Source organism: Lontra canadensis, unplaced genomic scaffold, assembly GCF_010015895.1.
Source record: "Lontra canadensis isolate GAN:19392208 unplaced genomic scaffold, GSC_riverotter_1.0 scaffold117, whole genome shotgun sequence".
NCBI lineage: Eukaryota > Metazoa > Chordata > Mammalia > Carnivora > Mustelidae > Lontra > Lontra canadensis.
This window is the reverse complement of record NW_022631111.1, coordinates 3,322,426-3,465,727: the sequence shown is the minus strand read 5'-3', so window position 1 is coordinate 3,465,727 and position 143,302 is coordinate 3,322,426. Positions and strand designations below refer to the sequence as shown.

The 143,302-nt window shown below is 49.4% G+C and overlaps 1 protein-coding gene across 1 annotated transcript; it reads right to left on the bottom strand.

The window, feature by feature from the left end:
- Window positions 1-68,722: 68,722 nt before the first annotated feature.
- Window positions 68,723-127,227, bottom strand: GLI2 (GLI family zinc finger 2). The gene is made up of 12 exons (XM_032840907.1): window positions 127,124-127,227; window positions 105,681-105,883; window positions 102,134-102,319; window positions 91,921-92,122; window positions 90,515-90,728; window positions 89,103-89,225; window positions 85,680-85,814; window positions 81,752-81,901; window positions 77,693-77,857; window positions 76,176-76,457; window positions 74,222-74,558; window positions 68,723-72,920 (listed from the first exon to the last, which is right to left on the bottom strand). The coding sequence occupies exons 1-12, from the start codon at window positions 127,180-127,182 to the stop codon at window positions 70,498-70,500; spliced, it is 4,479 nt and encodes a 1,492-aa protein (XP_032696798.1). The 5' UTR covers window positions 127,183-127,227; the 3' UTR covers window positions 68,723-70,497.
- Window positions 127,228-143,302: the final 16,075 nt, after the last annotated feature.

Below are 143,302 nucleotides of genomic sequence, written 5' to 3'. Positions count from 1 at the left end.
GCCAGAGTGTGCTGGTGGTGACTCCATGCTCCAGGACAGGGACAGGGGATTCTGAATGGACTAAACTCCTATTTATACCAATAGCAGAGTAGGGGTTCCAAACAGAAATTAAGTTTAGTTGCAAGAGGGTCAGGTGCTATTTTACTCACACACACCACAGCCAAACATGAACCAAGGACTGACTTCATGAGATACGCAGGTGAACATGAGTCTGACATATTGACACGCCTCCTGACATGCTGGTAATTCCCATGGGGGGCATTCACTAAAGCTCTTCTCTCCGCCATTTGAAAAAGCTCTCCCTGGGGTGCCTGGGTGGCTGAGATGGTTAAGCATTTGCCTTTGGCTCAGGTCATGATCCCAGGGTCCTGGGATGGAGCCCTTCATCGGGCTCCCTGCTCAGCCTGAAGTCTGCTTCTCCCTCTCTCTCTCTGCCTGCCTCTCTGACTACTTGTGGTCTCTCTCTCTCTCTCTGTCCAATAAATTAAATAAAATCTTTAAAAAATAAAAAAGTTTTAAAAACCTGTCCTTAGTGACTTAAGTTTTAATAATGAATTAAATCATTTAAAATTCAAACATGCAATGCTGGACAAAAGGCAAGCATATTTTCCTTTACCAATCACTGAAATTGAGGGAATGAGTTGTTCCTCTCTCCTCTTTGGACTAAGGAGATGTCAAACCTCAGACCCCCATCCCAGTCTGCATGGACTGGGGAGGGCTCCTCTCCTCCTCCTCCTCCAAAAGTCATCATTACTGCTTTGAAGAATCTTGGCGATGATAGGAGGTGAGATAAAAAGCTTCCAGAATGTGCCAGAGACTGCTGGGCACCATGACATCTTAACCAATGGGAGCCCACGAGGAACGTGAGGCCAAGACGATCAAGAAGTTGCCTGGAGTTGGCCAAAGCCAAGACCAGCCCTCACTCCAGCTGTTGCTTAGAAGAACTTGACTGGCCAAGGGCCCACAGCCCCCAGGACCCCTAGCACCAAGGGCCAGGTGGAAGCCCTTTAAAGGGCTGTCAGGACAGGACCATGGGAGGAGAATCCCAGAATGGAGATCCAGCTGGTCTCCCTTTCCTGCCTGCTCAGCCCTTCTTGCAGATGGTGACTTACCGTGCCCCCTGGGGAGGCTCAGAATCGATGTCCACAGTGGGAAACAGAGCTTTCCAGAAGAGAAAGCTGGATCCAAGTTTAGCCATTTACAGAGTGGTCTGTGGGCCCAATACATGTGGTTCTCAGGTAACACTGTGCCCAGGGCTTCTGAGTGCCTCCCCCAAATTAAAATGGAAAACTGAGAGGTAAGGCCTGCCTTGCACCTAAAAAAGGCTCCAGTGTTCACACCCCCAGCTATCCTGCCAAAGAGAAGGCCGGTCCATGCCCCAGCATGCCCGCACCAGCATACCTGTCTATGTCAGGCTTGGTGAGGATAGGGACAACAGAGTCCCTGCATTGGGTAGTCAGGTCCAGTGGCCTGGGAGCTCCGGGGTGACCCAGAAGCACCAACCTGGGGTGCCGGGCTGCCTTAGTCTGTTAAGTGACTGACTCTTGGTTCTGTCTCAGGTCATGATCTCCCTTCCCAGAGATCGAGCCCCGAATCAGCAGAGGGGAGTCTGCTTCCCCTCTCCCTTTACCTCTGCCCCTCCTTCCACTCTTTCTCTCAAATAAATCAATAAATCTAAAAAGAAGAAGAAGGAGAAGGGGAAGAAGGAGGAAAAGGAGAAGAAGAAGAAGAGGAGGACGAGGACAAGGAGGATAGGGAGGAGGAGGAGGAGGAAGAGGAGGAGGAGGAGGGGAAGAAGGGGAAGAAGAATAATCGCAGACCCGTGGGTAACCACTGCGTGGAAAATCCCATGACTCGGGAATTAATCTCAGATCCTGCACCTGGGAATCAAGGGAGCCAACAACAGACCACACACCTGACCTTGTGCGGGTGGGAAGATGGCGCTTGAGGCCATCCTGACATTCTGGGAAGCTGTGGTCTTTTGCCATCCTCACCACACAGCTGTCAGGGGAGTTACCTGGTTACGCGTTCATTTTTAAAACCCTCATTGTTCCGAAGTTAAATCCAGGCAGGGAAATTTGGCATATGTGCAACAGACAGCTCTTTGTGGAACTGGGTCCAGGGCCCTGGATTGCTGATTCCCTGTGGCCCCAGTGCTTCCCAGTGAGGTGTAGCAATATTTATGGGGCAGGAAGACTTCTTAGACAGCAGCCAGGTTGGAAGAGAGGCCCCACACCCATAAGCGGCCCCACGTTGCACCATTCCCCAGTAACTGACATGGGAGAGGAGCCCTCCCCGGTGCATGTGGACTGGGCTGGGGGGTCTGAGGTCTGACATCTCCTGGGGGCCTAGCCCAAGGAGCAGGGAGAAGCCCACTTCGGCAGAACAGGCTAGGCGGGTCACAGAGTCTTTTTTCCCAGCAGGGAAGGAGTATTTCTCCTCTCTCCCTGGGAAACTCTAGCTCCAGTGTTACAAACCCTTCCAAACAATCCTACAACAAAATCACAATTTTTTCCAGTCCCTCTTGTTTCCCGGACAAGGTGGGACCCTTCACTCACACTGGGGTTGATGTTCTTGTGCCCAAATGTTTCCCCTACTGCTGCCTGTGTCACACTCTGTTTATGCACCTTAGGAGGTGGGGAGAAGGCGGGGTGAGGGGGGCGGGGCGGCGGCGGGGGGCAAGGGAGAGTCCCTTTTTCTACTCTTATGAGTTGTATCTCTAGTCACCTGCAGGGGTGAAGGTGAGGTGAGGGCTAGGTGGTGCTTCACTGAGAGGAGTTCCTTGCTGAGACAGGTCAGATGTGCGGCTCTGCTTAGGCCAGGACTTTCCCTCTCTAACTGTTTTGGGGGTGCTTCCAAGGAACTTTCCCCAAAGCATGCGCTCATCGTGTGTCTGGATGACTGAGTCAAAGCCCTTCTGAGCTCTGAAGTTCTGTCTTTGGGACTGCTGGGGGTTGGAGGGTGGGTCATCCCTCAGCAGCTGTCCTCCTCGCCACCTCACTTCCTGCAGTCCTGCCTCCTCTCACCCCTCTCTCTCAGACTTTCATCAAGTGAAGGAATAATGCTAAGGTTCTCTCTCCAAAAAAATGCACCATGTGGATTTCTAAAAACAAGAATTTTTTGGCAGGATCATAGAACCATTATGAAAATCAGGAAATTAACACAGGTACAATATTATGACATAATCTACAGAAGTTATTCTGATTTCACCAATGACCCCTAAAATGTCCATTAAAGCAAATGAAGGGGAGCCTGGGTGTCTCAATTGGTTACGTGTCTGCCTTTGGTTCAGGTCCTGATCTCAGGGTCCTGGGATGGATCCCCCTGTTGGGCTCCTTGATCAGCAGGGAGTCTGCTTCTCCCTCATCCTCTGCCCCCCTCCCTCACTTGTACTCTCTCTCTCTCTCAAATAAACAAATAAAATCTTTAAACTTTTTTAAAAATAAAGCAAATGAAAATCATTATCGTCTCTGAAAAGCACAGGTTAGTTATTTTGTAAAATTTTCCTTAACCTGGGTTTGTCTGATGTTTCCCCATACTTGGGCATTTTGTCAGGAATACAGCAGCAGAGATGCTGTGTCCTTCCGAGGGCATCATATCAGGAGGCACGCAATGTCAAACCTGTCCCATTGAAGGGAACATTCATTTTGATAACTTGGTTAAGAGGATATCCTCCAGGGGCACCTGGGTGTCTCAGTGGATTAAGCGTCCACCTTCAGCCCAGGTCATGATCTCAGGGTCTTGGGATTGAGCCCCGCATCAGGCTCCCTGCTTGGCAAGGAGCCTGCTTCCCCATCTCTCTCTCTGCCTGCCTCTCTGCCTACTTATGATCTCTCTCTCTCTCTGTCAAATAAATAAATAAATAAATAAATAAATAAATAAATAAATAATCTTTAAAAAAAAAAAAGAGAGAGAGAGAGATTATCCTCCAGACTGGTCCACTAACAAGTTGCTCTTCTGCCTTTTGGAATGAATAAGTGGGTGTGCACTAAAAAAAATACAGTACAATGCATATTCCTTGTAACAAATTCAAACAACAAAACAAAGACCCCTTGTCCAATCTTGTATCTCAAGGGTAACTCTGGTTAGCAGTCAAATCTTGATCTTTCTTTTCTTTTTTTTTAGATTTTACTTATTTATTTGTGAGAGAGAAAGAGAGAGAGCACAAGCAGGCAGAGTGTCAGGCAGAGGCAGAAGGAGAAGCACGTTCCCTGCTGAGCAAGGAGCCCAATGCGGGACTTGATTCCAGGACCCCGGGATCATGACCCGAGCCAAAGGCAGACGCTTAACCTACTGAGCCACCCAGGCATCCCAACAGTTGAATCTCTTAAGATGCATTTAGATCAGGGGCTCCTGGGTGGCTTAGTGGGTTAAAGCTTCTGCCTTCAGCTCGGGTCATGATCTCAAGGTCCTGGGATCGAGCCCTGCATCAGGCTCTGCTCAGCAGGGGCCCGCTTCCCACCTCCCCTTTGCCTGCTACTCTGCCTACTTGTGATCTCTGTCAAATAGATAAATAAAATCTTAAAAAAAAGATGCATTTAGATGAATATTTTCCTAGGAGTTTTCCCCAATATGTACGCATATTTTTAAATCAGAGTAGGATCATCTTACACAAATTGTTTTTGCAACTTAGTTATTTCACCTAACAACATCTGATCATAGTATTATTTATTGTTCATCATTGTTTTCATTTGCTTTCAATTATGACAAATGAGTGTAAAATTCTTGGCTATTAGTATTTCTTCTGTGAATGTTCTCTTCATCTCCCCAGTCCATTTTACAATTGGCCACTTGGCCTTTTCCTTCAGCACTCTGGCTGCTCTCTCTACAATGAGCAGTAGAGGACAAATAAAAGGGCAGGGGTATTGGGAAGACTTGGAGGAACTAAGGGTGGTGGGCATGCTGGGGTTGCCAGAGGTGGCAAGTCTGGCTTGCAGGCCAACAGGTTAGACCTTGTTCTGCAGGAAATGGAGGGTTCTGTGCACAGGACCTGCCTAGATGGACGTGCCTTCTAGAAAGATCTGTGGACATCCTCTGAAGAAGAGTGAGGCACAGAAAGGGCCCTGGCCAGGGACATGCTTCCTGGTTTAGGGAGCAAATCAGGGAGACGGCAGAGGCTTTCCAAAGCCCCTTTCGTTTGAAGGAAGTTTGAGATGGTGGAAAGCAAAGTTACTGGGAATTCCTGAAAACTGGCCATTGGAGACAGAGCTGGACTCCCGCCTTAATGGGCGTCTTTCATTATCATTATCCCCATTAGTGCTTTATTGTATTAGTTATAGCTAATTTACATTTTACTGAAGCATTGAAAACAGATTGCAGATGTTCGGAAACAGATGTTATCCTAATGTTAAGGCAAAACCATGAATATTTATGATTATTATTGCCCACATCAAATTACCTCGCTTAAACAGGGAGGCACGTTCTAACAACTTTAGCTGGGAACCTGGCGAGGGAAGACAGAAAAGTATTGATGAACTTTTGGGCACACTTCAATTTTCCCTCACGTGGGATGCATTTTTTCTGCCTTCCCGTGGACCTGGGAACAGAGATTGGTTGTTATGGAACCAATTTAGGGATTTTCCTGCTGCTCATATTAATTGGCCAAGTCAGGATTTTCCATCTGGCTTTTTCCACCCTCTCCTTGGAGGAGGGCCTGCCAAGTCTTCTCTAACCTAAGCAGCAGTGGTCAGTCACTTCTCAGGCTGTGGGGGAGTGGCGAGGCTGGGCTTAGTCCTTCTCCCCGTGCCGTGCACCTGTTGGGGGGGGCTGGAGCCCCCAGAAGCCACATGGGGCCTTGGAGTGAGCCGAGTCTTTGTTTGGCACCCCCGGAGGTTGCCAGGGCTCTAGGCTGATTCGCTGCCCCCGCAGGGTTTGCTCTTCCTTGGGCCACACTGACAGAAGCGTCAGAAATAGAGCTGGCCCTTTGCACTCTTCAAGAGACCACTTCTGTGCTCAGGGCAAACATTTGGGAAAGTGTGAGGAAATTTAGCTGAGTGTGGTGGGAGAGGTAATGTTCTATCAGGCCCTTCCGAGTCCTTTTATTATGAAGGACCCTTCCCCAACTCTGCAATGTACTTTCGTATGTACAACCTACACCTGTAGCTCTTCTTGAGCAGGCTGCCTGTTCTCAGGCCCCTGGAGTCCCTGGGCACCAGGGTGGAGAATCAAAGTGCTTGGGAGCTGACCCCCAATCAGCTCTCCCACCCTTAACCAATAGATGGAAGGAAAGCCCAGATCTGTGACCTCAGGCTGGGACAGGTCTGAGGCCAAGTTTATCCTCCAGGGTCCCCCAAGGGGTCAGGCTGAAGTTCTTCCCTGGCTGGGCCTCCTTCCCAGGCTTCCTCGTCTGGCTTTCCCTGCTGGTTTCTCCTGGGAGCTCTTCAATAAAACCCCACTCAGGAGACCTCGTCCCAGGGTCTGCTTCTGGGGACCCCCCAACTTAAGACACTGAGGGTCCTTCTGTGGCAGCCCCACACCCTGAGATGGCATGGAGGAACGAGGATGGAACAGATCCTGTGCAAGAGAAACTTCTGGACAAGTGGTGGAGACAAATGGGAAAGCAGACAATTTGGAGGCAGGACGGGAAGGGCACCACTGTCCTGTGGTGGACATTGGTTAAGGTGACACCACCAGCAACACCTGCTGTCCTCTGGCACAGCCACTGCAGGCCATCTACAGAGCCTGGGACTGTCGTATTCAATTCTCATAGTAGCCCCACAGGTAGGTGTCGTCAGCCCCACTTCCCTCCAAAAAAACGAATCTCAGACATGTTGAGTCCCTTACCTAGGGACATTTATTCATTTAGTGTGCTTTTTTCAAGAAATGTGTCCTAAGGTGACAAGACCCACCTAGGGTATGGGGGAGTTCTAGTGAACCAATAGATACTGTCTCCGTCCTCATGGTTAGACTTGATGGGGAAGATAGCCGCTAATGCATCTAAGAATAGGAGTGCATATAATACATGTATAATTCCACACTGTGGTGAAGGCTATGGAAACAAGTAGGGCGCTGTGAGAGTCCATCATGGGGAATGGCCTGGAAGGTTGCGATTGGGCTGGGAGAGAAGGACGAGCAGGAGGTCCCAGGTGAAGGGAGTGGAGTGGAGCCTCCAGGCGGAGGGGCAGCTTGAGCAAAGGCCCCCTGTAGAAGGTGTTCTGGGTGAGCTGGAATTGTAGCTGGAACATGGCTGGAGCAGGGTGGGTGGGGGAGAGGCTGGAGAAGCTGACCAGATCTTGATGCCACAGGGTTGGTCTCATTCTGGGAACTATCAGATGTACTGGCTCACACTGGAAGACCCAGGGTTAGGTCTGAGCTCCAAAGCAAGAGCTCCATTTACAATCCGTGCCTCTAAGGACAGGGCTCTAGGACCAGATCCGTGGGCTGGTTCCCAGATAGGAAGGAGGGTCCGACAGTGGGTCTGGCCTGGCTGGTCCAGTTGGCTCCTCCAGTGTGGGCTCAGTGTGCCTCTTTACTCTGAGCTCCTGAACAAAATTCAACAGAGTGCAGGACCTCTGGATTTCCTCAGGAATGATCATTTTTCAAAGTTGAGTTTCTGGAAATAGGTGGAGGATTTGCATTTTTTACATGTTCTCAGGTGATGCTGGTGCTGGTAGGCTGTGACCACAGTTGAAGAACCACTGCCCTGGGCCACTGCTGAACCTAGCCCCCTAGCCCAGGGAGGCACCTCACCTGGGGTTCCCCTGAGAACCAAGCCATACAATGGAGTCGTGAGCACGACAGGACCCCAGCTTCCAGAGGAATGCTGATCCTTCACAGAATTATCATCAGGGCTCAGGAACTGTGGACAGAACTATATGGCCTGATTAAGTCAGACCCACCCAAGAAAATCTCCCTTTCTATTAATTTAAGGTCAACAATCAAAGTCGACTGTCTTGGGACTTTAATTACATGTGCAAAATCCTTTCACAGATGCACCTAGAAGGGTATGTGTTGCAATAATTGGGAAAAGGTGTGTGAATGCTACAAAATGGCTACTGTTCCCATCCAAACTCTGAGAGAATTCCTCTCAGTGGCTCAGTTTAACCAGAAGCATACTAGAAAGGCATTCTGGGGACTCTAATATAGCCTGGTTACACTGACAACACAGAGTGCTCCTTGTATTTTGGAGTGTGCCTACTGCTTGGCCTCATGTTCTATAAAATAGCTTCCAAGGTGGCAAAATTGTGTCTCTACAGCTGGGGCCTTGGTTGCAAAATGACAGCAAGGGAGACTGAGGCAGAGGTTCCCAAAGAGCATCAGGGTAGCACAGAGCACGTGTGGGAGGAAGCCTGTCTTAACCCAGGCTGGGGCACGGCACAGCAAGTCTTCTTCTCTGGGCCCGTGGCTTCTTGCCTGGACAATGAAATGAGGAAATCCATGATCCTTAAGGACAAGAGAGAAGATTCTTGGAACTTCCAGATTAAAAACCCCAGGTCAAACATGCAAGAATGTGACCTGCATTGGGCTACTCAGTGCAACACCTTATCCTAGAGGAAAATGGAGCAGTAGCTTCAACATTCTGAAGGAAATTTATTCTCAATTTAGAATTCTATACCCAGCTAAGTGATCATTTAAACGTGAAGGTAGAATAGAATTATTGTCAACCCTGAAGACCTCATAAAATTCAGTTCCCAGCCACCATTTCAAAGGAAACTACCAGAAAATGTGCTTGGGCAAAAGAAGAGTTTAGATTGAGAATAGGGAGGCCATGAACGCTATAAAATATGATGGAGGGGAAGGCAATGTCTGGGGATGGAGGACACCTGGAGGATGTCTGGTCCAGCTAGAAAGGCAATGTCAGAACTGGGCTTGAACTTTGAGAAGAAAATATTTACTGGCATATGACAGGCCTGTGGGGTATATGAAAAAATAAAAAACTGAAACAGGAATAAGCCATAGAAAAATAAGCTGGTGAAAAAATATATTAATTATTAAAATAAAAGAAAAGAAATTCAAGAAAGGAAACAAAATTATTGCTTAGTAATGAACAATACTTACAGGACTAGTGTGATATAAATAAATACTGTTAACCCAACCAGGAATAATATATCACTATATTGAGGAGGTGGGGGAGGGGATGTGCAGGGGGTGTGGGAGACAGCTAAAACTTAGCTATCCTGGGTTGCCTGGGTGGCTCAGTTTGTTAAGCATCTACCTTCAGCTCAGGTCGTGATCCCAGGGTCCTGGGATGGAGTCCCACATCTGGCTCCTGGCTCAGCAGGGAGCCTACTTCTCCCTCCCACTGCCTGCTGCTTTCTCTGCTTGTACTCTCCCTCTCTGTTATATGAATAATAAAATATTTTTAAAAATCTTTAAATAAAATCTTAAAAAAAAACCACTTACCTATCCTAATAGGAAATCAACAATTAATACTAAAATGGGTCAATCAAGAAACTAGGTAGAAGCATATTATTAACAACAAGGTTGCCCACACCAGAACAGACAGTAGGAGTGTCAAGAAACAAAAGCACTTGTCTTGCAAGGGTTGGGAGAGGGGTTAGGAGGCCATCGTATGAGCCTGTAAGGAATAGTTGATTTCAAAGACCGTATGTTGAAATAATTTTGGGAAAAAATAAAAATAATTTCAAAACAATGAAATGAGATAAAATTAACAGTTGGGGAAAATGAAGAATTATGAATATCATATTGGGGAGGCTTGCCATGAAACTATCAGATCATGGCACCTCCAGCTGTTCCAATCAGCCAACCTATCCTTCTAGTGCCTGGGAAAAATAAATGGAGAGCTGACCCCAGAGCCTTCTGGGGAGGAGACCACCAGCTTTGGCCAAGAAAAACTTTTTTTGACGTTTTGACTGTTTGGGGCAAACAGTCAATCTGGAAGAAGAAACCTTTCAAGAGATTAATAAGGGCTTTGGTGGGTCATCTCTTCCCAACACTTACAATAACGGGCACTTGGGGAAAGAGTCTTGCCAAGACCTTGGGTGTGTGAGAAGAGCTGATAGCGTTTGACTATGTAAATAGCAAGAGCAATGTGTCAAGTGGCTTAGTGCATGGCCTATCCCTTGCTTTAAAGAGCAAGCAGCTCTGTTTACAGATTAGTGCAGCCATGGGGCTGAGTTCAGGAATTTCACATCACATTGGTACTAAATAGCCAGGCAAATATGGTGCCTTGTACTAAGATATTTGTGTTCACACTGTAAATACAGGGCAAGCTGCTCTAGTTACATAACAAGTAAAGGTTGCATGTTCATAGCTAGGCAAACAGAGTTCCTTGTAAGGGGCTGTTTGTCCAAAGCTCTGTGTTTATCTAGCCAGCCCCTCTATTTTTGTAGTAGGGGATTCTCGGAAAGGTAAACGTAATCTGAGTCTACTTGAAACCGGCACTGGTAGCTCGGCAAACACAACCATTAGTGGGTCTTTGCACACAGTCAATCCCAATTATTCGTGGATCCTGTATTTGTGAACTCAGCTAAAATTTATTTCTAACCCCAAAATCAATACTCACAGTGCTTTCGTGGTCATTTGTAGACATGGGCAGAGTGGCAAAAATTTGAGTCGCTCAATGTTCCCAGCTGAAGTCAAACAAGGTGACTGCCTTCTTGCTCCAGCTCCCACTCTGTAAGCAGGTGTCCTTTCTGTGATCGATGTAGTGCCACATTTCCCACGTTTTTGTGCTATTTGTTGGTGATTTTGCTGTTTAAAATGGCCTCGCAGCATGGTGCTGATGTCCTGTCTGGTGCTCTTGGGCGCAGGAATGCCATGATTTAGACAAAATTCTTGTGTTAGATAAGCTTCATTCAGTTGTGAGTTACAGTGCTGTAGGTGTGAATGAATTGACAGTAGATATTGACCAAGGTGTCTTTGGTTATGCATTGATTCGTTGACAAAATGTTGGGACGAGAGACACACAGGAACCCAATCCTGTCTTCTCCCCTAGGCTCAATGGTTCTGTGTTTGATAATTCAGTGTTCACCATTTATTACAGACCATCACTACCTTGAATAATGAGAACCAATTTTAGTTACTGATATGCAGTAATTGTTTCTGTGGTTGCCTCCCCAACATCCACACCTCCCTCCCCCATGTGAAACAATCAGCTGCAGAGTTTGGATGGACTTCATGTTACCCCCAGACACAGGATTGGACGCATATTTGTCAAAGTGAATCCCTGTTGTCCTATCCCTCTTGTTACAGTGATTTGGTTCAAAAACAAAATCATGTTCTAAACTGACCCAGTCAGAGTTCAGTTTGCTTAAATTACATTTCCCCAGAAGTAGGGCTGCCAAATACAAGACTCCTAATGAAATTTAAATTTCAGATAGACAACAAATCATTTTTAAGTATAAGTATATCCCCAATATTTCATGGGACATACTTACACTAAAAATGATTTGTTGTTCTATGAAAGTTAAATTTAGCTGAGCTTTTGTGTACTTTTATTTTACTTATCATTAATATTTATTTTATGGTTATTATTATTATTATTAACTGTATCTTTATTTGCAGAAACTGGCAACCTTACCCAGAGGCAGACTGAAATGGGAATTCCCGTGCAGGTGGCGTATTAAGGAAGTGCTCCCAGGGGAGATCAGTGAGTGCAAGGGGGAAGCCATGCAGGGTTGAGATTTCAAGAAAGGTACTGCAGAAGGGAGCTGGTTCGGCGGGAGAGGCACACTTCACCAGAGGCAAGGGAGCTGGGTTTCCAAAACACACTAGGCAACTTTTGGCAAAGGACTGCCCCCCAGTCCCCGTAAGGTCAACTCTCTAGTGCCTCCAGTTCTTTGGTTGAGCCTCTCCAGTGACTCAAGGTCAAAGTTCTACAAAATGTGTTAGGTGTAGGCAGTTAAAAGGAAGGGCACGGGGAATCAGTGGAGGGGATCCCAGGGGAGTTAACGAAAGCGTCCCCAGTATCCACCCTAGAGCTTTTGTTCCATAGTTGGGAAAGAGACCTGGATGTCACCCAGGACCTTTATCCCCATTTGCTATTACAGCTGTCTTGTATCTCAAAGGGCAGGCAGCGGGAGTGGGGCCAACAGGGTCCCCCTATCCCCGCCCTGGTTCTGTTCACCTGAAACCTCAGAATGTTGTTGGGAAATAGGAGTTTTTAATAGATGAAATCAGTTACAATGAGGTCATATTGGACCAGAGGGGGTCCTAAATCAGATATTACGGCTGTCCTTATAAGAAAAGATCACACAGGGAAGACGGGGGAGGCAGAGACTAAAAGACTCAGCTATAAGCCGAGGGTTGCCAGGAGCTGCGGAAGCGGGAAGAGGCACGGAAGAGAGTCAGAGGAAGCATACCCTTTCTGACACCTCGACTGTGGACTTCTAGCCTCCTGTCTGTGAGGGAATAAATCTCTGTCATGTTAAGCCACCTGATCCGTGGTAGGGGCCAACGACTCTCACTCAGGTGGAGTTGCCTGAGTTTCTCTGAATCACAGCTGACTCCCCGACTCCTCTCTCAAGTACTGACTTTGGCAAAGGTGCTAGAACCAAGGACATAAGGCATACGCCGAGTTAGTTGCTTGAGATAAGCTGCATGTTATCAGCTTCGTTGTTACATCATTCCCAGGGACCTCCACCTCCCCAGGCCTGTACCACAGGGACGAAGCTCTCCTGCTATCCATTGTGAGAATCTGGGTCCCCAAAACTGTTCTGGTTGCTTCCATCCACAGGGAGGGACATTTTTGATGCCTGGTGTTTATCACATGGAGTAGTTGATACTGTGAGAAAGGCGGGATGGGTTTTGTCATCTAATTGTTTGAAACAACAGCTGTTTCCCCGTAGAATTGGCCAATGCCCTGGGTCTGGGTGACCCCGATAGACACGGGATCTGCAGCCCCCACCCCGGTGCCTCCCTCCACTCCCCCCACAGTGCTCACGGCTCCTGGGGAGTCTGCTGCTCCAACTGTGGAGGCCCTGTCTGATACAGGCGGCCAGGAGGCAGGTCAAGGTCAGAAAACATGGTCCCCTGGCCCCGCCCAGGGCTCTCTGCTTGACTCCCTTGGGCAATACATCCTAGTTTCTACTGCTTCTTTCCCTCTGGAATTCCTAAGCAACCTTTACCCAGAGTTGACAGTGCATGGAGCTCTCTGTGAACATTGAATTTTAAGTGGCGTCTCTAAGTAACAGCCACAAGTGTCCTAGCAGGTAAGTAAGCCAGCATGGTTCAGCCTAGATGGACTACCTCATCATAGGATGGGTCCCCCGGGAGGGAAGCAGGAGCCCCAGATCAATCGCCCGCTGAGACAGTGCAGCAGGCAAGAAGCCACCAACCCACCCCCACCCCACCGTGTCCCAGACCTGGTACTGGGGGACACATGAAGGGAGGCTCTTTTCCTCTTCCTTCAGCAGACCCGACTGTTCTGAAATGTTTATAAACGCCAAGAGCAGGAGACTTCTGCGGAGGGAAGGCAAGAGAGCGGGGTTCCAAGTCCTGCAGAAACTTGCCAAAACAGCTGGGCGTTTGCCTGTCGCCGGCAGAAGCTTTATCTGTGCTGATGTATACACAGATTTCTCTTTGAAGTCCGTGGAATGTAATCAAGAGATTTTAAAAGTTTGGTTTTCTGAAATTCTCTTTCTTAGAATTTAGGTTGTTTAAAGGGGTCTGGAATGTTTGGGAAGGGCAGGAGGGATGGGATTTCATTTTGCTAGTGCTGCTTCTTAACTGAATAACCTTAGGCAGGTTAATGATGCCCCACTGAATGTGTTCCACTGTCTGTAAAACCAGGATGGATCCCTCCAATATCACTGGATTGTGGTGGAGATTGCTTGAGCTAATGAAGAAACATCAGAACTCCACCCCCCACCACCCTCCGCCCATTCCTATAGGGGCTCAGTGTCCCCGAGGTTATTTGACCTTTTTCATATTTGTCACTGGGAGTCCCCAGAAACTGGCTTTGGATTTTGCTCACTCCTTTCCATTCTAGAGCCCCCACAAAGGACAACAGCTCAGTGTAAGCCACCGTCCATCCCTCAGTTAGAAGAGAACTTTACAAACAGTATCATGAACTTTAACATAATGGGGTGCCCTTCTTCTTTGTAGTCCCTAACTCCTGGTCATCCCCCACTGGAGGGAACACCCCACCAGTGGTGGAGACCCCAGTGGCCAGTAAACCTTTCTTCTCAGCCTGAGCTGAGAAGGGCTCCCAGAACAGCTAACACCTTGGTCCTCTGAAAAGACGATGCCAGTTCTCTTTGCCACGTGCCAACTCCAACACTTTGACCACAGTCCTGCGTCCTGTGGAGTGCTCCTCCACTGAATGTCATTCCCAAGTGCTGTCTTAGGTCCGTCATTATCCTGAAACATTAGTTCCAGGGGCTAAAAGTCATGCTCACAGATTCAAGTACATAAAAGTGAATCTCCATCTTTAACATCACTTAATTTCTGTTTGACAGATCTTAGTTACTTATTGAATCAAAATCAGTGATTTCTTAGCCACTGTGGGTCTAAAACTTTGTCAGTCCAGACTGCGCGCCCAACACCGGGGACCAGATGAGTTTTGGGAGGGAGGAGATGTTAAGCAAATGTCCTGAGTAAGGATGTTTCTACTTCTCAGAGGTCATTTGGCTTGAACTTGAATAGGACTAAGATGTGCCACATCCTATCCTGTGCTCCTTCCAACCTGACCCCCCTCTCTTGACCCCTCCAGATACAGTCCTGGGATAGAGCTGAGCCCTCACCCCACCTCCTGGGCACCTCCCTCTGGTTTCGCACCCGAGACCCCTGGCAGGTCCCACGGGCTTGCTCTCACAGCTAACCTGCCCATGGAAACTCGTGGGCCCTTCCCCGCCACTCCATGGAGCCTAGACGCCACCCTGCTGCTCTTTCCTACATTCCACCTGTCATACCACGCCCTGTGGCTTTCACTCCTCTCAGTCTCGGCTGCACAGAGGAATCATTTTACCTTCCTGCTCTGAGCTCCCCCCAAGATTCAGGGCCATCTCTCATGTCCCCCCGCCCCAAATATCTCTTTGTTGACAGCCTTATCTTTATTTAAAAAAATGCAATCAACCCATTGTCAAATCCCCCAACACCACCCACACCATCGAACTGTCCTCTATCAGGATCTCCATGCCCATCTGATGGGCCCCGTGTGTCTATGACTCCACTCTTGGTCAAGCCAGTGGTGGCCGGGTAAGGGGTGTGGGTGGGCAGGAAGTAGTGGGCCCTCCTACCACCCTGCTCAGGAAAGGGCAGTTGTATGAATCCTGCTCAAGGTCATTCGCCAAGAATTCGTGGATTGGGGATGACGCGCACTGCTTGCCCTGCAACACCGGGCCGCTGCTCGGTGACGGCTTCTGCTGTCTTCTGGGCAGAGGAGCTTAGTTGGCTGGTGTCCCCATTTCGTATCGAACCCAGCAATTAGCAAGTGCACCCCGACCCAGCCCCCTTCGCAATGACACTTCCCTCCTAGCCCAAGGAGGAAGGCCCTTTCAGGTTAAAAGTGGTTCATATGCAAATCACCTTCTGTGAAATGGCAGAATATAGTTCTCCAAGGGCTTCCAGAAAGGACAGTTCCGGAGGTTGAATGGCAGGTTAATTCTGATCCACAAATTAATTTTGTCTCTTTGTATATCAAGGGTGTGCGAGACTTATTTAATTTGAAATAAATGTAATTATAGAAATGAATGAGCTATCAAAATTTTAAACATATGATCCATCAATATTGGCATGATGTGAGTGGCTGGTTATTATAAATAAAATGGGTCTTTGGCAATATGGAATTCAATTTCCCCCACAGAGTGTCTCATTATATCTTGACATCTGGGTTAATGCTAAATTACAATCCTTAATTTCCAAATCGGAGCTTAATTTCTAAATAAGAGGTTAACATAAATAACCTCTCCAGCTGTGGGGCTTCTGGGGGCTCCGGGAAGAGAAACTTCAAGGCAGAACCGTCTGTGGTTTTGTGCAATTATCCGCCCCTCGGAGTTCTCTCCCACCAGTCAAGTGCTAGCTTCGGGGCAGAGATAGGAACCATGTAGGCAGGGCTTTCTGGCCATTGGGAGCTTCCCCGGGGCTCCATCTGTTTGGTGTGACTGCGTGAGGTAGTGGAGAGTCTCCAGACAGAGCTGTCCTGCTGCCTGAGCTCCTAGGGCTATGACAGGGCACCATGTTCCCCACCTGCCCCAGCCAGCCAGCCCTGGGAAGACTTGCCATCTCCACAGTGCACCCGACACAGTGGGGCAAAGGCAGTGCTCCATCCTGCCGGGGACTATCACCAAAGGGGACACAGAGGGACTTCATAACCCACATTCAAGGCGAGCAGAGAAAGGCAGACTCCTTTATGGGACCAGTGGAAAAATACGGCAGAGCCAGAGAAAGTCAAAATCATTCTGATGAATCAGAGGAAGAAGGCTCCCCAAAATGGCTCATTGCAAGAGTCAGGATATAATCTCAGCAAGTTGTCTGGCAGTCTCAAGATGATGCCCGGGACCGCCGCCTCCACAAGACAAGAACAGGAAACCTGGAGGTGGGGAGGGGCTGTGCCCAAGGTCAAGGTGTGGTGGAAGGCAGATTACAGTCCTCCCCAGGGGCAGTAAAGGGCACAGGGGATAGGGACAGCAATGGAATTGATGGTGTGGAGGACCAACTTGGCAAGTTCGCCCAGATCGCTGAAAAAAGGGGGAAAATCAATGTGAATGATAAAAAATTAGTAAACTACACGTTGAGGGCAGAGAACTGAGTCAATTTCAACATGAACTTAGAATACATGTTCCTGAGGAAAGAGCTTCTGCTGAAATCCCCGCAAGTCAGACATTCCCTGCCCAACTTCATCCTCCCCAACCCCTCTCTCTGCTTTATTATTCTCCACAGCCCGGCCTGCTGCCGCTCACTGCCTGGAGCCCTTGTTCATTGTTTTCACTTGCTTATTGACTGTGCCTCCTACAATCTGTAAGTTCCCGGAGGTAGGAATTTTATTTTATTCACTGCAGTATTCCCAGGGCCTGGAACAAAGGTTCTCAATAGCTCTTGGATGAATGAAAGTGTAGAAGTAGCGATCAAATATAGTCTCAGAAAAAGATTTCCCAGCTAAAGAGTGTGTATGTGTATCCAAAAAAAAAAAAAAATCATTCAAGAGTGAAGGCCAATCAATCAGGAAAAATGTTTATACTCATACTTTGCAAAACTTTTGGAGTTACATTAGGAAGACAAAAATTCTCAAGCCACTAGGTGGAAAAATCAGAGTTACCTCTCAAGGAATGAGACTGGGTGTAGGCTCAGATCTCTCTTCTGTTCCTTCAAATGCTAGAAGGCAAGGAGCCCTGGACAAGCAATTTTGGAAGAGAAGGTTTATAGCCTAAGATGTCACAGACAGATCACCTGGCACAAATGAAGGGAACTGAAAGCCGCCTTCTAATATGCAAGGGCTCCGGACTTCCCTTGTTGGTGCCCTCCCAATCATTAGCCACAGCCACACCCTCTAGGCCACCCCAAAAGTACCAAATCACAGAACTCAGGAATGAGAAGTTTGTGTTATTAAACACCGGGTGTTCCGAGAAGGCTGGGCAGCCCAGTGAACCTTATCACTTTGCACCAGGCACGCCGCTGTGGCTCCAAGAATTGGATGGGGTGGGTGCCTCCTTCCACAGTAGCCTCTGGGTAAACGTAGAGCACCTGAATTAGTTATGAGGGTAAGAATAATCATCGTGGTGAGAAAGATTCTATAATTGACTGTAAAATGATCCACTGTCAACTCCTCTCCTGGGGACAGGGTATAATAGCAACCTCAGAAGTTCAATGGAAGATAATGGCAACTATGTAATAAGAGTAACAACAATGATTATGGTCACAACAGTGATGACAACCATGAGAAGTAAGAGGAGGAGGAAGTGAAGAACAGCTGTGTGCTTGATGCTTTCTAGTTCATTCTCACCGCAACCTTTTTAGATTAGTAATATCATCATTTATTCCCATTTTATATTTGGAGAAACTGAGGCTCAGAGAGATGATATGCTTCACTCACACAGCTCGTAAGTAGCTGACCTGGATTCGAGCGAGAGCAGTGTGTGAAATACATGTTCTTCCTAAACTCATATAAATGTTCACAAAGGCAGACCCATTTGCTACATCATGAAATAAGTCTCAATTAATTTCAAAAGATTGAAATCTTATAGAGTATGTTTTTTGACAACAGTAGGATTGGATTAGGAAGCAAGCAAACAAATAATAAAAAAAAAACCCCAAAGCACAAAAACCAAAAAACCCTAGAAATTTGCCCAGGTTTTAGATTTTTAACACATTTGTAAATAACCAATAACCTACGGGTCAAGGAGAAAATCATGAGGAAAACCTAACAACATTTTTAACTGAATAATGAGCAAAAATATAAAAATGTGTGGGATGCAGTTAAACCAGTACTTAAAGGGAAATTTTTTTTTGAAAGATTTATTTATTTGAGAGAGGGAGGGGGAGAGAGAGAAACAGTGGGTCATGGGGAGGGAGAGGAAGAGACAGTCCTAAGCAGACTCTGTGCTGAGTGCAGAGCCCCATCGAGGGCTCAAAGCGGGGCTGGATCTCACAACCCTGAGATCATCACCTGAGCTGAATCCAAGCTAAGACACTTAACCAATAGCATCACCCAGGGGTCCCTGGGAAATTTCTTTTAAAAACATCAGAAACAGGGGCACTTCAGTCTGCCTTTGGCTGAGGTCGTGATCCCAGGGTCCTGGAATTGAATCTTGCTTCAGGCTCCCTGCTTAGCAGGAAGCCTGTTTCTCCCTCTCCCACTCCCCATTTGTGTTCCCTCTCTCACTGTCTCTCTGTCAAATAAATAAATAAAATCTTCAAAAAATTTAGAAACATATTAGAAAAAAGAAAAGTTTAAAATCAATGAACTAATTTTTTACCTTAAGAAGCTAAGAAGAAATGTCGGTTCGTTGACCAGATAAATCCAACTGATAAGCTGCTAGCAAAAATGGTCAAGGGAAAAAAGAGAGCAAACAGAAATTGCCAGTAGGAGAAAGGACAAAGGATATAACACTGCATAACTTACAGACATTAAACGTATAAAAAGACAAATATCATAAACAATTTTATGCCAATAAGTTTGACAATTCAGATGAAATGGACAAATTCTTTGGAAGACGTGCCTTATCAAAACTGACTCATTAAGGGATATCTGGGTGGCTCAGTCAGTTGAGCGTCTGACTTTTGATTTTGGCTCAGGTCATGGTCTTGGGAGACTGGGATCAAGCCCCTAGATGGGCTCCATGCGCAGCAGGGGGTATGCTTGAGAATTCTCTCCCTCTCCCTGCTCTCGAGCTCATATGCTCTTTCTTTCAAATAATTAATCTTTAAAAACTGACTCATTAAGAAATAGAAAATCTGATATAATATAATACATATATTATAAAATATATTTATACTTTTAAAATTAATTAAATTAAATTAATAAATAATTAAAATATAATTATTAAAATTATTTTACACACACACAAGCACAAAAACTCCTCCAGGTCAAGATGGTTTCACTGGTGAATTCTATCAGGAAGTTAAGAAAGAAACAATACGGAGTGCCTGGGTGGCTCAGTCATTGAGCGTCTGCATTTGGCTCAGGTCATGATCCCAGGGTCCTGGATTGGAGTCCCACATTAGGCTCCCTGCTCAGTGGGAAATCTTCTTCTTCCTCTCCCATTCCCTTTGCTGGTGTTGCCTCTCTGGCTGTGTCTCTCTCTGTCAAATAAATCAATAAAATCTTTGAAAGGTAGGAAGGAAGGAAGGAAGAAAGAAAGAAAAAGAAATTACTTAAAAAAGTAAATTCTTTGAGAAAAAGTTCTTATGTATGTTTCTTATTGCTGTGGTAGCAAATCACCACAGATTTGGTGGCTTAAAACAATACACATTTATTCTCCTACAGACTTGGAAGTCAGAAGTAGGAAATTAGTTTCACTGGGCTGAAATCAAGGCATCAGCAGGGCCAAACTCCCTTGAGCTCTAGGGGAGAATCTATGTTCTTTTCTTTTCCAGCTTTGACACTACCATTCTTGCCTCTTCCTCCGTGTTCAAACCACCCAGCCATGTAGCATCTTGCCTCTTGATGACATCACCTTCTCTTCTGGGGTGAAATTTCCCTCTGCCTCCCTCTTATAAAGACCCAGGTGATTAAATTTAAGGCTCATCCTAGATAATCCAGGATAATCCCCCAAGTCAAAATCTTTAACTTAATCACATCTTCAAAGTCCCTTTTGCCATATCAGCTAACATTCACAGGTTCCAGGGATTAGAACATGGATATCAATGGGGATCATTCTTCAACTGGCTACCGTATTTAACAAAATATTAACAAAGCAAATCCCATCATATATAAAAAGATAGTAATCATGATTAAGTGTAATGTACCAAAGGGAAGCATTAACATAAATATTGGTTTAACTTGAAAATTAACATTGATCTGGGGCTGTGAGTTCAAGCCCCATGTTGGGTATAGAGATTACTTAAAAAAAAAATCTTTCAAATCAAACATTGGTTTGATATGAAAATCAAAGAAGTACGAGAAGGAAAGATGTAGGATGTTAAGGGAGTGATGGAAATATTCCTTGACTGAGATGTTGGTTATACAGGTGTATGCATGTGTTAAAATATATCAAATTTGGGGCACATAGCTGGCTCAGTCGGAAGAACATGAGACTCTTGATCTTGGAGTTGTAAGTTGAAGCACCCTGCTGGGTATAGAGATGACTTAAATATATAAATATTTAATATATATGTGTATACATATATATGCACACACATATACATATATATTTTTTTAACACTTACGATCTATGCATTTTACTGTAAGTAAATTTTACCAGAAACCAAACAAAGTAGTATAACGAACACAACAAAAAAAACCTAGAGACCAAAGAACTATTCTAAACTAGTACGCACAAACATCAATAAGGAAAACAGGGAGAGAGCCAGATTGGGGATTGGTGGGGAAGGGGATCTAAGAATTTGCTTCTGAACATGTATTTGAGATGAGATTAGGCAAGCAAACATGTCAGCTGGGCAGTTGCACCTTCAGAGAATGAGAGCGACTGTGGAGCTTGTGTTTGGGGCAGGGCACAGGAGCGCACAGGGCTGGTGGCTAGGTTTCCTGCTGGGACAATTGGGTGGCCAGTGGAGCCCCTTAGTTAAATGGGACTTCAGAAGGAGGGTGATGCCGGCTGAGCTATCTGCCTGCTTCTCCTGGCCCAGGGACCATAGACAGGGATCGTGCTGGGTTGTTCCTCTCCTTACAGCTTTCTTGAGCACAGATGCAGCTCTGGGCGGCCAGGTGGCCTGCTCCATGGGGAACCACAGTTCCCTGATCCTTCTCTTTTCCCCTGTGGCTGCTGACTCACTGGCAATGGGACCTCAGAGGAGGCCACTGGACCTTTTCTCACGGGTCTGCTCCTCTGGAGAGCCTGCCCTGACGCCACCTCGGGGCTTTCCTGAACATACCACCTGTCTGAGCAGGGCGTGCTGCCACTCTGACTTCACCCGAGACATGTGGAAGCAGACACTTGACACAGCCACTCTTTCCTTGAACATTTTATCCGGAAATCATTTCAGACTTACAGAAAAGTTGCAAGAACAATACAAAGAGTACCTATATACTATTAAACCAGATTCATCCATTGATAGTATTTGCTCCCTTTGCTTTTTCATCTGTGCTCCCTCCTTCTTTCCTTCCTCCCTCTCTCCCTTCCTTTCCTTCTTCCCTCCCTTCTTCCCTTCCTTCTTTCCTCCATCTATCTATCTATCCATCTATCTATCATCATCTACCTGTCATCGATTCTCATAATTCCCAATAGTTTTATTCTATAAAGTGGTCATAAACGCTGAATTAGTGAACACTGAACCATTGCTCCTGGGGAAATGGTTCCCTGCAGCCTCTGGTTATGTTTTCTTCAACTAGTCAACATGTCACCTTGTTTTGTATGTGTTTCTGTTTAAAGATTCCTTATTTGATATACATCACTGATTCATTAACTTTGAACTTGTGGCAACAGCGCTGCAGCTTGTGACTGGATACCGCTGACCTAACACGTGTTTTCCTGTAAGCTTTCTTGCACTTGGGAATGTGGACAGCACTGCAGAATTACATTTAAAGGCCATTTTCAGGGGTGCCTGGGTGGCTTGGTAAGTTAAGCGTCTGCCTCCGGCTCAGGTCATGATTCTGGGGTCCTGGGATCGAGCCCCGCATTGGGCTCCCTGGTCAGCGGGAAGCTTGCTCTCCCCCAGCCTCTCCCCCTGCTTGTGCTGTCTTGTTTCCTCTTTCAAATAAATACATAGAATTAAAAAAAAAAATAAAGGCCATTCTAAGCAGCAAAAATCACCAACAAAAAGCACAATAATGTGAAAAACATAGTATTAAACAGACATAGATTAAAAAGGACACTAGTTTATAGCAGAAGAGCTGAAACAAGAAAGTAGAGGTTGACCTTGTTTGACCTCAACTGAACCGTGTGCCTTGGTGACTCGCATTTCCCACTACTCTTCAAAAGGCTGCAGAAGACTGCAAAAAAACAGGCTGAGTGTTGATTTTGGGGCTACAAACACATTTCAGTGAGTAGGCAAACTTGCAAATACAGAATCTGTGAACAATGTGGATTAACTGTGTTTGTGGACATTGTGTGTGTGTACATTTGAAACTTGAACAATATGGGATTATTCCAAATGGGTCCATTTAAGAGTGGATTTGTTCAATAAACACAGCCATCCACTGTAAATGTATTTTCTCTTCCTTATGATTTTCTTTTTTTTTCCTTATGATTTTCTTAATGACATTTTCTTTTCTCTGGCTTGCTTTATTGTAAGAATACAGCATGTAATATATAAAACATAAAGAATAGGTGTTCATCACCCGTTTATGTTATTGGTATGGCTTCTGGTCAACAGTAGGCTATGAGTTAAGTTCTTGGGGGATCCAAGAACTCTGCGGGGGAGGGGTTTGGTACCCCAACCCCCATGTTATTCAAGGTCAACTTATAGTTGTGTATACACACACACAAGCACAAGGGCACACGTATATATGTTCATTTCCGAGGGCCACTATACCAAATTCCCACAGACTCGGTGGCTTAAAACAACATATATTTATTCTCTTATAGTTCCGAAGGTCAGAAACCCCAAATCAATCTTACAGGTGAAAATCAAGGTGTCAGCCAAACTGGTTCCTTCTGGAGGTCTCAGGGGAAAATCCATTTCCTGCCTCTTCCAGCGTCTGGAGGCCCCTTCCTCATGTCAGCCTCTTGGGTCCATGGTCACATCTCCTGCTGCTCTTTCTGACCTCCTGCCTCACTCCCATAAGGACCCCTCTGACTACATTAAGACCCACCCAGATAATCCAGGGCAACATTCCCATCTCAAGGTCATTAACTGAACCACATTTGCTAAGTCTCTCTCTTTTTTTTTTTTTTTTTTTTTAAAATAGAAAACAACATTCAGGGGTGTCTGGGTGGCTCAGTAGGTTAAGCCTCTGCCTTCGGCTGAAGTCATGATCTTGGTGTCCTGGGATCAAGTTCTGCATTGGGCTCTCTGCTCAGAAGGAAGACTGCTTCCCCCGCCCCAGCCTGCATCTCTGTCTACTTGTGATCTCTGTCTCTCAAATAAATAAAGTCTTTAAAAAAAAAAAAAAAAGAAGAAGGGGGGCACCTGGGTGGCTCAGTGGGTTGGGGCTTCTGCCTTTGGCTCAGGTCATGATCCCAGGGTCCTGGGATCAAGCCCCGCATCCGGCTCTCTGCTCCGCAGGGAGCCTGCTTCCTCCTCTCTCTCTGCCTGCCTCTCTGCCTGGTTGTGATTTCTCTCTGTCAAATAAATAAAATATTAAAAAAAAAAAAAGAAGATAACATCCATAGTCTTCTGAGATTAGGACACGGATGCTTTGGGGGGGTCATTATTTAGCCTGCCACAGTGTGTGTGCGTGTGTGCTCGCACGTGGATGTCCGCACGCATGTGTGTGTAGTGAATACTGCATATGCAAATATGTACATACACAGGCTTTTCTTCTGAACCATTTTGGAGTAAGTTGTATACATCATTGACCCTTTACCTTTAAATACCCTTACATACCTTAAATACTTAAATACACTTAAATACCCTTAAATACTAAATAAAAAAATCAGGGTAGAGTTCCTAAGAAGGAACTCTCTTTTATGACTACAGTATAATTAGCAACCTCAAGAAATCTTAAATAGATACAATACTTAAATCTGTGGTCACGTTCAAATTTTGCCGAGTGATCCGGGATGCTCTATTGCTTTATTCTTCCTACGAGTGTGGGATCCAGGCTAGGATGACCTTTGGTGGTCATGTCTTGTGATCTCATTTCATCTGGAGGATCTCCTCAGCACTTATTTTTGCCTGTTATGAAGTTGACATTTTGGAAAAACTAGAGGCTTTAAAAAAAAAAAATAGAATGTTGCTCGTTTTCGGTGTGGGGCAGGTCCCGCGACTCCAACTGGGGCACTATACGAGACTGTGTTCTTCTCAGGATGTTACAGCCGGGGCCGCAGGCTGGCCCTTTGCACCTCGTGGTGACATTAATTTGGATTAACCCCAGATGTGGCGGGAGTTCTCTACTACGTATTTTTTCCTCCCCTTGGCAGTCAAGAAGCAGTGTATGGGGGGCGCTCTAGACCATGCAAACTTCCTGCTCCTCGTCCACGTTCGCCGCCCCTAGGATTTAGCATCCACTGGTGATTCTTACCGGAACTGTCATTGCCCCCAGTCGCACTCTGATGAATTTCCACCGCAGGTTCCCTCTCCAAGCTACCAGCGGTCACTCAGTGGGCAACGATAAGCAAGAGGCTCGTTCTCCCCTACCCCACCTCGACTGACTTATTTCTTTGTTTATTTTTTACTGTCAGTAAAAACCAAGTTTCTCAACTTTGGCACCATCGGCATTTTGCCCCAGAGGACTTTTTGCTGGGGGGAGGGGGGGCTGTCCTGTGCGTTGCACAATGTTTGGTGACATTCCTGTCCTCTTCCTGATGGATACCAGTAGCAATGCGATTGTGACCACCAAAAGCATCATTAAGGACATTTTCCTACAAAACCATGATCACACCTAAAAAGTGAAGAGTAATTCTCTAGTATCTTCTAAGACCCAGTGGGTATTCAAATACCACCGATTGTCCCAGGACTGACCTTCATGCTGATTTTTGTTTGTCTGTTTTTGTTTTTTTCTTTTGAACCAGGCAGGACTCAGGTGAGGTGAACTTTTGGTTGCTGGATCTCTCTGGTCTCTTTTCATCTAAAATTCCCAAACTTTCCTGCTTTCATTTGCCCATGATGCTGGCTTCCTGCAGAGCCAGTCCAGGTATCCTGGAGACAGAGGGACAGGGACAGTATTTCAGTCATCTGTGTCCTCAGCTCCCAGGTCAGGATGGGGACTGGCAGCTGGCGGGCAGCCTGGGGGTGTGGGGAGGTCCCCAGTGAGCTGGGCCCTGCTCCTGTCCCTCAGGCCTTCTGGGTCTGCCACAGCCTTGCTGTCTGTTCCCACCCACCCTGCCTTCCTGCCTCACACTCACACAAGCTGGTGGTCCGTGCTCATTCTTTAGAAGGTTTAATCTGTTTTATTGAATTTTCAGATTCTCAAGTCAATACCCATAATAATGCCCAGCAGAAATAAAATCCCATTCCAGGTACTCTGCCCAACAGAGTTAATATTTATACACGGGTGGTTTCCCTTGACAACCTCAAATAGCTTGTTAAGTCTTACCACGAGGCATACATCACCTGGAGGGAGCCAGTACCGGGCACTAGGAAGCCACATGCTGCCATCCTCTAGGGGAGTTCTTCCCGGTCAGGGAGAGGACATTGTGGGGACTGCAGGGACGTAGGCTGGGGTGGCAGATTGGGGCGGTGCTGGAAGGCACTTTCAGTGGGCCAAGGTGCAAGTTATTGAACTTCTCTACATCTCTACATCACAATAGGACCCCCCCCCCGCAACCTTAGACAGGACAGTTATGTCCAGCCTTTGAGCCCCTACCAGGGCAATGATCTTGGCCACCTGGTGAGAACTGAGCAGAAGCCGCTGTCAGCTGAATTATTTCTCTGGGATTTTGAAGAGAAGGTGCCAGTTAGCAGGAGGCTGAGACGGAGAAAGCCATGCTGGGGCCATGCAGCAAACACAAGCTGGCTGGTAGCAGGCAGGGGACAAGGCCCGGAGGGAAGTGGAGTGGGGGTGGTGGGGAGCAGGGGAACAGACCAGCCGAAGAGGAGGCAGGAGGCCAAGAGGCTCTCAAAACTCCACTACCATGGGTTCCAAGTGCCCTGAGGTACCCCCACTTGTCCTTGGAGAACCTTCTATTCCTTACAAGGGCCTCTTTATTACCTGGCCAGTGGGGGAAGGGATACTGGCCCGCTGCCACCCCACTGCCTGGACAGTTGTTGAGTCTGAAATGAGGTCATGCTAGACCGTGTCTGGCAGGGGGTTAGACAAGTTAATGGGGGCAGAGTGCTAATCCCTCCTCTACCTCCTAACCACATGGTCTGCCTGGAGGGGTGCTGAGCAACAGGCTTTGCACACTTGGAAGGATTGGAAAGCAACCCCCAGGCTGTCCAGATGTCTAGCCATTTTGTGGCTCTCCCACTGCTTGTGCCCCCCTTTCCCCCTGTGTTCCTCTCATCAGCAGTGCTAGGGGAACATGCTGCTGTGTGTTGGGTACAGCTGGGACAGAACCGGACACTGAGCGCTTCTTAGGTAAACCTCAGGGGGACTCTGTGCCAGATAAGCCGGGACGCTTGTGGAGCCCCGTGTGACCACAAGTGCAGGGCCAGACTGAGCTGTAGAGAAAGATGAGGGCAGGCCAGGATTTTGGAGAAAAGGGGCAGTGAACTTGGCACACAGTTGAGCCGAGGGCTCCAGGGTCCAAAGAATGGGTGTTTCTGGAAGAGCAGGAAGGGGCCCTACCTTCATCTTACCCCCTCAGCACCAGGTGTTTAGACATGAAGTGACACTTCCTCAGGATGGGGGGGGAGGGGGCAGTGGGGGGCAGAGAGGGCTCACCTCTGGGTAGGGCAACACCACCTGGGTGCACGGTCTATGAAAGTTGTCAAAACATCAACGCAACACACCAACAGTGGATCCACACTGACTGTCCCATACACCAGCAATTCCAAACAATGTCAATGACAACATCTTCTTCTGTTTAAAAAAAAAAAAATCTTTTGTCACTTTAGCTTCTGAATCATTTTTCTGTTTAGGTTTTCATCCTATACATGTAGGCTTCAAATGAGCACATTTTTATTCCTCTTGCTGTAATAAGCATCGGTTTCTACGCAGAGGGGGGTTTGAGGACTCCAGTGATGCCGTCAGCCCCGACACACGGACTTGGATATAGGATTTGCCTTGCGGAAGGTAAGCTCCCATGATTCAAGGTTACCATAGCTTCTCTCAGGCACAAGATGTGTTTCCAGCTGGGATGAACTGCTCCAGCACGGGACCAGAGAAACCAAATTTCAGAACTAGAAGCCTACTTAGTATCCAAAATCCAAAGCCGGTCCTCTAGCGCAGGGAGCTGTAATGTTTTTGGTGAGTGCAGGTATTAGCTCATATGTGAGATAACCAGCATAATTTGAAATAGATCTTGAAGATGTAAGTTTATTCTTTCACCCTTTTTTGGTCATTTTAAAGCTAAGTAATAAATCCGGAACATAAAACAGTATGTCACTGTTTGCGTCTGTAAGTATCTAAAATTGTACCCTTTGCAGATGTTTTTGCTTTATTAAAAGCTACCTATGAGTCACCAGACAATTGTTTATGGAAAATATTATTACCTCAGCCTGTGACTAAAGAATCAAAGTTCAAACTTTGAGGTGGATATAAAAAATTGCTAAGATGAACCGTTGAATTTTTTTTCTTTGAAACACTGTTATATTTGATTTCTTTTCTTAGTAGGTTTTTTGAAATTTTCTTTATCTGAATGATTGTGTGTGTGTGTGTGTGTGTGTGCCTGTGTGTGCATATGTAATTTTCTTTAAAAAAAAAAGATTTATTTCTTTGTTTTGGGAGAGAGAGAGCTGGAGGAGGGCAGAAGGAGAAGGAGAGAGAGAATCTCAAGCAGACTCCCCAGTGAACGAGGGACCCATTGCAGGGCTCGATCCCACAGCCCATGTGATTGTGTTGAACTGAAACCAAGAAACGGAGGCTTAACTGGCTGAGCTACCCAGTGCCCCTGTAATTTTCAATAAGAAGCTTTCACTCAGTATTTTTTTCTGGTCATCAATATTTCCCCATTAGGTGATTATACCGGAAGTGGTTTCGTTGTATAGAAACAAGGGTGTCACAAATGACCTGCCAGGTGTCAAACAGTTTGGCAAGTCCCACAGAGGCTTTCAGAAGCCAGCACTCAGCACCCCCAACCCCCTGCCAGGCAGCCTGTGCTCACTGAGTGACCTCACAAAAGGCAGGGGAAACTTTCTGTGCCTCAGTTTCTCTGTCTGGGAATGGAAATAGCTGCTCCCCAGGAAATCAGCTCCAAACCCCAGCCAGTTGAGGTGTGGGAAAAGCAGAAGTTCAGGGCCTGACAGGAGACCTGTGGGTTTGTGTTTTTGGCATAAGTCAGAACTGATTTCTCCACTCTGCCCAGGTGACCTTAGGTAAATTCTGGCTGTCCCTGAGCTCTTGTCTGTCCGCTGAGAATAGCTCGCTTTCAGGTTTGTGGGGCGAGAAAAGAAATAACACAAACAAGAGCTCATGGCAGGTGTGCTGTCACGAGAAGTCGGTTTCTATAATCACAACCTTGGGTGAGAAGTAACCTCTCAAGGAGTGACGGGAGCCTCCAGAGACTCTAGTTACTGGGAAGGAGGAGGATCTGATTTTCTAAGACAAGGAGAAGCCAGGAGAGGACTGAAGGAAGAGGAAAACCCAGCTCCCTCCCTGTGCTGGTTGAACCAGCCTTCCCAAATTTACCTCCCGGTCTTCCCACCGCGCTCCAGACCCCAGCTGGCCCAGCACACCCCACACCCGGTTGCCATCAGAATCACCTTGGCAGTTTTCCAAGAATTCCGACTTCTGGACTCCACCCCTAGTGACTTAGATCCCACAGGTATGCGTTGGGAATGATGAGTCTTTTTTTTTTAAATTGAGGTGAAATTCCCATAATATAAAATTAACTATTTTCGAGTATACTCTTCAGTGTCATTTAGTGAATCCACAATGTTGTTAACCATCGCCATAGTTCCAAATATTTTCATCACCCAAAAAGGAAACCATACCCATGAAGCAATCATGCTCCCTCCTTCCTGCCACTAGCACCTGGCAACCATTAATATTCTTTCTGTCTCTGGGCCTACCTGCTCTGGATATTTTCTATACATGGAACTATATAACATCTGAGCTTTTGTGTCTGGTTTCTTTCACTTAACACAATGATTTCAAGGTTCATCCATGCTATAGCGTGTATCAGCACTCCCTTCCTTTTTTATGGCTGAATATTATTCTGTTGTATGGATAGACCAACTTTCTTCACACAGTCCCCAGTAGATGGACATTTGGCTTGTTCTGACCTTTCAGCTACTGTGAAGAGCGCTGCTGTGAACATGCATGGATAAGTTTCTATTTTTTTTAGATTTTATTTATTTATTTGAGATAGAGAGAAAGTGAAAGAGCAGGAGTGGAGGGGGAGGGACAGAAGGAGAGGGAGAAGCAGGACCCCCCACTGAGCCCAGAGCCTGACTTGGAGATTGATCCTGGGACCCTGAGATCATGGCCCAATCCGAAGGCAGACACTTAACCAACTGTGCCACCCAGGTGCTCCGATAAGTTCCTACTTGAATGCCTGTCTTCAGGTCTTTTGTGTGTATACCTAGGAGTGGAATTGCTGGGTCATACGATAACTATCCGCTCTACACAACCACCAGGCTGTTTTCCACAATGGCTGCACCACTTTCTGTTCCCACTAACAGTATAAAAATGTTCCAATTTCTGCACATCCTCTCCAACCCTTGTTATTGCCCATCTGTTTGATTTTGGACATCCTAGTGGGTCTGAAGTGGTATCTCATTGTAGTTTTGATTTGCATTTGCCTAGTGACGCATGACATTGAACACCTTTGCATGTACTTGTTGACCATTTGTAGATCTTCTTTAGGAAAGTGTATGTTCAAATTATTTGCCCAATTAAAAAAAATGTGTTCTTATCCTTTGGTTGAGTTGTAAGAGTCCTTCATATGTTCTGGATAAGAACCTCAATCAGATATATGCAAATATTTTCTCCCATTTTGAGGACTTCTTTAAATGTTCTTCTTCTTTTTTTTTTCTTTATTTTTCCCTCCCCAATGTCCATAATAACCCCACCCCCCCAACCCCCCTCCCCCCAGCAACCCTCAGTTTGTTTTGTGAGATTAAGAGTCACTTATGGTTTATCTCCCTCCCAATCCCATCTTGCTTCATTTACTCTTCTCCTATCCCCTTAACCCCCATGTTGCATCTCCTCTCCCTCATATCAGGGAGATCATATGATAGTTTCTTTCTCCAATTGACTTATTTCGCTAAGCATGATACCCTCTAGTTCCATCCACGTCGTCGCAAACGGCAAGATTTCATTTCTTTTGATGGCTGCATAGTATTCCATTGTGTATATATACCACATCTTCTTTATCCATTCGTCTGTTGATGGACATCTAGGTTCTTTCCATAGTTTGGCTATTGTAGACATTGCTGCTATAAACATTCGGGTGCACGTGCCCCTTCGGATCACTACGTTTGTATCTTTAGGGTAAATACCCAGCAGTGCAATTGCTGGGTCATAGGGTAGTTCTATTTTCAACATTTTGAGGAACCTCCATGCTGTTTTCCAGAGTGGTTGCACCAGCTTGCATTCCCACCAACAGTGTAGGAGGGTCCCCCTTTCTCCGCATCCTCGCCAGCATCTGTCATTTCCTGACTTGTTAATTTTAGCCATTCTGACTGGTGTGAGGTGATATCTCATTGTGGTTTTGATTTGTATTTCCCTGATGCCGAGTGATGTGGAGCAATTTTTCATGTGTCTGTTGGCCATCTGGATGTCTTCTTTGCAGAAATGTCTGTTCATGTCTTCTGCCCATTTCTTGATTGGATTATTTGTTCTTTGGGTGTTGAGTTTGCTAAGTTCTTTATAGATTCTGGACACTAGCCCTTTATCTGATATGTCGTTTGCAAATATCTTCTCCCATTCTGTCAGTTGTCTTTTGGTTTTGTGAACTGTTTCCTTTGCTGTGCAAAAGCTTTTGATCTTGATAAAATCCCAATAGTTCATTTTTGCCCTTGCTTCCCTTGCCTTTGGCGATGTTCCTAGGAAGAAGTTGCTGCGGCTGAGGTCGAAGAGGTTGCTGCCTGTGTTCTCCTCAAGGATGTTGATGGATTCCTTTCTCACATTGAGGTCCTTCATCCATTTTGAGTCTATTTTCGTGTGTGGTGTAAGGAAATGATCCAATTTCATTTTTCTGCATGTGGCTGTCCAATTTTCCCAACACCATTTATTGAAGAGGCTGTCTTTTTTCCATTGGACATTCTTTCCTGCTTTGTCGAAGATTAGTTGACCATAGAGTTGAGGGTCTATTTCTGGGCTCTCTATTCTGTTCCATTGATCTATGTGTCTGTTTTTGTGCCAGTACCATGCTGTCTTGATGATGACAGCTTTGTAGTAGAGCTTGAAGTCTGGAATTGTGATGCCACCAACTTTGGCTTTCTTTTTCAATATTCCTTTGGCTATTCGCGGTCTTTTCTGGTTCCATATAAATTTTAGGATTATTTGTTCCATTTCTTTGAAAAAAATGGATGGTACTTTGATAGGAATTGCATTAAATGTGTAGATTGCTTTAGGTAGCATAGACATTTTCACAATATTTATTCTTCCAATCCAGGAGCATGGAACATTTTTCCATTTCTTTGTGTCTTCCTCAATTTCTTTCATGAGTAGTTTATAGTTTTCTGAGTATAGATTCTTAGTCTCTTTGGTTAGGTTTATTCCTAGGTATCTTATAGTTTTGGGTGCAATTGTAAATGGGATTGACTCCTTAATTTCTCTTTCTTCTGTCTTGTTGTTGGTGTAGAGAAATGCAACTGATTTCTGTGCATTGATTTTATATCCTGACACTTTACTGAATTCCTGTACCAGTTCTAGCAGTTTTGGAGTGGAGTCTTTTGGCTTTTCCATATATAGTATCATATCATCTGCGAAGAGTGATAGTTTGACTTCTTCTTTGCCGATTTGGATGCCTTTAATTTCTTTTTGTTGTCTGATTGCTGAGGCTAGGACTTCTAGTACTATGTTGAATAGCAGTGGTGATAACGGACATCCCTGCCGTGTTCCTGACCTTAGAGGAAAAGCTTTCAGTTTTTCTCCATTGAGAATGATATTTGTGATGGGTTTTTCATAGATGGCTTTGATAATATTGAGGTATGTGCCCTCTATCCCTACACTTTGAAGAGTTTTGATCAGGAAGGGATGCTGTACTTTGTCAAATGCTTTTTCAGCATCTATGGAGAGTATCATATGGTTCTTGTTCTTTCTTTTATTAATGTGTTGTATCACATTGATTGATTTGCGGATGTTGAACCAACCTTGCAGACCTGGAATAAATCCCACTTGGTCGTGGTGAATAATCCTTTTAATGTTCTGTTGAATCCTATTGGCTAGTATTTTGGTGAGAATTTTTGCATCTGTGTTCATCAAGAATATTGGTCTGTAGTTCTCTTTTTTGATGGGATCCTTGTCTGGTTTTGGGATCAAGGTGATGCTGGCCTCATAAAATGATTTGGGAAGTTTTCCTTCCATTTCTATTTTTTGGAACAGTTTCAGGAGAATAGGAATTAGTTCTTCCTTAAATGTTTGGTAGAATTCCCCCGGGAAGCCATCTGGCCCTGGGCTTTTGTTTGTTTGGAGATTTTTGATGACTGTTTCAATCTCCTTACTGGTTATGGGTCTGTTCAGGCTTTCTATTTCTTCCTGGTTCAGTTGTGGTAGTTTATATGTCTCTAGGAATGCATCCATTTCTTCCAGATTGTGAAATTTGTTGGCATAGAGTTGCTCATAATATGTTCTTATGATTCCTTGTATTTCGTTGGTGTTAGTTGTTATCTCTCCTCTTTCATTCATGATTTTATTTATTTGGGTCCTTTCTCTTTTCTTTTTGATAAGTCTGGCCAGGTGTTTATCAATCTTATTAATTCTTTCAAAGAACCAGCTCCTAGTTTCGTTGATTTGTTCTATTGCTTTTTTGGTTTCTATTTCATTGACTTCTGCTCTGATCTTTATGATTTCTCTTCTCCTGCTGGGTTTAGGGTTTCTTTCTTGTTCTTTCTCCAGTTCCTTTAGGTGTAGGGTTAGGTTGCGTACCTGAGACCTTTCTTGTTTCTTGAGAAAGGCTTGTACCGCTATATATTTTCCTTTCAGGACTGCCTTTGTTGTGTCCCACAGATTTTGAACCGTTGTGTTTTCATTATCATTTGTTTCCAGGAATTTTTTCAATTCGTCTTTAATTTCCTGGTTGACCCATTCATTCTTTAGAAGGATGCTGTTTAGTCTCCATGTATTTGGGTTCTTTCCAAATTTCCTCTTGTGATTGAGTTCTAGCTTCAGAGCATTGTGGTCTGAAAATATGCAGGGAATGATCCCAATCTTTTGATACCGGTTGAGACCTGATTTAGGACTGAGGATGTGATCTATTCTGGAGAATGTTCCATGGGCACTAGAGAAGAATGTGTATTCTGTTGCTTTGGGATGAAATGTTCTGAATATATCTGTGATATCCACCTGGTCCAGTGTGTCATTTAAGGCCTTTATTTCCTTGTTGATCTTTTGCTTGGATGATCTGTCCATTTCAGTGAGGGGAGTGTTAAAGTCCCCTACTATTATTGTATTATTGTTGATGTGTTTCTTTGATTTTGTTATTAATTGGTTTATATAGTTGGCTGCTCCCACGTTAGGGGCATATATATTTAAAATTGTTAGATCTTCTTGTTGGACAGATCCTTTGAGTATGATATAGTGTCCTTCCTCATCTCTTATTATAGTCTTTGGCTTAAAATCTAATTGATCTGATATAAGGATTGCCACTCCTGCTTTCTTCTGATGTTCATTAGCATGGTAAATTCTCTTCCACCCCCTCACTTTAAATCTGAAGGTGTCTTCGGGTTTAAAATGAGTTTCTTGTAGGCAACATATAGATGGGTTTTGTTTTTTTATCCATTCTGATACCCTGTGTCTTTTGATTGGGGCATTTAGCCCATTAACATTCAGGGTAACTATTGAGAGATATGAATTTAGTGCCATTGTATTGCCTGTAAGGTGACTGTTACTGTATATTGCTTCTGTTCCTTTCTGATCTACTAGTTTTAGGGTCTCTCTTTGCTTAGAGGACCCCTTTCAATATTTCCTGTAGAGCTGGTTTGGTGTTTGCAAATTCTTTCAGTTTTTGTTTGTCCTGGAAGCTTTTAATCTCTCCTTCTATTTTCAATGATAGCCTAGCTGGATATAGTATTCTTGGCTGCATGTTTTTCTCGTTTAGTACTCTGAATATATCATGCCAGCTCTTTCTGGCCTGCCAGGTCTCTGTGGATAAGTCTGCTGCCAATCTAATATTTTTACCATTGTATGTTACAGACTTCTTTTCCCGGGCTGCTTTCAGGATTTTCTCTTTGTCACTAAGACTTGTAAATTTTACTATTAGGTGACGGGGTGTGGACCTATTCTTATTGATTTTGAGGGGGTTCTCTGAACCTCCTGGATTTTGATGCTTGTTCCCTTTGCCATATTGGGGAAATTCTCTCCAATAATTCTCTCCAATATACCTTCTGCTCCCCTCTCTCTTTCTTCTTCTTCTGGAATCCCAATTATTCTAATGTTGTTTCGTCTTATGGTGTCACTTAACTCTCGAATTCTGCCCTCGTGGTCCAGTAGCTGTTTGTCCCTCTTTTGCTCAGCTTCTTTATTCTCTGTCATTTGGTCTTCTATATCGCTAATTCTTTCTTCTGCCTCATTTATCCTAGCAGTGAGAGACTCCATTTTTGATTGCACCTCATTAATAGCTTTTTTTATTTCAACTTGATTAGATTTTAGTTCTTTTATTTCTCCAGAAAGGGCTTTTATATCTCCCGAGAGGGTTTCTCTAATATCTTCCATGCCTTTTTTGAGCCCGGCTAGAACCTTGAGAATCGTCATTCTGAACTCTAGATCTGACATATTACCAATGTCTGTATTGATTAGGTCCCTAGCCTTTGGTACTGCCTCTTGTTCTTTTTTTTGTGGTGAATTTTTCCGCCTTGTCATTTTGTCCAGATAAGGGTATATGAAGGAACAAGTAAAATACTAAAAGGGTGGCAACAACCCCAGGAAAATATGCTTTAGCCAAATCAGAAGAGATCCCAAATCGTGGGGGGTGGGGGGAGGGAAGGGGATATAAAGAGGTTCAGAAAGAAAAAAAAAAAAGAAAAAAAAAGAAAAAAGAAACAAATAAAAAAAGAAAACCAATAATGAAAAAATATAAAACGGAAAAAAAATATATATATTAGATAAACTAGTTAAAAACGTTAAAAAAGAAAAGGGTAAAAGTTAAAATTTAGGAGAAGAAGAGAAAACAAAATTGAAAAAGAAAAAAATTTAAATTAACTGCAAGGCTAAAGAATCATGAGGAGAAAGCCACGAGTTCCGTGCTTTGCTTTCTCCTCCTCTGGAATTCCGCTGCTCTCCTTGGTATTGAAACTGCACTCCTTGGTAGGTGAACTTGGTCCTGGCTGGGTTTCTTGTTGATCTTCTGGGGGAGGGGCCTGTTGTAGTGATTCTCAAGTGTTTTTGCCCCTGGCGGAATTTCACCACCCTTACCAGGGGCCGGGCTGAGTAATCCGCTCGGGTTTGCTTTCGGGAGCTTTTGTTCCCTGAGCGCTTTCCGTAGAGTTCCGGAGGATGGGAATGAAGATGGCGGCCTCCCAGTCTCTGGCCCGGAGGAGCCGAGAGTCTGGGGCCCCACTCCTCAGTGCGCCCTCAGAGAACAGCGCCCAATTGCTCCCGTCACCCTGGCCTCCGGCCGTGCTCTGAGCTGACTGAGCCTGCGAGCGGTTCAAGGTAACCCCAATCTGTGAGCTCACTCCTCGGCTCTGTCTCTGTAGCCGGCTTCCCCGTTCTAATACCTGTAAGCTCTGCGACACTCAGACACCCCCGATCCTTCTGTGACCCTGCAGGACTTGAGGCCACGCTGACCCCGCGTGCGCTTCACCCCGGTTAAGCCTCTGGAGTGATGTCCCTCAGCGGAACAGACTTTTAAAAGTCCTGATTTTCTGCTCCGTTGCTCCGCCGCTTGTCGGGAGCCGGCCCCTCCCCCCGCGGTCTATCTTCCCGTCGCTTTGGATTCACTTCTCTGCCAGTCCTACCTTTCAGAAAGTGGTTGATTTTCTGTGTCTAGAATTGCTGTTCTTCTTCTCTTCGATCTCCCGTTGGATTTGTAGGTGTTTGCAATCTTTAGATAAGCTATCTAGCTGATCTCCCGCTACCTGAAGTAGTCTCAGCCTGCTACTTCTCCGCCATCTTGACTCCTCCTACCCTTCTTCTTTTTTTTTTTTTTTGAAGATTATTTATTTAAGTAATCTTTACATCCAGTGTGGAGTCCCAACTTATGACCCTAAGATCAAGAGTCACACACTCCACCAACTTAGCCAGCCAGGAGCCCCTAAACTTTCTTACTACCATCTTTTGAAGCACAAACATTTTAAATTTTGATGAAGTTCAGTTTATCTATTTTGTTGTTTCCATGTGCACCTCTGTTCTGTTGTTTCTGTTCTATTTCTGTGTGCTTTTGTGTCATATCTAAGAACTCATTGGCAAATCCAAGCTCATTCATCTGTACATGTTCTTCTAAAAGTTCTCCAGTTTCAGCTTTCACATTTAGGTCTGATTCATTTTAAATCAAGCTTTGGGTATGTAGGGAGCCAGGAGTCCAATTTTATTCTTTTGCACATGGATATCCAGATGACCCACTACTATCTGCTGAAGAGACTTCTTACCTCATTGGATAGTCACAGCATCTTTATAAAAAGTCTATTGATCATAGATGTAGGAGTTTATTTCTGGACTTTCAATTCTATTCCATTAATCTACATCTCTATCCTTCTGCTAGCACTGCAGTGTTCTGATGACTGTAGCTCTGTAATGTTTGGGTATTGAGAAATATGAGTTTTCCAAATTTGTTTTTCTTTTTCAAGATTGTTTTTGTCTATTTAAGGATCTTTGAAATTCCGTGTGAATTACAGGATCAGGTTTTCCACCTTCATCTCCCCCCCAGTTTCATTATAAATTTAAGTAATTTGAGTTTTCTTTTTTCTTTTTCCCATAGTCAGACTAACTAAAGGTTTTTTTTTTTTTTTTTAATTTTGTAGATCTTTTTGATGAAACAACTTCTGGTTTCCTTAATTTTCTCTATTGTTTTACTCCTCCCTATTTCATTTCTGTCTGATCTAATCTTCATTCTTGGCTTCTTTCTAGTGGTTTTGAGTTTAGCCTTGCTCCTTTCTATAGTTCCTTAAGATGTAAATTTAGGTTATTGGTTTGGAATTGTTCTTCTTTTTTAAATGTATGCATTTACAGTTATCAATTTGTCTCTTCACTACTTTCATAGATCTAATATGATTTGGTATGTTGTTTTTTTTCATTTTTACTCATCCAAAGTGTTTTCTTATTTCATTAGTACTTTACTTTTTGGCTCATTGATTGTTCAAGAGTGTGTTTAATTTCCAAATACTTGTGAAATTTCCATTTTTCTACTTTATTGATTTCTAGTTTCATCCCATTATAGTCATTCTTTAAGGTTAGTTTTGCTGGATATAGAATTCTTGGTTGGCTTGTTTTCTCACTGAGCAAATTTATGTCATATTCTGGCCAACACAAGTTTCTGGTGAGAAAACTTGTTAATTTTTTTTTTTTTTTATGGATCCCTTATCAGTGACAATCAATTGTCTCTTACCACTTTCAAGATGCTTTCTTTGTATTTGTCTTTCAACAATTCGACTACAATGTTTTTCAATAGACATGGGCCTCTGAATATATTCTGCTTGGAATTTGTTGAGCATCTTGAATGTGTAGACTCATATCTTTTACCAAATCTGGAAAGTTCTTGGTCATTATTTATTCATTCAAATAGTCTTTTTTCCCAATTCATTTTTTTTCTCTCCCTTTGGGACTCCAATTATGCATATATTTGTATAATTGATGGTACCCCACAGGTCTCCTAGGCTCTGTTCACTTTATTTCACTCTTTTTTCTGCTCTTCACCTGTATAATCTCAATTGACCTATCTTTCAATTCATCAGTTCTTTCTTCTGCCTGCTCAAATCTGCTTTCACAGGCTGCAACACTGAATTTTTCATTTCAGATATTGTACTTGTCTGCTCCTAAATTTCTACTTGATTCCTGCTGTCACTTTATATTTTCTTTTTGGTGAGATATGATTCTCCCAGTTTCCTTTAGTTCTTTGAACATGTTTAAGACAATTTATTTGAAATCTTTATCTAGTGAATTCAATGCCTGGACCTCCTGATAGACAGTTTCTATTAATTTTCTTCCCCTGCAAATGCACTATATTTTCTTATTATTTGCATACTTCATAAGTCTTGGTTAAAAACTAAAGATTTGTTGGCAACTCTGGAAATCAGCATCTCCTTCTCTCCCCAGGGTTTGTTGTTGCTCATCAGGTTGTTGTGTGTGCTTGTTTGGTGACTTTCCAAAACTATTTTTATAAAGTCTGTATTGTTTGTCATCAGTGACCACTGAAGTCTGTGTTCCATTAGCTTAGCGGTCAACTAGTGTTTTGGCAGAATTTTTGCTTGTTTTGTTTTGTTTTAATGCTTGGGGCAAAAAAAAAAAAAAAAAAAAAAAAGGGAAAAAAATAACTTTCCCAGCCTTTGAAGATTGGCTTTGTATAGAGACACTTCTTCAATGTTTAGCGAGTCTATTTTCCACCCTATCTTAGCTTCCACTTCCTTCTTGTATGGAGACTGAAGGTCAGCCAGAGGTGAAAGTTTAGGGTTTTCTCAGATCTTTTCTGAGCATACATTCAGCCCTGGCCATACTGGTGATCTTCTTGGTATTCTGTCAACCTAGAATAATCTACTTCACAAAGTTGTCCTTCAAAATTGAAGGAGAGATAAAGAATTTTCTAGAAAAGCAAATGCTGAAAGAGTTTATTACCACTCTTACAAAAAATGTTAAAGGGACTTCTTTGAGCAGATATGAAATAGCACTAATTAGTAACAAGGAAACATATGAAAGCATAAATGTCATTGGTGAAGGTAAATATATGGTTAAAGTCAGAATACTTTAAGGTTGTAATGGTGGTGGGTAATCACTTATAAATCTAGTATGAAGGTTAAAATACAACAGTAGTAAAATAATTACAGTGAATTGTTAATGGATATATAGGACAAAGGATGTAAACTGTGACCCCAAGAATATAATATGTGGGAAAGGAGAGTAAAAATGTAGAGCTTTAATATTCACTTGAGTTTAAGTTGTTATCAGCTTAAAATAGACTGTTGTAAATGTAAGATGTTTTATATAAACCTTATGGTGACCACAAAGCAGATACCTATCATAGATACACAAATGATTGAGAAAGGAATTTAAAATAATCAAATCACAAAGGAAGACAGCAGAAGACAGGAACAAAGAAATTACAAAACATTTAGAAAACAATTAACAAAATCATAATAAGTTCATACCTATCAATAATACTTTAAATATAAGTGGACTAAATTCTCCAATCAAAAAACATAGAATAGTTTGAATAGATTAAAAAAAAAAAACAAGAACCAAATATACGCTATCCACAAATGACTTACTTTAGCTTTAAGGACACACACACATACACACAAACACACTAAAAGTGAAGAATGGAAAGATATTTATGCAAATGGGAAAAAAAGAAAGCAGGGGTAGCTATACTTATATCAGGCAAAATAGACTTTTGACAAAGACTATAATAAGAGACAAAGAAGGTCATTATATGATGGCAAAAGGGTCACTCCAACAAGATGATATAACATTTGTAAGCATTTATTCACCTGACATAGAAGGACATAAACATGTAAAGCAAATATTTATAGACCTGAACAGATAGAAATACTCCACTTTCAACAATGGATAGATTATCAAAACAAAAAATCAATAAGGAAACATTGAACTTAAACTACACATTAAATCAGAAGAACTTAACATTTATAAAACATTCTATCCAGAAGCAGTAGGACACACCGTTTTTGCAAGTACATATGGAACATTCTCTATGAGAGATTATACATTAGGCCACAAAATAAGTCTTAATAAATTTAAGACAATTGAAAGTGTAGCATGCATATTTCCTAACTACAATGGTATAAAACTAGAAACCAATTACAAGAAGAAAACTAGAAAATTCATAAATATATGGAGATTCAGTGACATGCAATTGAACAATAGTGAGTCAAAGAAGAAATCAAAAGAGAAATTTTAAAAAATCCTGATATAAGCAAAAATGGAAATACAATATATCAAAGATTATGGGATGCAGAAGCTCTAAGAGGGAAGTTTACAGGATACACACTTATATTAAGAAATACAATCTCAAATAAACAACCAAACTTTACTCCAACCTAACTTAAGTCCTCAAAAAACTAGAAAAGGAAGAACAAGATAAACCCAAAGTGAGTAGAAGCAAGGAAATAAAAAGTAGAGCAGAAATAAATTAAATAGGGATTAAAAAGACAACAGAAAAGGACAATGAAATTAAGAACTTTTTTTTTTCTTTTTGAAAGATAAAATAGAACATTGCTAGGCTTAACAAGAAAAAAGAGGCATTAAATATATAAAATCAGAAAGGTAAGAGGAAACATTACAACTGGTACTGCAAAAATACAAAGGATTGGGGTACCTTGGTTTCTCGGTTGAGCGTCTGACTCTTTGTTTTGGCTCAGGTTGTATTCTCATGGTTAGTGGAATCGTGCCCCACATCAGGCTCTGTGCTCAATGGGGAGACTTCTTGGGGGTTATCTCTCTTGCCCCTCCCCCCACTTATGCACAAGCATGGATGCTCTCTCTCTCAAATAAATAGAAATCCTTTAAAAATTTTCAAAGGATTATGAGACTACTATGAATAGTTACCTACCAACAAATTGGACAACCTAAAAGAAATATAAGTTCCTAGAAACATACAACCTACAAAGACTGATAATGAAGAAATAGAAAATATGAACAGACTGATTACTAGCAAAGAAATTGAATCAGAAATCAACAACAACCCAGCAAAGAAAATCCCAGGACCAGATGGTTTCACTGGTGGATTCTACCAACTATTTAAAGGAGAATTAATATCTATCTTTATCTCATTCTTAAAAAAAATTAAAAAATTGAGGGAACACTGCAAAACTCATTTCACTAGGCCAGCATTATCCTGATATCAAAACCAAAGACACTACAAGAAAAGAAAATTATGAGCCAATATTACTGATGAACATAGTTGCAAACATCCTTAACAAAATACTAGCAAACTGAATTCAACTGTACATTAAAAGGATCCTACAGCATGATCAAGTGGAATTTATTCCAGGGATGCAAGGGTGGTTCAACATCTGCAAATCAATCAATGTGATACACCACATTAACAAAATTGAGTATAAAAATGATATTATTGTCTCAATAGCTGCAGAAAAAGTATTGACAAAATTCAACACTCATTTATGATAAAAACTCTCAACAAACCTGGTATAGAGGGTTATAACTCGGCATGATAAAGACCATATAAGACAAGCCCACAACTAATATCATACTCAGTGGTGGGGTAGTGATAGGGTGGCTGGGTTATGGACACTGGGGAGGGTATTGCACTATGGTGAGTGCTGTGAAATGTGTAAGCCTGATAAATCACAGTCCTGTACCCGTGGGGCAAATAAAACATTATATGTTAATATAAACAAACAAACAAACAAACAAACTAAAAGCTATTCCTCTAAGATCAGGAAAAAAAACAAGGATGTCCACTCACCACTTTTGCTCAACATAGTACTGTAAGTCATGACCAGAGCAATTAGGCAAGAAAAAGAAATAAAAGGCATTTGAAATGGAAAGGAAAAGTTTCCAATAGAGACAGTTAAACTGTCTCTATTTGCAGATGACATGGCATTATTTATAGAAAATCCTAAAAACTACCAAAAAAGTATTAGAACTAATAAACTCCATGAAGTTTCAGGATACAAAATCAATATACAAAAATCAATGGCATTTTATACATCATAATGAACTATCAAAAGGACACATTAAGATAATAATCACATTTAAAATTGTATCAAAAAGAAAAAGATACCTAGAAATAAATTGAGCCAAGGAGGTGAAAGATCTGTACACTCACTGAAAACTGTGACATTGATGAAAAAAATTGAAGAAGACACAAATAAATGGAAAGGTACTTATTACTCATGGATTGGAAGAATTAGTATTGTTAAAATGTCCATACTACCCAAAGCAATCTTTAGATTCAATGTGATACCTATCAAAATTCCAATGGCATTTTTCACAAAAATAGAAAAAAAAATCTTAATTTATACAGAACTACAAAATACCCTAAATATATGAGCCAATCTTGAGAAAAAAGAACAAAGTTGGAAGTATCATGCTTCTTGATTTCAAACTGTGTCACAAAGCCATAGTAATAAAAAAATAATCAAAAGTATGGTATTGGCATAAAAACAGACACATTGATAAATGGAACAGAATAAGAGCCCAGAAATAAGCCCATGCATTTGTGATCAATCAATTTTCAACAAAGTTACCAAGAATATACAAGAGGGAAAGGATGTTCTCTTCAATAAATGGTGCTGGGAAACTGGACAGACACATGCAAAAGTGTGACACTGGATTCTTATCTCACACCATACCCAAAAATCAACTCAAAATGGATGGAAGATGAATATAAGACCTGAAATTGTAAAACTCCTAGGAGGAAACATAGGTGGTAAACTCCTTGACATTGGTCTTGGCAATGATTTTTTGAAATGATATCAAAAGCAAAGGTAACACACAAAAAATCTGCAAGTGGGACTCTACCAAACTAAAGCCTCTGCCCAGCAAAGAAAAATCATCAATAGAATGAAAAGATCAACTACAGAATGGGAGAAAATATTTGCAAACCATATACTGTAAGGAGTTAAGCTCCAAAACATAAAAAGAACTCATACAACTCAATAGCAAAAAACAAACAAAAAAAATCCAATAAGAAATGGGCAGAGGAACTGAATAGACACTTTCTGCAAAAAAAATACAGGGGTACCTGGTTGACTTAGTCAGTTAAGTGTCTGCCTTCAGCTCTGGTCATGGTCCCAGGGTCCTGGCCAGGATCAAGCTCCATGTCTGTCTTCCTGCTCAGTGGGGAGTCTGTTTCTCCCTCTCCCTCTGCTTCTCCCTCCTCTCGTTCTCTCTGTCTCTCTCTTAAATAAAATATTTTTTTTTAAAAAAAGGACATACAGATGGCCAACAGGTGCATGAAAAGGTGTACAACATCACTCCTCATTCGGGAAACGCAAATCAAACCCACAATGAGACATCATCTGAGAGAATGACTATAATTAAAAAGATGAGAAATAACAAGTGTTGGTGAAGATGTGGAGAAAAAGGAACTCTTGAGCAGGATTGGTGGGAATGGAAATTGCCCCAGCAACTAAGAAAAACAGCATGGTAGTTCTTCAAAAAATTAAAAATAGAACTATCATATGATCCAGCAATTTCACTTCTGGATATTCATCCAAAGGAAATGAAATCACTGTCTCAAAGAGATCTATGTACCCCCATCTTTATTTCAGGATTATTCACAATAGTCAAGATATGAAAAAAAAAAAAAACCCAGCAACCCCTAAGTGTCCACCAACAGATGAATGGATAAAGAAACTAGGATATATACATATGGTGCCTAAAGTTAACAATACTGTATTGTATATTTGAGGGGCTTCTGGGTGGCTCGGTAGGTTGAGCCTCAGTCTGTTGGTTTCAGCTATGGTCATGATCTCACCAGTCATGGGATCAAGCCCTGTGTTGAGCCCTGTGTTTGTTTACCACTCAGCAGGGAGTCTGCTTGAAGCTATTCTACCTCTGCTCCTTCCCATAACTCATGCAAGCACATGTGTACCTGCTCTCTCTCTAAAATAAATTAATAAATCTTTAAAAGAAACCCCCAAACAATACTGTATTGTATATTTGAAAGTTGCTGAAAGAGTAGATCTTAAAATTCTCATTATAAGAAAAAATTAGATGATAGATGATAGATACTAGCTAGCTAAACTTATGATTGTAGTCATTTTATAATATATACACATATCAAAGCATTATGCTATACACATAAAACGGATACAGTGTTATATGTCAATTCTATCTATCTCAGTAAAACCGAAAAAAAAAAAAAAAAAAACAACTCCATAGGACCCAACCTCCGGAGCCCACAGTGATCAAAGCCAGAATAATTTGAACAAGAAGGGGCTCCTGGGTGGCTCAGTAGGTTAAGGCCTCTGCCTTCAGCTCAGGTCATGATCCCAGGGTTCTGGAATCAAGCCCCACATTGGGCTCTCTACTCAGTGGGGAGCCTGCTTCCCACTCTCTCTCTCTCTGCCTGCCTCTCTGTCAACTTGTGATCTCTGTCTGTCAAATAAGTAAATCTTAAAAAATTTTTTTTAAATTAATTATGGTATTAGATTTTAACTCAAAGAATAAAATAAAGTCTACATGTCCATACTGATATTAGTTAATTAGATAATTAATTAATTAATTAATTAATTGGAAAAAGAGGCAGCTCTCCTTTACAATAGAATTCCATTAATAAATGTATGAAAAAAGAAAGAAATTCATATTTTCATATACATATGATGTCCCCACATTTGCAGTCAGCAAACCAGAGACCCACTAGAGACAATGGTTTGGATAGAGTCTGAGGCTGAGTTTGAAGTCAGGGTCAACCATTGTACCAGCTCAGAGACAAGCAGGCAGGCAGAGAGAGCAAATTTACCCTTATAGCACCTTTTTGTTCTTTTGAATCCTTCAACTGATTAGATGAGGCCCAACACGTTGGGGAATACAATGTGGTGTACTCAGTCTACCGATTCAAGTGTTAGACTAATTCAGAAACACCTTCATGGGCACACTAAGACAATATTAATTAATTAATTAATTAATGACCATATAATGCATTATTTGCTTCAGGGGTACAGGTCTGTGAATCATCTGTCTTACATAATTCACAGAACTCACGGTAGAACATACCATCCCCAATCTCCATCACCCAGCAACCCTATCCCTCCCCCCACCCCCCAACAACCCTCAGTTTATTTCCTGAGATTAAGAGTCTCCCCAGTCCCTTCTTGTTTCATTTTTTCCCTCCCTATCCCCTACGACCCCCCTCCCTGCCTCTCAAATTCCTCTTGTCAGAGAGATCATATGATAATTATCTTTCTCTGATTGACTTATTTCACTTAACATAATACCCTCTAGTTCCATCCACCTCATTGCAAATAGCAAGATTTCGGGGGTTTTGATGGCTGCATAGTATTCTAATATATATAATCACATCTTTATCCATTCATCTGTTGATGGACATCTAGGTTCTTTCCATAGTTTGGCTATTGTGGACATTGCTCTTATAAACATTCAGGTGCACATGACCTTTTGGATCACTACATTTGTATGTTTAGGGTAAATACCCAGTAGTGCACTTGCTGGGTTATAGGGTAGCTCTATTTTAAACTTTTTGAGGAAACTCCATACTGTTTTCCAGAGTGGCTTCACCAACTTGCATTCCCACCAACAGTGTAGGAGGGTTTGCCTTTCTCTGCATCCTCATCAACATCTGTCTTTTCCTGACATGTTAATTTTAGCCATTCTGACTGGCATGAGTGGTATCTCACTGTAGTTTTGATTTGTATTTCCCTGATGGCGAGTGATGTTGAGCACATTTTCATGTGTCTGTTGGCCATTTGGATGTCTTCATTGCAGAATGTCTGTTTATGTCTTCTGCCCATTTCTTGGATTATTTGTTCCTTGGATGTTGAGTTTGATAAGTTCTTTATAGATTTTGGATACTAGCCCTTTATCTGATATGTGATTTGCAAATATCTTCTCCCATTCTGTCGGTTGTCTTTTGGTTTTGTTGACTGTTTCCTTTGCTGTGTAAAAGCTTTTGATCTTGATGAAGTCCTAAAAGTTCATTTTTGGCCTTGCTTCCCTTGCCTTTGGCAGTGTTTTTAGGAAGAAATTGTGGCTGAGGTTGAAGAGGTTGCTCCCTGTGTTCTCCTCAAGGATTTTGATGGATTCCTGTCTCACACTGAGGTCTTTCATCCATTTTTGAGTGTATTTTTGTGTGTGGTATAAGGAAATGGTCCAGTTTCATTCTTCTGCATGTGGCTGTTCAAATTTCCCAACACCGTTTATTGAAGAGACTGTCTTTTTTGGACATTCTTTCCTGCTTTGTCAAAGATTAGTTGACCATAGATTTGAGGGTCCATTTTTGACCTCTCTATTCTGTTCCATTGATCTATGTGTCTGTTTTTGTGCCAGTACCGTACTGTCTTGATGATTATAGCTTTGCAATAGAGTTAAAGTCTGGAATTGTGATGCCACCAACTTTGGTTTTCTTTTTCAACATTCCTCTGGCTATTCAGAGCCTTTTCTAGTTCCATATAAATTTTAAGATTATTTGTTCCATTTCTTTGAAGAATATTGATGGTATTTTGATAGGGATTGCAATAAATGTACACATTGCTTTAGGTAGCATAGACATTTTCTCAATATTTCTTCTTCCAATCCATGAGCATGGAACTTTTTTCCCATTTCTTTGTGTCTTCCTCAATTTCTTTCAAGAGTACTTTATAGTTTTCTGAATACAGATTCTTTGCCTCTTTGGTTAGGTTTATTCCTTGGTATCTTATGGTTTTGGGTGCAATTGTAAACAGGATCGACTCCTTAATTTCTCTTTCTTCTGTCTTGCTGTTGGTGTATAGAAATGCAACTGATTTCTGTGCATTGATGTTATATTCTGACATTTTACTGAATTCTTGTATGAGTTCTAGCAGTTTTGGGGTGGAGTCTTTTGGGTTTTCCACATAAAGTATCACATCATCTGCAAAGAGTGAGAGTTTGGCTTCTTCTTTGCCAACTCAGATGCCTTCTATTTCTTTTTGTTGTCTGATTGCCGAGGCTAGGACTTCTAGTACTATGTTGAATAGCAGTGTGATAGTGGATAGCCCTGCCACATTCCTGACCTTAGGGAGGAAAGCTCTTAGTTTTTCCCCATTGAAAATGATATTCTCTGTGGGATTTTCACAGATGGCTTTTATGATATTGAGGTATGTACTTTCTATCCCTACACTGTGAAGAGTTTTGATCAAGAAAGGATACTGTACTTTGTCAAATGCTTTTTCAGCATCTATTGAGAGTATCATATGGTTCTTGTTCTTTCTTTTATTAATGTGTTGTATCACATTGATTGATTTGCAAATGTTGAACCAACCTTGCAGCCAGGAATAAATCCACTTGGTCGTGGTGAATAATCCCTTTAATGTACTGTTGGATCCTATTGGCTAGTATTTTGGTGAGAATTTTTGCATCCGTGTTCATTAAGGATATTGGTCTGTAATTCTTTTTGATAGGGTCTTTGTCTGGTTTTGGGATCAAGGTAATACTGGCCTCATAAAATGAGTTTGGAATTTTTCCTTCCATTTCTGTTTTTTGGAACAGCTTCAGGAGAATAAGTATTCATTCTTCTTTAAATGTTTGATAGAATTCCCCTGGGAAGCCATCTGGCCCTGGACTCTTGTTTGTTGGGAGATTTTTGATGACTGTTTCAATCTCCTTACTGGTTATGGGTCTGTTCAGGTTTTCTGTTTCTTCCCGGGTCACTTTTGGTAGTTTATGTCTCTAGGAATGCATCCATTTCTTCCAGATTATCAAATTTGCTGGTATATAGTTGCTCATAATATGTTCTTATAATTGTTCATATTTCTTTGGTGTTGGTTGTGATCTCTTTCATTCATGATTTTATTAATTTGGGTCCTTTCTCTCTCTCTCTTTTTAAAATAAGTCTGGCCAGAGGTTTATCAATCTTATTAATTCTTTCAGAGAACCAGATCCTATGTTTGTTAATTTGTTCTACTGTTCTTTTCATTTCTATTTCATTGATTTCTGCTCTGATCTTTATTATTTCTCTTCTCCTGCTGGGTTTAGGCTTTCTTTGCTGTTCTTTCTCCAACTCTTTTGGGTGAAGAGTTAGGGTGTGTACCTGAAACCTTTCTTATTTCTTGAGAAAGGCTTGTATTGCTATATACTTTCCTCTCAGGACCGTCTTTGCTGTGTCCCAAAGATTTTGAACAGTTGTATTTTCATTTTCATTTGTTTCCAGAAATTTTTAAAGTTCTTCATTAATTTCCTGGTTGACCCATTCATTCATTTTTTTTTTAAGATTTTATTTATTTGTTAGAGAGAGAGAGAGAGCACGTGGGAGCACAGGCAGACAGAGTGTCAGGCAGAGACAGAGGGAGAAGCAGGCTCCCCGCCGAGCAAGGAGCCCGATGTGGGACTTGATCCTAGGACCCTGGCATCACGACCCGAGCCGAAGGCAGCCGCTCAACCAACTGAGCCACCCAGGCGTCCCGACCCATTCATTCTTTAGTAGGATGCTCTTTAACCCCCATGTATTTGAGTTCTTTCCAACTTTCCTCTTTTAGTTGAGTTCTAGTTTCAAACCATTGTGGTCTGAAAATATGCAGGGAATGACCCTAATATTTTGGTACCAGTTGAGACCTGATTTGTGACCCAGGATGTGATCCATTCTGGAGAATGTTCCATGTACACTAGAGAAGAATGTATATTCTGTTACTTTGGGATGGAATGTTGTGAATATATCTGTGATCTGCGTCTGGTCCAGTGGGTCATTTAAAGCCTTATTTATTTCCTTATTGATCTTTTGCTTAGATAATCTGTTCATTTCAGTGAGGGGGCTATTAAAGTCCCCTACTATTATTGTATTATCGTCAATGGTTTCTTTGGTTTTGTTATTAATTGGTTTATATAATTGGCTGCTCTCATGTTAGGGCCATAGATATTTAAAATCGTTAGATCTTCTTATTGAACAGACCCTTTAAGTATGATATGGTGTCCTTCCTCATCTCTTATTATAGTCATTGACTTAGAATCTAATTTGTCTAGTATAAGGATTGCCACCCCAGCTTTCTTTTGATGTCCATTAGCATGGTACACTGTTTTCCTCCCTCACTTTAAATCTGGAGGTGTCTTTGGGTCTAAAATGAGTTTCTTGCAGACCACATATTGATGTGTCTTTTTAAAAATCCATTCTGATACCCTGTGTCTTTTGATTGAGGCATTTAGCCCATTTACATTCAGGGTAACTATTGAAAGATATTAATTTAGTGCCATTGTATTGCCTGTAAAGTGACTGTTACTGAATATTGTCTCTGTTCCTTTCTGTTCTGTTACTTTTAGGGTCTCTCTTTGCTTAGAGGACCCCTTTCAATATTTCCTGTAGGGCTGGTTTGGTGTTTGCAAATTCCTTTAGTTTTTTGTTTGTCCTGGAAGCTTTTTATCTCTCCTTCTATTTTCAATAACAGCCTAGCTGGGTATAGTATTCTTGGCTGCATATTTTTCTCATTTAGTGCTCTGAATATATCATGCCAGCTCTTTCTGGCCTGCCAGGTCTCTGTGGATAGGTCTTCTGCCAATCTTTATACCATTGTATGTTACAGACCTCTTGTCCCAAGCTGCTTTCAGGAATTTCTGTTTGTCACTGAGAGCTTTAAGTTATACTATTAGATGATGGGGTGTGGACCTATTTTTATTGATTTTTGAGAGGGGTTCTCTGTGCCTCTTGGATTTTAATGTTCATTCCCTTCACCAAATTACGGAAATTCTTTGCTATAATTTGCTTCAATATACCCCCCCCCTTTCTTCTTCTTCTGGGATCCCAATTATTCTAATATTGTTTCATATTGTGGTGTCACTTATCTCTCAAATTTTCCCCTTGTGGTCCAGTAATTGTTTATCTATCTTTTTCTTGGCTTCTTTGTTCTCCACCATTTGGTCTTCTCTATCACTAATTCTCTCTTCTGCCTCATTTATCCTAGCAGTAAGAGCCTCCATTTTTTTATTATACCTAATTAATAGCTTTTTTTATTTCAACTTGGTTAGATTTTAGTTCTTTTTTTTTTTAAGGTTTTATTTATTTATTTGACACAGAGCGACACAGTGAAAGAGGGAATACAAGCAGGAAGATAGGGAGAGAGAGAAGCAGGCTCCCTGCTGAGCAGGGAGCCCAATAAGGAGCTTTATCCCAGGACCCTGGGAATCATGACCTGAGCTGAATGCAGACACTTAATGACTGAGCCATCCAGGTGCCCCAGTTCTTTAATTTCTTCAGAAAGGGATTTTATTTCTCCAGAAGGGGATTCTCTAGTATCTTCCATGCTTTTTTCAAGCCTAGCTAGCACCTTGATATTTGTCATTCTGAACTCTAGTTTTGACATCTTAATAATGTCTGCATTGATTAAGTCCCTAGCCATTGGTACTGCCTCTTATTCTTTTTTTTTTATGTCATTTTTTCTGCCTTGTCATTTTATCCAGAAAAGAATAGATGAATGAGAGAACAAAATATTAAAAGGATAGAAATGACCCCAGAAAAATATACACTAGCCAAATCAGAAGAGACTGGAAACTGGGGGAAGAAGAAAGGAGAAAAAATATATATATTCTCAATTATCTCTCTCTCTCTACACACACACACACACACACACACACAGTGCCACACACTTGATTTTGGATGTATTTTGGTCTGTTAGAAGAAACTGCCTCCTAAAATTTTAAAGAAAGAAAAAGTTATATATATACAAAAATAAGGGCAAACATGATGAAGGGATGAAATATGACTATAAAGATGAAAATAAAAAAAGATTCTAAAAAAGGAATTGATAAGATAAGAAGTTAGTTGAAAAAAGAAAAAAAAAAGGAGGAAAGAATGTGATCAGGCTGGAGACTAGAATAAAACCATGAGCTAGATTTAGGGTTTATTTTGATCTGTTAGAAGAAAGTGTATCCCAAAATTTTAAAGAAAGAAAAACCTATATGTACACAAAAAATAACGTTAAATACAATGAAGGGATAGAATATGACTATAACAATGAAAGTTTAAAAAGATTTTTAAAAAGGTCTTGATAAGATAAAATAGTTAAAAAATGTTAAAATAGGAAAGAGGAAAAATAAAAAAGATAAAATAAGAAAGAGATAAAATTTAAAAAAATGTAACTTTGAAAGACTAAAGAATTATGTGAAAAAAGCCATGAATTCTGTGTTGCTTTCCACTAGCTTTGGAGTTCCGCAGTTCTCATTGATCTGTGAACTTGGTCTTGGCTGGATGTTCTTGCCGATCTTCTGGGGGAGGGGCCTGTTGCAGTGATTCTCAAATGTCTTTGCCTGAGGCAGAATTGCACCGCCCTTGCCAAGGCTAAGTAATCTGCGTGGTTTTGCCCTCTGAGCTTTTGTTCCCTGAACATTTTCCGTAGAACTCTGGAAGACAGGAATGAAAATGGCAGCCTTCCAATCTCCAGCTCGGAGGAGCCGAGAGCTCAGGGCCCCACTCCTCAGTGCACCCTCAGAGAAAAGTGCTCAATCATTCCCATCTCCCTGGTCTCTGGCCACACTCCAAGCTCACCTGGCCTGTGACTGAGCATTTCTGTCTCTGGCACACAGCCCCATTTGGAGTCTCCAAACCTAGCAGATTCCTGCCACGTGTTCCCATGTCACTTCTCCCAGAGGAGGAAGGAGGTGGTCTCCCCGGATCTGGCACTTGTGGGGTCCCTGCTCAAAGAGCAGTGGTCTGACTGTGCCTCAGATCATGGTTTAAGGTAACCCCGATCTGAGAGCCCACCCCTTGGCTCCGTCTCTGCATCTGGCTTCCCTGTTTTGATACCTGGGGGTCTGCCGCACTCAGACACTCCAGGTTTTCTGTGACCCCATGGGTCCTGAGACCACACTGTCCCCATGAGGGCTTCACCCCTGCTTAGCCTCTGGAGAGACGCTCTTACTGAAGCAGACTTCTAAACGTTCCAATTTTGTGCTCCGCTGCTCCACCACTTGCCAGGATCCAGCCTCTTCCCCCGTAGCCTATCTTCCCTTATATTGCCTCAGATTCACTTCTCCACATGTCCTACCTTCTAGAAAGTGGTAACTTTTCTATTCCTAGAATTGCTTCTCTTCTTCTCTTTGATCTCCCATTGAGTTTGTAGGTGTTCAGAATGTTTTGATAACTATCTAACTGAACTCCTGGGATGTGATGATATTTAGGTCTCCTACTTCTCCAGCCCCCACTAAGACAATATTTAAACAAATATCTGGGCATCTTGTGACCTGGTCAATTTGACAGATAAAACTAACCATCTTAGATGGCTCCTGGGTTCTCAACTTAGACAACTGGTAACTGGTGATGTCACTTACTGAGATGAAGAAGACAGGAAGAGAGTGAAGTTTGGAGATGAATACTATGTTCAAGGTCTCTATGAGACCTCCAAGGGAATGTCAGGACAGTGGCTGAGTATAAGAATCCAGAATTCATGAATAAGGTATGCATTTAGAGTCCTTGGTGCATAGATAGTATTTAAAGCCTGGAGGTGGCCAGGGCACACCAAGGGAGAGAAGCAGAGGAAAGGGCTGGGCAATGAGCCTGGGACCCTCTGCCATTCAAAGCTCAGTGGGATGAAGGACAAGCAAGAAGATCATGAAGGATGGACCTGAGCCTATTACCCATTCCTGTTTTCAACACTGTCTGAGATGTTGGGCGGGATGTGGGGGGTGGCCTACCAGTTGTAAATCCATTTAATCAGACAGGCATCTAACCCACCTCTATCTTCTTCATCCCCCCACCCTCACCAATCCTGCCCTGCTCTCTGGTTTGCTTAGTCCATTCCAGTCCAATACACTTTGCTGAGCGCCTCCAATGTGTCAAAGACAGAACACCTCCCAGCAAAAAGCTCATGGTCTAATGGGAAAGCTGACTGTTGGCTGACCACGTCAGTGCCCGTGTAGATAACTCTCACTTATTCAAGCAGTAATTCAATTGCCATTGATTGAACTATGGTGTCTAGTATAATGAAAAGAGCTACGAAGGCAAAGCCAAAGGAGTCATGCATGGCCTGCTTTCTAGGACCTTCTAGTCTGGTGGGAAAACAGACCTAAACCAGATATCTCACTAAAATATGACAAATTCTCTCATGGGAGACTTTACCATATGCTCTACCGAAACCTATACCTACCTAGGGAGAAAGGTCGCTTTGCGGGAACCAATCACCCCCTGATCACCTGTGTCTCTCTCTCTCTCCCCCAAACCTTCTTGTCAGCGTGGGATGCAAAGGGCCCATCCAGAAGGAAATGAGTCATTTTATTTCATTTCATTTTTATAAACAACATATTTAACAGAGTTATTCCTGGGTTTTGATACTGGCTAAGTCAGGCTGTTGCCGTTGAGCAGATGCAGACACGGTCACACGTGTGTGAGTGTACACACACCACACAGACACACAAAAACACACGCATGTGTGCACTCCCCTCCCCCCCCACCCCCAAACTGTTTTCTGGCTTCCAAATTTCTCAAGTGTTAGGTCATTTTCCTCCCTGGCCAAATGGCTGTCTGCCGAGTGCCGGGGCGGCCCGTAAATCGTCCCAGCCGTAATATAAAACACAGCCCTTATTGACAGCGGGTCTGCTCGTAGAAGCTGGGCTGCCAGCTCGTAAAGCAGGGCCCGGTGTCACTCCCACAGAGCGGAGGCAATAAAGGGCACGAGGGAATTACCTCGCGCTCCAGCAGCTGGCCGCACCGCAGGGACCTAGGCAGCAGGCTTAATGGGGCCCCCCACCCCCAGCCCCTTGTAAAGCTTGGCCATTAGACAGCATTCCTCCTGCCCCTGGAGCCGTGGCTTTCAGGGAGGGAAGCAGCTCCCTGAAAGAGGCACTGTCCCCAGATCCCAGGCTGGTGCAGGGATCCAAAGTGCCCGAGTCAGAGGAAAGTGACATCTTGGGGTCTTTGGCATCTCCCCACAATGTGTAGCTGGGGCTCATTTCCATAAGAATTGCTGCTGCCATGGTCTCCCGCCGCTCTGCCCCACCCTCAGACCTTCTCAGCCAGTTCCAAGGGGGATGGGCCCCACTCGGTTTTCTCTGTCTGGACCCCCAAGCAGCACAGCCCTGTTGGGACAAAACTCTGAGGGCTGATGGTTCCCCAGCAACCAGGGATTGCCCGCACAGAGTCCTCGGGGACAAACCACTCCCAAACCTTCTGCACTTTTCTTGAGGTTCTGATCACGCTTCTCCCAGGAGATGGCCTCTACTCCTAGGGCCAGGAAAAGGACATGTCTTTATTCTTCCCAGTGCCAAACACTCAAGCCCAGTTTCATCTGCTGCTCTCCTGTGCCCTTCCTTCTTGTCCCAACAGGGATGTTCATTCTGTTATCTAAGGCCAGACCTCCCTGCCCTGCTGCCTACCCCCAGCTTGGGCTCCCTCTGGGCACTCTGGTCTTCCCACTTTGTTTATTTGGTTTCTTCCTCTCAACCTTCCAACACACTTGTCTTAGCTATTTAAAAAAAAAAAAAAAATCCCAAACCAGTCCTCTCCAGCTATTGTTCTCTTGTTCCCTTTCCCTCCACTGGCAAATTTCTGGAAAGATTTGATTCTAACTGCTTTCTTCATTTCCCACTTCCCACTCTCCTTGCCCACCCCAACCCCAGCTTCTGCTCCTGTCACCCATGATCTTGTGCAGCAAGTGTAAATTATACAGCGAGAGCAAGGTCACTTGTGCCCTAGAGGTAAGGAGGTGGGTTCATTATTTTAAGTAAGGAAGTTAGGACAACAAAGACCTAAAGGAGGCAAGACATGAATTGTGTTTCTGTTTCAAGAAGAATATTTTAGGCAGTAGGAATAGTCAGTGCAAAGGCCCTGAGGCAGAGTGTGTCAGGCATATATGTGGACCGAAATCAGGAAATCAGGGTAGAAGGGGTGGTGGGGGAGGAAAGACAATGAGACCCAAAAGAGCTTTGGGGGTCATAGGACTTGGGCTGGCTAGGAGGGGCAGAGGGTCAGTGCTACGTGGAGAAGCAACATGATCTGAAGGTTTGTTCCAGCTAGGGAATGAGAATAGGCTACAGGAGATGAGTGAGAGCTGGTAGACTGGCAGAAAATCTTGGGATGACATGGGAATATGGCAATGGCACAGAATCCTGGGAACTCGGCTTTTCTGAAGGGAGTATAGACAGCCTGGGTCAGATCATTTCATGGAGAAACACTCCCTTTGTGGTAGAATCACAACACCAGGGGGCTGACAAGGTCAGCAGACTTCTTGGAAGCCGGTGTAGTGGCCTCCCGCACACCGCTGGGGGTTTATGGTGAAAAGTGATCAGATTCTGGATATTCTCTGAAGCTACAGTCAGAAGGATTTCCTGACCAGGCTGGATGTGGAGTTCTAGAGAAAGGCAGGGGCCCAGGATGACAGCTGGCTGTTCGGTGCCAAGGCAAGCAGGAACATTCACTGCAGGGGCCATCACTCCTGGAAATACGCTCTCTTGGGATTCTGGGGGCACTCCCCACTCTGTTCCTTCTCCTCTGTGGCTTGCCGTTCCTACTGGAGTCCCTGGCAGCCTCACCCTCCTGGCTCTGGTCTTTGCTTGCTGGGCTTCCCCCCTCCTTTCTGAGGCCTTGCTGTGCCCCAGGTGACCTCCTCCATGGCTCCCACACTCCTACATGCAGTGGGCCCACAGACCAATGTCACAGCCCCAACTTCCTCTGGGCTCCAGATGTCTCTCTTCCTGGATGTCTCAAAATATATCCAACTCAACAGGAGCACATCTGAGCTCACAGTGAGGTCACCCCACCCTGCCCACACTGTCCCCACTCCGTCACACTGACTTTCACCCAAATCTCCCCATGTTGGGGTCAGGGACCACTACTGACCACCTCTCTCTCTCTCACTGCTCATGTGGAAACCTTGCTAAGTCCTACTGATTTCACCTCCCACATCATTCTTGAATGTACCTGCCACTGTCCATGTTTGCCACCATCCCTCCCTGGTCACCTCCAGTGGCCTGAGCCTGGGCTCCTTGTGTTCTCTTATACATCCTGCCATGTCTTTTCCATCCTGCAGCTAGCCAAGGTATCCCACATGCGAGTCTCTCATGCTGTCTGAATTCTCAGGAGAAAGGTGAAATCTCACCCTTGTTGTGAGGCCTGGCACTGTCAGCCTCAGGAGGGAGGCTCCTGAAGGTGCCTCCTGACACCTTCAAGCTTGTCACAGTGTGCCCTAGCCCTCAGCCAGCCACACGAGTCTTCCTTTAGTCCTGCTCTGTGCCATGCTCCCTCCTTCCTGCCCCAGAGCTCTTACATGTGCTCTTTCTTTCACCCGGAATACTTTCCCTCGCCCTTCAAGGAGGCTCAGTAGCTGCTTTCTCAGACACATCTTCCTCGACCTCCCTGGTCAGATCTACTTGCTCTGTTGTCTCCCAAGCATGTTCCCCCCTTTATTTTAAATCTGTATGTGTATGTATATATATATATATATATATATATATATATATATATATATATTTTAAAGATTTTATTTATTTATTTGCCAGAGGTGGGGGGTAGAGAGAGAGAACAAGCTGGGGGAGGGGTAGAGGGAGAAGCAGGCTTCCCTCTGAGAAGGGAGCCTGAGGTGGGGCTCGATCCCAGGACTCTGGGATCATGACCTGAGCCGAGGACAGACGTTTCATGACTGAGCCACCCAGATGTCGTGTGTGTTCCCTTTCTTCATGACAGTTGTCCTTCTCTTTGAACAATTCTTTCATCATGCCTGTTCCCCCACATGCCGGAGAGCCCCATTTTGCTGACCGCGATCTCGTCACAGTGAAGTGAGAGCCCAGGAGTCACACTGTCTGAATTTGAATCTGCTTCTGCCAATCTGGCTGCGCACTCTTGGCTAAGTGATTTCACTTAACTAACGACGATAGTAAACCTATCTTGTAGGGCTGTCGTGAAACCTACAGGGCTCAGCCAACCGGAAGTGCTTGTCACAGTGCCTGTCCTGGAGAAAAACAAACACCGCGGGTGGACGACAGAGCCTTTATCGCTGGCCCCGGTTCTTCATCTTGCCCGGCCTCCGTGCCTTGATCTGGCTCCTAGGGGCAAAGTGAATTCCCTTGGCCTTTTGGTGTTGGGTGTGGCCATGTGACTTGCCTTGGCCCATGGAATGGGGCACAGATGGTAATACTCCAGTTCTCTGTCCCGGCCTTGAGAGACTTTGCCAATTCCCATTTGTCCTCCTGAGCTTTGGCCATTGTCACAGGCAGAGTCTCCCCTGGGTCACTGCTGCCCCTTCAGCCTGTGCCCCCACACGTGCAGCGGGCTCACTTAGCCAAGGCTGCGTAGACCCGCCAATACCTGGCTGACCCATGAGAATAAATGACCATTGTCCTTAGCCTGTGAGTTTGGGGATGGTTTGTTCCCAGCATGTGGTGACAATAAATAACCTGGCCAGGGAGATGTAATGTGCTTGGTACGGTGCCTGTGACAGAGAGAAACTCTATTATGATAGTTCTCTACCCACGTTGGCATGTTCTCAGGCTGGGTCCTAAAGGCCATGCCAGGCCTTCAGAGCTGTCTGCCCTTCACATGTCATGGATCAGCCAGGACTCGGCTGGAGATGCAGATAGATCGATCGACAGACAGACATGGACAGATAGACACAGATAAGCAGACAGACATATAGAGGGATCTGTTATGGGGATCTGGCCTCACACACCTGTGGTGGATGGTTAGGTGAGCTCTGTAAGGCCCTTGTCTCAGGTTTGAGACAAGGTCTGGAGCCAGGGCAGGTGGTCAGGAAGGGAAGGTAGATATAAAGCGGGAAGGATGACGACAGGCTGGAGCCCCCAAGGACGAGAAATGTGCCAGTTCCTGCTGCCTCTACCTTGATGGCACGAGTGTCTTTCAGAAGCTGGGGCCCTTCATCACGGGACAAAACTCACCCACTTGGCCCTGTTGTGGAGGAGGTTAGAGATGGTCCAAGGGGAGGCGAGTGGTTGCAGTTGCATAGGCCGGTGGCTGACACAGCGAAAGTACCATGAAAAACCTACCGCCCTACCCTTCCACCTGTCGGACCTCCTGCACCCATCTCTCTTGTGATCCATCCTAACCAGAGGCCCCAGGACAAGGAATTCTGGGAAGTGCAGTGAAGCTTCGCCTAGTTAGGACCTCAAAACACCACACCTCCTAAGTACCCCTCAGACTTATTTTTAGGACAGAAGTCACTGATCTAATGAGTTCTCACAATGGTGGGATTGGGTGTATTTGTTTCCAAGGGGATTTGGGGGCAAGCCTATTAGCCAAAGGACTATTTTTTTAAAGATCTTATTTATTTATTTATTTGACAGAGAGAGAGAGAGAGAGATGGAGAGAGAGCATGAGCTGGGTGAGGGGCAGGGGAGAAGCAGGCTCTCTGCTGAGTGGGAAGCCCACTCAATCCCACGACCCTGGGATCATGACCCGAGATGAAGGCAGATGCTTAACTGAGCCACCCAGGTGCTCCCATAAGTACTCTTTGACTAAGTTCAAAATCACAAGATTTTATCCTCAAAGTTTTATGGTTTTATATTATATATTAGATATATGGTCTATTTTGAGGTAATTTTTGTATGAGGCACAAGGTTTAGGTGGCAGTGTTTTTAGGTTGCTTTTGTCTGTGGATATCCAGTTGTTTCACCATTGGTTAAAAAGGCTACACTTTCTCCACTGGGCTGCTTTGCGCTTTTGTCAAAAATCAATTGATCATATTTCTGTGGGCTTACTTCTGGATTCTCAGTGCCAGGGATTGGCACACATTTTCTGCGAAGGGCCACATAGTAAGCATTTTAGGATTTGTGGGCCATATCGACTCTCTCATATCCCTTTTCAAAAAATAACTCTTTCAAGATGTAAGAACTATTCCTAGCTTGCAGGTCTTACAAAAATAGACCACAGGCCAGATTTGGTCTTTCGGCCCTCATTTGCCGACCCCCTTCTCTGTTCCAACCCATTGATCTGTGTCTTCCCTGTCACCAACACCACACTGTCCTGATTAAGGCAGCTTTATGGTAAGTCTTAAAATCAGGTAAAGGGAGTGCTCTAGTTGTATTCTGTCTTTTAAGGGATGCTTTTAGGCCATTTTCATTTTATGTAATTATTGATGTTTTTGGACTTCGTTCTATCGTTTTATTCTAGTGTGTGTGTGTGTATGTGTGTGTGTGTGTGTGTGTGTGTGTTACTGTTCCTCTTTTCCCTTTCCTGACTTCCTTTCGGCTATTTGAACATTTTTTTTAGCATTCCATTTCAATTTCTCTATTTTGGTATTGCATACTTCCCTTTGTTGTGTTCTATTTACTGATCATACAAAGGATCACACTATGCATGCTGAACTTTTCCCAGTCTGCTTAGACTCAGTACCTCAGTACGTCAAGTGGAATGTTCTTGAACTCCACTTAAGTGGTTCTCTTAGTCACTCCCCGACCTTTGAGACACCTTTGTCTTATGACGTCTACATACACTGGGAGCTCCATCAAACAATGTTATTCTCTCCGCTTTCAACTGTTAAACACGTTTAAAGAACTCGAGAGTGAAGAATAGTCTACTATATTTACCCAGATCCCTAGGATGTCTGTTGCTCTTCCTGATGCTCCAAATTTTCTTCTGGTATCGTTTCCTTTCTACCTTTAGAACAGATGTGCTAGCAGTGAATTCTCTTTGTTTTTCTTCATCTGAGAGTATCTATTTATCTGAGAGTATCTGGTCTACCTTCATCCCTGAAGGAGGTTTTCATGGATACAGAGTTCTGGGTTGACAATTCTTTTCTCTCCACATTTAAAAAATTTCGTTTACTTCTCCGTGGTTTCTGTTGAGAAACCTTCAATCCCCTCAGACAGCCTCCTGTTCATCTCCAACACCTGGATCAGGGTCTATTTTCCATTTAGACATGTTTATTTTCTGTGCCCCCTCCTGCCCCCGCCAGAATCTGGCCACTCTGCTGCGTGCCATCACTGCACACATGCTCCATGCAGGGGTGATAGGCACAATCTTACGTTGGGCTCACCTGCTTGTTCTCTGTCCGGTCCACCAGCTGAGAGAGGGACAGAGACAGACACACAGATAGACGGATAGAAAGAGAAAAAAGAAGCAAAAGAAGGGGAGAAAGAGCAGGAGGAGGATGCATAGGAGGACAGAAAGGAGGACGAGGAGATGAACAGGAACAAGCTGAAGATTGATCAGCTTTCAGGAACCTCAGATGACCTCTGAGTTCAGAGACTGTTTTTGGAATTGACCCTGTTGAAGAAACAAGGTTCTCATGCATGGAAGAAAGCCAGTGTGCCACCACATAGATGAGTCTTCCCTGGCCACCCAGTTGTAGGAAATTGCCAGATGGTTCTGGAAAGAGTTGGTCAAGGGCTGAGGATGTTCCTGCAGGCTTGTTCCTTTATTCATTAGGTTTGAAGGTCCTGTTCAACGTTACCACCTTTGTCAGTGGACCTCAATATTTGCACCCAAAGGAAACATGCTTTAGCAATTGATACATTTTCTGGAACGCTAGTGGAGTGCATTTTGGATTTGGAAGGGTCTGTCAGAGAGCCTCAGCTCACAGTGACAGGGCAGCCTTTGGCTCTACCAAGAGACTCTGCCCCTAAATCTTTGGTACCTTCTTAGCCTCCAGCCTACCAGATTGCAGCCTTCTTCCTCTTCCTTTTCAGTCTCTCCTTGCCTCTCCCCACCACCACCACCCAGAAAAAAAAAACAAAAGCAAAAACAAAAACAAAACCCCAAACCTCTTAAGGACAGCCTCAGTTTCCATAGCTTCATCTCTGTGTTCAGAATTCTTTGTAGACTTCTGTGGATGTGACCTTATGTGTAAATACATTCTGGGCTGCCTGGGTGGCTCAGTCAGTTAAGCATCCAACTCTCAGTTTTGACTCAGGTTGTCATCTCAGGGTCCTGGGATCGAGCCCCACATCAGGTTCTGTGCCCAGTGTGGAGTCTGCCTGGGATTCTCTCCCCCCTCTCTCTGCCCCTCCTCCTGCTTTCTCTCTCAAATAGATAAATATGTATTTTTTAATGTCTTTAAAATAAATAAAAAAATACATTCTGGAAGGGCTTCTCAAGTGCCAACCCCTCCCACCTCTCAAAGCTTTGCTCACTTCCCTATCCCCCATGAAGCTTTCTAGAACCACCTCATTTGGAAACAAACTGGGCAGAATGGGTTTCCACGTGCTGGACATGGGAGACCAGGTAGACTGGGTATAGCGCCTGCCCTGAGCTCACAGCTGGCAGAGGCAGAGAGCAGTGAAAGACTGAGTAGTATGCACAGTCTGTGCCCTGTGCTAATTGAAGGGCTGGTGGACCAAGCTGACTTCTGGGATTCTAGAAACAGGAGTTTTAATTCTTTTATAACTTGCTCACAACTTTCCTGGGCCTCAGTTAATCTAGTCCTGAGCTCAGTATTTGATTTCCAGGCTCTGCTCTGTGGACCCACACCTATGCTGTGTCTGGTTGTGTGAGGGGTGGTGGGGGGGAGCTGAGAGGTGGGGATGTGGAATGTGTCCCAACTTTGACCACATGATCCCTGCTTTTAACTGTGTCCTTTGCCTTATACAGGCAATTTCATTGAACAGTGTTTGTATGACTTTTTAAAAAGATTTTATTTATTTATTTGATACCATTTGAGACCTGATTTGTGACCCAGGATGTGATCTATTCTGGAGAATGTCCCATGTGTACTAGAGAAGAATGTGTATCTGTTGCTTTGGAATGGAATGTTCTGAATATATCTGTGATGTCCATCTGGTACAGCATGTCATTTAAGGCCTTTATTTCCTTGTTGATCTTTTGCTTGGATGATTTGTCCATTTCAGTGAAGGGGGTGTTAAAGTCCCCTACTATTATTGTATTATTTTTTATGTGTTTCTTCGATTTTTTATTGGTTTATGTAGTTGGCTGCTCCCATGTTAGGGGCATAGATATTTAAAATTGTTACATCTTCTTATTGGACAGACCCTTTGAGTATGATATAGTGTCCTTCCTCATCTCTTATTATAGTCTTTTGCTTAAAATCTAATTATCTGATATAAGGATTACTGCCCCAGCTTTCTTTTGATGTCCATTAGCATGGTAAATTGTTTTCCACCCCCTCACTTTAAGTCTGGAGGTGTCTTTGGGTCTAAAATGAGTTTCTTGCAGACAGCATATTGATGGGTTTTGTTTTCTTATCCATTTTGATACCCTGTGTCTTTTGATTGGGGGTATTTAGCCCATTTACATTCTGGGTAACTATTGAGAGATATGAATTTAGTGCCTTTGTATTGCCTGTAAGGTGACTGTTACTGTATATTGTCTGTTCTTTTCTGGTCTACTACTTTTAGGCTCTCTCCTTGCTTAAAGGACCCTTTCAATATTTCCTGTAGAGCTGGTTTGGTGTTTGCAAATCTTTCAGGTTTTGTTTGTCCTGGAAGCTTTTTATCTCTCCTTCTATTTTCAATGATAGCCTAGCTAGATATAGTATTCTTGGCTGCATGTTTTTCTCGTTTAGTGCTCTGAATATATCATGCCAGCTCTTTCTGCCCTGTCAGGTCTCTGTGGATAAGTCTGCAGCCAATCTAATATTTTTACTATTGTATGTTACAGACTTCTTGTCCCAAGCTGCTTTCAGGATTTTCTCTTAGTCACTAAGATTTGTAAATTTTACTATTAGATGATGGGGTGTGGCCCTGTTCTTATTGATTTTGAGGGGGGTTCTCTGTGCCTCCTGGGTTTTGATGCTTGTTCCCTTTGCCATATTAGGGAAATTCTCTACAATAATTTGCTGCAATATACCTTCTGCCCCCTCTCTCTTTCTTTTTCTTCTGAAATCCCAATTATTCTAATATTGTTTCATATTACAGTATCACTTATCTCTCGAATTCTCCCCTCGTGGTCCAGTAGTTGTTTGTCTCTTTTGCTCAGCTTCTTTATTCTCCATTATTTGGTCTTCTGTATCACTGATTCTCTCTTCTGCCTCATTTATCCTAACAGTAAGAGCTTCCATTTATTATTGCACCTCATTAATAGCTTTTTTGATTTCAGCTTGTCTAGATTTTAGTTCTTTTATTTCTCCAGAAAGGGTTTTTATCTCTCCATACAGGGCTTCTCTAGTATTTTCCATGCCTTTTTCAAGCCCAGCTAGCACCTTGAGAATCATCATTCTGAACTCTAGATCTGACATATTATGAATGTCCATATTGATTAGGTCCCTAGCCTTTGGTATTGCATCTTGTTCTTTTTTTGAGGTGAGTTTTTCCACCTTGTCATTTTATCCAGATAAGAATATATGAATGAAAGAATAAAATATGAAAAGGGTGACAAAGATCCCTGAAAAATGTGTGTTAACCAAATCAGAAGAGACCCGAAATCATGGGGAGAAGGAAGGGGGTAAAAAGAAGTTCAAAAAAATTAAAAAAATATATATATATATATTAGACTGGTGAATAGAACAGAGCCACCCACTTGATTCTGGATGTATTTTGGTCTCTTAGAAGAAACTACCTCCCAAAAATTTAAAGAAAGAAAGAATATATATATATATATATATATATGTACTTATACACAAAAATAAGGGTAAACACCATGAGGGGATGGACTATGACTGTAAAGATGAAAATTTAAAAACAATTCTTAAAAAGGAGTTGATAAGATAAGTTGGTTGGGAAAAGAAAGAAGAAGAAAGTGGAGAGAATTTGCTCAGGCTGGAGACTAGAACAAAGCCCTGTGCTAGATTTAGGGTATATTTTGATCTATTAGAATAAGTTGTATCCCAAAAATTTTTAGAAGAAAAAAAACCCTATATGTATACAAAAAAAAAGTTAGATACAATGAAGGATAAAATATGACTATAATAATGAAGTTTCAAAAAGATTTTTTATAAGAAAGGTATTGTTAAGATCAACTAGTAAAAAACATTAAAAGAAGAAAGAGTAAAAGTTTAAAAAATTAGAATAAGAAAAAAAATTTTCTTATTCTAAAGACTAAAGAATCATGGGGAGAAAGCCATGAATTCCATGCTTTGCTTTCTTCTCCTCTGGAATTCTGCAGTTCTCCTTGATCAGTGAGCTTGGTCTTGGCTGGATGTTCTTGCTGATCTTCTGGGGGAGGGGTCTGTTCCTGTGATTCTCAAATGTCTTTGCCCGAGGCGGAATTGTGCGGCCCTTACCAGGGGCCGGGCTAAGTAATCTGCTTGGGTTCGCTCTCAGGAGCTTTTGTTCCCTGAATGCTTTCTGTAGAGCTCTGGAGGATGGGAATGAAGATGCAGCCTCCCAATCTCTGGACCAGAGAAGCCAAGAGCTTGGGGCCCCACTCCTCAGTGCACCTTCGGAGAAAAGCACTCAATCACTCCTGTCTCCCTGGTCTCTGGCTGCGCTCTGAGTTCACCTGGCCTGTGACCCAGTGTTTCTGTCTCTGGCACACAGCCCCGTTTAGAGTCTCCAAACCCAGCAGATCCTGCCTCCAGAGGAGAAAGGTGAGTCTCCCCGGATCTGGCACTTGTGGGGTTCCTTCTCAAAGAGCAGTGGCTTGACTGTGCCATGGATCATGGTTTAAGGTAGCCCCGAGCTGAGAGGTCACTCCTCTGCTCTGTCTCTGTAGCTGGCTTCTCTGCTCTGATACCTGTGAGCTCTGCGACACTCAGACACCCCCGATCCTTCAGTGACCCCGTGGGATCTGAGACCACCCTGTCCCCACGAGGGCTCCACCCTGGCTTAGCCTCTGGAGTGATGTCCCTCATTGGAGCAGACTTCTAAAAGTTCACATTTTGTGCTCTGTTGCTCTGCTGCTTGCTGGGAGCTGGCTCCTCCCCACCGCGGTCTATCTTCCCGTCTCTTCGGATTCACTTCTCTGCATGTCCTACTTTTCAGAAAGTGGTCAATTTTCTGTTTCTAGAATTGCTGCTCTTCTTCTCTTTGCTCTCCTGTTGGATTTGTAGGTGTTCAGAATGGTTTGATAACTAACTGAACTCTTGTGACCTGATGTCATCTCAGCCTGCTACTCCCTATTTATTTATTTGAGATAAAGAGAGTGAGCGAGCATGAGCAGGGGTGAAGGAAGAGAGGGAGAGGGAGAAGCAGACTCCTTGCTGAGCAGGGAGCCCAATGTGGGGCTGGATCCCAGGTCCCTGAGATTATAACCTGAGCTGAAGGCACACACTTAACTGACTGAGCCACCCAGGCACGCCAGTGTTTGCATGACTTCAGGTTTGAAAACCACAAAACTAGATGACCAAGGTAGCCATGCTCATGGCACTCTGGGCTCATCCAGTCCCCGAAGAACTGGTTTTGTTGCCATATATACTTAGAAAAGACCCCTGGGCTTATCAGTTTATTGACAACTGACAGTACTTGAGAATGCTAGCAGGTACACTGGCAAATGTTTCATAATGACTCTCTGGGAGACAGGATGGGGAAGCCCCAAGTGATGGTGTTCGCCAATCTCCATGGTGTAAATTCTTCCAGCACAGCCAACTTTCAGTTATCAACGTGAAGTCAGTTGCAGAGTTGGGGAGAGATACAATTAACAGGCTCAGGAGTTGGCTTTGGGACATCATTGGTTACAAAGTACCAACTGATCACCCTGCTGTCTTCCCTTTCCGGGTGTAAAACCAACTAAGATACAGACTCGGGGGACAGATGGAGGCTACAGTGCCAGTCTTACTAGGATCAGAGCTGGTCAGACATCGTAGATTGGATCATTGTTAGGATACCTGCCTTCTCTGATTCTGTAGGAGACATATTCTTCCCTCTTCCATTGATCTCGGGCTCAGTCATGTGACTTGCTTCCTATTCCAAGCCAAGGCCTTCAGAGGCCTCCTGCGTATTCCTTCCCCTTGGGTACTTGTGCCTTCACCCGTAGATGTCCAAGCAAGGCTCTGGTTCCAGGGAAGGAGGCCCAGGAGTGGAGTTGTGCTGCATCAGTGAGCCCAGCTGAGGGAAGTCCCCCGGGGCCGATGCGCGGACTTCTGAGCTAAGTGACTGCTTGTTTTACGCTTCGGGGCTTTTGTGGGTTTTTGTTAGACAGCATTTTGGGGCCATGGTTAGCTTATTCAGAAATTGGTACCTAAATGGGAGACTAATGTAACAGAGTTCAGAAATATGCAGCATAGGTTTGGAACTGGACAGTCAGGAAATTTGGAAGAGGTTGGAAAAATGGCCAGAAAAACAGTGACCTGGGTGCATGTGGTGAAGAAATATTTGGTAAGATTACAGCCTATGCTAGTTTGGGAGGGAGAAAATGTTCCTATGAATTTGTGGAATTTGGCAGGCCAGTTTCCAGGCAGAAGATTGTCAACATGAGCTTTTTTGAGCCATAAATGATAAGGTACAGCAAGTGGGAGATGGGTGCAGAAAGGAACCGGCCAGTTTTAAGCAGGATTTGGAAAATGAAGTTATTTCTCATCTCCAGTCTCTCTAGCCACTGAGAGACCTTTAGCTTCAGATTTGGCTTGGGAGGGGGACAGATACAGAGTCCAGGCAGTTCTAGTGAAGGACAGCATCAGAGTAAAGACAAAGTCAAGGATGTGCCCTTGATTCTAGTGCTCTTTGTTTTCACAGTCCTGGAAAGGAATAAAGTGGCTCTTGACTATCCTTTCAGTGATAACAGGGTACCTAGAAACCTTCAGGGCATGGCCCCCTGTAGCATGGTGTGATGTCCCAGTCACCTAATGTAGGATGAGATGTGTCACTGAAGGGACGTGGGTGGGGCTTTTGGCACAGAGTCGACTGGAATCAAATATGCCTTAGACCCACAATGTTTGAGAGAGCTGAGTGCGCAAATGCATGGACTCAGGGGGATGGAAGTAAAGGGTGGCAGGCTCCTAACTTCCTTCAGACAGGAAGAGGTTGAAGAGTTACTGTGTTCTCATGGAGGGCATGCTTCCCCAGGCCCTCCCCAGAAGCTGAAGGGCTGAGCCAAAGGGAAGATGGCCTCAACTGAGGAAGCCAGAGCCGTGCAGCAAAATGAACTGGGGAACAATTCAAGAAACATTCCACCCAGCGGGAGGATCTGAAAATAGTTGCTCAGGAGGGTTTCAAATACTGTTCTGCAATGACCAAGATAGGAGAGGGGCGTGCCACCACTGTACGTTGGGAATGTGCATGTACATGATGGCCTGAGAGCTTTTCTAGTTCCTAAGTGTCTGGGTCTAGAAGAGCCCCATCCACGACAGGTGTCGATTGCAAGATCCTTGACTTTGAGCCTGACGATCAAGTGTATAGACTTCGGGGGGCCTGGGGTGAGTATATTCTACATGTGGGAGGGACATGCATCACAGTCTTTGAGGGCAGACTGTGGTGGATTATATATTGTTGAGAGATTATTTACTCTCTCCTTCTCTTTTCCATGGAAGGGAAGCACTTGCCCATGTCACTGCTGATGGGTTTAGCCAAGTGACTTGCTTTGACCAGTTCCACGGTTCAGAGAAGAAGCCTAAAGAGAATCCTCATTTTTCTGCTTATTCTCTTGTGCTTCAGCTGTCCCCACAAGAAGGCAATGGCCAGGCCAGCTTCCTGGCCCTACGAGGAAGAGGAGAGTCCCGTGGGGTTGTGCCCCAGCCAAGCTGATTGGATTAGCCCCTCCCCCAGTTGCCCAGCCCAGCCCAACCTAGATCAGCCAACCCTCAGTTGGCCCAGATTCAGAAGTTTCATAGAGGTTCAGCATGCCGAAGCTTCCTGGATATTGGTATGCAGCATGACCTTGGCCATGGTTAGCTGATGGAGGCATGGAGGCATAGAGCCATGATGGGCTTCTTAACGCTGTGACTCATTAAGTCTCAGTGCTGAACAATTTGCAGCCTCCCTCTGCCCTCAGAGCTGTTTCCAGAGACTTACCATGTGGTGAGGCAGAGGAGAAACGCAAGCCTTCAAATAAGCTTGGAAGGAGGCAGACATAGGGCGCAGGCAGGCATGCTCCGTACCTCCTCCTGAGGGTGCCCTCAGCTAAGTGAGCCTTCCTTACAGAAGAGTGAGGCCCCGGAGTGTAACTCGGGCTATAGTCTTTCTAGCAGGAAACTACGGCCAGTCATACAGGGAAGACTTTGGGTGCTCAGCAGAAAGGCACACTACTAAATTCTGTTTTCCTTGGGGGTTTCCTCCTTTCCTCAGTCCACTTTGTCATATGCCGCCAAACCGAACGCCCTCTACGTAGCTTTGGCTCCGCATTCTCTGAGCTGGGTGGCGAGCTTTTTCTCATGGAGAGGAGGGAGTTCAGGGGCCCAGCATTTCTGGCCCTACAGAAGGGGACTTCTACCCCCTCTAACCCAGTCTTAGGCCCTCCCCGCTGTTCTTCAGATTATCTTCAGATTACGCTCATCAGATTACCCATCAAAGAGGGAATCCCGACCTGAGGATTGCTTTGGGACAAGTGCTTGGGAATATACCTGGATCTGGTACACAAGGTTTTGGCAAAGCAACTTAGATCTTCAGATCAGCTTGCTGAAAGAACAGCCGGTTAGTAAATCGCCAAACCCTGCCCACCCCTCACCCATAGAGACAACAAATAAACAGCCACTAAATGTCTTCAGCATTAAACATTTCTAGGCGAAGGCGCGACAGTCAATTTTGACACTGTTGTGAAGAAATACAGCCTAGTTTCTGTTCAGATGCACCAAATTTACTGCTCAGGTTCTCATTAACTCCTGTCAAGGAAGAAGCAGATAGACAAAATAAATTATGAAAAAATTACTTTTTTAATGTACAAAAAGACTTATTTACAAGTTGAGCGTGTCATCTCAATTCATAGCATGTAGAAAAAGCTAAATATTTTGGAGATATAAATTTGGCTGGCTGATTCACCTACAGTATTTTCAGGGATGATGCCTTCTGTACAGTCTATACACAGGCTGGGAAGGGCTAGCAAAATCTTAGCTCAGGGAGCGAGTGAACACCGCCACTGAGCCCAGACCCTTGGAGGCGTCCCAGGGATGTTATCTGGCATTGGCTTGGTCTATGGACCCTAACAAAACATCCGATGTACTGGAATGTGGACAGCCCAAGTAAGGTTTTGGTCCTGCCCCAGTTGAGGCCAGGGTCACAGGATCAGGCTCATAGTGGTGCGGCTGGTTTCGGCAAGGTCGCCACAAATTCAACATGGGAATGGTGTGCGGTGTGTGTATGTGTGTGGTGTGGACGAGGCATCAAGTCACCCTCCAGTACATTTAGGAACGATGTCTTCTGATGCCAGCTCCAAATGCCATTTCCGGGTGGGGCTGGGTTGCACTGAACAGGAAAATTCAGTGATGGTCCCTCAGGGTCCCAAGAATCAACCCTGTCACCCTCCCACCCCCACCAAAAACACCATGCAGGTCATCGTACTTTGCAAAAGGAGCAGGAGGATGGAGGGGAGGAAATCGAGAAGATCCGGGGACCGCACACTGTGCCTCGGCACAGACCACTGGGCTGCGGGTGAGCGGACAACACAGCTCGGGAGCCTGGGCAGAGGCTGCTGTCAAGTCCTGGGCTTTTCCGTGGTAGGGTCAGTGGACAGTGCACTGGAGAAACAGGATTGGGTAAACATACGACTTCCTCTTCTTATGAGGGAGCTTCAGGGTGGCCTGAGGCTGGGCCCCTGGTGTTCTCCCTCTTTCTCGAGGTCCCATGCCAGGCTTTGGCTCACCTGGGTCCATCCCTAACCCAAAGCAGCTCCAGCAGCCCCGAGGTATTTAGAAGTAAGTGTTCTTTCCAGGAAGGGCTACATTCGACATGCATGAACACTGCAAACATGGTCTGGAGAAGCCGGGGCAGCTCCTGGGCTTGCCCCAAGGACTACAATTTTTCTTTCTCTTCTCTGGCAATCCTTCCATACTTCATTCATTTGTATGCACTTGGACAGTCTGCCAGTAGCAAACTTGGCTTTGGGGGGTGGGGCAGACGCGCCCGCTCTACCAAGCCTGGAATCAGGATGTACTTCCAAATCATCCAGGTAAAAATCTTTTTTTCTTCCTCTGCAGCACGGGGGATGTTAGAGGCCTCAAGAAGTAAGCTTCATAGAATTCTTCTGCCTCGCCCGTATGGGAATGAGAAGCTTATCTTCCTGGATCAGAATATCCAGTATGGCTTTCAGATTCAAACCCAAATGTGGTTCCTTCTACCCTCTTTCCTCATGTACTTGGAAAGCCCTCAGCCAACGGAATCCCTCATTAGCCAAATGACAGAGGAAAAGACGCCAGAACAATTTGGTCCCATAAACACCAAAGGCTGGGAAGCACTGTGCCAACGAGTTTTTCATTTCTACCTTGCCTTTCTCATTGAGATTTTTCGCAGTGTTCTGAAAAATAACCCCAAAGAAAACCAGACAGGATACACACAAACCTGCCCTTAAAGCAACTGTGGTCTGAACTGGCCATTGGCAATACTCCCTCAGACCTATTTAATACTTTTTTTGGAAAAAGGCAAAATCGACAAGAGCCCCACGCTCTGGGAAATGATGGCTCCTCCGAGCCTGCTGAACGCCCAGGGCTGGGACCTTAGGTCATCATGTTCAGGAATTTGCTCTCCTCGGCCAGGCTGGTGAGCATGGAGCTCATGTCCCCAACAGCCATGTTGCTGATGCCCGTGGGGATGGAAGGCAGAGTCAGGGAGTTCCGGGGGGTGGTGAGGCAGGAGGAGTTCTGGGAAAGGCTGTGGAGGAGGCTGGGACTCAGGGTGCCTGAAAGCAGGCTTGAGTGATCGCCATCATCCATGATGGCATCGAAATCAATCTGGGGAGCCTCCAGGAGCTGGGAGTCCACTGTGCTGGATACCTGGTTGACCCCTGGTGAGGGCAAGGGCTGGGGCTGGATGCTGTCTGGGCAAGCCTGTGGCTGTGGTGGCTGGGGCCGCACAACCTGGCAGCCCACATGGTTCTCCAGGCCTCCGTTCTGTTCGTACATGTGGATCTGGCCATAGTAATAGAGCATGCTGTGATCCTGGGCCCCGGCCACATCCTGTGGGGCTGGCTGAGGAGGCCGGGACACCACGTTGCCCATCGCTCCTTTGGGCACATCAGCCATCTCCTGGCTGGCTGACACAGTGGCCATGGAGTGGCTGGTGGCCCTGGCATAGGCCAGCTGCAGCCCAGCCCGCACCCCACGGTGGCAGCCGGAAGGGCTGGGCTCAGCAGGTGGCCGGGGTTGCACTAGGCCAAAGCTGGATCCGGCCACCCCGACAGCACCCTGCTGGGGCTCCATGAAGCCCGGTTGCTGGGAAGGCAGAAGGTGGGAGCCCTGGCGGTAGCCCTCCTGGCTCATGGGAGTTGCCAGGTGATGGCTTTGCTGTGGGTAGCTCTGGGTTGAGTGAAGGGGTGGCATCCCGGTCAGGTTGGAATTGGTGATTCCAAGTTCCCTGCGGTTGCTGCCCATTATGGCGGCTTCGGGAGCAACTTCCATTTGCTGGGGGAGCCCCAGGTGGACTGGCTTGGCCACCATGTTGCTGCAGGATGGAGGGTATGGGTTCAGGGCCCCACCCATGGTACTGGGGCTCAGCTGGGGGTGGGCTTGGCCATAGTTGGTGTGGGGGCTCCCGGTGGTGGTCATATTGGGACACGGACCACCTGTCCCTGGCTGCCGCATATAATTTATCCTAGGCACAGATGGGCCGCCCCCGCAGGGCTGGAAGTGTGTCTGCGCACTGTCCAGGGCCCCGGGGCTCAGGGGCAGACCTTGAGGACCATAGCCTGTGTAGTGGCCGAAGGCTGGCTTCTGCTGCACCACAGCCAGGTTGCCCTGCGGGAAGGGCGAAGGCTTCCCCTGGCTGGCCAGCGTGTCCACAGTGCCGGAGCTCACCTCATTCCACTGCACAGGCATGCTGTTTTTGTTCAGGCTGGAGGGGGCCCCGTAGCCCAGCTGGCAACCTCCCAGCCCCGGGGCGGAGGGGCCCACGTTGGAGTCGGCGGCCACCATCCTGCGCGGGCCATGCAGCCCCGGGCTGGGCAGTTTGGGGTTCTCGGAGAAGCAGGTGCTTTCCGGGGGGTAGGCCTGCGGGGGGCTGTCGTCCAGGGCCCCACCGGCGTGCGCCTTGATGTACTGCACCACGTCGTCGGGCAGCACAAGGTCGTCCTCGGGCAGCACGAGGCCCATGTCGGGCCCTGCGCTGTCCGCGCCCGCCACCAAGGCCTCCATAGCCACGTGCTCGCTAATGCTGGGCGGCCGGGGCGAGTAGGCGCTGCGAACCAGGCCGCCATCGGCGCTCGCCGGGCCTGACAGGCGGAGGCCTCGCCGGTCGGCGCAGGGCAGCAGCGGGGCCGGGTTCACATCATGGGCGCTGTGGAAGCGCTGCACCCGCGGCGCGGCCAGGGTGTCGGGCCGTCTCACTGGGTCGCTGGCCCGCCGCGCCCCGCCGCCCGGCGCCTCGTGGGGGAAGGCGGGCGCGGGCCCCGCGTGGCTGTGGGCGGGCCCATCGCTGCCCCGCCGCGGCCCTAGCGGGCGCGGGCACGACACAGGCGGCGCCAGCCTGGTCCGCAGGCTCGCGCGCTCCAGGCCGGGTAGCGGGGTCGGGGGCGGCCCGCCGGTGGCCGCGGCGTACTTGGCCCGCAGGCTGTATTGCTGCGCTGGAGTGAGGCTGAGAGGCCCCGCGCCCCCGCTGCCCCCGACGCCACTGCACTGGCTGGCCTCGCTCGAGCGCCGCGACGCGTCGGTGGAGATCGGGTCGTAGGAGTCGGCCGAGCTAGCGTTGTGGGGGCGGCCAGCGCCCAGGGGCGACGCCTCGCTGGAGCGGCGGCTGGAGAAGTAGGGAGAGATGCCGGAGGAGCGGCGGCTCACGGTGTAGGCGGAGCTGACTGTGCTGGTGGAGCTGTCGCGGCGCTCCTGCAGGTGGCTCAGCATGGTCACCTCGCTCGCGGACAGCTCCGACAAACGCGGGTTGGGCAGCAGCCCGGCTGGCCCGCCGCCGCTGAGGTTTTCCAGGATGGAGCCTGCGGGAAAGGAGAGGGGTCAGTGGCCGGGGCCAGGGCGCGGGTGCTCTGCCGGCTTTGACCCAGCTCAGCCTGCGGCCGCTGGAGCCCTGTACAGGGCGTGGCACACAGCTGGCCCTCAACCTACGACCTCTAGATGAAAGGAGGGACGGGGAGCCCAGTAAGTGAACAAATGATGGCCCAGTGGGAGTCAGGAGGCCTGATTCCAATCTTAGCTGCCAGGGCCTGCCCGGCCCTGAATTCTCATTCTGTCTGATCCTTAGTTTCCCCAGCTGTGGGTAACACATGCCTCTGGGTAGGAAGAGGTTATTGAGAGCCGGGGAGGAGGAGCCTGGGAGGGCCCTGGCCACGCCCCTGCACCTTCACCTTCTGGGCGTGGCTGTGGCCAGGCTGGTTTCCCAGCGGCTGAGCTGACCGAGGAGGCTGCTAATAGGCAGTCCCCCGATGCACACCCATGGAAGGGAGCAAAGGCCTCAGAGTGCCAAGGGTGTGTGTGTGTGTGCGCGGGTCTGCAGGCCCCACGGCAGCTATCACAGGGAGCTCTGGGCCTTGAATGGCCTCACACTCCTGCCCTGATCAGTCCCTGGATGGGGTCCACCCTGGAAAAGGGTGACCTTGGGTGAGGCAGCTGTCTACAGCCCAGGCGATTTCTGTATGAGGCCAGGAGTTGAAGGCCATTTGCCAGCAGTTCCTGCAACAGCTGGGGCAACAAAGCCTCCCTTCAAGGGACACCTGGGTGGTGCGTCACAGTGTCCACCACGCTGGCCGTGGGTCCAGCTAACTGTCTGGCACAGAGTCGGCACTCAGGAAATGCTCCTGAGGGCACCTTGGTTCTTGAAGCCTGGCCAGCACCTCCTGAGACGGACTTTATGCAGAAGTCCCTGTTCTTCCCCAGCTGACGTCCTGTCTCTCTCCTCTGCCCAGCCCCAGCCTGAGCTCTGTCCTCACTCCCTGGCTCCTTCCCCGGTCCAGTGTGCTTCTCACAGCATGGCCTTCTGACCACAGGGGCTGGGATTATAGTGCTCTCCTCCCTAGGGCCTTGGCCACAGTGCCCAGAGCAGAAGCACAGTAGAGCTGGAAGAGTACGGGCTTTGGAGCCACTCGGGCCTGCCCTTGAGCTGAGTGGGGCACTCTCCCCTCTCCAAGCCTCACTTTTTTTCATCTGTGCAATGGGCTGGTGAGATCTATTCTATTGTGGGCATCCGGTGAGATAGACATGCTGCTCGATGGAGGTGAACCTACCGGGTGCTTGGCCCAGGCCCTGTCCCGCCCCTGCCCACACACCCGGGGCCCCGTCTCACCACTTCCTGGGAGGGGAGGCAGCTTGGTGTTCCGGGTGTGTGGAGCTGGCCCAGCCCAGGAGCAGGAATCCTTGAGCGACTTGAGCTTCTCCTTCTTGAGCTGCTCGAACCGGTGCATGGCCGTCATATGTTTGCGCAGCTGCAAGCCACCAGCAGAGGGAGCGGCCAGGGCTGAGGCATCGGCCCCTGGGGGCGTGTCATCCAGAGCCGTCAGGTCTCCCAGGCTCCCGGGCCCTGTCCCCGGCATCTCCACGCCGCTGTCATTGTTGGGGGCACTGCCCAGGGGAGAGGGCTCACTGCTGCAGGACGACTGGGCCCCGGGGCTGGACTGACACAGCTATGGGGTGGTAGGGTGTGAGAAGACACAGACTCAGAGAGTGCGAGAATCCCCCTGGCCCTCGCCCCTATGTGCACACACGCTGTGCCCTTGCACACCTGGGAAGGAGGCTGCTATGCAGAGAGCTTCTGAGCGTCACTGTCTGTCTGCAGCAGGTGGCCCAGCCACCTCACTTCACCGAACCTCAGCTCCCCCAACTAGAAGAGGCACCTGAGCTGTCTCTGGGACAGGGTTAGTGGCTGGAAGGAACGCCTCCGGTAGGCGGAAGGCACCTGAGAATGGACAGCCCCACATTTTCCTGGATCCCGCTCCTCGGTTGTCTGGGCCAGCATCTGGGCCAGAGCTCTGCATGCTGAGCTTTCCGTGTGTGGGGACACTTGGGGTTTGTGCCCCACAGAGGCAGCCACTGCTGCGTGAAGTTGACATCCAAGAGGATGCTCAGTGTTCCCAACAACAGGGACATGCTGTGTGATGGAACAAGTAGCTGTGGGGACTGTTGACCTGGTGCCTTCTCAACAGGCCAGAGGCAGGTTATTGGAAAGGGCCAGGAAGACCAGGGAGTGTGGACCTGCTGGACAAAAGCCCTTGACTGATGGGCCACTCTGAACCAGCCCCCATTCTGGTCAATGCAGAGGGGGGCTCGTGTGTACAACGCAGGACTCCACACAACCCGGGCTGCCTCCACTGGGACCTGGGCTCTAAGCCCAGCTGAGGCTCACTTCAGATGTAGCACCTGTGGGCTCATTCCCAGGCCAGATGCTCTCTAATTCAAAATTTTCTAGAATTTTCGGTGACAGTGCTCCCTTCTGCCTGTGGCAAGACCTCCATTTCTCAGGTTGGCACTCAAGACCCTCCATTGGCTGGTCCTTCCCTCCTCTGTGCCCTGAACTTGCACCTCCATTCAGCCCTGTCCCTCGGGGAGGTTCCGTCCCCATGGTTCGCTCCTGTGTCTGCCAGCCTGACTCCTGCCTCCAGCCTTTATCTGTCCTGGGGGTTCTACCTGCAGTGCCTGATGCCCACCGACCCAAACCCATCTTACTAGGCTCCCGAGGGGCCTGGACTGTCCGATCAGCCTGCGCCCAAGCAGCAGGCTGGGACCAATACCCCAGCCCGCCCTCAGCACGCAAGCCCACCCACACCCCAGCCGGGCTTCCCTGCTCACCTCAGTACCGTCTATCCTTAGGGGAGGTACAGTCGAGAGAAAGAGGTGGAAACAAAGAACAGATGGTTAGAACAAAAGGAGTGGAGGCCACAGGGGCAAGGACACAGAGACAGGACAGAGGGAAGGGGACCAACTGTAGCGCTTGGGTGCTGGTTGGAAAGGCAAACCCCAGGAACCACCCACAGACTGACCATGTGGGGCCAGGCATCCCTGTGGCCCACGGCCCTGCCTAGAACTACGGGACCTGGCACAAGACAGGTTCTATAAGAGGCCCAAGGTCGTGAAGGGAGGAAAGTTGAGCTGGAGAGAGGAGGATGTTGTCGTGCACTTAGAGGAGGGGATCCCGAGACAGAGCCCATAGCTGCAGTTGGGGCTCTGGGCCCTTGTGCTGCTGGGCTTGATCTCCTGGGGGCGGGAGGCATGCACTGGGGCCTACACTGCCCTGCTCTGCTTACCCCGGAGCTCTCGGTCTTGATGGCTTTGATGTGTAGGCAGTCCTCCACAGCCTGGCTGGTGCTGCTGGCCTCGGCACTCTCCTCAGAGCCCCGGCCACCGGGCTCAGCACTGGCCTCATTGTCCCCGTTCTCCTTGAGCAGGGGGGCACGGAGGTGCACATCGTTGCGCTGCTTCTTGGTGACGTGAGCATCGGGGCCATGTACCGTTTTCACGTGCTTCCGGAGAGAGCTGGGGTCCGTGTATCGCTTGGTACAGCCTGGGATCTTGCAGATATAGGGTTTCTGGGAAGAGAAGCAGGCATGTGTTATGAGACTCTGAGTGAGAGCACTCCCCATTCTCCTGAAGCCATGCCATGTCCTTTGGCTGGTATAGTCAGAAGGTGCTGGATGGAGCCAGGCCAGCCCGAGACCTGCAGGAGTTCAGCCCCATTAGTCTGATCTGCCATCTTTGCATGTGGGTGAGTGCATAGCTGAGGAAGCCCTCATCACAATCTGGGGACACAGATCAGAGACCAGGGAGGGGGTCAGGGACACGAAGTTTGGTGTGATTGCAATGCCACCTCCCTGTAGATCAGGGCTCTGGAATTTTCTATATCGGTAGGAGTGTATTATGTGAGATAGGGTTAACACCCCGATCTCTCTGATGAAGAAAAACAGGTTCATAGAGGCAAAGAAACTGGTTCAAAGTCACTCAGGAATGGGATGAAAACCCAGGGTTTCTGAACCTCAGTACTGAGTACACACACACACACACACATACCCCACATCTACATGTAGATACACTCCCTAGTACCCCTCCACACACATTCACACATACATACATGTCCATGCATATACACCACACACACACACACACACACGTACATGTGCACAAGTGCACAAACACGCACACATGTCCTACAAATACGCATCCACACAGACCCACATAATACATACACACGCACATCCACATCCGCACAAACATCCACACACATACATAAACACACCCATTTCCAAGGCTAGCTCTTGTCTGTAGAGACCCTGGGGGGCTTAGATTCCTTAGGGAATGCCTCTGATTTCTTACAAGCATTGGAGGAAATCCTCTTGGGATCCAAAACGTATCTAAGTTTTTAGAAATGTTCCTTCCTGAGTCTACCCGAGCAAAAGCAGTTGAGTGGCTTGGCCTGGACTGGGAGGCCAGTACAGTGGACTTCTCACCCTGGGCTCTGTTAGTCCTGCCAGGGTGTCTGGCTACCTGGGAGGGAGACAAAGGCTGCTCTGTGGCTTATCAGTGAGGGGCTGACAGCTACAATAGGTCAGACAGCAGCAGCAGCTGTAGCACGTCATTGCCAGCTGCTCAGGGTGGAGGGGCAGGGCCCTGCCGATCTGTCCTGAACTCAGATAGTAGGCTGGGGTGGGGACCTGGGGCATCAGGCACCTAGCTACTTGACAGCCTACTAGAAGCCACGGGGTGGTGTATTTACAAACGCGTCAGAGGGGCCCTACATGCACACGCTGTGCACACCCTGGTGGGGTACCTCGTTGGAGTGGGTGCGGTTCTGGTGCTTGGCGCGGTCGGAGGCATTGGAGAAGGCCTTGTTGCAACCCTCGTGCTCACACACGTACGGTTTCTCCCCAGTGTGGGAACGCAGGTGCGTCTTCAGGTTCTCCAGGCGAGAGTAGGCCTTTGAGCATCCCTCGAACTGGGAAGAGGTGGGTTCGGTCAGTGAGGGTGCCCCAGACCCAATGCAGGGATCTCAACCTCAGGGGCTGGTCTGCTGCCTCCTCCCCAGATCCGTCCCCCCACACTCCACTGGTGCACCCAGGATTTTAACAATATCCACCCTGCTTTCTGATGATAAAATGACACAAGACTACTCTAGAACATTTGGGAAGGACAGAAAAGTGCAAAAAGAGAAATGAAAACCATTGGCTGCCAGGGATAGCCACTGCCAACACCCAGGTAAGTCTCTGGGGACTTGGCAGTTCATCCTGAATGTTCAAATCCCAAGTGGGAACATATCAGGTATTTTGTCACATACTCTGTTTGTTAAAGTCAACAGCACATGCTGAGAATCTTCCTGTTATCATTAAAAACTCTTTGAAAATACTATTTTTAACTGTTTCCAGTGCCACTCCCTGATTAGAATGGTTGTGTTAAAAGGCACTGAAAATAAAATCCAGGGGCCCCTGGATGGCTCAGTCAGTTAAGTGTCTGACTCTTGATCTCAGCTCAGGTCTTGACCTGAGGATCTTGAGTTCAAGCCCCATGTTGGGCTCCACACTGGACTTGGAGCCTACTAAGATAAAATAAAATCCAGTGTGCTCCAAATCCTTGAGTGAGTTGGCCACCCTCACCTTTGTTCTGGTCATGCTGGGCCCCTTTCAGTTCCTTGACCCCACTAATTTTTTCTCAGTGTGGGGCCTTTGCACACACCGTCCCTGGCTACCGGGGTCCTGGCCTGGTTCACTCCCTCTGAATCTCTTATGGTATTTCCTCTAGAAGAATTTCTCTGATCTTCTTAATCATAAGACTACCCTTTTTCTCTTTATATTCCCTACCGCAATTTATAATCTTTGTCATTTTGTTATCTGGCCTTCCCATTAGGATACCAGCTCCAAGAGAACAGGTATCTTCTAGATCTTGTTCATTCTAGTTCCTAGTAGTTAATATCTGATGAAAAAAATTTTTTTTGGCACTCAAGAAACATTTTTGGAAAGGAAGGAAAGAAGGAGGGAGGGAGCAAGAGAGAGTGGCAGAGAGGGAGGAAGGAAGGGAGGATGGATTATTGTAGGAGGTTCTGAACCTATTTCCAAAATAGTGCAATAGCATCTAATGTTCCTATGAAAACTGCCCTTAGAATAACACATAAACCCTAGTAGGAACTGGGTTATTATGTATCTCCACATCTTCCCCTTTATTCCTGACCAGTGATTGGGTATATTTGGTATATTGATCTGTTTCTACAATACACAGTTTGTACCACAGGGCTAAGGTTTGCTAGCACTCAGAATGTTACAAAAATAACTTGCTGCAAAGGACCCAGAAGAGCCAAAATAATCTTGCAAAAGGAGGACAAATCTGGAGGACTGACACTTCCTAAATTCAAAATTTACTACAAAACTACAGTAATCAAGACTGTGGGTGGTGCTATAAGGACAGACATAGAGATCAACAGACCAGAAGTGAGAGTTTAGAAATAAACTCATATATAAGGGTCCAATGATTTTCGAGAAGGGCATTAAGGCCATTCAATGGGGAAAAGAATAGTCTCTTCAACAAATGGGATCAGGACACCTGGACAGCCACATGCAAAAAGAATGAAGCTGGACCCCTACCTCACACCATCTACCCAAATGGACTCAAGATGGATTCAAGACCTAAATGGTAGAGCTACCCTATAAAACTATATATTTATATTTATATTTACTTATATATTTATGATATATACTTATACATAAGTATATATTTATGTAAATAAGACTATATATTTATAAACTATAAAACTCACATAAGAAAACATAGGGATATATTTTTGTGACCTTGGATTAGGCAATGGCTTCTTAGATATGGCACCAAAAGCACAAAGAATTAAAAAACTGGATTTCATCAAAATTAAAAACTTTGGTGCTTCAAAGGAAACCATCAAGAAAATGAAAAGAAAATCCACAGAAATGGGAGAAAATACTGGAAAGTCATATATTTGACAAGGGTTTAGAACTACTACAACCCAACAATAGAAACAAATAACTCAATTTAAAAATGGGTGAAATATTTGAGTAGACATTTCTCCAAAGATGGTATACAAATGATCGATAAGCATATGAAAAATGCTCAACATCACAGTCATTAGGGAATCACTAATCAAAATCACAATGAAATGCCACTTCACATCCCCTAAAATGAGTGTCATCAAAAGCAAGTGTTAGGAAGGATGTGGAGAAATCAGAACCTTCAGATAGTGTTAGTGGGAATATAAAATGGTGCAGCCTTTTTGGGAAGCAGTCTGGCTGGTCCTCCAAAAGTTGAACACAGAGTTACCATATGCCCCAGCAATTCTACTCTAGGTACATACACAAGAGGATCGAAAACTCGTGTACTAATGTTCACAGTAGCATTTTTTATAACAGCCAACAAGTGAAAACAATGCAAATATCCATCAACTGGGTAAATGGGTGAAAATACTAGGGTTTTTGTGTACAATGAACTGTTGTTTAGCCACAAACAGAAACGATGTATTGATACATGCTACGATACAGATGAACCTTGAAAACTCTCTGAGTGAACAAAGCCAGACACAAATGCTGCCCATCGCGTGATTCCATTTTAACGAATTGTCTGGAACAGGGCAATTCATAGAGATGGGGGAGCAGATTAGTGCTTGTTAGGGAGTAGGGGGAAAGAGGACAGGGAGTGATCGCAAATAGGTCTGGGTTTTCTTTTGGGGGTGATGACAATGTTCTGAAATTAGCTAGCGGTGACAGTTGCACAACTTAGTGAACATACGGAAAATCACTGACTTGTACATTTTTTTTTTGTACATTTTTTTAAAGGGCGAATTTATGGCATGAGAGTTTTATCTCGATTAAAAAAAAAACACTTGCCAACAAAGGTGGCATATTTTGTTGAATCCCCGTCACTGCCAATTTTAAGACAGCCTGAATTCAGAGATATTAAAATGAGAGCAAAATGTCTATCTCAGAATTATAAGGTAATTCATGGAGAATTCCCAGAGGCTTTAGCTGCAAGCAGGTCAGGGCATCACTGGCATCACTGGACTAGTGGTCCTTTTAAAGAGGGACCAGTCACTTGTGCTAAAAAAAGGTCTCGCTAATCATAGTCACCAATTATGTTGAAACCACAAAGGAAAATGTCTAGAAGTTTTTATTTTTGTGTCCACTTAAAAAAAAAATTTCAGGGTGACTGGGTGGCTCCGTTGCCTTAAGCGTCTGCCTTCACTCAGGTATGATCCCAGGGTCCTGGGTCGAGTCCTGCTTCGGCTCCCTGCTCCTCGGGGAGTCTGCTTCTCCTTCTCCCTCTGCCTCCCCCCACCCCCGCCTCCAACCCTGCGCTTGTCCTCTCTTTATCTCAAATAAATAAAATCTTCAAAAAAAAAGGAAAGAAAAAAAAAAGAAAAATAATTTAAAAATTCAACCAAAGGGATGTTGCTTCAGCAACTCGCCAGTAAAGTTTTCTCTGTGCAGTGCTGAACTGCAGGGGTATAGTCCCGCCGCGGGGTTCATGGCTACACAGTCACAACTACAGAGCCACCAGCACCTCCCCACTGCAGTTACCAAGATGCACCCATGCCTGGAGTCCATCAGAGGTCTGGGAGAGAAAGGTGACCAGCCTCAGGGCGGAACTCCCCAAGGGCGGAACTCCCAGGGCAGGAGAACACAGGACAACACGTTGTGGGGCCCAGATGATGCCATGGCCAGCCATGCCCGGCACAGCCCACATCAGCCCCAGGCGCTCGGCTGTCCTCTGTGGAGACCACACTGCTGTCCTCTGTGGAGACCCAGGGAGTGGAGGGGAAGGGCTGCGCCTGAAGCGTGGAGACACCGCGGGGGGGCGGGGCACTGGAAGCTCCACTCACCGTGCACTTGTGGGGCTTCTCGCCCGTGTGCCTGCGCATGTGCACGACGAGCATGTACTGCGCCTTGAAGGGCTTCTGCTCCCGCGTGCAGGCCTGCCAGCGGCACACAAACTCCTTCTTCTCGCCGTGGATGTGCTCGTTGTTGATATGCTGCCGGGAAGGATGGCGGTGAGCCCGGCCTCCCACCCCTGCAGACCCCACCTCCTCTGTGCAGACACAACGCCCACTGCCTGACAAGACCACCGCCTGGGTGCCGAGCCCCACCTCCTCATCAGCTCTCATTAGCTGCCCCTAACTGCAGATCTACTGTGTGCTACTTGTCTCAGCTGCATTTCCCAATTAGTCAGTGGTCAAAGTGGCCATCTGTGATGGGCAAGGGCATCCCGCTCTCCCCAGGCTGGGCTCCAGGCTCTGGTCAGGATGGTGATGCTCCTGGGCTGCAAACAGTAGGCACTAATGAACTGCAGCGAGGCAGACATGCCCACAGTTGGTGCATGCGAAGCTTCTCCCAACCTTGCCTGTATTGTCCCAGGAATTCCTGAAAAAAATTTTTTTTTTTAAATCATAATGGAAACATAAAGGTATCCTCATCTCTACTTCTGAGAGTAGCCTCTGAAAGGCTGGTTTCAGCACTTTTCACCGAGACCCAGATCTTATGTGGTCTAGGCAGGGCCTCGGCAAGCAAGGGTAGTACCCTGATGCTGGGCTCTGGGCACGGTGCGAGGCTGCCCCTGGCACACGATGGCCCAGGAAGATAGAGCAGGTCAGCCAAAGACTGCATGACTGATCTTGAGGCATGGCCTTGGGAGCCCTGCTTCCCGGGGCAGGTGGGGCCATAGGGGGAAAGCTGGGAAGTGCAAGGTCAAGAAGCTCTTCCTGGAGGTGGGGTCCATAGACCCATCTCAGGTAGCACTGCCCTGGCCCAGGAATGCAGACTAACTTTCCTCCTTTCCCCAGTCCCTACACATACACCTTCCAGCTTCTACCTCGGGCTCATCACATGTGTGCCACCTCCATTAGTTTCTCCCATGATGTGGGACAAGGGGCCAAATTTCCCTTTCTGTCATAGGGAACATTGCAAGCTGCCCTTTGGATTAGTCACTTGCTTTGATTATTTAACTGAAGGCTGCCATACTCACTGGAGCAGGGGTATTACTACCTCTGAGCTTAGGATGTGTGGATATGTGTGGGGCCTCCGGACTTTTAGTCCTTAGGTTTTGAGGTTGCTTATTTATCTAGGGGAGTGAAAAAAAGGTGGTATTAGTCACTCACGCAGTGGACTAAAAAAGTATACTGAACCTCCTGTGCTTCCTCTCCCTCTAGGGCATCTCTCTAAAGGCCACCAGGGAGCCTCCCTTTGCCCCATCCATGTCCCATCCTTCCCCTTTCATCTCCCTCTTCGTTCAAGGTCCTGCGCTATCTGTGTGTGGATCAGGCTGGGCTTGCTTGCCCCTAGGGGGATAGGAGGGTGGGACACTCTGGTCTTGGCGGTCTGCTCTCTCTCCAGCCCCACCGCCTCTCTTGGCACATCTTCCTGCTTTCACCGCCCTCCACCGGCCACCCCCTCCAATGCAGTAGCCATTCACCACTTGTGGCTTCGAGCCCTTGAGATGTGGATGGTCCCAACGGGGATGGGCTGTTTCTAAGATGGACAATTTAAAAAAAAAAAAAAGGATGTAAAATACCCCAATAATTGTTTTATATTGATTACACGTCAAAATGATCATCTTTCAGATATATTGGGTGAAATATAATCTATTTTTTAAATGAATTTCACCTGTTTCCTTTGACTGTTTTTAAAACGTGCTCCCAGGTTAATGTCAAGTTACACATGTGGTGGGCCTTTGTGGCTGGCGGCATCCTTCTACTGGACGGTGCTGCTGTCGATCTTCGCAAGCTGCGGGGCTGTTGGGGAGAGCCCGGCCCAGAAAGACAGCAAGCCGCCTGGCCCACGCGCCCTGAGAAACAGGCCCTGGCTGTTGTGCATACAAATGTCAGCGTTGGAGCAAGTAAAATCTACTGCGCTTTGAACTTCCAGGGAAATCTTATCATATTAGCCTCACTTTCCATTTTTAAAGCCTTTCAAATGATAAAAATGTTTCCTGACAATGCCTTTCATTTTTTGCTTATTGGTTTATTTAGCAACAAATTGTTAATAATCGACTGGGGGCTCCGGCTTGCCTGTGTGCCTGCCACCATCCATCTTCCCGGGGAGCAGAGAGAAAGACACAGCTGGGCCGAGGGGCTGGCTCTCTTCTCGTAGGGGCCTTCTTTTTCCAGGGCCAGGCAGAGGTGCTCCCCGACACCTGCAGGGGCGGTCCCGGGCACAGGCAGAAGCCTGCAGCTAACGCTTCCTGCCCCTGATGCCTTTATTGGAGGTGTTCCCTCCCTGCTCTTGGCACTCATCACTCATCACCAGGAACACCTCTCGTGTCTGTGTCTCCACCTCTGCCCGGCCCCCTCCCGGCCCCGCATGTGCTGTCCTCTCTTTCATCTAACCTGATCCATACTACAACTCGCAGCCCCAGTGGCCCCTCCTCCCTCTTGGACTCATTCACCCAAAGACGTGATGCAGGTTGAAGAATTATGCTAAAGTTCCAGGAGGGGTTAGAGCAGCCCTGCTTCATGGTGCTACGTCAGCTCCAATGGGTTCGCTGTGAAATTCTGGCCTCCTACATGAGAATCGTTGCGGGGGGAGGGGATCCCCAAAGCAAAAGAAACCTCCAGCATTTGAGAGCAACTCTCATGACAGGAGGGAGTGGGTGGTGTCCTGAATGCCGAGTGCACAGGGGTGGGGAGAAGCAAGCTTCCCTGTGGTGGCTTCTGGATGGGAACAGTGTGTGTATCTACCCTACCCAAAGATCGAGCTGCTGGTCTGGTGTGGGGCTTATGTTTATGGACTCTCAGTCCCCAAGAATTGTGTGTATCTATGTGTGAGTGTGTGTGCAGGGCAGGGTGGGGGTTGGCTGGAAGGGTTATTCTTCAAGTCAATTTCTCTTCAGTTTCATCTTCTGCATGGAGAAGAGAGACACTCAGGCTGGTATAGGAAACAAGGAGGAGGAAGTGGAAGGGAACCACCAGGTGTGAAAAGCCATCTGCTACGTGCATCCCATCTAACCTTCACACCCTCGTGGGGGTAGACTTCACCTTCCATTACAGGAGAAAAAAACAGGCTCGTGAGGCTTAAGTGGTTCAGAACCACTCGGCTGACTGTGATGTAGCCAGCTTCGAAGCCTCTGCTCTTCCCGCTGTGGGTTACCCACCCCTCCAACTGCTATCACGTGAATGCTGCTGTAGAGAAATTCAGAGTGGGGACCAAGGGACATGACACAAAAAGAGCACCCAGGTCCCATGGCCTCTCTGGTGTCCTGCCCTGGCAGTATCTAGGCATTTTTAAGCAGTCTCCTCCTGATATGGTATTGATACCCCATCTGCACTTGTAGATACTAGGTCTCTGGGAATGGTCTCCCAGAAGAAGTTACTAATTCCTTCCTCCATGGGAGGAACTATGTCCTGGTTTCAGAGTTGGGCTTCTTATGATCTCATTGATGCTGGCTGATTTAACTGTTCTTAATTCCCTCTTTGCATTGGCTGCTAGGAAGCTAAAAAAAAAAAAAAAGATATTTATGCAAATAACACTCCAGAGCACTTAGTTTTTAAAAAATACATTCTACTCCAGGCTTCATCTTCTTGTTCCTTTCTCCTGAATTTTCTCATTTACTTGTTTTTGTTTTTAATCTCTTTTATGACGTCTGTATTTGTATGTGTACTTTTAGAAATAGGTGGGGCCCAGATAAATAATTACACCTCCCCCTTGCAGAGACCGTTGCCCAGGCATCTCCTGGAGCCGTCTCCTCCAGCCCCTTCTCTCCAGCAGGGGGCCCGGAAGCTCTGGCTGCCGCAGCAGGCTGTGCGGCTCGAGGCTTACATGCACCAGCTGTTCCTGCGTGTCGTACTCCTTGGTGCAGTCCTCCCAGTGGCAGTTGGTCTCGTAGATGATCACCTCGGCCTCCTGCTTGCAGTCATCCCTGTCCAGGTCTTCCTTGAGGTCAGCCAGCTGCTCCTGGGGGAGGAGCAGAGCACACCCATGGTGAGCAGTGCCCCCGATGAAAGGTTGCCACGGGCCCCAGGCAGTCTGTGGCGAGGGCCACACACATGCTTGCATGCACATGCACACACACGCAAGCACACGCATATGCCCATGTATGCACTCAGCCTACTTCCGCAGCTGCCTCCCTCCTTCCTCTCTCCTGCTGGCTTATCATCACCAAAGTGTCCCATCACATCCTGGGTCAACTGACTTGGCAAGGAGAACAGGAGAAAAGAGGGCAGGGTCTTTTCCTTCTTTGGTTTGGTTTCCTCCGGGGGAGCTGAGGTGGGCCCCATGGGATCAGGTTGGGGGTGTACGAGGTCGGGTCCAGCGTGGAGGTAAGAGAACCAGCCAGCGTGCAGACAACTGACTCTCACGTGACCCCCTCCTTCCAGGGACTCACAGCTCGCCTTGGTTCAGGCTCAGGGTAGAGTGAGCGAACTATGGCAAATTTTCCCCCCGCCCCTCTTCCTTGCCACAGCCCCAAGACGTGTGGGTGTCTATTTGTGCATTGCAGCCAGGAAAACGGGTTCAGGGAGAGGTCACCTTGCTCTCAGTAGAGCACAAAGTGACTTCATGACAGCCTAGGTCTGCACTCAAGTCTCCCCATCAGGATGGGGCCCATGTGTGCCCTGTTCAAGGTGGCAAAGGAAAGCCCCCCACCCCCAGATAGGCCTTCACCTGATCACAGGTGCCCGGCATTCCTTTCAAAGAGCACAAAGCACGTCACGCCCCGAAGAGCCAGAGACGGAGACTCTGTCCCACAGGGAGCCCCCACACCAGCAGATGCTGAGCTGGTCAGGGGCAGCCTCTTAGCAGGGGACACGGGGGCGGACTGCAGGTGGGGAGAGAAGGGGAGGCACAGACGTGCCAGGCTGGGACGAAGGCCCAGTGAGGACCTCCACAGGATGTCGAGGACTCCCCGGTATTCCGTGGGCTCGCTAGGCAGGCTCAGAGCAGAGCTAGGCAAACAGGGAGTTGTTAGAATGAGCTGCGTTCCATTTTACACTATCTATAAAACTGCTGGAATAGTCTGTCTTTCAGAAAAGCCCCTGGGGAAAACATTTAGAGCTGAGACTAAGGGGGACAACCTCTCTCCCCAGTCAGGAGCCCCAGCCCTCACCCGCTCCAGAGACCACGCAGCGGAGGCTGCCGCTCGCCCCTTAGCCTCATTACTACTACTGAGCCCACTTCTGGGCATGGGGAAATCAGCCTCACAGCTCCCTGGGCTGGCTGCAGACCCAGGCCCCTGACTGACCCACTGCCCACTAGAGCTGCAAAGGGCTCCTCTCAGAGGAGCTTCTGGTTGCTTCTCAGAGTGCTTTTCAACGAATGTACTTGTCTTGAAAAAGCGAACGATGACATGTGGTTTCCTAAGTCTGTGGGCGGGCATGGGGTCCACGTTATAAGGAAGGTGCGGGAGCACCCCTGCCCGGGACCTGTGGCCCTGGGGGGCTCTGCGGGGCTGTGGCCTCCTACACCCGCTCTGCATGGTCAGAAAAACTGCAAACAGACTTCTTATCTCATGAGCCGCATGTCCTGCTCGTCTCTAAGAAGACTCTCGAACAAGCTGCCCGATGGACCTGTGAGCGCAAGGTGGCCCAGGGGCCGCGGGTGTACTCGGGCCTCTAGAGGGAGCCGGCATCACCCTTGCCCACAGTTTGGAGGGCTTAAGCAGAGTGGGGACTCCTTATGCAGCACTGCCTGCCGCGAGGGAAACACGCCCATCCACCTTGCAAATGAGCCAGGTCACTGAATCAGGACACTGAGCAACATGGTGACAACCTCGGGTGATACACGGCTTTCCTTCCACTGACGAGTCTGAGGGGCCAGGCCAGGCAGGAAGGACAGCTTTGTGCCACCCTTCTGGGCAAGATGGATGGGGCAGAGGCTCGAGGGGGCTCAGCGCCTGTCCTCACTGCTTCGGCGTGTCTGTCTCCCCTGGAGATGGGCCGTCCTCATCAATTTCACCGGCCCCCGATGACGGCCGACCTCGTGGAAACCATGCATCAAGCCGAGATGCCTCAGCGTCAGCGAGGGGAGAAGAATTTGTCACCAGCTCCTCTGTTTGCTTGACAATAACAGGACCCGATATTTCATAAAAATTAAGTGCCCAGAGCGTGCCCGATGGTTTACAGGTTTGATAAAAGATGGTCTGGCATATGTAGGGGAGATGAGAACGGAGGTCCCCTGCATCCTTGGTGTCAAAGCTGGTGATTGTGGAGTAGCAGATGGAAACCGGGGCACGGCAAGAGGCCTGGGGAGGGGTGGGAGGCTCACCCGTGGGCTCAGCACTCACACCAAGCCCTTCCCCTGACAGGCCTTTGCTCCAAGAACTGGGCCTGTCTCGGCCTGCGGTCACCGAATGTCCGAAGAAGGGGCGGGATATCCCAAGGGACCTGCAAAGAGGTTTCAGCCCCACAACAGACCAGTCTTGGGCTCCAGGTGGCTGCCTTCCTCACCTTCCTGCCAAGAAACATCCTCCCTCCCTCCCTTCCTTCCTCACCATGCCACTCACATGTGCATTGAGTCATTAGAAAATATTATTTCGGGACACCTGGGTGGCTAGTCGATCAGGTCACGATCTCAGGGTCATGACATCGAGCCCCGCGCTGGGCTCTGTGCTCAGCCTGCCCCTATCTCCCACATGTACGTGTGTTCTCCCCTAAATAAATAAATAAAATCTTAAAAAAAGGAAAGAAAATATAATGTCATAGGGACTTAGTACCTGTCCCTGAGTAAACCCCGATGGCTTGGCGCCAAATCAGACACTTCTCCCGGGGGTCCACCCTCTCTGAAGCTTTACAGGGCAGTGCAGGCGACAGGCAAGACGCCCTAGGAGCTAGGCTGGGCTCCCGGCAGAATCGAGTCCTGTTCTCCAGGAGGGTCAGGAAAGGGTGTAGTGGCAGTGAGGGGGTGGGGATAGGGGACTGAAATTCCAGGGAGAGGGAGAGACGGGAAGGGGCCACAAGCTAGCGGGTGTGACCGGGGCTTGTGTGAGGGGCTGGGAGGAGCTGGCTGCAGCCCCAGACATCCATCCCTCCATCCCTCCATCCTCCTTCCATGTGACACACGTTCGGTGAGCATGCGATGTGCAGGCTGCCAGGGACCCAGCTCCGGTCCTTCCTGAGCTCAGTGTATGCACCCTCTCTGGTTCACTCATTCATGCAGACAGTGGTCCATTCATCCATTCGCCACCAGGGCTGAGGTCCCGGGTCCCCTGACCCAATGGGAGGGCAGCCAGGACAACCAGCAGGTTACCTGCGTCAGGGTCAATGGGGAGGCTGGCCGCAGGCCCTCGGCCTCTGTCTTGACCTTGCTGCGCTTATGAATGACGACGGGGTTGACCGTGCTGCTCACAGCCGACTCGCTGCTCGGCTTGTTCTAAGGGAGGAGTGCAGGAGAGCCCGTCACACGGGAGCAGGGCGAGGGCACCCCAACTTCCGTTTGGGCTTTACCTCTGGGATGCTCCCCATGTTGACTGGGCCAACACCGGTGTTGGAAGTTTCAGAAGCTGGCTCCCCATTTGGTGGTTTGGCCAGGAGCACAGCTGGGGAGAGCCCAGAGCTCGGCCTTCCAACCCCCCCACTTCCATGGGAATGGAAAAGACCCTTTCTCTGGGAGATGCTGGGCACCATCACCCCTGTTCCAACAGTCTCAACCATTCAGCCCTCCGAAGCATGAGAGCGGGGGAAGCTTGGGGGCTGGGGAGAACAGGGCTGGGCCAGCCCAGGGAGCAAGAAAGAAGGGCCTAGTTCCTCAGGAGAAGGGGGCTAGATAGAGCAACCAGGGCGGGTGGTGACAAGAGCTACCAGCTTCTGTCTGGGGGCAGGTGCTAGGCGGCCGCCTAGAGCCCTGGGGTGGAGATGGAGGGCGTCTTGGAAAAGGGGTTCTTCTGGACAAGGTAGAGTCTTGCCTTCCTCCCAGAACGTGGTCACGTCTGTGCTGCGGCCTGCCAGGTGGCTGGCCTGTGCAGTTGCTCCACCTCAAGAACTGTCATCGGGAGTGCTAACCAGAATTGGGTCCACACGGGGCTCTGGGCCCACAAGCTCCCGTAGGCTCATGAGGCGCCAGTGATGTGGCAGGCCCCACTCAGCACGTTCATCAGCCCAGGCTGAAAGAGCTGTTGGCGAGTCAGGGTCCAAAACACAGTGGGACTGATTCCAAAGCCTACGCCTCTCCATTCTCCAACACTGTCTCTATAATTCCATTTCCTCGTCTGCAAAATGGGGCTTCTCCCCACCAAATACTACCTACTGTGTGTCAGAAACCATACCAGCATGCCCGCCCCATCAAAGGCTTGCTGGAAAGGGCAAATAAGATGGTTTTTTGTAAACTTAAGCTCAAAGACTAAACTGTACAGAGTACTCTCTCTGCCAGGCTCTGACGCCTAGCCTTTCTCTGCCTATACATTAAGTTGATTAGACCGGTGACTGCTGAACTTACTGGCTGGGTACTTGCTAAGGAAAAGGGAGGGTATTAGGAGCTAGCGCAGGTCTCCTGACCCCGTGTTCAGTCCTTTGGATCCCATGGCCTCTGCCCAGCAGACATCCCAGCAGCCAGACCTGTGCCCAGAGCCCTTCCACCAGCTCCCGGTGTGAGAGGGCAACCACCATCCCTCATAGGGTCCCAGGAGCCCGGCGACCCACCCTGTGCCCCCTATACCCATCTACCTGGGTGGCGTTGCTCAGACAGTTGCTGCTGCTGCTGAGCTGGGTGGGCGTGGCGTTGATAGAGGCGAGGGGCATGGGCTGCTGGGCCAGGAAGGTGGGCGAGGGCTGGATCAAGGGTGGAGTATGTCCAAAGGCAGATCCCAGGCCCCTCTGCTGGCTCAGGATCTGCTGGTAGGCCACTGGGTTGATGGGATGGGGAAAGGTAAAAGCAGGGCTGCAAAGAAGAGCAGACAAATCAGGGCCTGGGCAGGGAGTATGGCTCGTCTCATTGCCAGCGCGGCTCTACCTTGCTCAAGAGCCAGCAGTGGCTCCCCATTGCCTGACATCTCAGACCTCTCCTTCTGCACTCACCAGTGGGCCCTGCCCCATGATGCAGGCTTCACTCCAGCAGGCTGGCCCCCGGAGGGGCCAGGCTCCATCTCCTCCCCGCATCCCGGCCTTTCCCTCCTCAGACACCTGGGATGCACCCCTGCATCGTCATCGGGGACTATCTGAACACCATTGGGCCGCTGAGGCTGGTCCTGATGCCCCCTTGTCCAGGAAAGGTGCCCTGGGCCCTCTGGTTCACATGGTCCCCTCTCTTCTTTCACTTCTACTGCACTTCTAGACCCTCCCTGTCATCTGCTTATGGGCCACTCACTCCAGAACAGGAGACTAAGGGATAATGGTGACCTCCGGCCCTAAGCCATACATGACGGGTGGCTTGTGGCTTCCTCCTTGCTTTCTCCTTCATTGCTCACTCTGGGGGTGTGAGAGGGGAGCCAGTGCCATGGTGGGAAGATGCTCAAACAGCATTAGAGAGAGGACATCAGTATGAGAAATAAAGCTCCTGCCAATGGCCATGTGAATGAGCCTCCTTGACATGAGTTCAAAGTGGTAGGGTCTGAGTCCTAAAACAGCCTTGGCTGCATTGTGGGGGTGGGGGTGGGGACCCAAGGGTGAATGGTGTCCCAGAGGTTTTGGTGTGCCGTGCTGTGACCATGGTGGGGGGCCTGCTGCCAGCCCAGAGACCTGGTGGGAGCCCAAACAGTGTTACACCTTGAGGGGTCCCCAGTGCTGGCCAACAGCCGTGGCTTCCCCATGATACCTACTGAAATACTGAGGAAGCCACCTTTGGTTCCATGATGGAATCTTCCATGCTAGGCCCAGGAAAGGTCACTTTTCACATTAGAAAGTGCGTTCGGGTGCCAAATGAGCATATGGACCCAGACTCAAACATCGGCGCATTTCAACATCCTCATTAGTGGTTCTGAATTCCTGAACCGGTTCAAGGGCGCTTATGCATAAATGCAAGGAGTCCTGTCTTTCTCCTGGGGGATGAAGGCATGGTCCTCCCAGCGTGGCCCCGCCCTTGCCGCCCCCACCCCGCCTCCCAGTTCTCAGCCGCGCTGGCCGCTGAGGCCCACCTGAGGGTGCCTGCCGACAGGTGCCCGTAGGAGCCGCTGGCTGCAGAGCTGCTCCGGGAGTTGTTGATGTAGGCCACCAGAGAGTTGGGGGAGGTCCGGATCATCCGCTGCAGGTCCAGGCTGGCATCGGAGAGCGGGGAGATGGACAGCGCCCGCTTGCGGCTCAGGCGCGGCGTCACCCGCGGGCTGGAGAAACGCGACACTGTGGGGACAGCCAACCCCAGGCGTCACTGCGCTTGTAGGGGGACAGAATGAGGGGCGGGGAGGGCGGCTGGGAAGTGGGGGACCACGGGAAGAGCCTTTGAGGACTCCTAATGAGAACCTTCGGGGCTCCTGGGCAAGGGACCTAGCCTGTTTGCTTCTCTGCAGAATGGGACTGATCCGCATGCGGTGTGGGGAGGTTGGGAGAAGCCCAGGTCAGGGCTTGGGTGACAGAATGCCCTCGCTGGACACAAATTAATGCCTTTACTCCCAGTTTTGTGGAGAACAGGGCTGGGTTCAGTGTCGAAGAGCTTGGTGGCCTCTCGCGAAGCAAACCCACTGGTGAAACTAGCACCAGGTCAAGAAACGGCAGGGCTGGCGCCCTTCCTGACCCACCCCGAGGGCAGCCCCAATTCTGGCTTCTGCAGTCACCTGAGGCTTCCGGAACCTGTCACCTTTAACACTCAGGATGCACAGGCACTCCCACCCCCTGCAGAGGCTCTCACCCCTCATCCCTCAAGAACTGTGGGAAGGGAGGACAGGCTGCCCCTGACTGGCTCCCTTTTCCCTGGGGTCACACTGTCCTGCCATGGCTCTGGACTGTGCCTGTGTACGGTCCTTGCCCCCAGTCAGGGTTCTGGGTCTTTCCTCTGGACAAACAGTGGCCTACAAATGGTCTGACCGCATAACGGGGCAACTCCCACGTGCCAGTTTCTGCTTTGTCCAGACCCTCCCTAGGCCCTGGTTTCTTCTCTGTGAGAGGGTCTCCTCTTTCGGACCTCCAGGGCTGTGGTGAGGATGAGAGTAGGTGATGGATGTGAGCACCTTTCTGTGCCCCCTTCGGGCTGGAGAGGTCACCTGTATACAGCTCTAGTGGCTGCCAGGGCTTGGTTGGTCCTGGGCTTGTGATGCCCACCTTCTTCCCTTCTGTCTGCTCAGAACGGCTTGGACCCCACAGGTCCCCCTCCTCCAGGAAGGTGGCAGGTTACCCTGGCTGCAGGGTTGGTGTGTCAGTGCCTTGTCCCCACAGCTGTGGGGGCACCTAGGGCAGGGCTGATGGCCTGTGGATCTCTGAGCCCTCATCCCCAGTGCCGGACAGCCCCCAAGAAGGCTCGGCTATTCAGCCTCTGAGTGCAGAGAGCCCCAGCCTGGGCACCTCATGTGCGGTGCTCCCCTAGCCCCTTGCCCTTGACTGGCAAACTCAGGAAGCCCCTTTCCTCCTGGGCCACTGGGAGAAACACCCTCCAAGGCTGTGCAAAGAACAGATGAGGCCCCAGAATCGGTCTGAAAGGCAGCTCCAGGTCGCTATGGGTATCCCGCAGGGCTGAGCTCAGCGGCCACCCACCACCACACAGCAGTGGAGCAGGAACCGGGGAACCCAGGAGTTGGCCTCATGCCTCCCCATCCTCACCTCCTTCACGACTGAGTCTGCCCCCAAAGCCGCCCACAGGTCCCTGTTCTCCCACCCTCCCTTGGCTCCCTCTAGCCCACCACTAACCCTCGTCACCATGGAGCTCTTAGCTAATTGCTGTGTGATTGCTGCCCTGCAGCCTGAGAGCTCTTTAATGTATAAATCAAATCCGGTCCTTGTGCCCCCTACCCCCATTTCTCCAGAGCTCCCCAGTGCCATTAGGAAAAAGGCCCAAATCCTTAGGGTGGCTTCTTGGCAGTCCTGTGGGTGCCCCCTGCCCACCTCTCCAGCTTCATCTTGCTCAGGCCCCAGGCTCTGCTCCAGCCACCCTCCAGTCCTGCTCCCACCCCCGCCCCACACCTCAGGTCACCTGCTTTCCTGCACAGGGCTTTTGCACATGCATATTCCTCTGCCCAAAGTTCTCCTCCCTCTTCTCTGTGCTCAGACCTCAGTGGATTACTGCTATCCCAGGGAAAGCATCCTGACATCCTCTGGTTGGGAAGTGTTCCCCATACCACTCTTCCTGGCCCCCCCCACCCCGTCAATCCAAACAGGTGTTCCTGTCAGCAAGCCTGCATCTGCTGGTGTGATTTTCTGATTGCTTCTGGCTCTCCTGCCTTCACACAGGAGGGACTTGGGTCCTTTCCCCTTCAGGGCTACAAGCACGCACAGACAGCAGGCTCGGCGGTGAGCCCAAGTGTGAGGTGGTGACGGCTGAGCCACCGGCGCAGGCATGCTGTGGTGAGGGAGCACAGAGAGTCAATATTTCCAGACCGCCTGGAAGGCGCTAGATACTGTTCTAAGCACTCAAATGTATTAACTTGTTTAATCTCTGATGAAACTGCCCTAGAAAGATGGGACTGTTTTTACTTTCATTTTGTGAATGACAAAACAAGAGGCTTGCTCGAGGCTGCGCAGCCAGGGAAAGTACAGAAATGGACTGGAGGTCAGGCCGTTGGCCACCAGACTGACCACTCAGCACACCACCTCTGCTCAGGATGGGGAGGAGAGGCATTTTGTGGGGAAGGGTGTTCTGGAGGGGTCGGGGCTGGGCTGGACAGACACACACACACACACACACACACACACACACACACATCCCATGTGGGGACACACAGTGGTGCTAGCCACCACATGGAGCCCAACAGTTAGTGTTTGCCTTGGAGCCCACGACTCAGCCTCCCGAGCCTCTCTTTGCCCATTTGTACAATGGGGGCAATGCAGCTTGGCCCCCTGGATTACTGTGAGGACACCTGGAGAGCATGGGAGTGCCTAAAACCCAGTGGAGGTTTTCTAAAATGAAATGCGAATTGATTTTCTAAAATGAAACTGAGAGTTCATGTAGCTTCTTCAGGGGCTAGGAGGGGGTTTCGATGGGCAGGGTGAGTGTAACGCTAATGTCGCAGTAAGGGATAGCACGTCTAGAGAACACGACTGGGCCACACAGCAGCACGCCCGTGGTCCCTAAAACACTCACTCATCCGCCCATTCACTAGGGCTCCATTAGGCTTCTTTGTTCTTATTTCCTGAGTTCACTCCTTGTCAGTCCTCACTTGGAAGGAAAATCAAAGATGCAAAAGTAAAATCTTCCCAAAGATTCCTATTACTTACGGACTGAGCAGCAAATGGAGAAATATGAGGTGGGAGGGAAGATCTAACACCATATAAAGGAAGAAATACACTCATCTGTGTGATACATTTTTTTTAAAAAAAGATTTTGTTGCTAATATTTGGATTCCCACCCTCTCCTGCGCCCCTAACAAGAGGAAACAGGCCAAATCTGACAGTGATATTCATCTCTGTTATTCCCACCCCTCAAGGGAAATATGTTTATTAATGCGCCTCTTCCCTTGATAAATTACTAAATAGAAAGAAAATCCTGGCACTCATTTCCTGTGGCTTCTCTGGTGATTTATGACCGGGGACTGGCAGAGCTGCAACGTCCATTCATCTGTGGGTGAGTCTGTGCTGATTTCTGTCAGCCCGCCGGGTGACCGGACACCAGACGGCCCTCACCGGGACAGACGCCACCCACTACGACCCGCTCCCATTACCGTTGACATCTGGACCCTGCTTCATCTATTAGGTCTTTCCTCTGCTTGTGCGTGTGTTAGTTCCTTTTCCCCTCAGCGCCCCTGTCAGTGTTGACAGTATGCCAGGCACGGGACTGGTAATTCGGGGGCTGCAAGCAGGGGGCCCCTCAGCCTTGGCCCCCTGGGAAGCTCACCATCCGGGGGAGTGAGAAAAGTAAGTAGCCGCCGTGCTAGGACCGCTCACTGGGTACCTGTGCTTGCCTCAGGTAAGTCCAGAGGGCTCAGGGACATTGCTGTTTTCCTGGGGGCAGTCAGGAAGGGCGCGAGATTTGAGAACCGGCCTTGGACACTGGCAGGCCACATTCTGGCCCTGCTTGACTGCTCTGACTTGGGTGGCTTTGGGTGAGCCGCTGGACCTCCCTGAGCTGGTTCCTCACCTGGAAAATGGGCCCACAGGACCCACCTCAGGGTTGTTCCAGGCTGGTGAGCGGCATACCACTCAAGCTGTGTGTGGATGTCCTGAGCACCCGGGAGCCTGGGCTGAGCGCAGCAGGATGGCTGCAGGGACCCATCTCCTCAGGTCCTGGGCAGGGAAGGCATGGCTCCAGTGACCGAGAGAGCTGCGTCCCAGGAGCCTTCTCTGGGCCAGCTGCTGTCCTGAGCGTGGGACTGGGACACGCCTCCCCTGGGGACAGCAGGACCCAGCCTTGTGGCCTGGTTTGTGGGGCTCTGAATCCTCACGGCTTCTGGAGCATTCCTGACCAGCCATGCCCCAGCCACCATCTCCTGGACTCACTGAGGAAGTGCTCTAAGGAAACCCAGCTGGAGGACCTTAACCTGGCCCATGCTTAGCTGTCCGTAACCCCTTCACCCCTTCTTATGGGGAAAATGAGAACACCTAGGTGTTGGAGCCCAGAGGCTGCCCCTTTCCTAGTTCTGTGATGCAGACAAAGAAAACTTTGGGCTCAGGGCCTCCTAGTCTCAGGACTGTGTGTGCAGGCTCATCAGACCAGCCATATACACCATTCAGCCTGGGCCTGCCCCTCCTGGCCCCATGGCCTGGTCTCTTCTGCCTCAGTCTCCCTCCTGGGCAGGCTGGGCATGGACTCCCTGCCAACTGGGGCCTCTGACAGTCCTGCCAGCAGCTCCTCCTGCCTCTCTGTGGTGTGATCAATGTAATTGGTTTCTGAAAACCCCCTTGGACCCGCAGGCAGCATAAAGAACGGGCGTCAGAACGGAGGTGACATCCAAGTCAAATTAGTGTCAATATGACAATAAAATATACAGCTCGGAGGAAATATGGGCTGTAAACAGACAACATTTCAATCGGAAACATTTCAATCTTCTCAATGTGGTGGGAGGAGGCGGGGGTGTGGCCGTGGAGGCTCCCATTCTGCCGTTAAATCACCAATATTCAACAGCATAAAACAACAAGATTCCATTTGAAGGCACTGGTGACAGCCAGTGAATTCCCCGCCCTCCAGAGAACCAGGAAGCAGAGTGATAGCCTTGGACTCCCTGACCAGTTATCCATTACCTCCCCGAGGAGCATCACTTCCCGCTCTTCCTGCTATCAATCAGCCTCCTTTAAAAACAGGAGGCAATGGGCCTTCATTGACCACCAGGAGGCTGGGGAGCCCCCAGTGAGGGAGGGACATGGGAGATGCCCTGGGACCTGCCCATGGCCTGACCCTGTGGCCCGGGAGGAGGGCAGGGCTTGGATCTGTATTCCAGCAAGAGCCCCATCAGAGGCCTCTCTGCACCCCCTGCCTTTCCCCCACTCCCATGGGGTTTTCCTCAACATAGGATGTGTACTTGACCCGGACGGGGTGATTTTCGGCCTGATGGAGACAGGGATGCAGACGTCTTGCTCAGATATGATCAGGCTTCTCATATGAGAAAAAAATACCAATTCTACTTTAAGATCTATTTATTGAACCCCCAAAGGCGAGTGTATTAAAAATACACCATTAAATAAAGAATCGTGCCGATGGCACTTGGCTCAGGTGAAAACAGTATTGGTGGCGGTTTGCCAGTGAGGGGGCTGGGGACACCTGCCCTGGTGGGTCAGACCTAGGTGGCTTTTCTGCACCTTCTCTGCAGGTCACCCATGCAGTCTGGCAGATCTGGCCTTCACACCCCAGCTTGACACTCAAAAAGCCTCTGGAAAGTTCTCTCCTCTTAGAATGCAAAGGGAAGGAGCTGAGAAAGGAGGCCGAGGTAGGTGGGATGGCCTGGGGATGGATATTCTTTGTCCTGCAAAGGGGAACCTTGGTGTCCCTCACACCCAGAACCATGCCCGGGACATAGGACGTGCTCAAGAAATACCCTCAGAATGAATGAGGGAGGGAGGAAGAGAGAGAAACACGGAGAGAGGGAAGGGCTAGTCTTCTCAACTTCCCACAAACTCTGGGGCCCCCTGCCCCTATACAATAGAGCTTACATGTCATAACCATGTTTATGGGAGGTTTCCTAAGGTGAACACACATGTACTTGGAGAGTCTCAGGACCCTTCCACAAGTGGGCTCTGAGTCTGCACAAGTTTCTCTGGGCGAGCTGGAGCACACAGAATCCTGACAGGAGGGTCTGTCCCCAGACCCATGCAGCTGGGACGAGCAGAAAGTCCCAGAGCTGGTAGGTTCTTCCTGCTCCCCAGTTTATAGGAGGGGAGAGGCTGGGGATAGCCTGATGGCAGACCTGGGCTAGGAGCCCTGGAGTCTCTTAAGGAGGCACGTGAACCCCACATCCTCATGGGCATCAGAGCCAAACAGAAATACCTCAACTATTTTTAAAAGTGGAAGCAAAGGTTCCGGGTGTAGTTTGAACCGGTTTGAAAAGAAAAACTGTATTAAGTAATGACACATACAGGAGATCATGCTGGACTCCTCTAGATTTGCTTGGATTGTAAGTGACTGGGACCCAAGGAAAAGAATCATCCATTCCTAAGATCCTTCAGGGGTTCGGAAAAATCCCCCAGCCCCACCCCATCTCTCAGCCTGCGAAACGGATCTGCCTGCTCGGGCCCGAGACGGATGCTTGCCTCTGCACCCTGGAGCTGATCATGTTCCCAGGAGGAGAGGTGGAGAAAGGATCGTGGGTGGGTGTGATGAGTCCGACGTGAGCTGGACGCTCTCACGCCCACTGGTGAGCTCATCTCCCGTTGCTCCGGTTCAGCCCCAGATGCTGCCAAAGGCCGAGAGCCCCCGAGAACAAAGCGGCCGTGTTCCCAGCCAACTCCCTGCTCCCTGCAAGCTGGCAGCCGCTTGCCCCAGCAAAGCGGCTTCCCCAATCCGTTCGCATCTTTCCATCCTGGGGTTTTTGGTAACTGCCACTCACTGACTTGCTCACTCAGCCACTCTGCAAACACGGAGGCCTGCTCCTGGGCAGCCAAGCTCCAGGACGTGGAGGGCTACCTGCTTTGTTCACAGCACCCAGTGGGAGGGAAAGGCGGGAGTGGGAGCAGAGCTGATGCGGTTGACCTGGAGCTGGGTTTGGGTGCAGGGCGGAGCTGGGCCAGGCTGGAGGGAGCGCTTTTGCAGGCAGAAGGTGCCTGGTTGTTGTCCGTGTGGCTGCAGATGGAGCAGGGCGATTGGAGGCGGTGTGCAAGGCGGGCGAGATGAGGCTGGAGGGGAAGGCCCCCCAAGCCAGGTTATGAAGCCTGAATCTTGCCCTGAGGGTGGCGGAAGTCACAGGGGGCGCGGAATGGTGGAGGGGATGCAAGACCCCTGCTAAGCAGCGTGGAGGCTGAGGGAGCCTGAGCTGAATGGCGGTGCAGGGACGATGACAAATCACAGGATGGCCGGGAAGGTTGACAAGCCCGATGTGGCAGGCTGGGGGCTGGGACTGATGGGAGGCATGGGGTGGTGACCAGGAGGAGTTGTGGCCCTGGGCTAAGAATGGGGTGGACAGAGACAAAAGTCCCGCTGGAGGGGAAGATGCGGAAGATGGAAAAGCCTCCTCGAGGAAAGAGATTGGAACAAGTACTGACTGAGTGGCCACTGTGCACCGGGCAATGAGCCAAGTGCGCACACACAATCTTACTTAACAGCGTGTCAAGTTCAACTGGCACGCGGGGCTGGGAATCACTGTCCTGACACCATCCAGCGCCCCCACCACCCTGGGCCAGCTCCCACAGTGGGGATGCATGCAGGGACAGTGTTGGCCTAGATGCGCCTGCGGCTCGCTACCCAAACTCCCTTCCCGCAGCCACCCCTCCGGGCACCCTGCTCTGGCCCTGCTCTCAGGGCGTCAGACATCTGGTGCTGCGGGGCTTGAAACCCCAACTCACAGCCTGGGCAACTCACTTGCCACCCCGCTCCAAGTTTGCTCATCTCAAAGTAGAGATTGGAATTCCAGGCTCAGAAGGTGGCTGAGGGGAGTCAGAGAAGAGAATGCATGGAAAGGCACCAGGTAGAGACGGTTCTCACACAGGCACACAGGAAGTGCTCATGTCTGCCCTCTGGGGGCACCTGCCTGACCAGATCCCTGGGCCACAGTTTCTCTGTGTCTGCCCACTGCCCCCCTGGCCTGGTGCCAGCCACCCGGAGGCCTTGGGAGGCAGGCCCTGCATGGGAGGACAGGACATTTGGACGTGCTGTTTGAGCACTATAGTGAACCTGTTGTCTGGGTTCTAATTTGGGTAAGTGGCGTATACACACAACTTCAGGAGCCGCTGACAGCCCACCCAACTCCCTTCGGGGAGCAGCAGAGGGCCCTTGAGAGGACGAGGGCGTGGGGTGTGTGTGCTCCGGGAGCCAGGCCTTATCTCACACTCCACACTTGTGCGTAGTCCCGGACTGAACTCGATCCTGGGGAAGGCACAGGGGCGGGACAGACCCGGGGATCAGATTCTGATGGCACTCCCTGGGGCATGACGAGGGTGACAAAGGATGAGAGCAGTGTGGGGAGGACCCCAGTGCTCTTCCCCAGTAGACAGAGGAAGGTAAGTCTCAAGCGGGGTTCAGGAACCAAGCAAGGTGGCTCTTGCAAGTATGGGGGGAGAAGGGCAGACAGAGACAAGAAGGATCCAGAGGGCAGGAGAGGGAGAGGGCATCTGAGGAGATGTCCCAGAAAAGGTAAAATCTTATTCAGGTCTGAGGAAGTGGGGGGAGGCTTGGCTCTGCCCCAGCCAATAACGTAGAGCTGCAGGGCATGAGGTGGACAGGAAGTCCTGGGGGACAGGAGGAGGCTGAGGGGTGCAGGGGTGCACCCTGAGCCATGTAGCCTGACAGGGACCAGGACTTCCCTCTGGAGCCCATCCTACCTCAGGCTTGGGTGCTCCTTTCCATTACGAAGTGGGAAAGCCCTCCTGGGGGTGCGGCTGGAGAGGGATAAATCAGCCAAAGCTGCCTGCCTGCCCCCTGCTGGGATCCTAGTTTCATGGCCTGGCCTGGATCTCTGGGTATCTCTGGGCCAGGCTCCTGCAACAGCAGGTGGAGTGTCACTGACTGGGGGAGGTGGGCACTTAGCCTTTCCCCACTCCTCTCCTCCAAGTGGGGGGCTCCATGCCGACCCCAGGGGCTCATGGTCAGGGGGCCATGGGCACCCCTGTGAAATTAGGATATTATTTGTTGGGAGGGGAAGCCTTGGTATATTATGGATAAGAAGAACTTTATCTACCCAGACCACTGTATCTCCCTCCTGCCAATGGGCCCTGCTTGTAACCTCCAGCTCCATCACTGACAACCATCCCCTACTTGCCCAGGCCCAAGCCCAAGCCCAAGCCCCTGGTGTTGTCCCTGATGCCTTTCTTTCCTCCTAACTCCTCACCCACTCTGGAAACAAATCTTGTAGCTTTATCTAAAATGTGATCCCTTCTCCACCCCACCTCTACTAGTTGGACCCCCTGCTTCCACCTTGCCCCTAAACCTATTCTCAGGTCAGTAGCCACAATGGGATTCCTTTTCAGAATAAGTCAGATCTCATTACTCCTCTGTCCAAGCCCCTCCGAGGGCCCCATCATGCTCGATCCAAACAAAGCCTGACCAAACCCCGACCAGCCTGCACAACCAGCCCTGGAACTCTGGCCCCACCCCGCTCCTGCCCCTCACTCACTGGATGCCAGGCACGCTGGCCTCCTGGGATTTTCTGGAGTTCAGAGGGCATACCGCTGCCTCAGGCCCTTTGCACTTGCTACTCCCCCTGGCTAGACCCTTTATCCCGCGTATTTCTGTACTGCTCACCTCCTCCAAGTCTTTGCGTGAATATCATTTTCCCAGGGAGGATTTTTCAATTTCTTTATTTAAGACTTCACCCCCCACTCCACCTGGAGCTTCCAACCCCATTCTTGGCTTTGTTTGTCTCTCCCTACTGCTCTGTAAGTTCCATGAAAGCTGAGATGAGCGTGTTTTGTTCCTGAGGCTGCAAATCCCAAAACATGTCCTGGCCTGCAGTGACTCACTAAGTGTTTGTGGGAGTTGGTCAGACTCGGTTGCCTGTGGACAGCAGTCATGGCAGGAATTCCCAGATCCCCCATCAGGGCTCCTTGCCTATGAAAGGAGCAGCAGGCACCCTCCTCTGTCCCCATCTCCTGTCCTGCTCCCTGCCCCCACGTGGGCCTGACACTCACCATCCACTGGATTGAGGTAGTCGTGGAGATGGGGTGCGCTGGTGGCACCCCCACTCTGCATCAGCAGGTCCCCATAGGGTGCAGGGTGGCCTGCCATGAGGGTCATCTGGTGGTAATAGTCTGAGGGGTTGGTGCCTGGTGCGGGGAGGCCAAACAGCCCCCTCTCCTTGAGGTGCTCGTGAGCCACTGTGCGCAGCAGGGAGGGAGAGAGAGAGAAGCCGTCAGGTTGTGGCCCCAAAATGAGAGAAACACGCACATGGCCTGAGTAGTTGTGTGCCCCCTCTGCCCCCCCACTTCAAGGCCTGCTGGTCTGTCCTCTGCCCCTAGGTTCCCTCCCCGCACTGAGCAGACAATGTGTGTGGGGGGTGGTGTTTCTGCTGATGGAGAGTCAGAGCCCAAATAACTCTACTTCCTCAAAGCCTTAGACAAGTGCTCCCTCCTCCCCCTTCAAGCCCCACAAGGGCCCAGAGCTGCAGGCCCACAGGGCCCAGAGGCCAGCAGAGTCTTTAAAGGAAAAGGAAGACTCAAACAAAGGCTCTGTGGTGGTCAACGATCGGGCCAGGTCAGTCTGACCTGAACATTCAAGGTGAGATTGTGGGGACCTGACCAGATAAATCTTCTGGCCTGGCCTGGTCAGCAGCTGCAGAACCCAGGGCTGTCTGTCTCCAACCTTGCACCCGGCCCTGTCTGGGGCTCAGCCGGGAGGCAGGGAGGAGGAACTTGGGATAATCTGGAGGGTCCCTGGCGCTGGGGGGTGGGCCTTGGAACCCAACAAACCCATCGAGCCGCCTGGCTTTTACCAGCTCTGCAAAACTGGGTAGGGGCTCAGTTTTCCATCCATAAAATGGGGAGAAGTATCCTCGCTACTCAAGTTACCATAAGAAATTAGAGTGGCAGCCAGTGTCATGCTGGGCACTTGCTGGGCCTGTGTAGGCACAGTGCCGAGGGACTCACATTCATTCTCATGGCCACTGTCCCCACACGCCCTGAGCGGAGGGCCACCATTACTGTCCTCCAACGGCTGATGAGGACTCTGGTGCTCTCTGCTATTAGTCTTGGCAAACAGCAAAGATCTCATCCACGCTGGGCAGAGAGAAGCCTGTGAATGGAAGCCGCCACCCCTTCCCCACCCTCCTTCTCCTCCTCCCCTTCTCCTGCTATATCCACTAGAGAGAGTCCCCGCCTGCAGCCAGGGTGATGTCCCCATGGCCTCTTCCTGCCCTGTCCATGCCTGAATTGCCTTTCTGTCCCCCTCTTCCTGAATGTTCACCTCCTCTCTGAAAGCTTCCCTGGAGTGCCCATTGGTCCTCAGCACACACAGGGTCTGGCAGACATGGCCGCTGATGGCTGGTGAACTTGGGCCTCATGTGCACAGGTGCTGGGGCAGGCACAGTTGCAGTGCGAGCCCGACACACTGTCTCTACCCACTTGGTTTAGGGCCAGTGAGGTCTCTGGGCAACAGGTCCACCCCCTGTGGTCAGGGCCTTGCACATTAGCTGAGTGCCCTCTAGTGTTGAACCCAGGCCTGCTAGCCCAAAGAGCTGGGGCTGGGATAAATGTGGGTGAGAGGAGCCCCAGCAATGTTTCTATGGAAATCAGGCACAGAATCAGGGCTCCACAAATGCAGATCTTTTCTTCAAGGGCCACACCACTGGCAGCTGAAACCACAGCATCCTTGTCTTCTAGAAACCTCTCTCAGGGTCCTCTGACCACTGCCTCGGGAGGACTGCCACATCCTGCCTGTTCCTCCTCCACAGGAACCCTGTCACCATGAGTATTAGTTTCCTAACTTGCTGTAACGAGTTAGGACAGACATGTGATGCTCACTGCCGTTGAAACAGCAGAATTTCGTCCTCTCCCAGGTTGGAGACATGCCACTTCAAGGTGTCACTGGGGCCATGCTCCCTCCAGAGGATCTAGGGGGTCATCGGTCCCATGCTCCTTCCAGCACCTAGAGCTTGCCAGCCTCCTTGACCTGCGGCCACATCACTTCCATCTTTGGTTCATTCTCTCGTCTATGTCTCTTGCGAGGAAACTTATCATTGCATTTAAGGCCCACGTGGACATTCCAGGATGTTCTTATTTCAAAATCCCCAACTAAATCACATCTGCAAAGGCCTTTTTTTCAAATGAGGCCACTTTCTCAGGTTCGGGGGATGAGGGCGTGGACACATCTTTTCCTGGGGGTAGGTGGCCTCCAGCCCAGGACACCATGAACAAGCTTCAAGGTCAGGGCAGCATGGGGAACCTGGTCTGCTGGCACTGGCTGGGTCATCAGGAGAGGTGTAGAAAAGCCTAGCCCACCATCTGGAGCTGGTGGCTCTGCGTGGAGGCGGCATGATCTTTCAGGGCACCAGCACTCGGCCAAGGCCACTTGGAAAACCCACTCAGATTTCAGGACGATGAACTCAATGCTTTGGGGAGACATTCTGTCCATTTGGAGTCCTTTTCCTTGGAAAACTCCAAGCTGAGCCTCTCGGGTCCAGGCCTTGGTTCCAGTTCCTGGTCATAGCCACGATGTGGGGGAGGGCACATTCCCCCTGGCAAGGACTAGAGGTAGTTACAAGGGACCCACTGGGATTGTGTTTCCCGGAGCCTCGGCCCATGGTCCCCCGAGTGCAAAAGTCTTCTAGAATGGCCTGGACCAAGAGGCATGGTTTCAGTGGGCAGACTGAGAGGCTACACCCCGGTTGCTTTTAGAAATGGCACCAGAAAGTGGCTACAGGGCACTGTGCAGGGTGGCACGGGACAGAGAGCTGGGGGCATTTCCCAGGAAGGCAGGACGGGCATGGCCAGCACCCGAATGTGCTAACTACCATCCAGTATGAGTGTGCACATGTGTGCGTGTGTGTGTTCGTATACGTGTACCGGTGAGGTGGGGATGGGGAGGGAAGTATTAGATTTTTTTTTTGAAGTATTAAATTTCAGACCTGAAAACCCTATTTGTATTACGTGAACTGCCCTTCCTCCTCAAGTTAAGTGGATTGGGGTAGCCATCTGATCTTCGAGCTGAGCCAATTAATTCTTTCTCGAGCATCTGAGCTGAGAGACCCAACACCACTGGGGCTCATCCGAGGAGCCTTGGGGTGCCATTCGGAGGCCGCGTGTTGACCTTGGGGCGCATAAAGCAGAGATGCAGGCAGAAACCAGCCCAGCTCTGCATTCCTGCTGCTCCGGGGACCCGGGCAACGCCTTGATCCAGCACCGCCTTTCCTTCACCAGAAGCAGATTTTGGTTTATTGAGACCAAAGAATTCTCGCCTTAGCTAAAACCTACATGAATAAACATACCTTATTATTATTACATATAATTTGCATGCAAAAGGGTACTTCTGAACAGCTCCTTAATGAGCACAAAAACCAATGTTCCTCGGATCCTCTTGGCTTTTCCCATTCATTTGTGGAAAAACCCATGGCTCAGGGTGGTGGGAGGAATGTCAACTTGCTCACTATCCCAAGGGATCAGGGCTGGGGGTTGACAGAGTTACAGTTAGCGGCCCGCCCCCCCCAGCACCCCGTCCCCCCCCAGCACCCCAAGCTCTACTCACCGTCAGCGGGGCTCAGACCCCGGGCTGCAGAGATCGCGGGGAGTGTGGGGCTGCTGTGCACGGCACGGAGGTAATGCTCCATGTGGGGGCTCACGTACGGGTGGGGGGCGTTGAAGGGGGACTCCCCAGGCCCGGCAGGGTGTGGGGAAAGCCGGATCAATGAAATGTCGGAGATAACAGGGCTGCCGCTTAGGGCAGGAGGCCTGCAGAGACAAAGGAGCAGGGTCAAAAGGCATGGCCCGGTGCAGAAGGACGTGTGGGGAGCCCTGCCGAGCAGTGGGCGTGGACACCCTTCATGGAGTCTGACTTCTCACACAATAACCAGTGCGCGCAGGCTGAAAACTCCTACGGGCTGCTGAGGCCGCCTGCCTGCCGGTCTGGTGCTGACCATCAAGTTCGCGGCACTCATGGCTGGACTTGCGGGACCATATGCTCAGTGAGCCACGCGCATGTGCCGAGCTGTCGCCACAGCTTTCCCAGCGCCTGCACAAGACTGGACCAACGGTGGCAACACAAACCTTTGTTAATGAACAGGTACACGAGTTCTACATGAACGAAAACCAGGAAACACTAGTACCAGTGTTGAGGGGCAAAGAGTGTGTATTCCTAACAGAATGGAGAGGAGAGGGATTGGGAGAAGCCTCCAAAGGAGAGAATTTGGGGTTTAGTTGGGCAGTCGCCGCCCCGTGGAGGCACCCGCCATGAGACCAGCTGGGAACAAGCAGAGCAGGTTTCAAGAAGAGTTCTCAAATGATGAGCAGTAAGTAAAATTCTAGAATATCCTTTTAGCTCTCCTTACATAGGATTCCCTTTAATGCTAACAGAGCCTTCCTTCTTGGATACCCATCAGCAGTCAGGCACACACTTGGCCTAGACCCTGTGGCTTGGGCTGGCGTGGCTGCGGCCCACCCCTACGTCCCCTGCCCAGCCTCCAAGGGGACGCTGGCTGCACTGAACTCCATGATGGGGCCCTCCCGTTCGGAGGCTCCGAGCAGCTATTAGCATGTTAGCGCCAGGGCGTTCTGAAGTCGTCTACCCCAAGAGCTGCCCATTAAAGAAAAATCAGGGTTTAGAGGAAAAGTAACTACGAAACCACAGCTAAATCACTGGGGGCCAGGTTCACTGAGATGTGATTTTCACTTTTTCAGAAAACAGGGTCTCTCCGTGATCTGATGTAGTGCCAAGAGGAAAGTTTCAGATGGACCTGCGTTAGGATCCCAGCCGTTAACAGCCCAGGCATGCTGAGCACGCCCTTGAACCCCTTCGAGTCTCAGTTTTTTCAACTATAAAATGGAGATAATAGTGCCTTTTTCCTGTGGCTGCCTTGAGGATGAAAGTCCCCCCAAATCCAGCTGTCCGTTCATAGCCGAGAGCCATTATTATGGCATTAGTGCCATACTCGGAGGGCAAAACCCAGATGTGCCCGGGAGGCCCTTCCTGCCTCCCCCTCCGTGGGATTGACTTTGGATATGAGCAAGGGCATCGTTAGAATACATCAGAGCGGGGATGGCTGGAGCGAACCAGAGAGCATTCCTGCTTATGGGGGAGAATGCGCGAAACCCGTGCCTGCCACATGGGGCGCACCGGGACCCAAACAGGTGACATCCAGATGTCTCCACATCTGGGTTTCCCAAACTCCCGGCTTGGAGGATGTGAGCATTCTGCTACATTTCTTTCTCACTTTTGCAGATGTGACTGCAATGGGCGTGCACATCCAATGAGCCCGCCAAAGCAGTGGGGAAGAGCTGCCCGGTGGGCTCGTCAGATCTGCACGCCCACTGCATCCCAGGTACCTGGATTCTCTCTGAGGCTCCTCTACACGCTAACACCTGGCAAGTAGTGAACTAGCATCCCCCAGAGGGATTTTCAAGAGCCGTGATGGCCACACATCTGTTTCCAGGCACTGAGCTTGGCAGGAGATTGCCTCTGGGATAAGTCACGCATCACAGCCTCAAGCTGCTCTCACTCACAGGCTGCCTTCTGAGGCCAGCCCACCCGAGATGGAACTGCATTCAGGGCAAAGGGCTTCAGGACGGCTCTGCTCTAGGCAGGGGCGCTATGTGTCCAAGGGTGGTGGGTGGGGTGGGGGGACAGAACGAGACTAACTCACCCTTCTCACCAAGGGTCTGTCTCGCTGCCTCGGGCATGCTGGTTGGGGCAGGATGGACACTCCCAGTCCTGCAACAGGACGGTGTTCTATGAAGACAACACTCGGAGAATCTCCCCAGGGGGCTGGGACTGTGGGGCAGGGAGGAGACCTCTGTCTGACTCCTGGGCCCAGATCTGGGATTGAAGGAAAGAGTTCTAGAAGGCTGAGCATACTGCAGTAAGCACAGGGTGTTCTGGAGAGCAGTGGGAGGCACCTGTTGCCCTCAGATCCCTTAGTCCTCCCTCGAACTCGCAAGGCAGGGTAGGTTCCCAGATCCTGCAGGACACTGGCCACGGTTGAGGTCATAGCGGCCTGTGGTCACTGAAGCTGGTGGCCCTAAGTGGCTAGGGCACACTGACAACAGCTGAGGCCTCACAAGACAAACCAGTGACTACATGGGGAGCTAAAGGAACACATTTAGGGCATACATCAGCCCTGGTCTGTCCAAGGTGACCCCCATTCCACTGGCCAGATGAGTGTCCAAAGCAGGAGTCTTGAGATGTGTTGTCATGGCAACAAACACACCACCACAGGGGAGGGGGGCTGCCCTGGCCGGGGCTGGAGTCCAGCCCAACCTAGCGGTTGAGCCTGGAGGTCCCCATATGGAGGAACTAGGACGTTTGTCTTCATACCTCAGTTATCATCCTTCAGGGAAGAGTGAACTCTGTGGCTCTCTTCCCACCACAGGTCACCAAGGGAATAGGGAACTCGTTCTTCCAGGGCAGCCTGGGCCCTAACTCTGGCCCTGGGCTCAGAGGGGAGCCTCTGGAGCTCCCGGCAGGGGTGTCTAGCCAGCCTCGAAGGAAGCATGGGCTGTGTGTTCTCCTGGAAAGTTTATGAAAACGCTGACACCAGCAATCACCCAGAAGGACTCTAGTTCCGAGAGGGAAGTCACCCTTCCATGCAGTGCGGCCAGAGAGAGACGTAGGTCAAGCCAGCCCGAGCCTGCCTCATTCCCAGGCCGGTGCTCCCCTCTCGCCAGAGGCCGCCCCACCCCCACAGAGAACACTGTGGAGGCTTCCCTGTTTCCCTGGGCAAGGAGCTGAGAGAGGCCACCGCCTCCCGAGCAGATTCGATGGGGTTCGCTGTTGAGACAGCTGGGCTCCCAGGACGGACTGAAGAGCACATGCAACACCCTCTTGCCTTTCCCAGGGCCAGGAACGCGGTCACTGGTAGGCTTGGGAGCTGTGGGAGCGAGGCCGGCAGAGCCTCTGGCGGAGGCACAATCAAATGTTCTTCTTTTATAGGCAGAGCAGGACTGGATTCTGGAGGCCGTATGGGGACCCAGGGCCCGGAAGCAGTGCGGCAGGACTGGCATCTGGGCACCGCCTGTGCCTTTGAAAGCACCGGTTCTCTCACGAACCCTGATCTTTCCCACCTAGCTGGGTGGCCTCGGCCAGCATGCTGCTCTTCTCTGGTGCCTCCCAGGGTGCGGCACATGAGGGGGGTTGTTAGCAAGCATGAACCCCCTTCCCTTCCCTTCTCTGCAACAAGTCAGCTCGGGTGTGTAGCATCTACTGACCTGAACCCCCGGTACCCAGGACAACAGGTGCCTCGGCCATCACAGCCATGATGACTATCCAGATACTTCCTCCGGGAAGGCTCCCTAGATGTCCCCTCTGCACAGTGCTACTGAGTTGTGCCCTTACCTGGCATCTCATGATAGAGCTGACGGCATGCCAGCTATCACAGACATCAGGCATGTGTTTCCTTTTGTAATCACAATAAAAAAGTCACCAGGGACACACTTCATGCCCATTTTACAGATGAGGACAGAGCCAGTGATGCTAGGTCCCTCCTTGCTCAAGGGCACTCAGATAGCAGGTAATGGGACCACAACCAACCAAGGTGGGTCTGGGCCCCAGCCTGTGCTGTGCCTGTTCCCTCGTCAGAGAAGTGGGTGCCCCTGTTGACTGTGGTTTTCTGTGAACAGGGCTGGGGGCAGGTATGCAAGGTCAGGCAAGGGCAGCACCTGAGAGCAGAACAGCTTTCTCCCTGCTCTGTTTCATGTTACTTTTCTGCCTTCCTTTCCACTCCAGCTCCATCACCATGCCCAAGCCAATCCAGCTCTCAGGAGGGAGTTGGAACCTCTCCCTCCCGCTGTGTTGTTAATGACCGATAAGGATTCAGGGGGCCCAAGTGTTCCAAAAGGTTGTCATTGTGACAGACTAAATGAAGCAAAAGGAATGAATCTCAAAGTGCAGAATTCCAAGCATCATTAATGCAAGTGGGGGAACAGGGAGCTCCCCAGCAGCCCTGACAATCACGCCAACATGCCAGTGTTTAAGGGAGGTCCTTCAGGGAACAGGGGCCGACCCCCAGCTACCACTTTCTTTTCTTCTTGCATGTCCACACCATTGGTTGTGGGGACCCAACCCAGGTCTCAGCATAGCCTGTCCCAGCCTTGAATTCTGGCAACCGGGCAGAGACTCAAAGAGGTAACCTTGAGGGTGAGAGGAGGGGCCGATTGCGTGAGCTCATTTTAAAAGATGGTCACGTTCTCCTCTGTTGTATGTATGCACGCTCACACACCTGCCGGCTGCCATCAGCGGGACTGGCCAAGCCAGCCTTGCTGCCAGCTGCTCCCCTTGGACGTCACTCTTATGTATTGCTTTCTCCCCCGCGGTCCAGTTCTGAGCTCATCTGAACCTGATTCTACCATTGTTGGTCTGTTTGTTCATATTCCGGACAAATTTGTCCCGGGCACTTGCTCTGTGCCCAGGACCTGTAGAGAGCTTGGAGCTCAAATGGAAAGGGCAGACCCACAAGTCAGACAAGCATCGGGCAGTGTGAGAAAGTCCCCAGCAGAGGAATAAAAAAATCACCTAACTCTGCATGTAAGCATAAGGGAAGGCTTTTTAGAGGAGGTGACATTTGGGCTGGGTTCTGAAGGATCAATAGGAGTTCGTGAGAAAGCGCATGACACAAAGGAAGGAACAGCATGCACAAAGAAAGGCTGACATATAAGGATATGTACATGCAAAGGCTATGCCTGGATGGGGGAGCAGAGCACTTGGGGCTGCATCTATACTGGACCTACTTCATTTCTTCTCCAGGGGCTAGAGGCCATGTGAGCTGAACCCAGCTGGTCAGCGCATTCCATATTCCTGGGTACCGTGATCATTTCAGAGATGGGCATGTGCTTAAGGTAGCTGCTTTGGCTGGACTCTTTGGGGGAAGAAGTGTTCTCTGTCCACATGAGTTGCTGTGCAGGTAGGATGCAAGCCTGGGGCTACTGGAGACCAATAGGGGAGAGGCCAAGAGTGCAGAAGAGTGCGAAGAGTGTCAGAGTTGGAAGATGTGGAATCAGGCTCTTGAATTGAGCCCTTGGTACAGATCCAGCTTCACTGGAAGTTAGTCACTTTTCAGTCATCTGAGCCAGTACACCTGTTTGTTTGTGTAAACAAGTTTGAGCTGAGTGTTTCTACCACAGACAAATGCTAAGGCAAACCTTAATGAACACAGCCTCTCCCTGCCCAGAGAGATCCTGGGCCTGGCATTCAGCAAGGCAGATAGATGCCATCATTCCCTGGGCCTGTCCACGTTCCTGCCTGCAGGACCGAAGGGGAGGGTGGCAGGTGTCCGGCCCAGGGCTGCTGAAGCTGGTAAGGACCGCCGTGGTGGCCCTTCCATGTATGGGCATGAGGCAGAAGCAGGGGGCTCTGGGTAAGAGGAACGGCCACCTGCCTCCCTGCCTGTGTGTGTGTTGTGAGGGGGGGCGTGCACGCACATAGGCACGTGCTGGTGACGGGCAGCAATGTCCTGCAGCAGGGCCCAGCTTCCCAGGCAGTCGAGGACTCCCACACTTCCTCTCAGTACAGGTGCTGGCCAGATGGCTGGGCCAGCGCCTCCTCCTCCCCCCAAAGGGGGCAGGCAGGGCCACGAAAGTGCTTCTCTGGAGCAGCATATTTCCTCGACCCTCTTCCCTTCCCTCTCTGTTAGGAGGGGGGCCTAGCCTAGGCCCTGGACAAGATTTTAGGTCCAGACACAAATTCCAGGTTGGTAGCCGGGGGAGAGAGGGCAGAGAGAAAGGGCCGAGCCAGTGGAGACCTTGCTGGCCCGGTATTGCCCTAGCCTCACATGCCGTGGCTGGGGAGGAAGCCACAGCCCACAGGGCGGTCAGCCTCCGCCGAGCACCCATGCAGCAGCCCTGCAAGGCAGGTTTCAGCGCAGAGGGAAACCACGGCTCAAGGCGGTAAGTGAGACCAGACCAAGACCTGCAGAGAGGAACGGGGCTGGCCGTTCTAACTCCACGAGGTCAGGCTCGGCACTTGGATATTGCCGGTGGTCCACCCAAAGGCAAGCTTCTGCCTCTGCTGTCTCGGCCCTCGACAGGTTCAGCTCAGTGTCCCTTTGCAGACCTCCCCTCAGCTGGCCCTCCTGCTGGCCCTCACTCGGGTGGGGCGCAGGCTGAGCGTTACCGCTCACACCTGCAGCCAGAACCTGAACTCTCTGGGTCTGAATGATGGCTCTGCCATTTGCTGCAGGCCTTGGGTGCACTCTCTGCCTGGAGCCTCTGTGTCCTTGCCTGTGGGATGGGACAGCAGTGGGATGGCCTGGGCTCTGTGTGCTGTGCAGCCCTGGGTGCCCAGTAGATGACCCCCCTGCCCCCGGTGCTCCCCGTGTCTTTTCTCAGATTTAACGGATGACAGAGGAAAGACTTGCAGAGAATGGAGTGGACCCAGCCCAATCCTTCAACAAGTCCGGCCCTTTCTGCACGTGCTGGCTCAAGTTTCTGGAGGGAGATGAAAGGCAAAGCCACAGCCACGAGAACCCCACACAGCCACACGTGGCTCAGCACCAAAGTGGCTGGGCCCGAGCCAGCACGCCTGCACCCCCAGGTATGGGCACCATCCCTGGGAGCTAGTAGGATGGGGATGGGGCCTTCAAGGGTGTATGGTTCCCGCAGGGCTGGCGGGGGGTGAGTAAGACTCTGCTCAGTGGAAGGAACTGTGAGGGCATCTGACCCCAGTGCAGCCCGAGCCAGGGCGCAGGGGCAGAAACCAACGTGCTTCTTCCCGTGGTGATAGGAGGGTGCAAGTGCAGGGATGGGGCCCCAGTACCCCACCCATGGTGCTGTTTGGAGAGGCAGAACAATGCAGAACTGAGGGCTGCTGACTCACCCAGACTCAGCATGAGCCACTGAGGCAGATTTTCCCACCTGGGGCGGGGGTGGGTGGGGTGGGCATGAGCCAGAAGGAAGGACCCTTGGCCACCCAGAGGCTCTTGATAGCTTTGTTGCAAGACCCTCTGTGCAGGTCAGTTGGGTCAGAAATGGGCAGGAATGGACGCTTTGCATCCCATTTCACAGACAGCACAACCGAGACCCAAAGCAGCAGTGGCACAGCGATGGCAAGGTTGGTGGCACAGCTGGACTGGAACGGGGGGACCCACTGCTATTATGGCCCCCTGCTCTAGGGGCCTTTGCTGAGGATGAGAATGGGGAGTTCCACTCACTCGGGGCTGCAGGTCTACAAACCTCAGCTCAGGCCTGCTTCTTGGGGTGACCAAAAGCGTCGGCATCACGTGCTTCTCTCGCTCACGCTCTATATGCCACCCGTGTGCTCAGCTACAAACAGCAATCACGATGTGCTCTTACAAATACGTAGTGGGAAGGAGAGAGGAGGTACGCACAACAGGCTGAACTTGACCTCTCCAAGATGCATCCGTGTCCTTCCTGATCCCTTGTTAATACCACATTTGCAAAAGACAAAAAAAAAAAGGACTTGGTGGATGTGATTAAGGTAAGAATGCTGAGATGAGAGCATTATGGATTATCAGGGGGACCCTAAATGCCAGAGCCAGTGTTCTAATAAAAGAGAGGTAGAGGAACAAGGATGAGGAGGAGGCTGTGTAGCCACAGGAACACAGGCTGGGGGGACGAGGCCACAAGCCAAGGAGCACTGGCAGGGGTAAGGGATGACTTCTCCCCTAGGGCCTGCCGAGGAAGCATGGCCTCCCCTCACCCCATGATATTGACTCTAGACTCCTAATCTCCAAAACTGGGAAGGAACATATTTCTGTTGTTTCAAGCCACTGAGTTCGTGGCAGCTTCCTGGGAGCTAATTCAGTACGTGTGGCACATTGTGCCGGTGTAGAGTTAGCCCTTGGAGGGACTGACATCACCATCTGTGTTACCGTCGCCTTTCTTCCAAGACGGTCGGCTCTTAGGGTGCAGGGCCTGTGTGTTGTTCCTCGGAGTGGCCCAGCCCCCGGGAGGTGCTGCTTCAGAGGCAAGCTGGCAGGGAAGGGGGAAGTCCCCTCCATGCTGGGAGGGCTTCTGAGCATGCTCGCAGGGCTCTGGAGCGTGCCTTCCCCCCTGCCGCCCGGATTACACGGTCACTGGCTCCCCATAGCTGAACGCGCCCTGCACACGGCCCCAACACGCCAACCCCTCCCGCCCCAGGGACCGCTGGCTCCCATGTCCTCATCCTGCCTTTGGGCTGAAATGCTACCACCCACCAGGATCACAGGGCCATGGGTGGAGTCAGAAGGCTCAGCATGGGGAGGCGGCGACCCGTCTGCCGTTGGCCCGCAGCTCAGGGCCAGGCACCCATTTTCTCAGAAACACTAGGCAGTTGGCCTTGGGCCCACCGATCTGCTAGAGGGGAAACAAATACCTCGAAGTTGGCCTTCCTGCTCTGAGCTGCTCTCTTCCTCAGACTGGGACTCCTTCGCAGCAGGCCTGCACAGCAGGCCTGGCTGAGCAGGGAGGGCCTGTGTCAGTTTTCGCTAGGGCATCCCTGAAGGGCAAGGTCAGTGGCGGCTACCCAGGGCGTACTCGTGGATGGAGCTCTAGGGGCTCCTCCAGGCGGAGTTCAAGCTCTTCTGCAAGGATTTTGTTTGCTGGTTTGGATTTTGTTATGTTTTGGTTTCCTGTTTGTTTGGTTGGTGTGGGGTATCTGAAGCCATACACTGGCAAGCTTGCTTACCATGCCTTCCATATATTCATTTTGAAAGTTCCAGAAATCAAGCCCCTTTCAACAGGCATCAAGGGGGTTTGCAAATGGAAAGAGATGTGTACTGAATTCTTTTGGAAAGCACCAGAGAACTGCGCCTCTCCAAATCAGAGCTCAATTCATTTTTTTTTTTTTTTTGCAACAATCTGCATGTTCTTGTACATCTGGACGGCGCTCTGCCCCCATGGGGAGGCTCCATAAATGAGCGAAAAGGCTCACAGTAAACAGGGCCTGGGACCACAGCATCAGCCATTCGCTGAGCGGTGGGCCAACGTTCACTGAGCATGGGTCCTGAGGGAACCAGGTGGGGAGCTGGGGGTCTGAGAAAGACTCGGCCAGAACCCCACACCTAGGAAGTAAAAAACTTGACTGACAAATGCTGAGCCAGGTGGATCTTGGTCAACTCTGATTTTCCCAGGGCTCACCTTGAACCGATATTCGCACAGACCCCAGCAGAGAGCATGAGTCGTCATGAGGCTGTGGTGAGGACAAGCTGTTAGGGTGATGATACTGGGAGAGCCCCTCTGATCCAGCCATGAGTTCAGGAAATCACAGCCCTCGAGCCTAGGGTTCACTTCAGTGCCTTGATGGAATCATCGGTCTGGAACCTCTGGGGTCACGCAGGAGAGTGGACACGAATTGTAGCCTACCAAGAGTGTACAAGGTGCTGGAGCGGAAAGAAGTGTGGGAGGGAAAGAATTCATTCACTCCGTTGGGGCAATCTGAGAAGGCTTCCCATAGGAGGTGGCATCCAAAACGGGGTCTCAACTCTTACAGAGAAATGGAAAGGAGGCAGTGAGTGGTGCAGGCCTGGGCTTCGGAGGCAGGAGAACAGCTGAACAAAGAGCAGGTCATATCGGGGGATAGCTACCAGAGTCCAGGAGCTGAAAAGCAGACCACACAGCTGATGGAAAAGGAATGTGTAGAAAAACCTTAAAGAAATGTCAATAACCTGACCTGGGTTACACAAGGAACTTCTCTTCATCCAGACACTTCACTATGGGAGTGAAGGGAACAAACACGAACTGAGAGAGGATATCTGCAACACAGATAACTAATTATGAGATGAGTGGCCTTCATATATAAAAAACTTGATTCACATCAATATGAAAAAGGCAACTCCATACAGAAATGAGCAAAATAGCTCCAAACGTACTTCGCAAGCAGGAAATACTATCGGCCAAAAAACACAGGAGAGGATTCTCAGCTTCATCAGTAATCAGGGAAATAGAAAATCCAAATCATAGGAGATACCCAAATTGTGGCAAACATTTAAATGTTGCTGATGTGACCTTGGTAACCAGGATGTGGAATGAGCTGAGCCCTCAAGCCGTGCTGGTGGTAAAACCACCCAAGCAAAAGTCTGGCAACATCTGGGGTTAAACCATGAACAGGCCATGACTCAGCGATTTCACTCCTGGACGCGCATTGACTCTAAGGAACAGCCCGCCGTCCGGGTGGGCCCCGAAGATGGTACAAGAGAATTCACCACAATCATGTTCAGAATCGCCAAAGCAGAGACACATCCCAGGTGCCTGTGTATACCAACTGCTCCAGACTAGGGAGAGTTCGTGAATAAAGAGCCCCAGGCATTGACGGGTGAATTTCTGGAACAAAATTTGATCCGTGAAAGCAGTTTCCCAATGAATCTGCTTGCAATGATTCTGTTGATATCAAGTCCACAAAGCAGAACTAAACAATGGGTTGTTAGGGGAGTCAGACATAAGGTGGAACTGTCATGGAGGCAAGGGGAAGAGGAACTCCAAATCCCGAAGCGTGGTGAGAGGGGCAGCCCCTGGGGCAGGACGGTGGAGACCCCAAACCTGCCGGCATGTCCCCGATCCTTAGGCCGGCCAGGGAGCGACAGTGTACGAGATCATTACTCTTTATGTCTTAACCATGCTTTTGCAATTCCTTTTGTGCGTCTTCAATATTTAACAAGCCTAAATCTTAAAGAGGAGGGCTGTCTTCTGGTTCCAAGTCCGCTGAGTGCACAGGGGCTCGGTGGTGGGGAGCGGAGCGACTGCAGAGCTGCTCGTGAACTTGTGTGGGCTGCTGAAAAGCCTTTGGGGGCTCTGTGGTTGGCTCCCTGTCACCCAGTGGGCTCCTCGTGGCTATTCCCTCTGTCTGCTGCCCAGGCTCCTTCCTGGCCAGCCCCAGCCTGTCAGATGGGCCTGCTCTGCCGCCGACACACGCCTTTATACACGTGCAATCCGCTCGACCCTCTGCTCACCCCTTTCTGTTACAGACCCGCATACTCCGGCAGATCCAGCCAGCTTTCAGCTGTCACTCCCTATGCAGAGCCATCATAAAGAAATCACTGTTTTCAGCTGACAAAGAGCAGATTTCTTACTAAGTAAACACTGATGTTTTGGTAGGGAAATTAGGTTATAAAACTGCGCCTACAAAGAAGGCCATACACATGGACTTGGTTAAGATCTAGCCACACGGGCAAGAGGGGTTAATTCAGCTGCCCACCCTTTATCACGTCTTTTTCCCCTTGAAACAGAAGGATAGGAAGGTTATCGGCTTTTTCAAACATAAAAACTGAAAAGCATAAAAGGCAAGAGGGAAGTATCAAGGAGACTTTTTTCCTAGCCAAGTGATGACTTGCACAGAGCTGGGGTCGGGGAGAGACCCTGGATGGGAGCCATGTGTTGGGGGGTGGTGAGGCAGGAACACAGCTGGCCCGGGGGGAAGAGGCCCTGGGGGAACTGGGGCCCGGATTAGGCCCTCTCCAGGTGACCTGTGGTGTGGGTTAACCTCTGGGGATAGGAGGCCTTTGTCTGTAAGAACTGCCGAACTTGGCTGAGCACAGCTGAGCTGAAGCTTCCAGAAAGTCACGACTCTATGGGGACTATTCTATCTCAGGGCAAATGCAAGGGGGCTGGCCCCGGAGCCATGGAAGCCATGGAATGAGACGTGCGGTCTTGGGGCAGGAAGAGCCTTCAGGAAAAGGAGGGGTGTCATTACACTGCCCCCGGGGTCTGAGTTTAAGCCATGAGAAAAGTCCAGGGCATGGGTGGGCTACACACAGGGAAACCCCTCCACAGAGAGAATTATTCAGCTCTGGCCTGGCCCGCCAAAGTGGTGTGTGGAATTTCCTTTCCTGGACTCCTGTCAAAACGAGATGGATAATCCCAAATAGTTTAGATAAAAGTCTTCTTAGAGGTGCGTGTGCTGCCGATTTTTACCAAAGTTTTGAGCGCATTAGTGGGTGCATTGGAAAGGGCTCCTCTTCCTACTGGCATCTGTGTCTGCCTGGGAGTGGAGGCCTCTCACTGGAGCAGGGGCAGCCTCAAGAAGACCGTGGAGCCCCATGGCAGGCTGGGGCTAGCGGTGGGATCGGGAGAGACAGGCCTCTGGTGCCTTCATCCTGGTAAATGCTTCCCAGTCCTGGCTTCCTTTGCTCTGGGCTTCCCCGGCCCCGCCTTTTCCAGTACACTGCTCTGTAACCGCCCCCATTTCTCCTCCTTTCCCTCCAAGACCATGAGATATGTGTGGGCAGCTAGGCTGGGCCTCCTTGGGCCTGGATTCCTGACACCTGACACGAAGCTGGTCCCTTCTAGGTACGGGGTGGGTGACGTCAGAGGAAGGAGCACGAAGAACTTCTCCACCTGAGTTAGGCAACAGCTAAATGCAACTTGCTTGGGGAGGGCAGGTCAAGTTCATGTGTCAGAAACACAGCACCTGGCAGGAAAGAATAGGAGAAAGGGCTTCCAGGGTGCCCAATATATTTCTTCTTCTCCGTGGGCACCAGAGCAAGTAAGCGACGAAGCAGCGCTGGCCACTGTCGTGGGTGCTTGACCAGGCCTCGGGGACAAGGCACTGCTCACGAAGCCCCTCAACAAGTGTTGAGACTAAGGTGGGAAGGAGTGACCTCCAGCGACAGCCCCTGGGACACAGTAAATCCAGCAGTGAGGAACTGGGCTGAATGAATGCATTCTGGGCACTAGCATCAGTGTCCACCCAGAGTGGACACCCCAGACATGTGCACTGGGACAAGACCCCACCTCAAAGGCCAATCCATCCGACTGAAATTTTACTCTTAGAGATTATTTCCTTTGGCTTGGTTGTTGCTCTGTTCCCATGTCTGCCAGCAGGGATAACTGCCTGTAGCCCTAAGATTTGCAAGGAAGATGCGTGTTCCTCTCCAAGGACAATCACGGCACAGAGAAATGCTCGGGACTGAAGGTCAGGTCTCATTTACTAGCAGAGTGATCTTGGGAAGCTCTTAAATTCTGGGAACCTCTAATTTTTTGCTGTATGAAATGGGGAAAATATCACCTACTTTACAGGGTGTTGGGGGTACTGGATATGATGCCATCTACCCAGCACACAGCAGGGTGACTGGAATGAAATGTGGATTTACTTCTGGTCTCGACACAAGGGTGAAAAGAACAAATCATTTTCCAGTGCTCACTGTGTAGCAGGGGCTATTCTATGTGCTTTACACACACTCTGCTACCTAATCCCCAAAACCACTTGAGGGGTACTCTCGTATCCCCATTTTAGAGATGGGGAAGCCAAAGCTCATGGAGGTTCAACTGCCAGCCCAAGGGCATAGAGAGTAAAAATAACACAGGTAGGATTTCTACCCTGGCCCCTCCCCATTCTGCCCACACCATCCTCTGGGGTGCGGGATGGGCTATACCAAGGTGATGGGGGCCCAGTGGGCTAGGAGAAGAAACTGAAAGACCATCTCTCAACCCTGCAGGACCTTCCCACCAGGAAGCCCCACCCCATACCAGCTTTGCCTGCCCTGCCCAGTGCAGACCCACCTCATTTCTGCACATCAAGATCTGCTTCACTTCTGGGGCCCCTCCTGCCCAGGGCTGACCACATGGGCTCTCTCCAAAGCCCAGAGCCAGGCAGCTCCTCTTCTGCGAGGGGCTGACGTTCAGCATAGATCAAAGAGCAGGCCGGCTTATCAGACACGCTCCTCATTAAACTTTTACAGGCCAGATTCCATTATAAATGAGCTGTCTGTCCCACACTGCAGAGCATGCTCCTGGAGCTGGGAATCTGAAGCCCTTGGAGCTGGCAGAGTCTTTAGCAGAGGTCTCAGTGTGGAGAGGGGCACCCTAGAGTCAAACTGCCCGGGTTCCCGTCATAGCTTTGCTATTTGCTAGGAGGATGTCACTAGGGAAAGCGGTCAACTGCACTGTGCCTCAGTTTCCCCACCTAGCAAGTGGGGGTGAGGATGCCACCTTCCTTGAAGGGTGCAGATGGGGGTTAAGTGGTATAATCCAGAGGGCTGGCCCCAGGCTGCTGGGACTGCCCCTCAGTGAGCGCTGCCCCAGTGTCCTGCTGCCTGCAGGGCTGTCTAAGGACCACGCACGTCCCCGTGAGCCAAGGCTCCACACTTATCTGCCCTCCAGTCCTCAGACAGCCACGGGAGGAGGGCCAGCTACCCTACACACTGCCTGGTCCTGGAGTTCTCTGGGCACCCACCTCTCTAGTGGCCCTGAAGAAGTGGTCAGCTACATCAGATTTAAAGGAGCCCTCACTGGAGATAAAAGGACAACTTGGACTCCTGGGAGGAGGAGGACAGCCGTGGGCCACCCAGCCCCTCAGCCCTTCAGCCAGAAGCCAGGCAGACACGCCCTTCCGCCGCCTCTTCCTTTCCTCCCCGAATCTCTGAAAACAAGTACGCACACTTGCTGAGGGGAGAGAACGTTCTTTGTGAAATGCAACGCCTGTCCTCTCTGAACCGTGAACCTAGTGGTGTGGTGCCAAGAATCAAGAAGAAAATATTACTATCTTCCTGCCTTTCAGTGATTGGCTGAGGACAGGGCTCTCAGGGGCCTGGGACAGGACGGGCTGAGCAGGCTGTGTGTTTATTAATCTCACAATGAGCGGGTACAGTCTTTATGGAACACTGACCTTGGGAAGAGCCATCTTCAAATCCCTCCAGATTAGAAAGTTCAGGAGCTCAGCCAGTGAGAGCAAAGCAACTACTTTCTTAAGTGATGCACACCAACAGAGGGGCTAAATGTCCCCATTAATATGCAGCCACCAGGACGAGGTGGTTTCAGACATCCTTAACAGCTCTCCCAGGGGGCTCTGGGTAATTTGTACGCGCGACAAAGTGTGCAGATGATGGTGGAAGGCGGAGGCCCTCGCACCAACCAGCTGGCATTTCCTCTTTTCCTAAAGTACCTGGGCCAGCATGTTGACTTCGCATGAATTGATAGCTAAACCCCAGAGCCATCTGTCCCCAACGGGAACCCCTCCTCCTCTCTCCTTATCTTGCAGGGTGGCCTTGGGCTGTGACCGCTGGAACCCTGCTCACCAATGACAGCTCAAGATCAAGCGATCTGCAGGGGAGCAATTCATAGTGGTTGGCTCTCGAATCTTGGCGGGTGCGGGGGGTCATGGAGGTCAGAGGTCGTGGAACCAGGCAAGAGGAGAGAGAAGGGGGCCAACCCTCCCATGGCTGAGATGCTGTGGCTATCCTCGTTCCATATGCTCATCCCCTTTTGCAAACTGAGAGTATGGACAGATTTAGGTCAACTTGTGGGCACCGCATCTGCGAATGGGTGATAAAAAGGAACCAGGGGATGTTTAACACCCCATACTTCGAGGTCATTGTCATTGAGAGAAAAAGCCCTAGAGCCTGCTGATGTGATGAATCTAGCAAGGCAACATGCAGCTCTGGGCCTATTTTCTTGGGTCTAAAATAAGTAGGGTGGCCTGCAGCAGTTCTCAGACTCTGGCCTGTAGGTAAACAAGCAAATACCCAGTCCTCACCCTAGCCTGCAAGAACCAGAACCTTGGAGATTGGATGGAAGAATATACATCTTTAAAACACAGCCAAATTCAGATAGGCAGCCAGGTTTGAGAACTGCAGCGTGAGATGGTCTCAGTAACCCCTCTGGGCTAGAAGCAATGGGAATTGGTCTTCTCTGAAGGCCCAGGGCAGAGGCTGGGATGAGAAGGACCCCATAAGCCACACGGGGAGTCAAAGAATGACCCCAGCCTCCCAAACCAGGAAAAGGAGCTTTTACCTTCTCCAAAAGGACGTGGGTTGATCTTGGCTGAGGGCAGCCCGTACTCCTGCTTGTATGACTGCCTACACGGGGCAAATGGAGAGCTCCAGCTGGGAGCCCCACAGTGCCATGCCTCAGCCTCTGTCCCCACAACACCCAGCAAGCCTGTTTCCAAGGGGCAGGGGCCGGCAGGGATCCAAAGAATTTGCTTTTCCACCAACAGCGGCAAGGCTATGGAAAGTCTGCAGGGAGTGTTGGTTCCCATCCACTGGCTGGCCTTCTCTTCTTGCCCTTGACAATGGACTCTTGGACCCTCAGGATCATTTCCTCATGGTGCGGGGTGGGGGGGTGGTGGTGGTCACAAGAGAACCGTGCCTGATCAACAACAACAACAACAACAACCCCTCTACCCATTTATCTCCCCACCACGTGTGGTTTACACGGATAAGAAATGTTGCCTCAGGAGTCCACAGGCAGTGCCATCTACCCTTCTAGAACCTCTTGGGCATTAGTGAGCTACACAAATCCTGTAGTGGGTTTGCACTTCTAGGAGATGCGGAAAGGTGGCTGTCAGGATGGGGTGGGCACATTTGTGAAGAAGCCAGCCCGGCATGCTGGCTGGGTTTCCATACGCTGCCCCCTCCCCACCCTGTGCCCTTCTCTTCCCCGTGTGGCTGCCTGTGGGAGGGGAGGGCTGTCATCTGGACCCAGGGACACGATGACAGCTCTGGCAGGTCCCTCTGCTGTGGGTCCCCCACTTCAATCCATCCCCTAACTGCTCCTAAGGGTACCCTGAAAATAAATCTGACCACTCCCTCTTGCTCCTGGTTGCCTAGAAGATAAAGTCCCAATTCTCCAAATGGGAGAAAAAAGACCCCTCCTCTCTCCATCCTGAGTGGTACTCCTTCAGTCCTATTTTCTACCTTCTTAAGTGACAGCCACCAGAGAGAATCCTCTTCGAAGGTCATGCGGTGGCCTGCCTCTGCCCCCAGGGGCCTGGGCTTCCAATGACCCCCGCCCCCATAAGCAAATGCAAACAGCGACCATGAGACTCATCACTATTAACATCTACTCCATGTCTCCAAACTGTCCCAAGTGCTTTACTCACATGACCCCATGGAATCCTCAAAATAACTTGGTAGATGTGATAGGTGCTATCATTACACCCTATTACAGATGGAAAAACAGGTTTATTCATTCAGGGTTGGTAAGCTCTCTCAAGTTCAGAGCCAGGGTTCAAGGCCAGCTGGTGGAGCAGGGCTGGTGACAGAGCACTCCCGCAGGCACCCCCCACCCCCGGGAGGGGGGTGGTGAGGTGGGGAGGACAAACAGTTTGTGGTGGAGCACTGCAGGGGGAGCCCAGGTGCAGGAGGCGCCCAATCCCGGGGCGCGAGGACCACGAGAGCCAATGGGCAGCGGCCCTGGCGCAGAGCAGCAGGCGGAGGCTCCGGCTGGGGTTGACAAGAGATGACACCGCAGCTCATTTGCTGTGCAACGTTTGTGTAATTAGACACATTTGGCGCTGCAGAGGAGGCGTGGGATACAGCGCGGGCTTGATGGATCGGGCGCTCCTCCAGGCTCCGACCGCATTAATCACAGAAGCCGGAGCCACGGGGGCCGTTGTTTTCTTAGAGGCCTCGTCCTGTTTCCACACCAGTGGGGGAGGGGGAAAGGGGTCCCGATGCCCTCGCCTTGTTCCCCTGTGGCCGGGTGGGGACCGATCATCCTGAGGCTGCCGGGGAGCCCCTGGAAGCCCACCGTGGCACGGGAGGGGGCTCGGGAACAGAGTGCTGCTGCCCATCATCACTTGGGTGTTAACCAGGAGAGCCCGGCCCCGGCTGGGGGAGGGGAGTCCAGCAGGCCCGCCATGCGGGATGACACCCAGAGCAAGTCCTCGTGCCTCTCTGAAGGTCAATAGAGCACAGCGGCCTCCCGAGCAGAGCCCGGCCGACCCAGGCCCTACGCACACTGCGGACACCCTTTATTGTATTCTACTGGGTGATGCCACGCTGGCCAGTGGGTGGGGCTTGGTGATCCCAAATAAGCCTCAGAGCCTTCTGTGTCCTAATTCCTGGAATCTGTGACCATAACCTTCTAGGGAAAAAGGGACTTTGCAGATGTGATGGAGTTAAGGATATTGAGGCAGGAAGATTATCTTGGATTATCCAGGTGGGCCCTCAAAGCCATCTCGGGGACCTTTAGAAGAGAGATGGAGGGAGAAAAGCATTACAGAAGAAGAAGAAGGATGCGAGGACATAAGCAGGGGGAAGACGGGGATGGGACCAGAGACAGGGGTCCTGGCTGAGGCACACAGGTGGCCTCCAGAAACTAGGGAAGTCAAGGAAGCAGAGTCTGTGCTGGAGTCTCTAGAAGGAACCAGCCCCACCAATACCCTGACTCACTCCAGACTTCTGCCCTCCAGAACTGCCCAAGAGTAAGTCAGCATCGTTTCAAGCCCCTGGGTAATCTGTTACAGCAGCAACAGGAGACTGAAACACTCCCCTTCAGACATCAAGTCGAGTTCAAGAGTCATCTGGGCCAGTGAGTGACAACACCATTTCCACAGGCCCACTAGCCTGCCCAGACCTCCCGTGCTGCCGGCCATGAAGGCTTTCTGTTTCTCCCGGTGCTCTACCCGTCCCCCACCCCTCACTGGCCAGGAAGTCAGCAGTTCCACCACCCTCCCAAATAGACTCAGCTCCTTGATTCTCCTTCGATGGTCAGATGCCACAAGCTGAGCCCTTTTCGGGTAGATCTGCTAGTTACAAACACGCTCACCGAAGCCAGCTGCTGGAGCTGTGGTCCCAGGCCCGGTAGCTGGAGGGGCAGCTGGGGAGCGGGCAGGGGCTGAAAGGACCCCATCACCTACCAGGTGGGCACAGGTGTCAGCAGCAGGCCCTCATCAAGGGAGACCCGACAACACACACTGACATGAAACAAGAAGTTTCCAACATTTGAAAGGCCCCGAGAGAAAACTTGAGGGGCCTCCCAATGCCCAAATCTGGGACCATTTCAACCACACACAGAGCGACAACAACAGAGTATAACTCAGAATAAGACGTCTGCCTATGCATTTATTTGGCATAAGTAAGTAATCAAAGAAAAAAAGATGTGGGGGGTGGGGAGGAGAAGGAACTATTCCTCACAGGAGACTTCCAGGCCAAAAACGTGGAAGGAATGATGGAAAGAGAAACTCACCACTTGGAGAACACTAGTAATTACAGTTTCTGGCTAGAACCGTCCAATGGATGTTAAAGTTAGTAGGTGAAAATTTGATAAGACACAGGATAGTTACATATCAAAGTCTCAGCCCCTCCCCCGAGATATTTATTAATGACAAAGGGACCAACTTTAAAGGGGAGAAACCCAGCAGATGTCACCTTATCCAAGCAAGCTGCATTGATGAGACTCCTTGTCATCATGTGCCTCCTGACATGACCCACTAGGAAGGACAAAGCCCCACCTTCATCGTATTAGTCCCCCAAATGCTCACTCTAACTTCATCATGAGGCAAATTCAGGCAAGTGTCCCCAGTCGAGGACACCTGTACATTTCGTACTGGCCTGTCCTCCTCAAGAGGGTCAAGGTCATGAAGGACAAGAGAAACTAAGCCACTAGCCCGGAATAAAGGAGGTTTGACCACGAAATGCCAAGGCCGCATCCCAACAGGAAGAAAAGAAGACATGAGTGGGGCAACTGAGGAAACACGGATAAGATTTACAAATCAGTTAATGACCCCATATCAGCCTTCGGTCATGTAGATGTGAGTCCTGGGGGAGCCCAGCAGGGGGTGGGGAGAATCCTGGAGATCTCTGTACTATTTTTGCAACTGTTCTCTCATGTCTGAAATTATTTCCAAGTGAAAGATGCTTTTTTAAAAAAGAAAAGTCTCCGATTTGCTCTACCTCAGGGAGGCGGCAAGGGGTGCCGAGAAACAGGAGTTGCCAAGGGCTGCGACCTCAGTCACTGGCCTTCTCATTGGGCCAGGTGCTTTTTTGAACCTAGGGAGTGCTCAGCAAGCGTATACTGACTTCCTTCAGGCAGGAACTGGGACAGGCAGGAAGTAGGGTTTGTCTTCAATGTGTAGAATGGGTGGAGAGCGCTCTCATTCAGGCAACACTGATCATGGACCTGGTACGTGTCAGCCACTGGCAAGGCAGCAAGGAGCGGGAAGCTCAGAGCCTGCTAGGGGGTAGGTGGGAAAGCAGATCATTCCAGAGAAGGGCCCCCACTCGGTGTAGGGGATCCTGGTGTCCCAAGAGGAGCACTCCAGGAAGGTGGGCAGCAGGAACAGAGGTGTGGAGACGTGCAGTAGAGCTGTGTGTTCTAGAACCCTGAACAGCAGCTTGGCGTGGACAGATGAGATGGCTGGGTCCAGAGGGACCCTGGGATGAGTTGGGCCTTTGCAGTAGGTTCTCTCCAAGCAAGTGTGGGGAGTGGCAGAGATGTGAGGGTAGGGCAAAGGTTTCAGTCTCTTCTCTGGATGGGGTAGTGTGGGGCCCAGTCTTGGAGTCATAAACACCAAGAAAAGTGACATTAGCTATAGGCTTCGGGGCCTTACGTGAGAATGAAGAGGGACAGGATTAGGCTTACTGAGACAGCACTGGGACACGTCCTTCTACCTGGGGACCTCAAAACAGGGAGTGGGAGGAGGCCCCAAAGTGTAACATGGGGCTTGTCCTTATCATCATGGTGACTCTAAAGTATAGGGTCTAAACTGGGCCATGTAAGAAGGACACTGAATTATTATACTGTGATAATGTATAACGAAGGTCACCATAGTTTTAAAAATTTTTATTTATTTATTTGAGATTGAGCAAGTGAAAGAGAGCATGGACAGGGAGAGGGGCAGAGGGAGAGGGGGAAGCAGAGTTCCCTCTGAGCAGGGAGCCTGAAGCGGGGCTTGATCCCAAGACCCTGAGATCATGACCTGAGCTGAAGGCAGATGCTTAACCGACTGAGCCACCCAGATACCCCTGAGGTCACCATGCTTATACAGGACCTTTGGCCTGGAGGGAATTCCCACTGCTTGAGTACACACAGAACCCCAAGGTGCTATGGCTACACCGGGACAACACGCAGCCTTGGCAGTGGGGGTGTGCGAGCCGAGGAGGGCTTCCTTCTCAGGTAACCAGACGGAGCTGGGTGTTCACGTCCCACATACACGTTCACCCAGCATCCTGGGTCCATGCACCCCTGGTGGCAAAGATGACTGTTGGCTTAGAATAGTACAGATTAGGAACTCCAGAAAAACGAACAGAGACAGGACAGGTGGCTGAGGCCACCCGACTCCCCGGAGGCAGAGGACCACATACTGGGCCGGGGGGTGAGGGTAGAACTTACCCGTGCACGCCGTGGGCAGAGTGGGACTCATAATGGTACCTTCCCTCTTGGTGTCTCATGTCAATCGGTAAGGGAGCATGGAGCGGTGGCAAGAGGTGCTGCGGCACTGTGGAGTGGGAGAGAGAAACAGGCCTTCAAAAACTTTTCCCCTCCCTCAAAAGGCAATTTTCAAAGGGCTTTAAAGCTCCATGAATTTCAGGGGCAAAAGTAGCCAGGACAAGGGGGCTCGGTGGTGCCCTGGCTATCACACACCCACGGAGGGGGATGAATAAATAATCAAAGTCAGCCCGAGAATCCGACATCGTTCACATAAAAGATCCCCAACCGCGCACTTGACAAAGACAAGCAGCTAAGCGCTCTTTGAACTCGGGGAGATTACAGGCTCAGCCGCAAATCAGGGCTGACAGAGCCGGCAGGCTGCTGCCCATCTCGGCCTGGGCTGCGTGTGGCTGGAGCAGCCCCGGGTTATGGCCTCCGGATGCTGCAGTCACCCAGCCTGGAAATATTTACCTATAACCATCTGCAAAGCCGGGGTGCGCTCCTGGTGGCGGCAGCCAGCCTCAGGGAGGCCCGAACCCCAGCCAGCCGCCTTGCCCTGCCCTGTCGGTGGTGCGCAGTGGACCCCTATGCGGGTCTGTCAATTCTCCAGCTCCTCCTGTTAATGACCAACCCCCAAGTGAGCTGGTGGGTGCCTCGGAGATGCAGATGCCAGCACATGGGTCTGGCTTCCACGGTCGGGTCAGCCTCCCCTCTGCACTTGGCCTGCCCTCAACAAATCATCGTGATAATTGTAGGATGCTCTTTGCTTATTTAAAAAAAAAAAAAAATCCTGGGTCCCCTGGAGGCAAACATAATTATAGGCTTTAGGAAAACAAGCCTCTAAAAAGTAGTCAGACCGGGAAAAGGGCTAAGAAGTGGAGATTTCTCAGTCAACTCTTAGTCGGGCTAAAGGCCCTGGGCCAGCAGGCAGGTGTGTGGAGTCTGAATTGCAGAATCCTTGCAAGAGATGGGGATGGGTTTGTTTCCTGTGCGTACAGGTCAGCGGCTGGCCCAGCCTACTGTAAGTGATGTAGAAACATCATTCTGCTACCGTTTCCATGCAGATAGATCCTGGGACTGTCCTATAAGCCCTTTGAATTCCTTTTTTTTTTATTTTGGTCAAATATATACAACATAAAATTTACCATCTGAACCATTTTTAAGTGCACAGCTCAGTGGCATTAATACATTCAAATCGGGGGGCAACCACCATCCGTTCCCGGTATTTTCCATCTTCCCGAGCTGAGACTCTGTCCCCATTAAATATGAACTCCCCATTCCTCCTCTCCCCTGGCTCCCCACAACCACCACCTGTCTTTCTATCGCATGAATCTATTCTACATAGCTCATATGAGTGGAATCGTATGGTATTTTTCCTTTTCTGTCTAGCTCATGTCACTTAGCATGATGTCCTCAAGGTTCATCTGGTATAGCACGAATCAGAAGTTCCTTTTTAAGGCTGAATGATAGTCCGCTGTGTGGATCTTTGTCTGGTTATCCATCTACTCGTCAACAGACACTTGGGTTGAAGACCATGTTTTTTTTTTTTAAGATTTTCAAAAATTTAGGGGCACCTGGGTGGCTCAGTGGGTTAAGCCTCAGCCTTTGGCTCAGGTAATGATCCCAGGGTCCTGGGATCAAGCCCCACATCAGGCTCCCTGCTCAGCAGGGAGCCTGCTTCCCCCTCTCTCTCTGCCTGTTCTCTCTGCCTACTTCTGATCTCTCTCTCTGTCAAATAAATAAAATGTTTAAAAAAAAGATATATTAAAAAAAAAGATTTTCAAAAATTTAGTGGGCACCTGGGTGGCTCAGTTGGTTAAGCCTCCAAATTTCATCTCAGGTTGTGATCTCAGGATTGTGAGATGGAGCCCCTCATTGGGCTCCATGCTGTGTGTGGAGTCTGCTTAAGGTTCTCTCTCTCCCTCAGCCCCTTCCCACCCCCACTTGTGCACACTCCCTCTATTAAAAAAAAGAAAAGAAAAGAAAAGATCTTTTCATTTTTAAGTAATCTCCACACCCAATGTGGGGCTCAAACTCCCAACCCCAAGATCAAGAGTCACACGCTCCACTGACCGAGCCAGCCAGGGACCCCGAACACCAGGAATTCTTCAAAGAAAACTTTCCCCCTGAAATTGTAACCTTAATTTTCACATAATCAGATTTATCTTCATAGTTCCACAAAACTGGCACCTTCCATGGGTACTGAGAACATGGATTGGGTCAAGCTGGCCTTCCCTGAACCCCCAGGAGAATCAGCAGGGAAGCCATGTCCAGCTCCCCAGATGTTTAGGAAAGGGCTTTTGGGGATTTTTTTTTTTTAATGTAGCAAGGCAGACCAGATTATAGTATTGTTAATTTAAAAAAAAAAAATAGTGTGATTTGTGTGTTTCTGAATGTTTTCCTGCATACCCCAAAGCCCCTCTGAGGCAGCCAAGGTAGGTGTTCCTGTGCCCATTTCACAGATGAGGAAATGGAGGCTATGGGTGATTTCAGGCCAAAGTCACAAAGTTGAAAAGACAACAGAGCCTGGAAGGGAGTTCAAGGTCTAGGACAGCTGGTCATGGGTTTTTCCCTCTGCCCAGCCAAAATGAATCCTCAGGGGCAGTCTGTGCGTGCAAGGGTGATCCCTGGGGTCCTTCTGGTCCCACCTGGAGTATGTATTCTGTTTAACAAAAAATGCTCATGCAGCACTGGGCCCTGCTCTTAGTGCTTTGCCGATATCCACTCCTGGCTCTTTGTGGCACCCCAGGTGGCTTTCACCCCAGGAGTCCTGGTCCTCCCACTGGCCGTCCCCCAGCACACAGGTGAGCTTTAATTCCCTCCTCTTGCCTCCTGCAGAAGCAGAAGGCAGTCCACTAATGCCCTTGGAGCCCAGACCTTGCCCTTGACCTCAGCAGCTAAGAGTGCTCTTCTTGGGGTTAATGCAACTTCCCCCAGGTCTCAAGAGCTATAAAATCTGCAGGAATGGAGGGCTCATGGTTGTTTACCAGGCAACTATGAAATGCCAGGGATACCAGGGCTGAAGGCAGTGGCTGTGCGTGTGCAGTGTGTGTGTACGTGTGTGTGTGTGTGAGAGAGAGAGAGAGAGAGAGAGAGAGAGAAGAATGGGGAAGGAAGAGCCTGGGGATTCTGCTGCAGCTGAGGCTGCACCCCCACTTTCTGCTGGATGGCTGGGATGCAGGCTGTGGAGATTACCAGGGGAAGTGGCTTTCCCTTAACTCTGGGCAGCAGGCTGTGAGACATTGAGGAAATCATGTCTCCTCTCTGGGCCTTATCTTACACATCTGTACAATGCGGATTCTTACCAGGACAGTCCTGCTGTTTGTGAATGGTCACCTGTTCCCTGGAGAAAGAGCCATGCCTGTCCCAGCCAGAAACACACTGAGGTCGTAGGAGGGATCCCTGAGCAGGGCATAGGAGTTTGGGGTCCAGACACTGCTGCATTGCTGTGGCCCTATCCATACAACCCATGACTAAGGACCAGTGACTCTTCCAGATGCGCTCAGTCCACCAGCCTCTGGTGGTCCCCTGAGCCCCAACCAGCTGTCTCTGGGGTGAACTGGGCACCTCAGGCCATCCAAGGGTTGATCTGGCCCATCTGAGGTCTCAGGACCCTTTCAGACCAGCATGGCCTGTCCCCAAGTGCCTCTCATTCACAATTGAATGCTTCGCTCAGAGCCCTTCCGCCCGGCTGCGGGAGGAGAAATTCCCCTTTGGGCTCTTGCAAGAAGTTATTCCGTCCAGAGGCCGTCAGCAGCACTGAAGGAACGCGGAGATATACGTCAGGAACAAGAGCTGCCTTCGAGTGACATATTGAATGAGATCTTTCCACACATTGTTTTCATTGTGGGCTCTTTTTTTAAGTTAAAAAAAAAAAAAATCCAAACTAAATCATGTTCTTCCGGCAGGGGAGTTGGGGGAACACACACACACACACACACACACACACACACACACACATCCCATATGTCATTTCAAAGAAATGGCTCTCTTTTTAAATTTCTGGGGAAGAAACTCTAAGCTGGGAATTTTCTATGGATCACCCCTGCCCCTCTGAAGAAAGTGCACATTTGTTTTTGATGCTACACAGAAAGACGACCGGTCTGGGAAGCTGAAGATGGTGGGGCCTTGACTTTTATTTTTAAACCCAGAATCTTTCGATGCTAGGGCTTAAAAGCCAGATGTTCCTTGGCTGGTGGTCCCAGGGGTGAGGGTTTGCTGGCCTCGGCTGTGTCCCTGATCTAAGGTCGGGAGTGAGGAGGCCCAGAGGACCCTCCCCAGAAGCCTGGGTCTAGTTCATGTCCCATTCATAGTGACTCTGGTGAATTTCTGCCAGAGAGGATGGGGTGGGGTCAGCAGAGGGTTCAGACACGGAATTGGGAAAATTGGGTCATCGAAACATGACTGGGCAGCTGCGTCAGCAGCCGGAGTAATTCTCGGATGAAGTCATGTGTTGCTACAACGCAGGGGCGCTGCCTGGAGGACTGAGGGTCGGAGAGGCTAGTCGAGAGCCGGAGGGGCTGGCGACGTGGAAGCAGCCATCTTCCGGAACAGATTGGACGCGTCAGGGCCTGACCCTCTGGGCTGGCCACTCCCTAGAGATTAGCATGGTCTTCCTTGACTGTAGTCATCTCCATTAAGACCACAGGAGGGAATTAGCTTGGAGTACGTGCACTGGTATGCTCCAGGCGCAGGTCCAGAGAAGCAAAGGGCTCCTGAGCAAAGGGTGCATTGCCCGGCACTGACTGAGGGGAGATGCCCGCAGGTGTTTCCGGAAGGAGGCGTGGTCTTAGCACAATGCGGGTCTGAGTTACAGGGAGGCGGAAACGTATGTTAGTGCGGTCCGGGGGCCCTCGGAGAGAGGTCAGGGGCCAGGGCAGGGTGTGGACCCACATATCCTTCTTGGGCAGCTGGCCCATGCCCCATGGTCGCCAGGATGGCCAGTGCTTTGCTGCCTCAGACACCCCGATGGGCTCCAGGCAGCCTCTGATAAGCTGAAACAGAGGCCTTCCGATTTGGCATGCCTCTCGGGGGCCAGGAAAGGGCTCCCTGGCCTCCAGTTTCTCTTGCAGTATGCGGGACTCTCCTTGGGATTCCCGCTTAAAGACTAACGCAACATGTTCCTGTCCCTTACCATTCCCTGCCTCGTAAGTAATGTCCAGTGCAGCGGTTTCATTTGTCTCCTTAAAAGCAAACAGACCTTGGGAAAGTCACAGAAACAAATTCACACTGAAGTGCAGCTGACCCACCAGGTGACCTTCCCCTTAGCAGAGGGACCCAGGCAGACGGAGACACCTGTATCTTTGGAGAAGGAAGGTGCGCACATGGAGGAAAGAGAAATGGGCACGCGAGCAGGCTTGAAGACCAGTACGGTATACTTTACTATTAGATTGAAATCCAGATTCTTCCTGAGCTGCCATCAGTCAAACTACAGTCTTAAGGGGGATGACATGTCCCCATGGTCTACGGAACTTGGGACGGGGTAAGAAGCACGTGAGCCATAAATCCCGACAGATGTGGGTGTGAACCCCGGTTTTGTCATCGCTAACAAGTGACAGGCACTCTGGGCTTTCATGTCTTCATCTGTAAAATGGGAACGACGCCGACACTCGCTGTATGTTTGCAGTGTCTGGCACAGAGCAAAATATCAGTAAGCAGCACTCCCCTCCCTTGATGCTGTGAGTATCAGGGGAAATGCGAAAAGGGCCCTACTTCTTGCTGTAAGGGATGCCGAGATGCATCAGGCAGGCCCTCGTTAGGGCCTCTGCCACTTGATGTGCTCCCCACAGGACTTGGTGCTCCCCGACTCCCTGCGTGATGGAGTGGGGACGGGCAGAGAGGATGGGTTGCAGGCTCGGGAGCATTGCCAAAAAGGTGTTCCGCCAATGGATCGCTGCTGACCGCACCCCCACTCCCCTGAGGTTCATCTGCTCAAGCCTCAGACTAGCTGTTCCCAACCGAACTGTTTCCCGCCATTCTCTCCCTCGTGTCTGTGCTGACCAAAATCAGGTCAGGGGCCTGCAGGGGGCCTGATGGCTTCAGTAAACAACACTGGGAAATTTGTTTTAAAGGTGGGTTTTTAAAAAAAGTTCTCCCCTCCTCATCTGCCATGAACCCCATCACCCTGCCCTGCAGCAGTAAGTCAGCACCTGGGAAGCCCAAGCCAGAAGCGGGTGTGATCACATCCCAGGCAGTTGACACATCCCAGGTACGGGAGGGCGGGGGTTCCGAGGATGGGAGCCCTTGTATGATGCCATTTCCTTAAAGCAAACTTACCTCTCCCCCACCAGGAAGTAAGGGGCTTTGATGGCCTAGACAAGGGCACTTTGGGGAAACCTCTCCCAGCCCAATAGAGAGAGGATGCTACTCTGGGTTCCACCCTGAAGACCTAACTTGGTCAGTGGAACTGCTTAACCCTTCCACAAACAGAAATGCGAAGATGTGCTACAAAATGAAAAATGTTAATTGGATGGGGAAGGGACAATGATTGGCACCCTCATTTTCTGTAAGGCTGGTCCCAGATGATTAGCTACCCATTAGCTGGTGCTGGACGCTAGCGGGTTGCCTGCATGGCTTCAGTCTACATTTTAGCCGTTGAAGGTAGGCTCATTACAAATCCCACAGGGCAGGACTCTGCATTCTTGTCTGTTCCCGTGGAGATCCCCGATCCACTTCTTAGGGATTCTGGAGCTAAAGGCTTCCCAGAACATACCATAAATGATAGCACCAGCTCCAAAGAAGAGATGGCATGATTTTTCTCTTAGCTGCATAGTCTGTCCTCAGGACACCATGCAGCTCAGACACAAGGACCCTCTCTGATGTGGCCTTGACCGGCACAGGCTTCGGGCCCCAGCAGGTCCAGCTCTTCAGCTGTCTCTAGGATCCAAAGGGAAGCTGCCCACAACCCAGGGCAGAGCTCTCAATCCCTGGCCTACACTGCCCAGAGGATGGAGGGAACTCTCTCGTCCCACACACCCTCCTAAGGCTTCCCCCACAAAGTCAATGTGCCAGCAGCACAATCCCAGCACACTGTGTGTGTGCAAAGGCTGTGTGCAAAGCTGGAGGCTCGACCCTCTGTGATTCAGCAGGCTCCAGAATGCCAGAATAACCTCAGAGTCAGAGAAGGGAGATGTCTGCAGCACCCAGAGCAGCCAGGCAACCTCCCTGGAAGAGGTGGTTTTAGAGCTGAGCCTTCACAGTCAAGACTGGGGGAGCTGGAAGGAAAGGGGAGGATGACGGGTTCTTTAGGCTCAGAGGTGGTGTGGATGGAATCCAGACTCAGTCATACCCAGGCACAGAGCTGTGCAGAATGTGACTCCTGGTCAAGCTGTGTCACCTCTCCTGTATACCCAGGATTAGGAACGCCTCTTTCTAGGGTCCTCCCGGAGACTAAATGATGTGTTACACGTAACATGAGGCCCACTACAGAACACCTACTAGATACCAACTTCAGTGCTTCTCAGACCCAAGAATCACTGGTAGGGTTTGGTCAAACACCGTTGCTGGGCTCCCTCCTCAGAGCTCTGGGCTCAGGACCCAAGAATCTACACTTATCCCAAGCGCCCAGGTGATGCTCACACAGCTTCTCAGGGACCACACTTGCAAAACCACTGGCCAGCCTTGACTTTTTATACTTCTAGAGTTCCCAGCGGCACTGGGAAGTAAGAGGTGATGGTTTCTTGTATTCATGCCTATCCTGCATTGTACTAGCTGGTGACCCGGAGAAGCTCAACATGATAGATGACTGAGACAGCCTTGGGTGTGATGACCAAATCCCAGTGACCACCATGCCAGCCCATTTGCCAGTGGCAGTGGCAATGGGCTTGAGCACCATGAGGAACGGCGTGGAGGGGTGTGCCAGGGCTGGGGGAAGCCACCGGAGACGGTACGTGGGCATTCCTCCCTTCTCTCTCTTTTTTTTTTTTAAGATTTTATTTATTTATTTGACAGACAGAGACCACAAGTAGGCAGAGAGGCAGGCAGAGAGAGAGAGGAGGAAACAGGCTCCCCGCCGAGCAGAGAGCTCAATGCGGGGCTCGATCCCAGGACCCCGGGACCATGACCTGAGCCAAAGGCAGAGGCTTTAACCCACTGAGCCACCCAGGCGCCCCTCCTCCCTTCTCTTGCAGTGGCCTCAGTTCGCTTGGAAACTTGGACAGTTTCATAGGCCAGCGCCTCGGATGTGCAGACTCAAATGGCCAAGTTCTCTCCCAGCGGGAAGGAAGCAGCAGCCAAAGCATCAGGGCTGGAGGTAAGAGACTGGAGAGAAGTCCAGGAAAGCCTCATTCCCAGCAGCCAGGCAAGTCCACTTCCGGAATTTATGCAAATGACACTATTCTTCCCCATAATAAGCCTAGGGACAGGCTGCCTCCAGAGGCCCCTCCTGATGCCCAGGCCCCACTCCACAGGAAGTACTAAATAACAATAATAATATCCTGAATGGCACTCAGCAGCATGCAATTACAAAGCGTTTGTCTCACTTGGGGGAAGAGGGATGGGAGGAGCTCAAAGGAGACAGGAAATTCCAACACCCCTAGCCGGCTGTGGTCCGGCAGGACTTGCCCCCACAGGGAGCTCGCCCGGATCAGGGCCCAGGCTGGATCCACCCGGGCACACCACCCACCCCAGAGCCATGGGCTGTTCTGGGGTCTGCCCCCCTCTGCTGCAGACTGAATGTTTAATGCTCGCCCCCCTCCCTGCCCCAATTCATAGGTTGAAATTCTAATGTGGGTTGTGATGGTTTGGAGATGGGACTTGTGGGAGGTCAGGAGGTGGAGCCCTCATGAATGGGATCAGTGCCTTCATAAAAGGGAACCTGGGTCCCTTAGGCCTTGGCCATGTGAGGACACAGCTAGAAGATGGGCATCTACACAAACCAGGAAGGGGGACATTGCCACACACCAAACGCCATGATCTCAGACTTCCCAGAGAACTTAGAGTCTGTGGTTGAAGCCCTCCAGTGCATGGTACTCTTAGGAGAGCCACTTGCCCTGACATAGACTTCCCGGATGGTGGTGGTAAATGGGAGAACAGGCCGCATGAGCCACAGGCTGCAGCCGACACAGCGGCCAAACCTGGTCCCCCTGCTGATTCCCACTTAACCTTCCCATGCCTCGATTTCCTCATCGGTACAACAAGGGTAGTGACGGGACCCCCACCCGAGGGAGGCTGGGAGGCAGGAACGAAATACGAGTCCAGAGCATGGGGCCATCTCCACGGACCTCCCGCCCTTTCCATCAGGGGTGCCGGGGGGGAGCCCCGCCATGGCAGGGGATGGGACGGATCGTCCACCTGTCGGGGTACATGAGTGGGGTGCCCCACTAGAGAGTCTTAGAACCAAAACAGACCTCAGAGAAGGTCAAGCCTGATTAAGCTCGAAAATAGTCCTAGCCACAGGATCTCTTCCAAAGAAAGTAGTAGGCAAGACCCTAAAATCTGTATTATATTTGGGTGCCGAGAGACCGTGGCTCTGAGAGTCTTCCATGAAGACCTGCAAAGGACCCTGCCGAAAGCACGGATCGAGCCCAGGGGCTTGGGGAGTGAGTGACCCACCAGCTGGTGCCTGTGTCTTGGGTCGGATGTCAGCGTTCCAGTGGGGACCCAGCACCGTGAAGCTTTACCTGCAAGGACACCCTCCTGTGTCCCATCACACTTCACAGACTCCCCTGCCAACTTGCACCCATTATTGTCTAAAAAGCCCATTTGTCATGGGGGGTGGGAGGGATGGCCGTTCAGACTTTCAGGAGGGTGTCTGTGCCTCTCCTGCTCCACATGGGTTCCCCAGGGGTCACCTGCCACCTGCCTCCTTCACCAGCATCTGGTCCCTTTCCTGGAGAGCTCTTGCAAAAGGTTTCCCCTGCCCGGTGCTTCTTGTGCTCCCAAGAGCACCACGAGAGTCCGTGGTTCTCAAGGGACCTTGGCACTCGGTCTCCCCTGGGCACTGGTGATGCTTTCCCGGGCTGGCTAGGACACCTCTTTCTGCAGAGTGCTCTGACTTGGAACTCGCCAAAACCAGTCCATGAGATTCAAAACCGTGAAACAGAAACTGCAGCAAGCAGAGGGGTCAAGCCCCTCCGGCACGTGGGCTAGTCTTATTTCCTTCTCTGCATTCAACAACCAATTACCAATGCTTCCCCAAAGCAGGTCTCTTAAGGACCACTTCTTGGGAGCCCCTTGTCAGAATGGTCCCATTGATTATAGGTTACTCAAGAGGATTCTTTTCTTTGAGACAATCGCTACCACTGGTTTCTTCTCTAAGTGCCCCCTCCCTTCAAATACAGTTCTGACCAGCAGACATAACGCCACAGGGCACATCACGGTATTTCCCATTTGCCAGTAGCCACATGAAAAAAAAAAAGCCTAAAAAGATGCAGGTAATAATTTTAATCACCCAGTTTCATTGACCCAGGATATAAAAAATATTATCCTGTTGACATACATATAACCAATATAAAATTATTCACAAGATGTCTGATATTCCTTTTTTAAATATTGATTTCTTCAGAATTGATTGTGAAGTTTGCAACTGTAGCATGTCTCAATTCGAGCCAGCCACATTTGAAGTGTCCCGCAGCCACATGTGGCTGGTGGTTGCCTTATCACAGTTAAACTTGGACTGTTTCCATAGAATGCTAGTCTAAGTTGATAAAAATCTTACTGATATTTAAAATATGGTGAAGAGCATCTTTCCAAAAGCCCTTCCTCCCTTCTGAATCTTAACTCCCTGTAAAACTTCTATTTGTTCATTTAAATAACCATTAACAGTTTTCCTTCTTTCCTCCCTTCCTTCCTCCCTCCCTTCCTCCCTTCCTTCCTTCCTTCCTCCCTTCCTTCACTCCCTTTCTTCCATCCATTTAACTGACAAGGTCTCCCAGGGTTGTCCTTCCATGCCCTTGACCCATGAGGGCAGAAGAGAGCAGAGCAGCAGCCCCACTCTGACTTCTGCCCCCTGGATCGCTGCCCACATCCTTTCCTGCAGGCTTGGGCAGGCGTCCTTGAACAAAGCAGTGGGTGTGTGGGCTCCTAAGACCTTCTGACAAATAAGAAAGTACCCCAGGAAGCAAAGTGCATGCAGGGTGTCAGGCAGGGCAGGGCCCTGGGGAGATATGAGCCAAGCCATGTAAGACTCACAGAAGCCTGGCTCCCTGGGCAGCGCTGGCTCCACACAATTCTAGACCCAGCTGACTCAAGAGTGGTTCCAGCCCAAGCCATTCCCGCCACCACTCCCCACACTCCAGCCTATGGCTACCCACTCCTACTGCTAGAAACGGCAGTTTCCTTAACTGGGGACACTGGAGATCCACCTGGCGGGACTAGAGGACAGCGCACAGAACCCCTGGGAAAAGCCCATTTCTCCTTATTATGCTGGTGGAGAAATTGAGGCACAGAAAACACAGTCCCATGACCTACCCTGCTGGCCCTGAGCAGGGCCTAGAATCTTGTTTCCTAGAGTAAGATGTAAGGCAGACAAGGGAGAGAGAGGGGGAAAAAACTCCAAAGGCTTCCTGGACATCAAAAAAACCTCTTGCAAAACAATATTTTGATGAGCTAAGTGTGTGAATTAAAAGCAGATGGAGCCTACTTCCTTTAAAATAAACAGCGTTTAAAAAGTAGGGGCAAACTCCCACACACAATGTGTCTCAGGGCAGGAGTAAAGCAGGGCTGTCCTTCCACAAACCAAGCAGCCTGACCCTCTCATCCCATTCAAGGTGCTGTGGGCAACGACCCTGCTCCATGGGTCCAATTCCAGCCTAGCAACGGGGACCCAGAGAAGGGATTCGACTGCTTGATAGGCGGCCTCCAGCTCCTCCTGGCCTGCAGAATGGAGTGCAAAGCCCAGCCGGCCCTAGCACTCTCCTGATCCTGCCTACAGACTGCCCCCCCCATCAGACGGACAGCAAAAGCTCCCACCGTTTCACACCTCCCAGCCCACTGCCAGCACTCACCTTGCCTGGAAAGCCGCTCTGCAGCTAGCCCTCCCGCCTTCTTATCCTGCTGACCTAATCTGTGATGCTTCCTGGACTTTTCCTCAGCCCCCTCTCCACTTTAGGCAGGAGATGTACCCTCTGAACTGTTTCTCCCAAGCCAGAGTCCGGTGCTCGCATGGCGGGAGTTAGGAATACGTGCCGAGTGAGTGTGAATGCCTAAGTGGGTGAATCCTTTGACTGTTGGAAAAGAGACCCTATGGCTATCGGGGTGGCTGGGAGCTGCCCACATTCCGTATAAAGTCACTTAGGACCTAGCAGGGAAAGTCCTAGTGCACGAGGGGTATTAGAGCAGTCTTGGCACACAGATGTACAAAGAGGATTCAGCTCAGCAGCTGGGACCCTCCTCAGAGACTTCCAACAGAAGTGCTTCTCCCAGCAAAGTCATCAGCCTTCCCACAAGCTGGAGCTTTCCTGGGTGAGTGATTTAAGCCTCATAGCACTTGCTGAGAAATGTGTCATCATGATGAAGATCCTCATTTTGCAGATGAGGAAACTGAGGCGACAGAAGTTCTGTGAACCAGCCAGGGATAGTCATGCGGCTAATCAGTGTCAGAGCCGGGCCTCCCAGACACCCACGGGAATTCCAGACACGTTCCTACAGGTGGAACAGGGCAGTGAGAACTCCTTTAGGATGATGAAGATAGGATGGGAGACCAAGGAGGAGGCCAGGGCCCTGTCCTGGGAACCCAGCGCCACCGCCCCCCCCACCGCCGACCCGCCGCAAGGCAGCCTGGGAGTGGGCTTCAGAGAGGCCAGAGCCACGGGTGTGCGATGAATGAGGGAGAATCACACGGGACAGCGTAAGGAGAAGTCCCAGCGCCAACAAATTCCAGGAGACACATGGCTGCACTTGGCATTTCAACCTTGGTTGGGACCTTTCCAGAAATTAAGGCAGCCCCGCAAACAGAAGGGTTATTTCACGTCGCAGCTTTTAAGTGCTGCCCAGGGATCAGTAAAGTTGGAGGCAAGTTGGGGAGGGACCTGCGGGAGGGGGTTATCTGTTTTTCCCAGCTGTGTTCCCTGTCCCTGCTAATAACCCCCATGGGTCATTCTGCCTGGTTTGGAAAACCTGCTGACTGGCGTTAAAAATGGGCCCCACTCCTGCCCGTAGATCAGCGCCACCCCCCCAACACACGCCGCGCGCTCATCGTTAGCATGCTGCTTGTGTAATTAGGGCAGTCAGGATGGCAAAGGGCCCACCCTGTGTCCCCAAGAGCGATGGCAGTTCAGAAAAAGCACCCACCTGGTTTTGTACTGATTAATGACGGGCCCCACTAATAGCCCTGCTTAACACACGAGTTTGTCAAGATTAAGTAATTGCCTTAAACAAAAAGTGTATTATCTTTAAGGCCCCACTGATGAATGACTGGTGCCGGGAAATGGGGTGATGGATGTCTGCGACTCCCCGCCACCAACCCTCCCCCATTTGCATAAATTAAAACATGCCCTTGATTAGGATGAGGATCCCCAACAAGCACTGCAGAGGGACGGGTGGCTGAGGGCCCCGCAGTCATCTGGCTTTGGGCGTCTGGTCACTGGGGGACCCCCAAGCTGCATGTTAGCATGACGGACTCCTGGGATGGGTAGATGCCCACTGGCACGGGTGACCAGATGCCCCAGAGGGGGTCAAGATTGGGACAGGGGAACAGGAGGAAGCAACTCCATTGTAGGAAAGCTGTAGCTATCCTTAGGGGTCCTGAGCAGACCCAGAGGGCAATGGGATGGGCAGACCCAAAGAGGTCTAGATGAGTGCACGTGCACACCCTCTACATGCCCCACGTGGAGAAGTTGCTGTCATTAAAGTCACCTGTCTCTCACAGGGTTGCGGGACCCCATGGTGGCCTGGGACGAGTGGGGATCCCCAGGTGTGAAATGGGTTTAAGTGGGGTGGCATGCTCAATCTAATAGCAGCCCCGCCATAAATGGATGTTTGTCTTTGTAGGCCTCTGAGCATCCAGTTCCCAGATGTGGGACTGTACATCCATTCCCCTTCTCTAGGGCCCTTGAGTTGTTCATACTTTTTCCCTCCAGAGGACACTTTGGAAGGGACAATTCACAGAAACAGAGGGAGCTGCATGTGTTGGGGACAGGCTGGCTGGAGGGAGTGAGCCCTGGAAGGGCAGCTGGGGAGGGGGAACAGAGCTTCAAGTGGAGGATGGTAGGGCCACATTTGGGAAGAGGCCAGCAGGGCCCAGCCAGCTAGGTGCCTCCAGGTGATCTGCCTGTGGGTGAAAATGCAGAGGCTGCATTTATTCTCAAGAAGGGATGATAGGGACCATGCCACAATTCTCTGGCTTCTGGTGACTCAGGGTCCCAGAGCTGGGGAAGCCTCGCAGCCACTCTCTTGGGGATTAGATCTTTAGCACAAGCCACAGACAACAGTGCACCCCAATTCCCCACAATGGGTCAGAGACACACCTTAAGGGCAGAGGGGGAGGGGAATTTGGATGCACATCCGAAACCCCTGTCCACCTGCACCTCGCCTCTGCAGACAGTCTGCCCCGCCAGCCATAAGCCACGCAGTGCCCTATCCAGTAACTGATTCCCCTTCCTTTCTGGGCCAAAGAAGATTCCCAGACCAAGCCACCCACCCTGAATCTGCCTCCAGGCTGGAGAGACACTAGCCAGAGCCAGGAGCTGTTCCCATAACATTGGTTTCCCCCTAACCACAGCTTCAGGGAAGATGCCAAGCATGGCCCATGGGTGGGGACGGGTTGGGGCCAGATCTCAGTGGCAGAGCCTTCAAGCCTCCTTGCAAGCAGAAATAGTGCCTTCTTCCGCATTCTAGATGGGCCACAGGGCCCTTCTGCCCAACAGTTCTGGAACATGCAGAGTCTGAACCCAGCACCCTGGCTTCCTTTCTCTTTCTGGGTTCTGGGAGGGACTCTGGGCGAACTAACTACAGAGCATGAGCCTACAGGGGGAGGGCAGACCACATGCTCCAAGGACATGGGCCCTGACACGCAAGAGCGCTGGAAAGGGGTTCCCAAAGCGCTGCCCACCAGAAGGAATTTGGAATGGCACTTCCTTATTCTACCCAAGTGCGCAGGGATGAGTCACCCTGGACCCCATGGCCATGCTCCACATTCTGGTTGGTCCTGGGTACCCCGGCTCCCATGCCCAGGCCTGCTTGGGCTGAAGCCAAGCCAAAGCTGAGGGGACAGAGCCTGAACAGCATGGCTTATCACCACTGGATCATTGAAGTCCCGCTGTGGTTGTTCTCTGCCCACCTCATCGGGCCGTGGGGCAGGTTTAATGCCCTGTGCAGCATCCCACCTGAATATGAGCCAGCCATCTGGCTACCTCCCACCCCAAGAACATGAAAGAGGGGCACTAAATGGTCATGAGGGGATTGTGCCTCCTTGTCCATATTGTTCATGCTAGTAATAATATTATATTTTCATGCTCAGCAACCCAATGGTAAGAACTCAAGAGCATTTCTTTAAAAGATTTTTATGTATTTATTTAAGAGATAGAGCAAGTGGGCATGAGTGGGGGGAGGGGCAGAGGGAGAAGCCGGTTCTCTGCTGAGCAGAGAGCCCCAGAATCCTGGGATTGTGACTGAGCCGAAGGCAGATGCTTGACCCACTGAGCCACGCAAATGCCCCAGCAAGAGTATTTTTTTTTTTTTAAGTTTTATCTATTTAAGTCATCTCTACACCCAACGTAGGGCTCGAACTCACAAACCTGAGATCAAGAATTGTGTGCTCTTCCAACTGAGCCAGCCAGGCGCTCCTTAAGAGTATCTATTGAATGGGAAACACTTTTACACTGTTGGTGGGAATGCAAACTGGTGCAGCCGCTCTGGAAAACAGTATGGAACTTCCTCAAAAAGTTAAAAATAGAACTACCCTATGACCCAGCAATTGTACTACTAGGTATTTACCCAAAAGATACAAAAACACAGATTTAAAGGGGGACATGCACCCCGATGTTTATACAGGATTACCAGCTCCAAACCATGGAAAAAGCCCAAAGGTCCATTGATGGCTGAATGGATAAAGAATATATGGTATATATATACAATGGAATACTACTTGGCCATCAAAAAGAATAAAATCTTGCTATTTGCAATGACGTGGTGGAAGCTAGAGTGTATTAGGCTAAATGAAATAAGTAAATGAAATAAGTCAGGCAGAGAAAGACAAATATC

Coding starts and splice junctions, on each gene's coding strand:
- GLI2 (XM_032840907.1), bottom strand. CDS start 127,182: ATGAGACACCAAGAGGGAAGGTACCATTATGAGTCCCACTCTGCCCAC. Junction 90,729..91,920: donor CTGTCGGCAGGCACCCTCAG/GTGGGCCTCAGC, acceptor TCTTCTTTGCAG/CCCTGCTTTTACCTTTCCCC. Junction 85,815..89,102: donor CCCCATTGACCCTGACGCAG/GTAACCTGCTGG, acceptor CTCCTCCCCCAG/GAGCAGCTGGCTGACCTCAA.